The sequence below is a fragment of the Sus scrofa genome, chromosome 7, assembly GCF_054392235.1.
Source record: "Sus scrofa isolate SSC_HxYL_T2T_F1_AM1 chromosome 7, Sscrofa_HxYL_maternal_Yorkshire_Landrace_v2.0, whole genome shotgun sequence".
Lineage (NCBI taxonomy): Eukaryota > Metazoa > Chordata > Mammalia > Artiodactyla > Suidae > Sus > Sus scrofa.
The window spans coordinates 38,723,718-38,862,334 of record NC_139389.1 but is presented as its reverse complement, the minus strand read 5'-3'; the positions used below and the strand labels follow the sequence as shown (position 1 = coordinate 38,862,334).

Here is a 138,617-nt window from a genome sequence, read left to right as displayed (position 1 = left end):
TGCTCAGCCCTGTGGGCCCAGGGAGGTGTGTGTGTGGGGGGCTGTGTGGGTGTGAATCCAGTGAGAATATATGATGGGGGGGCAAGCAGGAAGTTTTTTCAGGAGGAAACCAAGGGCAGGTGACTGCCAGAGATCCAGGTGGTGCCAGCCAGGCCTGTGGTCAGGTGGGGGCTGTGGGACACTGTTGGGGGTAGGGGGTATATGTGTCAGAGATGGGAGTCCAGGCAGGGATGCGAACAGTGACCTCTGGCTGCCATCCCCCTGCCCTGCCTGGCATCACTACATGACCAGAGCACTGTCTTTTGGCTTTGCTTTTAATTACAAATTTTGAAATATTTGAAGTACACAGAAAAGTACAGAAAATGATATAACATAAGTTCTCATTGTGGCACAGCAGAAACGAATCCAACTAGGAACCATGGGGTTGAGAGTTCAATCCCTGGCCTCGCTCAGTGGGTTAAGGATCCTGTGTTGCCGTGAGCTGTGGTGTAGGTTGCAGACATGGCTCGGATCCCGTGTTGCTGTGGTTGTGGTGTAGGCCAGCAGCTGCAGCTCCGATTCCACCCCTGGCCTGGGAACCTCCATATGCCGTGGGTGCCACCCTAAAAAAAAAAAAAGAAAGCAAAAGAAAAAAGAGAAAAATGATACAACAGTTACCTATAATCCTCCAACTAGTTTATCTTGTTCAAACATTTTGACTTAGTTTTTTCGATTGTACATATGTATTTTTTGAAAGGAAAAAAATGTCACAGAAAGAACCAAAGCCCAGCTTCGTTTTCCTTTCCCTGAAGTTTTTTTCATTCCCAAACACATTTTAAAACTTTTGCCAAGTAGGTATACATCTGTAAACAAGATGCAGTATTGTTTTGTGTTCCAAATTCTACATAAGTGGTATCATAATGTAACATCATTTTGCAAATTGCTTTATCTCAACATTGTGCTTGGAGACCTATGAAGGCTGCTCCATGCAAATCGAATCCGCTCTTTGTAACCTCTGCATGGCTTTTGTTCTGTGCCGACCACCATTTATCTGCTCTCCTGCTAAGAATAATAGTTCCTGATTATGACCAATGGGCACAGCGAATCTTCTTAAACATGCCTCCCCGGACAAGCAAGGAAGAGGAAATTCTGTTCGTAATGTTTTCGCATCTTCAACTTTACTAAATGTTGTCAAATCATTCTCCGATTCACACTCCCGAGAACAAACCATGTAACTCCATGAGTTTCTCCACGTGCTCCCATGAGGGCTATTAATTCTGGCCCATTTGTGGGGTGTGAAGTAGTATTCTGTTCTTGTTTTAATTTGCATTTCTCTGCTTACTAGTGAGACTAAACAGCTTCTCATGTATAATAGCCTTGGGCTGCTCCTTTTCTTTCAAAGTTCTGTCCAAATCTTTTGCTTATTTTCCTTTTTTTTAAAGATTATTTTTATTTTATTTTATTTTTTTGCTTTTTAGGACCGAACCTGCCACACACGGAAGTTCCCAGGCTAGGGGTCGAATTGGAGCTACAGTTGCCGGCCTACACTGGCAACACGGGATCCGAGCTGCATCTGAGACCTACACCACAGCTCATGGCAACGCCAGATCTTTAACCCACTGAGCGAGGCCAGGGATTGAACCCGCATCCCCATTGATCCTAGTCAGGTTCATTAAGCACTGAGCCACGAAGGGAACTCATTTTATTTTTTGCTTTTTAGGGCCGCACATGCGGCATATGGATGTTCCCAGGCTAGGGGTACAACGACAGCTGCAGCTGCAGCTGCAACGCTGGATCCGTGTCTGCTTATTTTTCTTTTAGGTTAGTGATCTTTTTCTGGCTGACATAAAGGAGTTCTGGAGATCTTCTACTGGTTGCAAATATTGCCAGAGGCCTCTTTCCATCTGATCCTGGACAGGGACTGAGGACTGGTGCTGGGATGGATTAGTGATGTCTGCCGCAGCTGCAGGAGGGGAAGCCAGAAGGGCTTTCTTTGGGTTAAAGCTATAGTCCAGAGGCCCAGTTATTAGACCAGGGCCAGTGAGGAAATTCCATCATGGGCATGAGACTCAGTAATGAGGCCTGAGCAGGTCTAGGCAAGTCAGGTCACAGGGGAGGGCCTGGTGCCCAAATCAGATCTCTGAAATGTTTTCTGAGAAAACTCTCAGAAGCCCATAGGGCTTTTGGCCCTGCTAGCATTTTTCTAATTGAATGGTAGGGTGTGTGTATCCTTAGCAGGAGAGTCATCACAGAGCGTGGGCCCTGCACGTGGGCCCCACAGGACCTCTGGGACCAAAAGGAAGATGTAAAGAGAGAACTCATGCTGCTTGCTGTGCTGTGAGTAATAAAGTCCTGTATCCACCCAGGACTTGCCTGTCTTCTGCCAGCATTGGTGAAACGGTGACTGGTTAACTAGTTAGCTCGCAAGTGGGGCAAAACATCAGCCTTTTCACAACCTTTCCCAGGGTCCTTATTAATACCACCTGTGGTGGCTCTTGGACATGCCTCGTGGCTGCTCCAGCCTAAAACATTTTTTTAAACGTGGTAAAAAAAAAAAATCCATGTTTTATATGATAGAGTCTGTCTGAGCTTCCTTGTGTGTTCACCACTCGATGTGTTGTTTCCTCATGCTTTGCAGACTCTCCTTCCTCCTGGAGTCCATCTCCCGGTGGAAGCTGGGAGTCCTATGCACTCCCAGCTCTGTTTTGTTTGGAACTTTTAAACAATTACAAACTATAACACATGTACAGCAAAGTGCATAAGACAAAAATGGACAGAATGATTATAAAATGAATGCTGGACCCCAACGTGTTCCCAAAACAGTCACGCCTCAGGAACTATTCTTTTTTTTTTTTTTCTTTCTTTTTTTGGGCCGCACTCATGGCATATTGATGTTCCTGGGCTAGGGGTGGGAATCAGAGCTGTAGCTGCCAGTTTAAGCCACAGCAATGCCAGATCTGAGCCAAGTCTGCGACCTACACCACAGCTCACGGCAATGCCGGATCCCTGACCCACTGAGCAAGGCCAGGGTTCAAACCCGCATCCTCATGGATACTAGCGGGATTTGTTTCTCCTGCATCACGGCGGGAACTCCCTCTTTTTTTTTTTTTTTTTTTTTTTTTTTGTCTTTTGTTGTTGTTGTTGTTGCTGCTATTTCTTGGGCCGCTCCCTCGGCATATGGAGGTTCCCAGGCTAGGGGTTGAATCGGAGCTGCAGCCACTGGCCTACGCCAGAGCCACAGCAACGCGGGATCCGAGCCGCGTCTGCAACCTACACCACAGCTCACGGCAACGCCGGATCGTTAACCCACTGAGCAAGGGCAGGGACTGAACCCACAACCTCATGGTTCCTAGTCGGATTCGTTAACCACTGCGCCACGACAGGAACTCCTTTTTTTTTTTTTTTTTTTTTTTTTTTTTTTTTTAATGGCACATGGAAGGTCCCAGGCTGGGGACTGACTCTGAACTGCAGGTTTTCGGCAACGCTGGATCCTTTAACCCACGGCGCTGGATCAGGGGTCAAAACCTGGCCTCTGCAATGACCCAAGCTGCTGCAGTCGGAGTTTTAACCCACTGCACCACGACGGGAACCCTAGGAACTATCCCTTTATGTTAAGCATAGCCTTGCTTTTCTTTTTAGTTCTGGCTGTGTCTCTTTCTTTTCTTCCTTCCTTCCTTTCTTTTTTTCTTTTGTCTTTTTAGGGCTGCACCCACCGCATATGGAGGTTTCCAGGCTAGGGACCTAATCAGAACTGTAGATGCCAGCCTACACCACAGCCACAGCAACCCCAGATTCGAGCCGCATCTGTGACCTCCACTACCGCTCATGGCAATGCCAGATCCTTAACCCACTGCACAAGGCCAGGGATCAAACCCGCAACCTCATGGTTCCTAGTTGGATTAGTTTCTGCTGCGCCACGACGGAGACTCCGAGAAGCTTCTTCCTCTTCAGAGCAGCACCACAAGGATGTGAGCTCAGGGAGACTGAGGTCGTGCTGCTCCTGCATGGGGAGAAGGCTTGCAGAGAGTGAAAGCCGGCAAGAGATGAAAGAAGTTTCAAGGGACGGTGGGATTACGTCTCTCCTGTGCTGTCTGTGGTCTGATCCTTGAGGCAGCACAGCCTCCCTTTGCTGCTTAGGTTTTCTGTCTTTTGCAGTCTTGCCTCTTACATGGTGAGATGATGGATGGTTATTATTTTTTTCTGCCTTTCTGTATTTTAAAAGTGTTTTATCATCCATATGCTTTTTTTTTTTTTCTTTTTATGGCTGCACCTGTGGCATGGGAAAGGTCCTGGGCAGGGGATGGAATCGGAGCTGCAGGCCTATGATCCAAGCTGTATCTGTGACCTACACTGCAGCCAGTGGCAATGCCGGATCCTTAACCCACTGAGTGAGGCCAGGGATTGAACCTGCATTCTCACAGAGACAAGACTGGGGCCCTTAACCCACGGAACCACAATGGAAACTCCTATATACTTTCTAAAAGTAAAAAAACTACTATGAAAAAGTCCTGCATTCATGTCTTCAGTGAAGCACATGGCTTCACCCTAACTGGCTTTTGTGTAATGAGAGCTCCCTGTCTTGGATTTGGCTAAGCAGGGAGCCCTGGAGCAGGTGAGGAGTTGTGTGTCCATCCTGTTGATGCTGAATGAGATACACACCTTTCCCAGGAAAAGCAGCCCAGCCTTGGAGGTGCCTGCCGACAGGGTTGTGGCTTTGGGGCTCCCTGAGTGAGTCCCAGCCTCTGCCTCTGCCTCACTGGCAGTAATGTTTGAGGGGCTGCCTCAGTCAACTGGTGCCCCCAGCACCCAGCACTGAACTGGCAGGAAACGTTTTGTTTAAGTGACTTTGCCAAACTGCAGTTCGGAGTCGGGCATCGCATATCCTTCTCTCATTGGTTCTGATACAAGCAAGCTGTGTGGCCTCAAGTAAAATGGGCTTAATGATGAATTAATGTGATGGGGGTCAGAACTGGGGGGCCCCTCAGGGCCCAGAGGGGGCAAAGCTGGAAGGCCCAGGGCCGACACCTTTGCCCCGGGCCAGCTGAGGAGAGCAGGCCAGAGTGAAGGGCTCCCAGAGGCTCAGGCCCACAGCTGGAGTCTCTCTCTCAGGGCCCCCTGGCCTGCCTGTGGTTACGGCCTCTCCTCTCCTCTTCGGAGGGAGTGTTTCCATTAGCATTGCTTTTGTAAGGCCTTTTAGTTTAAGCCTCTAGCCTGGGCAGTTACATCATGGCGCAAGGAAGCGAATTTGACTAGGAACCATGAGGTTGCAAGTTTGATCCCTGGCCTCGCTCGGGATTAAGGATCTGGCGTTGCTGTGTGCTATGTTGTAGGTTGCAGATTCAGCTTGGATCCGGTGTTGCTATGGCTGTGGTGTAGGCCAGCAGCTGTAGCTCCAATTAGACCCCTAGCCTGGGAACCTCCATATGCTGCCAATGCAGCCCTAAAAAAAAAAAAAAAAGCCTCCAGTCTGCTGAGTCAATGCAGGAGGGCCCTTTCCAGGAGCTGTGCACACCTGGCAGAAAACGCTTCCAAAGACAGCTTTTGGAGCCTCGGTTTCCTCACCTGTACATGGGGTAATAATAGTTCCCTGAAAGGGTTATTATCAGGGCTCCTTGAAAGATAGAAGGGGTCTGGTACAGCGCCTGGTACAGAGCAGGTGCTCAGTAAATGGAGGGTTGGTGTCCTTCCCTTCACATCTGCCCCAGTTTATAAACTTTATATATAAAGGAAGGGGTGGAAAGAAGTGACCAAAGGGGATGCTGGTGCGCCCTCTGCTGGCCAGTAGTGGTCAGTGGGAAGTTGGAACCCATTCCAAGGCGGGAGGAGGGGCTGTACTCACCTCCCAAGGATCTGTGTTCCAGGGCGCAGCAGGGGGGGCCAGCCGAGCTGTCCTGACCTCTGTCCTGAGGTCCCTCAGGGGTGGGAGGGAGCAGTTTTGTCCCTACAGGGATGGCTGTCTGTTAACCTGAACTTGCACTGGAAGGGTCTCCTGGCTGCTAACACTTGCTGCTGAGGCCTGGCTGGAGGCAGCAGGTGCAGGAAGTGAGGGAGGAGGCTGTACGCAGGCCTGGACCCCAGTCACCTGGTCTCAGGGCCGAGGCTCCCCATCTCAGGTCGTCTCTGGCCCTGGGGACCGACACCCCCCACCAGACCCAAGCCTTTGTGGTTATAATGGCTCTCCCTCCATGGCTGCGCAGTGAGAGAGATTTTGTTGCTGCCTGACAGCTGCTTTCAGGGGTGAAGTGACTGGGTCAAGGCCAAGCTTTGGGGTTAAGTCTGGGCCCCCAGTCCTGAGTCCAAGTCCCACGTCCTTCATGTGGCCTCTCATCGAGAGCCTCCCCTCTGCCCTTGGCCCACCACCCACTGGACTTAAAGCCCCTGAGTTACTGGTCCCGGCTTTTCGGATTTGGCTTTGCTCTGTTTTGCAAAGGATCTGAGCCAAGCCAAGCAGTGGCAGGCAGTGTACAATGCCATCTAGGTAGGCTTTTTTTTTTTGGTCTTTTTAGGGCTGCACCTGCACGATATGGAAGTTCCCAGGCTAGGGGTCGAATAAGGTGCACTCAAGAAACCCTGTGAACCTAGAGAGAAAACCAGGCTCAGACCCAAGTAAGACAGGGAAGCTGGGGGCGGGGGCTAGGGGAGGGCCTGCCACCTGCCCAGGTAGACACCAAGGACGGAACCTTCCAGATCTCAGAGAAGCCTGTTGTGGTGGGCACTTGGAGGCTGTCTTGCCCACCCCTGCCCCAACCCAGCCCAATGTTGTTTTTCCAGGATTTGGGGCAAGAGGAAATGAGAGATTGGTTGTCATCATGTGCCTGGATCATGGTTTATGAACTGCCCTGTGACCCAGTGGGAAGGAACCCCCACATCCATAGGGGAAGGAGGGAAAGATGCACTTTCCTCCAGCAGCCTGACCATATCCCCCCCACCCCCGCCGCTCTAACCACAGTCCCCGTGTGCCAGCTGAAGGGGGTTCTGTTCCTTCCAGGCCAAGTCCTCACCTGCATCCTCATGGATACCAGTAGGGGCTCGTTACTGCTGAGCCACAAGGAAAACTCCAGGGCGATCTTAAACTGAGAAACCTAATGAGTGTCACCCAAACTTCTCATCTTTTCTACAAATGCCTTTTATTTCTGGTCAAAGGAAATAGAAGACATTTCAACATTAACAGAGAAAAGCAGGTGGAGGTCCATAGTGGCTCTGTAGAAACGAATCTGACTAGCATACATGAGGACACAGTTTCGATCCCTGGCCTTGCTCAGTGGGTCAGCCAATCCAGCATTGCCATGAGCTGTGGTGTAGGTCACAAGATGTGGCTCAGATCCTGTGTTGCTGTGGCTGTGGTGTAGGCTGGCAGCTGTAGCTCCGATTTGACCCCTGGCCTGGGAACCTCCATATGCCATGGGTGCGGCCCTAAAAAGGCAAAAAAGAAAGAAAAAAACAAAGAAAAAAATAGAAAATGAGAATCAGTCATTTCGGCTGATGAGAGTTCTCGAGAAAAACACCAGGCAGAGGAAAACTCTAATATAAACTCTAGCCTATACTAAATATCTTTAAAGAAGGTTTTGTAGATATGAAAAAACACTTTAAATCAGAAATTTTAAAGCATCATACAGAAATGGGCCCAAAAATGAGTAGCAGGAAATGAGAGTTAACAAACATGGGAAAGAAATAGAAGAAAAAGTCAAAGTCATCTCACCAGATTAAACTGCAAGGTACTCAACTGAAAATGTAATAAGGGGCAGTCACATCATAAAAGGAATGAAAAAATCTGAGAGAACAAAAATAAAATCAACAACAAAGCCAAAAAGTGTCGGAGACAAAGAGATGGTTAAAGATAAGCCAAGAGGATCCAACATACACATAATTGGAGTGCTAGAAGACAGAAAAATAAAGCAATAGAAAAGTAATTGAACTGAGTTCTTGCTGTAGCTCAGCAGGTTAAGAACCCAATATAGGAGTTCCTGTCCTGATGCAGTGGTTTACGAATTTGACTAGGAACCATGAAGTTGCGGGTTTGATCCCTGGCCTTGCTCAGTGGGTTAAGGATCCAGCGTTGCTGTGAGTTGTGGTGTAGGTCGCAGATACCACTCGGATCCTGTGTTGCTCTGGCTGTGGTGTAGGCTGGCGGCTACAGCTCTGATTTGACCCCTAGCCTGGGAACCTCTATATGCTGCAGGAGCGGCTCTAGAAAAGGCAAAAAGACAAAAAAAAAAAAAAAAAAAAAGAACCAGGTATAGTGGGTGTGAGTTTGATCCCTGGCCCTGGTTAAGGATCTGCTGTTGCCACAAACTGAGGCATAGATTCGTCTTGGATCTGATGTTGCTGTGGCTGTGGTGTAGCTCTGATTCGACTGCAGCTGTGACTTGACCCCTAACCTGGGAACCTTCATATGCCAATATGCCATACTTGCTGCCCTAAAACAGAAAAAAGAAAGAAAGGGTAGCTGCTCTGGCTTCAGCCCCAGGCTGGGTTGGCCCCAGTATATGAAACAGGCACCTCTCCCCCACACCCCTCCCCCACTGCACCTCCACATTTAGAAACAGCTCCTGTCCTGGGGTGCCCCTGGCCCTACTCTCCGCTCTGTCCACTCAGTCCCCAGTCTCTGGCCCGGGGGAGGACGTGGCTGTTCTATTAGTAAAAATATTACCTGAATAATGCTGAACATTAGGGACAACTTCTTTCAGTTGCATAAGCCTTAGCTTGCATGACCCAGGGGGTCTCTGAGCCTTGCTAAGGTTGCTAGGGTCTCTGAGCCTCCGGGAACAGCAGACCATCCATGAACTTCTCAGGGCTGTGGTGGAAATGGCAGGGCTACCCCATGGCAGAGCCTGCCAGCCTTGTGCCTGCAATGCGGGCACCGGGGTCTCAGACGTGGCTGCGCTTTATCACCAGGATGATCAAACCTGCGCCCTCCCACGGGTTCTGATTTCTTATGTTCGGGGTGTGGCCCTCGGGAATTTTAAAAGCGCCCCAGATAACTCCAAGGTGCGATGAAGTCGGTGACCAGGGGCCAGGCACATCTTGGGAACACAAAGGGTGTCACTTCCGGCGGCTGTCGCGCCCTCTCTGCTCCCCTTACACTCTCCTCATTGCACCCTCAACCCACTTACTCTGCCTTCCTCCCACCGAGGAATCCAGGACGTCCCTTGCCGACCGCCTCCTGTTCCGGGTCAGCCCAGGTCCCTCTGGATTTGGAGGAAGCGCCCCTCGCAGGTGAGGCCCGCCGCGCACGAATCCGAGGGCCGGTGGCCCAGCCGGGAAACAGCCCTGAGATAGACCCCGGCCGTCGCCTCTGCCTCCTCCCAGAACCTGCTCGGATGAGAAACACCCCTCTCAATTCCAGTGTCTCTCCGGGAGGCGGAGCGGGGAGGCGCCGAGTCCTGTGGGCAGCGTAGACCTGCGCCCGGGTCCCGCTTGGATGCGCGCGAAGCCGCCTGGGCCGGGTCAGCGCGTGCAGTGAGGCCTCTCGGCCACCGGGCGGCGCTGCTGGCCTGCAATGGGAGCCCTCGCTGCGGCTGGGGCTCCGGGCTGGGCTTGGTGGGGAGGGACCGGCGCTGCCGCTTTCGGGCAGGCGGACTCCCCTTGCACAATCTCCGCCTGGGGCGTCCCCAGGGAGGAGGGGTCTCTCTGCATTTCTGGGCTGGGCCGCGGCCGAATGGGCTCCTCATCCTGAGGGCCGGGCGGGGCGTGGCCAGGCCGGTGCTGAGCCATCCCCAGGGGCCGGGAGAAAAGTCGTGTCCCCACCAGCTGATTCTTCTTTTTGTCTCACGTTTCCCGCGCGCTTCCAGAGTTCTCATCTTTTGGGGCGGGCGGGGGCGGGGGGCAGGACCATCTCTCCATTTGTTGGTCTGTGTGTCCATCCACCTGTCTATCCAGGTAACATTGGTTCACTGCAGGCTCTAAACCAGCGGGACTGAAGATATGGGAGGAAGGTAAAGGGTTATCCTGCCTCAGTCTGGGGAAGGCAAACCAGTGAACTGCAGGCCCAGGAATTCGGCCCCGGGTGATGGTTAAGCTGGGCCTCGAAGGTCAGGGAGGAGGTTTCTGGTTGTGAAGAGCAGGTGATTCAGCCATAGAGGTGAGATGAGGGCAGAAGGCCCTGGACACAGGCTGGAGGGAACCAGGAGCTGCACACACCGTCTTCCCCAGCTGTCCATCTGGGAAACCTGGGCGGCAGGCTTCATTGTCCCCCCCCCTTTTCAAGGAGGAAACTGAGGCTTGAGAGGTGAAGGGACCAGCTGGAGCCCCAGTGGTGGGTGTTCACCTGGGGCCCCCCAGTGGTGGGTGTTCAGCCAAGGCCCCCAGTGATGGGTGTTCAGCTGGGGCTGAATGCAGGTGTACTAGGCTCAGGTGGAGAAAGAGCTTGGCCTTTAAGCACAGAGCACATTAACAGGGAGCGTGGGGCCAGGGTCGGCCTGTGCCAGCTCACAGTCCTCGACACCCTGACACAGGCCTGCCGGGATCCTATGGGGCCTCTCGTGCTCCTGGCTTCCACTCTGTGCCCCTGAGGTTTCTCCTGTCTGTCCTCCTCCTCACTCACACCTAACTTCGGGGAGGCGGCGGGGGTGGGGGGTGTCCTCTGCACTAACTGGGAAAAGCCTTTGCCCCTGGGAAGGCCACCCAGCAGGAAGGGTACACTTGGTGGAGCCAGTGCTTTAGGACCCCTGCTCCTCCTGGACTTGGGGCCAGAGAAGCCGTGGGCCAAGGGCTTAGGGGCTGGGAGCTGGGGTTGTGCAGAATTGGGGCCAGGGACAGAGGTCAGACTGAGCTTCACAGTGGGACTGCTGTGCAGCCCTGGCCTGGTGGCTCCCCTTTCTGGGCCTCAGTGCTTCATCTGTGTCCTGAAGGGGTGGTGCAGACCCCTGAGCGAGGGGGGTGGAGCTGGGTGCGGGGTGGGGGGGTTCTCTGGGTTGGGCTGGCTGCCCATTAGCACAACTGCTGAGCCCCACCTCCCCACCCAGCCGCTCTCCCACCTTGCTCCTGCCAGACCCCTATGTCTTCAGGTGTGGGGGCCTCATACCCCACTCCAGCTGGCTGGAGCTCTATTAATATTTCAGTTTGATGAATTAAAGATTCTTTCCTCCCTCCTCCTTCTGATGTCCCAGGAGGGAATTAAAAGCACATCCGATCCAATCAAACGCCATTAAAATGCAGCCCACGAGGGTAGTAGCGGGTGTGGGCTTTCCTTTCTCGGCACTGCTTTGTCCTTTTTGGGGTGTCTAGGTGATGGATGGTCTTTGTGGGTTCAGGAGGCAAGAGAAAGCTGAGGTGGGGGAGGGGAGGTGTTTGTGTGCATACTGCTGCCTTAGAGGGGAGCAGAACCCCTGTGTGGGGGACCCAGGTTTCTCTGATAACTGAGAGTGTGGGGGTGGGGCTGGGCCCCTGTGACCCCAGCCTCATGACCTGACCATGACCCCCCCCATGGGATGTCTTCCGGGGCAGCCTAACTGCCCCGGCTCTGGATGGGGAGCCCCCTGCAGGTACCAGCTGTGAGGATGAAAGCCTACAGGCCACACAGCCTCCCTGAGGCTCCACTAGCAAGAGGTCCTGGGTTGTCGTTTCTAGCTCTGTCCTGTCAGCTGTCACCTTAGGAGGAAGCAAATGCTGGGCTTCCTCCAGTGCTGCTCAGGAAGTCCCCAAGGAGGACCAAGGGTACCATGTATGGGGACTGACCAAGGGGCCCGCCAGGAATTCCTAGCCCAGCAGTCAGTTGGCAGCCAGGCTGTGCAGCCTTTGTCCCAAGCCAGGGGCCTGGGGCCGTGCAGAGGACAAGATACGGCTCAGGATCCCTGATACCTGAAAGGCGCTTCTCAGCCCAATTCTTTTTTTTTTTTTTTTGGCCATGCCCACGGCATGTGGAAGTTTCTGGGCCAGGGATCGAACCCCGTGCCACGGCAGGGACAATGCCGGACTGCTAACCTGCTGTGCCACTGGGGAAGTGCCTCAGCCCCATTCTTTCCCTTCATCCCCAAAGAGCCGTGAGTGGCAGCAGCATCACGGCCCCTGAGCTCACAGTAGGGCAGTGGCATAGAATGCGGTGCTGTGGCCAGTGGCTGGGGCTGGCACCTGGCGCAGTGTGTGGAGCCGGAGAAAGAACCGTAGGATCTGGAGAAGGGGCTGCAGGTGGGGCACAGGGAAGCAAAGACCCTCCCTTTCCAGGCTGCCCCCCACCGTCCCCTCCCCCGCCTCCTCCATCCCCTTCCGCGCCTGTCACCTGGTGGCTCCCTTGACACCCAGAGCCCTGCCACTCAGCAGAAGGAGCATGCCGGCCAAGGGGCCCAGGGCGGGGTGGGAGGGGCTTTAAGATGTTAATTGTATTTTGACATTTCCGCTGGTGACATCCATCCTAATGACATTTGGCTCACAGCTGACAGTCCTCGGACATGTGGAGGGAGAGGGATGATAAGTAGCTTTAAATTGCAGCGTGGCAAAGAGGCTGGAACATCCTGAATCTCAGAAAAAAGAGGGTGAGAGGAGCAGAGACAGGAGGAAGAGGCCTTCTTGCAGAGGCCGGGGATGGGGGAGTCAGTCATTCATTGAACAAATGAATATTTATTGGGCACCTACTGGATGCTTGGCATGGTCGCAGCCCGTAGGGGGTCAGATGTGCAGTGCACAGCCTGGCTGTGTGCCCCCGCTCCTCTGGGGGCCCTGACCTAGCCATCATTGCCCCTCCCTTCCTCGATGCCCAGGAGCCTGAGGCAGCGCTGGTAACTCCCTCCCCCAAGTTTCCTTCCTCATATCCCCACCCTCTAGCGATTTTGTGTCTACTGCCCCCTAAGTCCTTACACACCCGATCAGGGCCGGCACCTGGTCTCATGCAGGGGGGTTCAGCAGAGCAGAGTCTGCCCTGCCTGCTTTCTCTGCTCCATTGGAGGGGCGCTCAGTACAGCTGTGCTGTGGGCCCTGAAAATGCTTTGGTCCAAATGCGATGATTACAGGTGCGTAGGCCCCGGGGCCCCATTGATTTGGAATTGAGAAGGAAGATGTGGCACAGGTGACGGGCCGGGCAACGCCCCCGGCAACCTGGGGCTGTGTCCCCAGAACAAACACGCTGGCTCAGGTTCCTGCTGTGAAACAGGATCTTCCCCCAGTGACTGTGACTCGCTGTCACATCAGGTTCGCAGCCAGATGAATTTGCTGAACTTTTGTGAACAAACTGGCTTAAAGGACATGTAGGGTTTTGCAATCGTGGAGAGGGGGTGGCACCTTTAGCCAACTCATAACCCCAAGCCGAAAGCCTGAGAAAGTTCCAGAAGGTGTGGGAGGACTCCTGGACTTGGACCTATACCGGCCTCAAGGTAGGGGGTCACGCACACCTTGTTCTGGCCTGTCCCAGAGCCCGGTACCCTTGCCCGGGTCTCAGCCTCTGACCTCAGCCCTGCTCAGCTCCTCTGAGCACATAGGGTCACTTAGGGCTCTGAGTTTGGGCCCTGCCTTCTCTTGTGCTCAGCTCGTCACCTGGAAAGATCCTGCCAGGGGACAGTTATTGTTTAGACAAACTGCCCCACCAGGAAGAAATGTTTCCATCAGGTGGCCTGGTTTGGGGGAAACCAGAATTGAAACCCATCAGCCACCGAGGCCAGGGTGGTGGCTGTGTCAGTGTTCCACAAGGGGACATTTATCAGGTGTTCCAGGCCTGCTGGGCTCTCCCCAGGCCCCTGCACCCTCAAGCTCACTTTGATATATTTCAACAAATTCTAAACTTCAGGATTTCAAAGACAATTGCCCTCTCCTATTGGGATTCTTTGGAAATGGAGAGGTCATAGAAGCAGCCGGGTGAGTTTGAGTTGCCAACCCAGTGGGTGGGAAAAGGCAGGCAAGTTGCTTCCCTTGCCAGGGAGGCCAGAGTCAGAGCAGGAAGAAAGACTCCAATGCAGCAGGAGGGAGTTAGGTCAGACCTTGGGAAGGACTTCCAGGTCATGGAGGTCTAAAGTACCGGTGCAAGACGTGGTGTTATGGTTTTCTCTAGGGCTCCCTGCCTTGGTCTCTCCTCCCTCAAGTTGACCGACCCCCAGGGCTGAGGTCGTGTCCCCATTTATCTGGGTTAGTGCATGTACACGGGAGGGCCAATGAGAATGTTCACCCTGATGACACCACCCGTGTCAGTTGGGTCAGCCTCCTGGAAAGGTTTCAGAATGACTCCCAACACCACATCCAGCAGCCTTAGAGAGACCTCAGCCTGGCCCCTCGTCTCCTGGATGGGGAAGCCAGGGGTCCCCCTGCCCCTGCATCACACAGCCTTGGCACCAAGGACCTGGCTGCCTGCTTCCAGCCCCGTGGACCCTCCCAGGCAGAGCACAGCTCTGGGGAGCAGGAGTGCTGAGGGGCAGTTTGGAACTCAGGCCTTGGCAGCTGCCCCAGGCTGGGGCCCCTGCTACGTGGCTCCTCTCAAGGTCACCTCTGATCACTCTTCTCCCACCCCTGCGGCTCTGACGTTCCCTGGGTGCCCCAGCTCCCCAGTGCAGGGGACACCCCCTGAAGTTCCCGGAGGTGTGTGTGAGTGTGTCTGTGTGTCTATGTGTGTGTGTCTCTGTGAATGTGTATCTGAATGTGTTGCTATGTATGTGGGGGTGTGTGTGTCTGCACGCACGTGTGTGTGTGTGTATGTGGGAGTCTGTGTGTGTATCTCTGTGTGTCTGTTTTTATAAGTCAAGGCAGCCACAAATCAGCCTGAGGGAGAAGAGGAACCAAGCTGGGGGTCCCAGGCGAGGGCTGGGGGCTGAGCACCCTGAGGCTGGCGGCCTGAGGCTTGGGATGGCCCAGGATGGCCGTCTGGAGGAGACAGGCCTCAGGCTGGGCACCTTCAAACTGGACGAGCCCACAAACCCAGCCATCTGCCAGCCAACAGTGTTTCTTTTTTTAACCCCTGAAAAATATAGCCTGCCCGGCCTTCTGCCACACAGCTGGTGGGGGTGTGGGTGGGATAATTATGGCCAGAGTGAAGGCGACACTGTGGGGCAGGGGGTGGGGAGAGAGGCTGCCTCACCTCTGTCTCTCAATAAACCAGGGCTCCTTTATTTTCATTCATTCATTCACTCACTCATTCATTCATTCCTCCCACAAAAGGATGTGCAATAAAAGGCTGTCGAGGACTGTATTCTGTGTTAAAATTGCAGTGGCTCCCACTTCTGGCGCCTAAACGCAGGACGGGGTGCTGAGCCCCCATTATTTCATGCCACCTCCATGATGGCCTTGCCAGTAGCCCAGGTGCCGGCCCTTAGGGCACCTTTGCCCGAATCAGACAAAGGACCCCTGCCTTCCAGGCAGACCCAGCCTTAGCACAGGATGCATCCCGTGTCAAGCCCAAGGAAGGCTGAACTGGAACCTTCCAGCACCCCTCCCTGGCTGGCTTCTTGCACCGAGCCAGCAGCCCAGCTCTGACAACAGAAAACTGATGGGCCCTGGGCAAGGGGTCCCAGGCATGCTCAGGCTTTGGTTGGAACCCAGGTTGGCTGTCCCCGAGGACATAGCCTGTCCAGGCCTGACCTGAGTTCCCAGCAAGCCACGGCAGTGCAACCCTGGCTGGGCAGAGCCACAGGACAGCAGGCGCTGAGGTGGCCTTAGCTCCTTCCTGCCTCCATAAATGGGTGGGGCCAGGGCAGGCATGGCCATGGGTGCCCTCCTCCAGGGAGGTGGTGAGCTGACCTGTGTTTGTTCCTGGAGCTTGGCCAGTGCCGCTTGCACAGAAAAAGGCCTGAGTGACTGCATGATGTTGGCCCCTCCATCAGAGACCGTGGTCGGCCTGGGTGCCGGGACGTGCTTCTGGGGCTCCTGCAGGCAAGAGTTACAAAGAGCCTTCCTGCTTTGCCAACGCGTATTCATTCACCAAATATTCCTTGAGCTTACAGTGCAGGCAGGCAAGGTGCCAGGCCCCGGATGAACCATGGTGAACAAGATGTGCTTCTGGCCTGGCCTGTCTGGGATTCTGTAGGAGGAGGGGGCCCTGAGTGGCTTTGGGAGGCGCAGGGCACTGGACGAGGGGCCCAGAGGGAGAAAGGGCAGATGGGTAGGGCGAGGGTCAGACCCCGCTGTCCCAGGCCTGTCAGACATGGCCCTGAAGTGATCCGTGGAATCGGGGGGCTCGCTGAGGGGGGAGGACGGAGGCCCCCAGGCCCCAGGCACAGTGGGGCAGAGGGTGACACTGTGCGGGTCAGCCAGGATAACTGAGGCACTGGTGAGGGGGAGGGAGGCCGGTGGTCAGTCACTCTCTCCCCCCAGCTCCCTGGCCCTGTGCTGAGCACCCTCGGCGGCGGGACAAGGACAGTCAGACGTCATAGCTCTAATTGAAGCCGCTTCTGCAGTCTGGGAAGAGATGCTCTTGCAATCCTAAGAGGGCTGCAAGGCTCCCTCCCTCTCTGCCTCCCCTGCCTGTCTCTAAGGCTAGCCCTCTCCTGGGATTTTTCACAGCCCCTCCACCTCCGAAGAGGGCTGGGGCCCCAGCTTCTCCCTTGCTGAGGGCTTCTTCCCCAGGCTTGCTCCCGCCCCCCAGCCAGGCCACCTGTTACTTTGTAGAGGAGACTTGGAGGGAGACCAGTGGGCTGTGGGCCGTGGGGTGGAGGTCCCCAGGCCTGACAGAGTTCTGGGGTGCAGAGGTCTCAGGGGTCCCTGACAGGCTGGGTGACCAGGGGCAGACGGAACCCCCCTCCTGAGTCATAACCTCAAAGCAGGAGCATTGGGGTGTGCACATGAACATGCCACATGGGGGCACACGCCACGTGCCTGGTGCAGATGTGTGGGAAGCTGGCCTCAGGTTGGGGTCCTAGTACCCCAAGGGGTGGGGAGGATGCAGTGGGGGTGGGAGGAATGGGACCCTTTGGCATCAGGGTGTTTGCTGTACTTCTCAGGGAGTGTTAAAGGGGCTCTGTTGCCTGACCTTTGCCCTTTAGGGGTCAGGAGGGGGTCCCTGCCAAGTCCTGGGGTCTAGGAGCCCCCACAGGCCCCGGGGGTGGGGGGTGGGGTGAAGCGGGCTTCGGGAAGAGGGCGCCGGCGGGGCGCGGTGGGAGGGGAGCGGAGGGGTGGCGGGTCGCCTTGGGAGCCCCAGGCTCCGCGGTGGAGGTGCGGGGACTGGCTGGGCTCCCAGAGGCTCTCTCTTTAAAAGGCCGGCGGAAATCGCGCGCTCGGCCGCACTTGCGGCGCAAACTTGGCGGCCAGGCTCGCGCTTTCTCGAGTGCGGCAGCAGCAGCGGGCGCCGGGGCTGAGCGGCTGCGGTCCCCTCGCCCCCTCGTGCTCGGGGCTCCCGCCCCCTCCCGCAGCCTCCCCTCCCGGCGTCTTCCTCGCTCGCTCTGCCCGTCTCGCGCTCCCTCTCTCGCTCGCTCTCCAGCGCGCTCTCTCGCTCGCTCTCATTTTTTCCTGCTGCCGAGCGGCTGCCGCGGCGCCTCCGGGCGCCCGCCTCTCGGCCGGCTGCGCTCGCTGCTCGGCTCCCGCTCCACTCCCTTCCCAGCTGCGAGCCCTCGGCCGGACCCCGCGCCCTGGAGCGCTGGGACGCCGGGCTCTGCGGCGGTGGAAGCAGGGCTGGCCGCCGCTCCCTGGCTCGCTGTCCCCGGAGCAGCAGCCCGACCGCCGCGCGCTTGGCGGCGGCTCCGGCCAGGCGGCCGCCAGCTCGTCCCCGCTGCGTCCCGGACTCCGGGCGGCTCCGCGCCGGGCTCGGTCCGCAGCGTCAGCGCCTCGCGCCCGGGCCTGGGCTCGGGCCACCGCGAGAAGCAAGCCTCCGGCCGCCGCCTCCCCACACCACCGACCCCTCGCCTGCGCGCGGTGAGTTGTGGCCCGCGGGGAACGGGCAGGGGGACCGTGCCCTCCGGCCTCTGGGGCGCGGGCTGCGGCGGGCGCTCCGGGGCTCTGGGAGGTGGCTTCTGCCGAGCTCCCGCGCTCGGAGCTGCCCGGAGGAAGGTCGGCGGACCGGAGCCCTCCCGGCTGGAGGGCGCGGGACCCGGGCTGGAGGGTCTCCCCTCGGGGCCGGGCCGGGCTCTGCCGGCGCCCCGAGAGACGGAGTAGGGCAGCGACTCTTTTGCGGGCTTGGGGGAGAGTGTCTCTGTGCCTGGGGTCGGGTCGGCTTCCACCGGATAGGGGGCTCGAGCCCGCGCTCAGGTAGGGGCGGCGGCGGCGTCAGGGCGCCCCTTCTGCGGAGAGCGGGGCGGGCGGGGGCGCGGGCAGTTCTTTGCCCGGGTTCCCTGCGGTCTCCCGGCGGGAGGGCAGCGGCAGCCTCTCTCGCCTCTGCTCCTTTCCCGGCACCCGCGCGGCGTCCGGCTCCCCGCGTTGGGAGCCCGAGGCCGCTTGCTCTGGGCGGAGGCGGGTTGGGACGGCACCCCAGGTTCTGGGGTCTCCCGGTAGCTCCGGGACTTCAGGGTCAGGTGCTTCTGGGACCCTGATGAACCTCTAGGCGGCCGCGGGGCGGGTGTGCGTGTGTGTGTGTGTGTGTGTTTTGGGGGGGTGTCCCCGGACTCCGGGGTCGGGCTTCCCCGGCTCCCAGGAGCTGGAAGCGCCCCCTCCCCGCGCGGGGGCGGGGCCGGGAGGTGGAGGCCCTGACTGCGAGCGGCGCCCCCGCACCGGGGCGGTCTGAGGCTGTTTGTGCTGAAATGGGGCGGCGGTGGCGGTGGCAGGGAGTCCGGAGGCCTGAGCGTACGAGCGCCCCCTCCCCCAGGCCGCGAGTGACACCCTCGCCTTCAGACTTCAGGTCCTTTCTGGAGGAGGCTCCTTGCTTCTCTCCCCACTCGGCTCACCGGCCCTGCTCCCGGCGCGGGAGGAAGCTGCTGTGCCAGGCGGAGCTGGGCTTGCTTCACGGGGTGCCCCAAGCCACGTGTCTGTTGGAGCGGTGGTCGGACTGTCTGCCCCTCGGTCAGTCTGGCAGGAAGCCCTCGATGCTGGTGGAGGGAGGGTTGTGTGTGTTTGTGTTCAGCCATAGCCCTTCCCCCTCGTGCTGGGGTGAAATGGGGGCTCAGGGCTGGCACCGGCCAACGCTGTAAGAATCTCCATCCTGGGTGCCCCCTTCCCACAGTCTGCAGGACAGCCCCCTTCCTGGCCAGCTCTCTGTGGAAGTGAGCAATGTTCTCATTCCCATGGCCCTATCGCCAGGACATCCCCTGGGTGGGCCCCCTCTTGCCCTGGATCCACAGGGGATGCTGGGCCTCAGGCCCTGGGTGAGCACCCCCTGCTCCTCGCAGGCCTCAGTGGTGCGAGAACTTCCAGGCAAAGGTGAGGAGCTGCAGGAGCTTTCCTGGCGTGGCAGAGAGAATTCCCACAGAGGAGTCTGGAGGCTCTTGAGTGTGGTTGCCCCCTGGGCAGGCCCTGGCTGCTGTGGAGAGGAGGGTGGGAGCCCCTCTCCCTGGCCCACCAGAGGACCACTTCTTGGAGGGTCTTTTCGGGTCTTTCTAGCCCTTACCGTCCTGCTCTTGGGCAGGGGTGGGGAACCTCTGGGGGTGGTGCCTTGGAGCCCTGCTTAGCTCTGGAGGGGCGTGCCTGCCCACTGGCGAATGGGTAGCCACTGTCTCCATGTCCCTGCAACTTTGTCATTGCAGCCATCAACTTTCCCCTCTCTGTCAATGCCTTTCAGGGAAAAAAAATACCCCCAAGTTACCCCCTCCTGAGGTCATAGTCGATTCCAGGGCTACCCCTCCCAGGCCGTTTGCCTTTGGGAGCGACTGGGGGAGGAAGAAGGAATGCTTCATCCAGAGGAGTGCTCTCCCAGGGGTGGGCTCTCCGAGAGAGAGAGCTGTGTGGGATGGTGGGGGGCCGGCGGTGTGTCACGGTGAACAGGTCCTGAGCCGGGGCAGGGGGAGGCGGGGACATGCCTGCGGTTGCCTTCCCGGCCTCAGTGGCCTAGCACAGGCGCTCCTCCCTCCTCCCTCCTCCCCCAACCTGCGTCTGGGCGGCTTCATTCTGTTGGAGGCGTGACGTCTCCAGGAGGGAGCGCCTTGCACAGCGGCAGGCAGGCAGGCAGGCAGCCGAGGTAGGTGAGAGCAAGGCTGGGAGTGAGCGATGTGCTGGCCAGGGGGGTCAGAGGGCGGGCGCAGACCTGGAGGGCTCTGCAGCCCCCTCACTGGCTCCCCAAGGGGTCCCCAGCCCAGCTCCCATGATGCTTGGCCACACCCGAGCCCGCCCTGCTGCAGGGGGACAGCTGGCAGGAAAAGATGGGGCCAGGACCCATGGACTTCTGAGCTTTATAATTACAGCCATAGATACATCCTCCGCCCTAGACAAGCGTGGAGCCCGGCAGCCCCTAATTACCACCCACCCCAAGACATCTGTCCACCCTGCTGTCCTCCTCTGCTCGGCCTAGCACCCAACTTTCCAGCCGGCAGGCCCCTCCGGCAGCCCAGGCAGCTGGGCCCGCCGGCTGCTGGCTGGAAGGTTATCTCACTTCTGCAGAGCGATACCGCCTTTGCCGCCTGGAGAAGACGCGGGGGAGCTGGCATCTGGGCTCGGCCCTGCTCACTGGGGCTGGCAGAGCTGCCGGCTGCCCAGGCCGAGCCCAGGGAGGAGGCTGACCTGAGGGAGGAGGCTGAGGGGCCTGGCTTCCCCTGGTGGGCAGCGGGCCCGAGCAGAGGCCACCAGCTTTCTGGGGCTCCCACCCTGGTGCTGGTTGTAGGAAAGAGCTGGAAGGGCTTGTTGCCGAGTCAACTCTGCCCCAGTTAGCAGGGGACTATCAAAAATTAATTTAGAGATCTCACTGCCTTTGGCCCTTGCCAAAGTGCAGGCTGCCTCTTCTGTCGCTGCTGGGAGCTCTGTTGCTTTCCTGGCTGTGCAGTTTCTGGCCTCCCTCTGGCCTCTGCTCTGCCTCTGTCCCTGTCTCCCTCCTGCCTCCCAGCCCAGCCCCATGCAGCTCCGAGTTCCCAGCCAGCGTCCTCCTCCCTGCCAGTCCTGGGGTAAGCTCCGGGGGCTCTGCCTTGCCACCCCCACCGCCCCTGCACTCTTTCTATGTCCGGGCCTTGCTCCCGAAAGGGAGGCCTAGAAAGAGAACTTGCTTAGGAAAGATGCAGCCTGGCCCACAGCCCTGCCCACAGCCTCCCAGCCCGCAGGCCTGAGGGATCCTTCTGCCGCCTATCTGAGGTTCCCTTGGCTCCTCAGAAAACACAAGCACCACAAGGATCGTAAAAATCACCCCTTAAATTAAAGCTGATGACTCCCGTCGAAATGTTTTATTATTAACCTCACCGTTTAGCAATCTCCTGGCAGCAGTGAGGCATAAATACATGTGTACACACGTATATTCAATAAATCGGGGAGCTCAGTGCATAATGACATTATCTGGACCCCATTCAATTAAGGCAGATATTATCTGCAGTAATTGGGAAATGCCAGCCCATAATGACAGCCCATACCATTTCGGGCCACTTGTGGCCACAAGCACAGGCTGTGGTGTCTCCTTAAGCCTCGCTCTTCTGGGAGAAAGCACTGGTCACCCCTTGGCGGTGACAAGGTCCCGCAAGAGCTCAGCTGGCTGCTTGTCCAGGCCGGGCCACCTGCCTCGGGACCAGGAGGTTTGGGTCCTGCCCCACGTCCCCTGCATTCAACCCTCCCAGCCGCCCCTTGTTTCCTCCCGGAGACAGAAACTAGCCTCTGGACCTGTTTCCTGGTTGGGGCTGTGACTTCTAGTCAAAATGCTTCATTGTTCCAGGGTTATTTTAGCTTTGAACATAGAAATGAAGATTGGGGACTTGAGGAGTTCCCGTGTTATGGCCCAGTGGGTTAAGGAACTGACTAGTATCTATAAGGATGCAGGTTCGATCCCTGGCCTTGCTTAGTGGGTTAAGGATCCGGTGTTGCCGTGAGGTGTGGTGTAGGTCACAGATGAGGCTTGGATCCCTTGTTGTGGTTGTGACATATGTCACACCTGTATCTTCGAGTGGACCCCTAGCCCGGGAATTTCCGTATGCTGCACATTCAACCCTACAACGACCAAAAAAAAAAGATTGGGACTTGACCTGCATTCTTACGTTTCTTTCTTTCTTCCTTTTTTTTTTTTGTCTTTTTGTTCTTTTTAGGGCTGCTTCCGCGGCATATGGAGGTCCCCAGGCTAGGGGTCTAATCGGAGCTATAGCCACCAGCCTACGCCAGAGCCACAGCAATGCCAATTCTGAGCCGCGTCTGCGACCTACACCACAGCTCACGGCAACGCTGGATCCTTAACCCACTGAGCAAGGCCAGGGATCGAACCCACAACCTCATGATTCCTAGTCAGATTCGTTAACCACGACGGGAACTCCCCATTCTTACGTTTCTGGCTTCTCAGATGTCACTGCCCCTACTTTGTGCCTGGCCTCAGGGTGGCCTAGGGTTGGAAGTCTTGTCCACAGCCATGGTGCCATTTGCGGCTGTGCAAGATGGTGGAGTTTGGACATCGACTCGACTCTCTAGGCCAGCAGGCCCCAGCTTTCCAGGGCAGTGCCGGGGTTAGGGAGAGGGACAGGAAGAAGGAGGAGAGAGGAAGAAACAGCCTTAGAGGGAAGCCCGTAATAGCATAGCAACCGCTGCAAACAAAGACACTTGCCCACTCGGGTGCTGTGCTAGAAACTGGGATGGTGGTGGCTGGTGGGGTGGGGTGAGTTGGGGTGGGAAAGAGAGGCTGGGGGTCTATGGGGAAGGGGGGGCTGCTGGTTGAAGGAGACCTGAGCAAGTATGAACTTGGTGGCTGGGCCTGGATCCTTAACCCACTGAGCCACCAGGGAGCTCCAAGGCTAGGCATTTTCTGGGCTTAACTGGTGGGCCCCACTGCCAGTGAGATGTGCCTGTCTTGCCCTCCAGTAGATGTGAGCTGCAGTGGCCTCAGCAGGTGGCTGCCCTATGAAACTCGGGTTTCTCTCCTCGTCATGAGCCCCTTGAGCCGCTGTGCTCAAGGTGTCTTCTCTGTCCATACCGCGGCCCACAGGGCCCTGCTGGATCTTGCACTGGGAGCCCTCTCTGTCTTCCTCTCCCGTCCCTCTCACTTCCCACTACCCTCCGGCCATGCCGACCTCCTGGCCGTTCCTTGAGCAATGAACGCTGAGCGCATGCGCACCTCAGGGTCTTTGTGCTGCTCTTTCCGCTGGGGATGCTTTCCTGCAGATCAGTGGCTCATGCCTTTAGTGTTTTTCATCTCTGCTGGAATGCCACCTCCTCTGAGAAGCCCTCCCTGACTATCTCTTTCTGAAGAAGCCCCACTGGGTTATTCCCCTTCTCCTTACCTGTCTTATTTGTCATCATAGTCCCTTGATCCCCGAAAGCGCCACTCCTCTGCGTGTAAATGTATTTACTGTCTCCTGCCCCACCCCCACTGGGAGCCTGGCTTCCCAGGGCCGATGTTTGCATCTCTTTTCACTCCCAGCATTTCCCCAGTACCCAGAGCAGAGTCTGGCGCATGGCAGGAGCTCAGCACAGATTAGGACAGCACAGGGAGGAACTGAATGGTCGTGGAGTATGTTCTGTGCCTGACCACACAAGAGGGTTATAAAGCGTTCAGTGTAGGATCTGAGTCCCACGCCACGGACCCGGCCTGCTGCTGCAGACCTCACGCCCTGCCCTGGGCTCTGCGTTGGTGAGTGGGGTTGCCATGCTGGCCCTGGGCAGGGACCTGGCATTGTCTGGTTGTTTACAGAAAATTTCCTGCGTTCTGAGCTTTGGGCTAGGCATGGGGCTTACAGAGATGAGGGCAGTGCGGTGCACACAGGTCCCCAACCTGCTCCCAGGCTCATCAACACCAGGTAACAACACAGAGAGAGGCTTTATGGCATTAACTGCGGAGAAAGGAGGGAACAGGAACTGGAAGAATCAGGGCAGGCTTCCTGGAGGAGGAAGCATCTCAGTTGCTCTCTTGAAGTTGAGCCTTCCACGGAGAAGGCTGGGGGCAATCAGAAGGTGGGGAAGCTTGGGCAACTGGTTTCAAATGTCCCCTTCTAGTTTCCCTGGGCGTGAAGCTCAGGAACGATTGCCTCTGGCCCTTCCTCCTTTGCTTCCACACATATTTCTCAGAGCCCACCGCCTGCCCAGCACAGAGCTGGTCACTTCTGAATCAGGACCTGGTTTTGGTGGAACTGGCCTTTGAGGTGAGAACTGGGGTTTCTGAACCCAGGAGTGTTCCCGGTCAGGCTGGTGAGCAGCTGAAGGACTTGAAGGAAGGGGCAGGGGTCCAGACCCCACCGTGCCCTCCTTCTTGCTTTCAGGACATGGCTTGGGCTGGGTGAGTGCCTGGGAACAGGGCTGCTCTTTCTACTCACATAGAAAAAGATGACTTGGGAGTGGCGGGGGTGGGGCAGGCATCACTCAGTCACCTCCCCTCACCCCGGAGGGGTGCCAGGCCCTGTGCGGGCTGAGTGCAGGGACAGCAGGATGAGCAGGACATAAGTCCCTCTCCATATGGTCCAGGTGGGGAAAGGGCTGTGCTGCCAGGGGCTGAGGGAGTGGATCCGTCACCCCCCTTCCCCAGGGACCCCAGTCATGCAGCTGGGGATCAAAATATGGGCTTTGTCGTGGGTGTAGCTGGGGTGGAGAGGGCTCTGATCCCCTGCTCCCTGGGTCTAGGCCTGTCTGGCAAACCACACCTCTACCCAGCAGGTGCAGGTTCCCTGGGCACAGGAGAGAGGGGGCCTCACAAGTGGCCTGCGGTCTTGGGCTCCCGTGGGGGTGGGGGTGCGGTGCAGAGGAGGGGAGAGGCCTGGGGTCTCCCTCACTTTCCCCTTTGGGGGTGGGGCTTCTAAATGGCTCAGGAGTTTCCTCTCTGAGCACCTAGGCTGGGCAGGCGCAGCAGAGGGAAAGTGAGCCGAGGTGAAGCAGGTGCTGAGGGGAAGGGGAAAGCGGAGGGGGAGGGGGCCCCCAAGAGGTGGGGGGTGGCCTGGAGCCCCCTCTGGGTCTGCCCCTGGGGGCCTGGCTGGCGGAGGAGCCCAGCCCGAGCTCCCTCTGAGGGCTGGAGGTGAGGCCCCTCTATTTGTGGCCCCTCCCCCGGGAGCAGAGGGCAGGGTCCCTTCCCTTTATTTTGTGTTCTGGAGAATTCTGTCTCCTTAGCTTTGAGGGATAAAAAAGGCAGCTCCGTGAAAACTCGGCTATTGTTTAGTAAAGCAGGGGAGCTCTCCTGGTTGTGGTTTTGTGGTTTGCAGGTCTTTGTGGCCCAGGCGCTGGCAGCAGAGGAAAGGGTTGAGGTGACACAGGAGAGGAGCCTGGAGTCCTGCTTGTTAAAACTTGGAAGGGGTGACCGAGGCGGCTTTCCCGAGTTCCTCAGATACCTGAGAGGGCCTCAGCTGGTTGGGGGGGGGCTGGGGGGAGGGTAGACAGCAACCACCCCCCCTCAGTCTCCTCACATCCCCTTTCACTGAAGAGAATATTCCGGAAAATGCCCTTGGCCAGCAAGGTATCGCTCTTCCTCTGCTCTTCATGCCTCCTGCCTGGTTCTGTTTCCCCGGAGCCACACAATTCAGCCAGGGTGGCAGAGGGCAGTGGCCTGGGCCAGGAGGGAGGCGGGAAAGGAGGGGAGGTCAGACCCCCCTGAAGGGGAGCTGGTGAGACCTGCAGCCATGCTGGCCACTTCGCCTGGGGAGGGACCCCAGCTGCCCCACGTCTGAGCTTTCCTGCTGTTCTGGACCCTGAGGGCGGGGGTGGCTGGGGGCTCCAAGCCCCACCCCAGCTCCCCTCCCCGCAGGTAGGGCCCCGTGGGGGAGGCAGTCTCCCCTCCCGCCCTGCTCCCCCCAGCCCTGCTCTCTGGGTTCCTTTCACTCTGGTATTTTTACTTTTCCTTGGCGCCTGTTAGGCAGGATCAAAGGAAGGAGGGGAGGCTGACAGAGGTGGAGGTTTGCCCAGCTATTCTGGAAGCTCAGCAAAGGCAGACTGGTGGGACTGAGGGCTGGAGCGGGACCCCTGTGGGCAAGTGGGGACCCCGTGCTGGGGAGGGAGGCCTGCGGGCACCTTGCCACCTTGGGGCGGGGCCTGGGCCTTGGGGCGCTTCTCATCTTGTAAGGATTTGCCTTTCTGCTTGCTGAGGCTTCATCCCCATGTGGTCCTTCCCTGGATACCGTGTGTGTGTGTGTGTGTGTGTGTGTGTGTGTGTGTGTGTGTGTGTGTGTGTCTTTGTGGGTACTGCTCAGCCCAGAGGTGCTCAGGCTTCAAGGAGAAGTGAATGTTGATCCCTCACGAAGGATCTGGAAGCCTGAGCAGGGCCCGCCTGTCAGAAGCTGCTGGACATCGGTTCCCGGCCTGAACCCACCCTGCTGCAGCGTTGGCACTGCCTGTCGCAATGCTAAGAATCCCTCCATTTGAAATTCAGGGAACCTGGGCCTGAACCCCCCGGAAGCTAGAGCTGGACAGGCCAGAGGGAGCCCGTGGGCCAGCGCCGGCGTGGCTAGGGTCTGGGCAGCCCACCCAAGCTCTGTGTCCCTGGGCTGTGTCCCCATGTGAGGGGTGTCTCAGCTTCCTCACCTGTGTGACATGGATCAAATACGCCCTAGCGTGTAGGGACGTGAGTGTCACCCGAGAAAACGTCAGCAGAGCCCTTGGACGGTGGCTGGCCCACAGCTGGGAGTTGTCATGTGCTGTTGCCTCTCCTCCACGGGGCACTCTTGGCATTTGGACAAGACAGTGTTTCACTGAGCAGGCTGTGTCCCACCCATGTCACCTCTGACCCCTGCCTGGATACAGCCATGCAGGTGACTCCCTTCCATCACAGTGACAACTGAAGGGCCGTCCCGGGGACCATGTGGCCTACAGTCTGGATCTTACTCCAGCACATCCACTTACAGATTTTGAAGTTGAGGATTCCCTCAGGGACAGGTCGCCTCCAGCAGGGTGGTGGCAGGCCTGTGGGGTGTCTGAGCTTCTCCTGTGTCTCCTCTGAATTGCCTGGTCGTGGCCTCCACAGATGGTACGCAGGACCTCTCAGTCCCCACGGCCCCTGGGAAAGAGGCGTGGTAAACTCACTCACACAAGGGTGTGAGCGCTGATGAGGGCTCTGTGCAGGGTAGCTGCCCCCTCCCCTTATCTTTTAACAGCCCTTCAGTCTCCCCCAGAACCCTGACCCCACCCCAGGTCATGGGGTCCTGGCTCCCTGTTCCCAGGCTCTCAGCGTGGCTGGTGCTATCTTTGAGTCCTCACCCATCTGCACTTGCTGTGTGACTTTGGGAGACTTTATGATGCTTCTGGGCTCCTGGTTCTCCTGCAGGAGGGGGCTAAGGAGAATGAAGAGCCATGCTTTTGGCTTCTGAGGGGCTGATGGGGGAGGGAGCAGTTTGATGAGGGGTGGGGTGTGAGGTGAGGGCAGGAAGGTGCTGCCCAGGGAGGCCCAGGAGCTGAGGCTGGAGCCTGGGTGCTGTACCCTCTCCTCCCCTCCTCCCTCCGCAGACTTGGAGCTTCAAGGCCTCTGGGGGGTGGGGGTGGGGGGTCTGAGGCCTTGATGGAGGGTGCATGTCTCCAGGGAAACATCCCATTTCAGACACAAGCTTTGCTTCCAAATGGCTCGGGAAACCGAGGCACAGAACGGGCAAGCGGCTTTGCTGGTCTTCATTCGACAAAGCCGTGGGGACGGGGCCTGGGGTGAGCACCCAGCCGAACACTGACTCAGCTTTCAGCCCTGCTCCCCAAGGCCTCCTATGTCGAGGGGAGGGAGGGGCTGGCTTCAAAGGAAGCTGAAGGAACCCCTGGGGAAATTAGCCCAGATTAGCAGCGAGAAAGGGGAAGAGCTGGTGTTCCCTCCTCTAATAAATATTTAATCACAACAACAGTAATGATGACAACCATCCCAGCGACGGGGTAGGGGTAGGCGTTCAGGCCAGGACCCGAGCCCTACTCTGAGGGAGAACCCCGAACTCCCGCAGACCCTGCTTCTTCCAGGCCTCAGGCCGAGTAGCTCCCAGCCTGATTTCTTCTCCTGAGGCCCCTGCTGGCTTTCCTTGTCCCCGAGGCCTCAAGGAGCCTAGGTGTGTCCGGTTCCAGAGCTGGGAGTCAGGAAACTGAGATCCAGGTGGCGTCATGCTGAGTGACCCCGGCCAGGGGCCTTCCTGCTCCCAGCCTCAGTTTCCTCATCTCTGAAATGGGCAGTGTGGCTGGGACAGTCTCCGCCTGCTCCTTCTCATGGGCGCGTGTGGTGGGGGCCCCTCTTCTCCCCAAGCTGCCCTGGCTCTTCCCTGGGGAGCCTGTTCTCCGCTGCCCGGGCTTCTGATGGCAGTGGGCACAGGCCTTCGGAAATCTTCAAACATGACCCAGTTCCTGCCTCAGGTTCTCCCATTTCACCCAAAGTCGAGCAGCAGCCAAGTTCAGGAGATTGACGGAGTCTTTGGTGATAACCTCCAGCTTCTCCTTCTCCCCGGCTCCTGATGAGAGATCAGAATAGCTAACGTCTTCTTCGGGCCTCTGTTTGATTCTCTCCCTGTCTCTCTCTTCTAAGGTTGGTAGGAGGCAAGCGCTGAAGCTGTTTTCTCCTTGATGCCAAGATACGCAGAGCTGGGGGCACTCTCCTCCGTGCACAGTCCTCCACCAAGAACAGGCCTGCAGGACGTGGGGACCAAGCGCAGAGCTTTGCTGCAGCCCGACCGCTCCCTGCCGCTGCCCGTGGGGCTGGGAGCACCAGCATGGTTCAGCCCGCTGGCCGCCCTCAGCCACCGCGCTGCTGAAGCCGCCCTGGAGAGACCGGTGGGGGCTGCTCTGCCCATGCTCCCCCAGGCTGTGGGGCCAGGGGCCCACCAAGGCTAGGAGCGAGGCCTGCCCTTCATGGGTCTCTAGGGATTTCCGAGATGCCTGGGAAGAGGGGCTGGGGCTGGTGGTGGGCCCGGCTGCCCCTTTGCCTGGTGCTCAGCCTTTATGGGCCCTGGGTGCCCTCCTCCCTGGGGAAGCCCAAAGGCCACCCCCACATGAACTCCATCCGCATAGATGGTGACATCACGCTGGGAGGCCTGTTCCCTGTGCACGGCCGCGGCTCTGAGGGCAAGGCCTGCGGAGAACTCAAGAAGGAAAAGGGCATCCACCGGCTGGAGGCCATGCTCTTTGCCCTGGACCGCATCAACAACGACCCGGACCTGCTGCCCAACATCACGCTGGGCGCCCGCATTCTGGACACCTGCTCGAGGGACACCCACGCCCTGGAGCAGTCCCTGACCTTTGTGCAGGCGCTCATCGAGAAGGACGGCACGGAGGTCCGCTGCGGCAGTGGCAGCCCGCCCATCATCACCAAACCTGAGCGCGTGGTGGGCGTCATCGGTGCTTCGGCGAGTTCAGTCTCCATCATGGTGGCCAACATCCTCCGCCTCTTCAAGGTGGGTGGCCCCCCCGAGATGCTCCTCCAACAACAGCCGGGGCCCTCCACACCCAGGATGCTGACCAGCTCCTGTCTCCCCGCCCCCCCCAAGCTGAGGGAGGGTGTGTCCCCCCCCATGCCCTAGCAGTACCTGAGATCTCGGGGCTGACCTGTGGTCCCCGGGACGACAGCGGGACACAGCCCCGTGGTGCTGACCATGGTGCTGAAACAGCTGAGGGCAGCGCCTTGGTCACCTCTGCTCCTCTGCAGGGATTTCTTAAGGCGGGAGTGGGTGGAGGGGTGGGGGGGTGCTGGTGAACGACAGAAGGGAGGAGGAGATGGGCAGACAGAGATCTAAGAAGCCCAGACAGAGGGAATAGAAATATAGGTAGATAGGAAGGTAGACAGGTTAAAAGACAGGCATGGAATGGAAATGTGAATGTAGGAGATTGCCAGGGTGAAAAAGCAAGACTTTTGTTTTGACATTGTTTTCAAATAATTGCAATTCCCAGGGAAGATATGTTTTTCTGCTGGGTGGTTGAGAAAGCCCCGTGTGGCCCTCCCGCTCCACCTCGAAATTATAGTTAGAAATGTGTCCTGATTTTTTGGGATGAGGCATTGGCTACTGAGCCCACAGAGAATGGAGATGAGCTGGGGAAGAGCCTGGAGGGAGCGGGCGGCCCCTGCATCTGGTGCCCTCAGCCCTGAACCTGGCTGGCCTGGCTCGTTTCCTTCCTTCTCCCCCTCTTCCTTGCACACACCTCTCTCCCTTTCCTTCTGGTGCCTCCCAGCCCCCTCCTTGCCGCCTCCCTTCGTCTCTTCCTGGGGCAAGAGCTGCTGATTTGCAATTCAATTGGAGCCAAGTGCTTCGCTAAGCTGCTAAAACAACTGAAAGCTACCGGGTAGAGAGAAAAACATTACAAGCATTTTACCAATAATGATGTGCCCGCTCCTCTCTCAGAGCCTCCTCGTTTGCTCTGTGTGCGGGCACGCGTGCGTGTGTGAGTGTGTGAGTATGCGTGTGCGCGCACGTGCGTGCGCGTGTATGCCAAAGGGGGTGTGTGTGCAGGGAGGGAGGTTAGTGTGAGGGAGCCTCTGGGTCTCTCCCTCACCTGCTGTTAGATTCTTGGCCTCTGGAGGTGGCCCCTCCTCTCCTCAAAGTCTGCAGAGTTAGTGAGTGCCCAGCTTGGCCTCAAGCAGGGATGGCAGCCCTGAGGCTGGGTCCCTCTTTTTCGGATGCTTTCTGGACTGCACTTGCCCAATCCTGTGATTCATCAGGAATCGGGGGCATTTCTGGGAGCCAGGGGAGAAGTGGGGGTGAGCGGTGGGTGGGCACAGGGATAGGTGGTGGGAATGAAAGGCCCTTAGACTAGTCTTATCACAGCGGGAGTGGGGTGGGAGCTCTGCGTGGGCTGGTCTGGGCCTCACCCCCAGCCTCTGAGAAGGCCAGAGGGGGCTGCAGCAGTGTCCCCATCTGAGCTTTGTATTAAACACCCTGGTGGCTCTGGGTGTTTTAAAAAGATGGTAAAACAACCAGATCAGGCCCTTGGGGCTGTGACATTGGTGGAGGTGGGAGCCAGGGCCCACTTTGTAGCGAGATGGAAGAGATCCCAGGACCCTCTGGGAAAGGTCACTGTCATCACTGGGCCATACAGCCTGTTCCCAGGGCGCCCAGTGTCCCAGGTGGGAATGGGCTGTGCCTTCTGTGCTGACTGCCCCCAGGATAGGGACGGCTCGGACAGGGTGAGGGGACTGGGACCAAAGGTGCTCACAGGTGTCCTTTGTTTCTGCCCATCTGGACACATAGGCGTGTGACTGTGGCCTCTGTTTTGTCTGTGTCTCCTCAGGTTCCAGAGAGATGGGTGGGTGGGTGCAGGGGGGCAGGGGGCCCCCAGGCTGCACAGAGTGCAGGACGGGGAGGTAGAGGCCTGGTGGGGGAGAAGGAAGGGGGCTGAGAGGGGGCGAGTTGGCAAAGGAGAGAGGCCAGGAGGTGGGGGAGAGCCAGAGGAGACAGCTGGCCGTGGTCCGAAGTCCCTGGATCCCTTTTAACAGCATTAATGTTCCAGGCTGGCGACAAGAGGGCTCCTCAATAATTAAACTGATAGAAATGAGAGGCTGGGCGAGAAATGGAAAAGCCATTTACAGAGGCAGGAAAGTTGAACTTTGGGGGTAGGGTGGGGGGGCTCTTCCCATCCCCCCTTCACCTGCGTCTGGGCTGTGCTGTCCTAGGACCAGGAGTCTTGATGGACATAGAGCGTACTGTTTGGAGATGAGCTTAACGTGGAGGCTGTGGCCCGGTACTTGTCGTGGGGACAGCCCAGTGCTGAAGCCAGTCGGGCCGGGCTTTGCATCTCTGCTCCAGCGTTTCCACTGCATTTCCTCCCCAGACCAGTCATTTACACCACAGTGTGGCCAAGCCAAGATGATCCTGTCCTAGAGCAGCCATCGTTGTGGGGAAGAAAGCACTTACTAAGTGCCTGGAAGGGAGCAGTTTTCAATCCTTGACCTGTAAGAGCTCAGAGGGGTCTAGAAATCATTTCACTGAGCGCCTCGTTCATGTTGCAGTGGAGAAAAACCCCGAGGCTCCAAGCAGGGGAGGTCGCGCGGCCTGGTGGTTAAGAAGTTGGACATTGGCGCCAGACGGCTTTTGCCACCTCGGGGAATTCTTTAGCCCGTTTGCACCTTGGTGTCCTCATGTGCAAAAGGAGGGTGACAGGGGTCTCAGGTCCGGCGTGGGGATGGAGGGTTAAGGTCCGGAAAAGGCCTAGCACGGTGCCTGGCACACAGTCACTCGGCAGGATGTGTCACTGTCCAGCTTGTAGCTGGGCCTTAAGTCAGCATGAGTGACTCCGTCGATGCGGAAGAGGCTGGACCTGGTGGGCAGTGACAGACGGTGACCTTTGAGGCTGATCCTGGAGAGGCCCCACCATCTGCTGGGCCTTGCGTGTGTCCTGTCATGTTGAGACTGAGCAGCCAGCTTAACTTGCGGATAAGGACGGTTTTCTTGCTGTCACAACAGCGGGACTTGAGAACTAGGAGTCGGGGCAGTGGAGGGGGTGCGGAAGGGGCAAGCAGGTGGGAGGAGGAAGGGGCTGCCAGCCAGCGCGTGGGTGGGCAGGTGCCCCAACTTCAGAGGAGAGGCCCTGCCAGGGACACTGGTGAGTGACAGTAGCCCTCTGCGTGCCTCCCCTGCCTGGCCCTGTGAGTGCTTATCCCATGCGGCACTCTAAGTGCTCTAAGGGTTTGTGGCTGCTTTTAGAGAAGCTGCCTGCCTGGTGCTTGGCTTGTCTGCCCCCTCCCCAGGCGCCTCACCCAGGGCGCATGGGGAGTCTTTGTGTTCCCTGCTCTCTCTCAGCCTGTCTGTCTGCCCTGAAGGGAGCTCTGTCTTCTAGCACTCAGGCCAAAAACTTGGCGGCATTTTTGATCTCTCTCTTTCCACCGTTAGCAAACCCTGCAGGATCTCCTTCCAAACACTTCTGGGAGAAAAAGCTGCTCATCACCCTGCTTAAATTTCCTATTGACTTTGCATTGCTCTTAGATTAAAATGCAAACTTCTGGGAGTTCCCGTTGCAGTTCAGCGGTGACAAACCCAGAACCCAGCTATATCCATGGGGATGTGGGTTTGTTTCCTGGCCTGGCTCAGCCAGTTAGGGATCGATCCAGGGTTGCCCTGAGCTGTGGTGTAGGTCCCAGACGTGGCTTGGATGCCTTGTTGCTATGGCTCTGGTGCAGGCTGGCAGCTGCAGCTCTGATGCTGCAGCTCTGTTTCGACCCCTGGCCTGGAAACTTCCATATGCCACAGGAATAGGTGACAACAATAAAATAAAATGCAAACTTCCAAACTGCTTGCCAGTCGGAGGGGCCCTGGGCCACCTGGTGTGCTGACCACATCCCTGGGCCTCTCCTGGGTGTACTCTGCACCTGCCGCACTGTTCCCTTTCTGTTCCTGGAGGACACCATGCTATGTTCCCACCACAGCTCCTTTGCACCTGTGTCTCCTCTGTATGGAAAAGTCTCCCCCTCGCTCTCTAAGTCTGGATCCTTCTTATTCAACCTAATGCTGAAATGGACTCTCTTCAGAGAAATGCCCTGCTTCCCCAGTTAGTCTGTCCTTTTTTCCTTCTTGGCCCACATCACAGTTTGGAGTCATGTCCGTATTTATTTGTTTCCTGTTTCTGTTGGCTTGCCCTCCAACCTACTGCGTGTTCTTGTATGCCCGTGAACTAAGAATGGTGTTTATGTTTTTGTTTTCTGGCTGTGGCCACAGCTTGCAGAAGTTCCCAGGCCAGGGACTGAACCCGTGTCACAGCAGTTACGACGCCCGATCTTTAACCCTGCTGCACCATCAGGGAACTCCTGGTCTTTGTGTTTGAAATGGTTGAAAAAAAAAATTAGAGTAGCAATATGTTGTGACACAGGAAAATTATGTGAAATTCAAATTTTAGTATTGACCAAGTTTCATGGGAACACAGCTGTGCCTGTTCATGGCTGGGCTGTCTAGGGCCACTCGCTCTAGGGGTGAGGAGATGGGACTCACACCGTCAGCTGATCCTGCTGGGCTCTGGGCTGCACCTGCAGGATCCCGCAAATGCAGGTCCCTGGGGGGCCCTCGTGAATACCCTGGCAGAATGGACGCATGCGGGGCGAGGCATCTGCACCTCCGGGTCTCCTCAGACTCTGTGGTGACAGCAGGGACCCTGTCTGCAGAGAGGGCATGAGCACTTAAAGCTTTGTTGCCTGTTAAAAGGTAGCCCCTGTCCCCACTGTAGGCTGCTGTAGAGGGGAGTAGGACGGACTGTCCTGAAGGGGTGGTTGAGGGGAAATAAGCACCTCCCCGAGGCTTGTATCCCTTGTCAGGTTCTGCCCTAACAGCAGCCCCTAGCAGCAGGGGCACAGGGCTTATCCCGTGAGGCACAGAGATGCTAAGCAACTTGCCCAAGGTCACACAGCTAGTAAGTGGTGGAGCTGGGGTGCGAACCCAGGCAGCAGGGCCCCGAATCTGCCCTCTTCACCACTCTGCTCTCCTATCTCTTGGCCCTTGGATAGGCTTGGGTTTGAGACCTGGCTTAGTACACTGTGTGGCCTTTCTGAGCCACAGTTCGTGCATCTGTAAAAGATGTGGGATGGCACTGCTCTGGCAGAAATGGTGGCTATGTGGGATGCTGCTGTCGCCAGTACAGGCTGAGGGGGCATTTCTGTGGGAAATGCTGGGCGACCAAGGGGGTGGGGGAGGGCCGGAGGAGGTGTGGGAAGGGGTCTTGCTGAGGGTGGCTGTCAGGGGCTGTGCTCCTGAGGTGAGGACCATGTGGCTCTCCCTCTGCTTTTAAATTTTTTGGCTACTTGCAGCCTGGGGAGGTTTCTGAGCCAGGGATCCAACCTTCACCACAGCAGTAACAACTCCAGATTCCCAACCCACCAGGCCATGAGGGAACTCCCGCCCTCTGCTTTTTTCCTTTTTTGGGGAGCCGTCCCAGGCCAGGCCAGGGATCAGATCCAGCCACAGTTGTGCCGGATCCTTAACCCACTGTGCTGGGCCAGGGATCGAACCTGCATCCTGGAGCTCCAGAGATGCCGTGGATCATGTTGTGTCTGGGCAGGAACTCCTCCCGCCTTCTGCTTTTAGAGAGTCCCTCCCCTAAACCCAGGTGTCCCTTTGTGGTGGGAGCCTGCCCCTCTGCCCCTCTGTAAACCCCAGCCTGAACTGGGGAAGGGGGGAGGGAGCGGGAGGGGAATCGTGACCCTCTGCCAATTCTCTCTGTGCTCCCAGCGAGCCCTTGCCTACAGATGGGGTGCTAGGTACAAGATGCTTGGCCTGGAGGTTCTCGAGCCTGGTGGCTCATACGCTTCTGGGAACACTAGCTTCCTGGCCCCCATGGCCGAGGAGACCCGGGGTGTGTATTTGGCAGTATTGGGACATCTGCTGGGAGGCTTGGCGGCAACTGGACAGATGCTCTGAGTCCTCCTTGGTGTCCCAGCTTTCTGTCCCATCTGGATTCTCCAGGGAGTGCCCCCACCCATCCCCACATCCCACTCAAGCCCACCTCCTCCAAGGCCTGCCTGGGTGGCAGAACCTCTCTGATTACGGGAAATTCAGGAGTGGAAGCAGGAGGGTTTCAGCTCTGGTCGCCCGCCTGGCAAACAGGCTGATTAGTGGGGATTAAAAGGGGAGTGGGGGCCTCTGGGGAGGCTTCCTGGAGATGTCCTGTGGCTCCTGGAGCCCAGGTGGGAGCAGGTGTGTGACGCGGAGGGGCTGAGGGGCAGCTGCCTGGGGAAGCTCAAGGTTAGGACTGCTGTCTTCTGGCTCGCTGTCCCCCATCTGGTCCTTGGTTTGTGCATCTGTAGAATCCATTCATTCATTCACTCATTCATGCTCTGATCACTCACCAAATCTGTACTGACGTCTCCTCTGGGCCTCGCACTGCTGCAGCCCCAGGCTCCATCTGGCCACATGCTGACATCAGCCAAGGAGTTAAAAAAGTCCTGGTATCTGATCCCCAGCCCAGGAATGTGGATTTAACGGATCTGGGACAGGGCCTGGGCTCCCCAGGTGCTCCTCACGGGCAGTGCAGGTGGGAAACGTTGTAAAACAGGAAAGACAGCAGATGGAGGCCTGGGTCTCAAGGGCTTCTGCGTTTGAAGGGGAGGCAGGGAACACACATACGAGTTTAATGTCACTGAGGAGGAGCAGTTCCCTGCAGGACAAAGCCAGGAGTGTCTAGAGAGCCATGGGGGGTGGGGTGCCCATTTAGACAGGATGGTTGGAGGTGGACTTTTTCTTTCTTTCGGCCGCACCCGCAGCCTGTGGAAGTTCCCTGGCCAGGGATTGAACTCACGCCATAGCAGCACACTGAGCTGCTGCAGTGTCGATGGTGGATCCTTAGCTTGCGGAGCCGCAAGGGAACTCTGGAGGGGGATAATTTAAGAGGAACCATTTGTGCATAAATCTGAGTGGAGTGCAGGGGGTGGCCCCATGGATATTGGGAGGAAAAGTGTTCCAGGGAGAGGGATCAGCAGGTACGAAGGCCCGGGGCAGGAGGACTGTGCTGGGTTGTGACGTGATCCAGGAGTTCTAGAAGGAGGACACAGACAGCTATGGGGGCAGGGAGAGCAGGACCAAGGGGGCTCCCAAACCCGTACCCTGCTCCTTCTAGCTGCAGAGGGTGTTGTGGGAGGTCACTGAGCCTCTCGGGGCTTTAGTTCCCTCACCTGTAAGGTAGTCCCTGAACTGTCCTTGTGAAGCCACAGAGTGGCCGCGAGGAGACGAAGGGTAGAGCTTCCTCTCAGCTCTCCCCCTGCTGCCCCCCCAACCCCCAACTCCTCCCCCTTTGTTTCCTGCTCCCCCCTTCCTGACCCGAGGATGGACAGAACTGGAGGCAGCGGGGGAGGCAGAACGTGGGCCCTGGGCTGATGGCCTTTGTTACCAGGGGGGCACTTCTGTGCTTAAGATGGGGACCCACGCATCACCTACCTCATGGGGCGTTGTGAAGACTAACGGGGTGTGGGGGAACACAGGAAGTGCTCAGGCAGGGCCTGGTGGTTGATACCGGGTATTGGCTGAGCGCCGCGTCCCAGGCAACGCAGGAGGTCGCCCAGATTCGGGCCATTCTGGCCGCAGCTCACTCAGTGGCTCGGAACCCCCCTCATCTCTGTAAACTGGTTTATAGAACCCCCCTCATGTCATCTGTGAACTGGGCAGAATCGCATGTACCTTGCGCCGTGCGCGATGATAGAGTGGGGAGCGGGCGGCGGGCACACAGGAGGGCTCGAGGAAGGCGGTCCTGGTCTCCTGCTGACAGAGCATCTGAAGGGGGGAGGTAGTCTGAGCCCTGCAGGGTGGGGAGCTCTTTGGACTGAGGGTGCTGGCTTTTGGCAGAGGGGTGACCCTGGTGAGTCCCTGTGAGATGGTCCTGGGGTCCTTCCGACCCTCCCCTTGTCAGGCGTGGGAGGGGTGGGGTGATCCTTGGAAGCCTTCAGTACTCAGGGGCCTGTGCTCTGGGCCTGGCTCTGCTGCTGTGTGACCTTGGGCGGGCAGGCTGCCTTCTCTGGACTGTGCAGTGACGGTATTGGGTGAGGAAAGCTCTGACCCCACTCCTCTACCCGGGAGCCTTTCCCGCAGGGGCGCAGAGCTTCCCAGAGTCCAGGCCTCCTTGATCAAGCACCGTGCTTCCCAAAGCCGGCCTCCGGGCCTCTGCCTGGGCCGTGCCCTCCTCCTGGCACGCCCTTCCTGATGTCTGCCGGGCAGTCAGATTCCTTGTCCAAATCCTGACTCAAAACCTGAAGCTTTCCTGAAGTTCCTGCTGTGGCACAATGGGATCAGTGGTGTCTTGGAAGCTCTGGGATGTAGGTTCAATCCCTGGACCTACCACAGCTGCGGCTTAGGTTGCAACTACAGCTCAGATCTGATCCCTGGCCCAGGAGCTCCATATGCTGCAGGGTGACCAAAAACAAACAAACAAATAAACAAACAAAAAAACCCCTAAGGTTTTCCTGACCTGCCAAGGGCTGAAATCCTGGGGTACAGGGGTCTCTCATGTACACTCATGGGTCTCCCCAAAGTTTCAAGACCATGTCACGGGCAGGACTGGCCTGGACCCCTCAGTCACCCCCTCACTCCCATTGCCTGGCCTGGAGACAGATAGGCAGACAGATGAGGGCGGCTGCTGGCCTTGGGAGCAGGTGTGGGACTGAGCGAGGGAGCTGTGCTGCCGACGTTAGGCCCCCACCCTGCCCAGCCCTGAGCGAACTGTGTGTTTTTCTGTTTCCCCCAATTTATTAAACTAGCATTTTATGACCCAGACATGCTGGAAATGAAAAGGCAAATTCTACTTTATATTCCAGTTGACCTTTATGCTTGCCTCTCGCTTGGGGGCCTGGGCTGGGGCCAGGTGATGAGATGCAGGCCCAGGTCTGCCTCCCAGGCCTGGGGGCTGGGAGGAGAGGCCTGGCCCGGGGGGCTGTGCAGGCGGGGAGCAGGGACACTCTGTCTTTCTCTTACATCTGTCACCAGCCTCTGACTCTGCTTCCCTCTCATGTCCTCCCAGCTCCCTTCCCCCTCGTCCCTTGTGCACCTTCTCTGGGCCTCTCTGTCTCTCCCTGAGTGAGGGCTGCCTCACCCTGGGGCCAGGAGGGGGAAGCAGCCACCAAGCCCAGCTGCTTGTGGCCGGGCACTCCGCAGCCTGGCACCCATGCTGGCCATGCACCTGCCTGCCACCTTGATGACCGCCTGTGGCATCTCAGTGCTGAGCCTTCCTAGTGGGCACTCCACCCCAACCTGGTAACCCCTCCGCCAACCCAGGATGCCCCCCCTGCAGAGCTCCAGAAGTTTCCCCTTGCAAGTGTGGCCTGGCCACAGGCATGTTGTGATGCTGCTCTGGGCTCTCCTTGGCTCGCCTGTGAGGTGACTGGGGTGATGAGGGCTGTGGGGAGACCAGGCCAGTCACAGGGCTGTGGACCTGCTTCAGCAAGAGAAAATCCTCACTCTGCCACGAACAGCTCTGTGACCTTGGGCAGGTCTCCTAACCTCTCTGAGCCCAGTTTTCAGTCTGCAAAATGCACAGGGTGGTTGCGAGGGTTCAACGGGATGTAAAGTGGGGAGCACAGGGCCTTGTGCCCAAAGGGCCCCAAGAGCAGTCACTGTGGTGCCCTGTGCTCCAGCCACTCTCCCTGCCCCTCCCTCCCTCCGGACCTCAGGCTTCCCCAGGCCTCACTTTGTCCCTGGGATTTGCCCGGGGTGAGGCTGGCAGCTCTTCTCGGCCCTGGCTGCAAGTTGCACATTTGGTGAGGGTGCAACCAGGCCAGTGTCCCAGGGGGATTTGAAACTCCTTAGAGCCGAAGTGTCTGCAGTGTGGGAGCCACAGAGAAGACCCCCAGCCCTGGGCCGAGGAGAGGGACCCTGATGGCTCTGGGTGTCTCAGGTCAGGGCTGTGGAGTAAAGAGAAGCAGCTGGTCTGCATTCTGCTTCCCCCCAAGGCTGGGGTCTAGGGCAGAGGACCCAGCCGGGGGCGGCAGTGGGTGTTCCTTGCAGCTTCTATCCCCCAACGCTGAGCAGCCTCCCTCCTTCTACGCTCAGGTTCTGGAAGCTGCCCCCACCCCAGCAGGAAGGGGGCAGAGCTTAACCCTTAAGAATGAATTCCAGGTGGGAGACACCAGAAGTTTAGGATGGAGGGCGGGAGCGGCGAGGGGTGTGGCTCGTCGAGGGGCGTGGCTCTTCAAGGGGCGTGGCTTCCAGGGTCAGCTCTTTTGGGAGAGGAGACCTGTGGGAAACCGGGTGCACCCAGCTCTATGAAGAACCTTTATTTTATTAAAGATGAATGGCATCGCCTATGTAGGCCTGACAGGAAGGGGTTTCCCTCTCTCACCAGGCGTCACATATTTTAAAAATGAACTCTTTCAAGTGTATGGAAAATTATGAAGGATAATACAATAAACTGCCCTTGTAGCCACCGCCTGGCTTGGTCCAATATTGAATTTTTGGTCTAATAGGGTCAGAATTTGTTTTTCTTTTAAGAAAGAAAACATCGTAAATATAATCAGAGGTCCCTTCTTGCGTCTCCTGGACCCCCTCAGAGACAGCCGCAGCCCTGCCCTGCATGGGTTGTTTTCAATTCCTCTAATTCCTGTGCACTTAAAAAATATGGACACACATGTGTTTCTCCATCGATAACACTTAGTTCTGGTTTGCATGTTTTAAGCGTGACAGACGCAGGATCACACCGTGGCTGTTCTGTGCTTGCTCAGTCACGTTGCTACAAGGTTTGCTTGGTTCCTCTCCTGTGCCAGGCAGCTCTCCACTGCGACAGAGCCCTGTGTGATTCCTGTCCGTTCTGCGTGGTCACTGAGGAGGGTTCCCGGATGATCTTTCTGGGGGACCGTCCTTGCCAATGTCTCCTTGTGCTCTTGAAGAGTTTCTCCTGGGTCATACCCAGGAGCGGGATTGCGGGCTCCTAGGGACTAAGCCTCCTGAACTTTCCCAGAGGGGCCACGTTTCTTCTCACGTTCTGTGCCGGGACATTGGTTTCCTTTCAAACCCAACCCCCCATTAGGAGCCCGGGAGCTTGTTTGGATATAAGCCAGCCCTGCTAAGGGGACTCTGGGGGTGTGAAGTCTTATTTCATCAAGTCCCTGGGGGCTTCCTGGACCTGCATTTGGAGGTGCCCCTCCTGGCTCTGCCACAGATCTGCTGTGTGACTTTGGGCCAGTAACTGGATCTCTCTGAGCTGGGGTAGCCTCATCTCTGAAGTGGGGGTGACGATGACAGTGAGGACCCAGACAGGGCCGGCCCTTTCCTCCCTTGGGTGTAGCCTGTGGTGTGTCCAGGGTGGCTGGAGCCTGGCTGGGCTCTGGGTTCATGCAAGAGTGGGTGTCCCCCTTGACTCTGTGAAGTCGTGCTTGGATTCACTGTTTTGCTCCGCAAACATCGGGGACCCCTGTTTTGTGCAGACTGTGCCATGCTTTTGACACATGGAGTATGGGCCAAGGACCCTGAGCCGGGAGTCACGTGGGCAGTAATTCAATGACAGTGAGATGAATGCTGTAGTGGGGGTGAACGAGGTGCCCTGAAGCTGCATGAGGGGGCCCCTTAACCAGCCTGAAAGTGGGCTGTCAGGAAAGGCTTCCTGAAGGAGGACAATAGCAGGTACTGGCCAGGACACAGTCACTAGTGGGGGGTTGCTGGCGGGCGGTGGGTAGGTGGGGGTTCCTGGCGGCAGAGGGATGGGGCTGAGGACCTGAGGTGCTTTGTGGGGCTTGGCCGTCTGCCTGCCTGGGGCTGCTGGGGCTGCTGGGGCTGGGTGACCAGCGGGAGCCGTGGCCTGACTGGGTGTCTGCCTTCCCTATGGGGGTCGGTCGCTCTTGACCGTGGGGCGGCCTCAGCTTGCAGCTGGAAGGGGTTTTTGGGAAGCCTGAAGTATGAGGAAATGTTAAGTGCCTTATAAGCACTTGGATTATTTTAAATTGCTTAAGTGGTTTCTGAGATGGTCCTCGGTGTCCTGGTGACACAGACGCAAAATCTATTAGGAAAGTACAACAAACTCGAGAAGCGGAGAGCAGCCCCTCACTGCCTCCCTTCCCACCCCGACCCCCCGGCCTGGCTGGTCAGCCTGGACGGGGACCCCTCCTCTCACCTCCCAACCCCAGACCGGGGATCCCGGGGGCAGGAAGAGAGGGCACCTAAGAGGGGCTCCTCTAAAGATGCTTCTCTCTCCCGACTGAGCCTCTGACTGGCAGCCAGGGGCACCTGGAGCAGCTGAGGCATGGCATGCTTTTCAGTTATGGCTTGTGTGGGCGCATCAGACATTCCCCTGGGTGTCCCAGGGCGCCAAGGACATACCCCAGCCCAGCCTGGCCGGGGGCACTGCTCCCTGCGCACCTGCTAGAGAACTCTTTGGCCTGGCGTGGCCGGCGTGTTGCACTCTGGGCACCGTTCACCAGCGTGTGCGGGCGTGGGCACCTGTGTGTTCTCCTTCGCTTTCAATCAACCACGGCCTCTCCTGGGTGACCCCACAGCGCTCTTGGGGTGCCTCTGTCAGTGCAGAAGGCCTTCGTGTGGCTCCTGGCACTGCCCGCTGCCGGCCTCCTCAGGACAGAGACTTTGCCTCTGATCCTGTGCTCTCACACGCAGGCAGGCTGGGCAGGAGCCGGGCCCTCCCTGCATCCAGAACGCCCTGGGGACCAGGGCCTCCACCCCCGGCTGCCCTGAAGGTGTTGAGAGCCATGGTGGCTGATCATCACTGACCAGGCCGCGCTGTCTGTCTGTCCATCTCCTCCACCCTCACCCCACCTGCCTCATTCTAGTGTGACCAGTCCTGCCGCCGCCTGCCCGGTATGTCCATTTCACGGATGAGCTTTGCGAGGTGGTGGCTCACGGGGCCTGCATCTGCTCAGGGCTGGCCCTGAGCCTCCTTCACTTCTTCAAGGAGAGCTTTTGCCTCAGGCCTTCCAGGTCCTGCTCCCTCCGGGCCCTTGCACAGCAGTTCTCTCTGCGGGGGGTGCCCTCCCTTCTTTTCTAACTAGCCTTGGCACCTTGGCGACATCACTTGGACTTAGTTTTCCCCTCAGTTTTCCCATCTGCAAAGTGCATCCAGACTTAATTTACTGGCTACTTTCTGAGGGTCCTGAGGAAGGAGCTTTCCCACTTCTTCCTGGAGGGCCTTAAAACTCTTCTTTTGGGGAGCTTGAAACCACTTTTTTTGTTTTCCATGCAACCATGATATCAGGGTATCAGCTGCTTCATTTGTTCTACCCCAAGGTACACAGTGAGATGAGGGAAAGGCCTTGTGATCTGGAGCGCATTGTACATTTTTACTCTATTGATTTTGCATGATTTCCCAAATCCCGCGGCTCCTCATACTGAAACCCTACCCATTCTTCATGTCCAGCTTCCAGTCTCCTCCTCATCTGGGGCCCTCCCTGCCCACACCAGCCTCCACCTGCCTCGGGCTCCATCTCCCACTGTCGGTGCTGGCACCAAGCTTTCACGTCCTCTCGTCTCCCATTGACAGGAGGAGAGAAAGAGATCCTGAGTTAGGGTCTATGTCTTTCTTCTGTGGCTCCCCATAGAATTCAGCGTGACCCATGCCGCAGCAGTGACCCAAGCCCCTGCAGTGACAATGCCAGATCCTTAACCAGCTGAGGCACCAGGGACTTAGCTTTTGTTTGGTTTCTGATTAAAAGTGTACATTTTATGGACAGTTCAGGATTCAGCACATGAATATGGCGCCCAGCTTTAAGGACCTTCCGGCGCCTGCTCTAGGCAGCATTTGAGCATCTCTTAGCAACTGCGACAGGGCTGGAGGGCCTGTGGGGACCAGGAAAAGGAGCTTGGGATTGACCGCGACAGTTTCCCATGTACAGTCTTTCATGGTCATTGCACACAACGGTCCTGCAGAGTGGTCAGGGCAGATGCCCTACTTTATAGAAGAAGAAACTGTGGAAAGGGAATGCTCAGCTAGTTAGCATGGGAGCGGGGCTTAGAGCCAGGGCCCCAGCCACCCAGCGCCCTGCTGGGCCCCCCTCCAGGCACCCGGATGTTGTGGGCGGGCCCTTCAGCCCAGCACCTGTTGGTGCTGGAGTCTGTGGGTGGTGTCAAAGATGGTTTGCAGCCTGGCATCATGTTGGCCTCTCTGCTCCGCAGAGCAGGGGCTAGTCAGCCTAGGTCCTGGGCGGGTGGCCTGATGCCCCCTTGTTGGTGCTGCTGTAAAAGCCAGCATGGTTCCTGCAGATCTGCGTGAGAACAGAAGAGCATCAAGGGCAGATGAAAAATGCCCATGCCTCCTCCTCCCCATCCAGAGTGACAACCTCCATGAGCTGGTGTCTCTCCTCCTAGTCCTTTGTGTGTTACTTCCAGAGTTGAGATCGTAGCATCCGTGTGGTTCTGTCCACCAGTTTACAGCTGGGAGCGTTTTCCAATATTCTTAGATTGTCTTTGAAACACGTATGTCGTCCCCCAGTGGGGCGGGGGGTTGTCTTATGTGTCACGTCTCACTGGTGGCTGGTGGGGTGTGAGCCTTCTGACCATCTCTCGGCCGTGTCTGTGTGTGTCCAGCGGACTCCCTCTGCCCGGGGAGGCGTGGCGGCTAAGGCTTGGGAAGCGGGGTGGGAGGGCGTTATCCAATTGGAGCGGTTATCCTGGGAGTGACAGGTGCTCAGGTGGCCCCTTTGGGGGTGGGTGGGAAGGGGGACGTGGCAGGTGGAGCGTGGGAGGCAGAACCAGGTGTGCTCTGTGATGCCGTGGGCGTGGGCCGAGGGGCCCAGCTGGACTGCAGGCCTGAGGCTGGGGTGTGGCTTCACTTGATTTCTGCTCAGGATGGAAGCCCTCGAAGCCCAGGAAATTAAGCTTGGGGATTGCAATCCAGGGTGGCGGCTGAGGGAGGGTGGTGGCAGGGGGCCAGGCTGGCAGGGAGGGGAGTTGGCCTCACTCGTTCCCTTTGCTGTGGTTGGTTAGAGTATGGCAGAAGGAGGCAGAAGCCCCTGGGGCTCCAGGGGTGGCATTGGCTTGGCACTCGTCTCGCCCACTGACTCCGACCCTCCCTCCAACCCCTGCCACTTCCAGTCCCTGGCCCTCACAGTGTCTAATCTGCTAGCCTCTGCTTCTGATGTTCCTCAGCCCCTCAAGAAGGTCCCGCCTTTGCTTTACATTCCAAAAATTTGAAGCATAACTTAGACACAGTGATACTACTTATTGAGCTTTCGTAAATGCATGTCCTTGTGTGAGCATCAAGACACAGGGCATTTTCAGTATCTCAGCGGGATCCCTTGAGCCCCTCCTGGCCCACACCCCTCCTCCCCAAGGCTACTCAGCAGCCTGACTTCTCACAGCATAGATTGGTTTTGGCTGGTTTTGACCTTCATATAAATAGGATCGTACAGTAAGAATTTTGCGTGTGGCTCTTTTCTTTTTCTGTTTTTTGTTTTTGTTTTTGTTTTTTTGTCTTTTCAGGGCTGCACCCATGGCATATGGAGGTTCCCAGGCTAGGGGTCAAATCAGAGCTGTAGCCGCTGGCTTACGCCACAGCCACAGCAACGTGGGGTCTGAGCCGAGTCTTTGACCTACACCACAGCTCACAGCAATGCCGGATCCTTAACCCACTGAGTGAGGCCAGGGATCGAACCCGTGGCGTCATGGTTGCTAGTCGGGTTCGTTAACCACTGTGCCAAGACAGGAACTCCGTGTGTGGCTTTTTTCACTCACACCGTCTATGAGATTCCCCTGGGTGGCTGGGTACTTTGGCAATTTCCCCTCTTCACTGCCCCATACTATTCCACTGCGTCATTGTTGGCACAGTTCAGCATTTGTTTACCCATTTTGCTGCTGCTGGTCATCTGGGCTGAATCCAGTGTTTGGCTCTGATGAATAAAGCTCTTCTGAACTTTTGTGTACGTGTCTTTTCATGGACATAAGTGCTCATTTGTATTATGTATATGAGTATAGGTCTAAACAATTGCTGGCTCTCTGGCTGTGTGAATGGTTAGATTGAGGAGGAACTGCCAAACATTTTCCCAAAAGGATTATACCCTCTTGCCACTTTTTTTTTGGCTTTGGAAATTCCACCTGTGCTTCAAAGGCCCGTCTCAAATGCTCCCTCTCCCGACATCCTGATGCATGACTTCGCTGGTCACTGGGACGTCAGCTCTACCAGGCACACTTGTGTCCCTTTGTTTCCGGGCTTTGTCTCCAGGGCCTGGGATGTAGTCGGTGCCTCATAAGATGAGCAGTTGCATTGCTGTGCCTGGCACCGTGTCAGGAGTCCTACATGGGTTATCTAGTGTAAGGTGCTGGCTGGGACCTCAGCGTCACTGCCTGTTCTCCAGGTGATGACGCTGAGGCTTGTGCAGAAAGCAGCGCGGCCTGCAGCTCTCCCCGAAGCCTATGCTCATTCTACAGTTCTCGGCGGCGGCATGTGTTTGGAATTTCTTGCTCTTTTTCAGCTCGCCCACTTTGATTTCACTCGGCCTCATATTCTAGTCCGGGGGTTGTTGAATTAAATCTCGTGGGTGACCTAGTTAGCTTGTGACCCAGCCAGCTCCTGAAGGATCTGTCAGCTTTTTCTTCATCCTGAGTCTGTGCCCTAGAATCAGGGATTTCGAGGTTGGGGTAGGGGTGGGAAGGCTGAAGAAACTCACTCATATGCAATGAAAGCCCTGTTCTGGCACAGCCAACATTTGTACCCTTTCAAAATCCCTTTCCATTGGTTGTGACAATCGCTGAGGTCCCAGCCTGGCCACTGTCATGTGCATTTTCTGAGTGACACATTTGCTTCCCAGGGAGGTGGTGTGATGTGTCTGGGGTTGTCAAGGAGCCTGGATGAGCACCTGCCTTCCCTGTGCTGTCATGTTGCAGGGCTGGGCTGGCAGCTGCTAGAGAATTGGACGTAGGCTAAAAACCCAGCAAGGCTTGTCCCAGGGCCACTTTGGGAGGCTGGAAAGGCTCTTTCAGGACATCGATTTACTAAGTGGTCTTTTAGAGCCCTGAAAGGTTTGCTGGGAGTCCTGGGGCAGACCCCCAGAGGAGCCTGGGGCCAGAAGGCCACTGTCCGCGGTGCTGAAACAGGGCCTCGTTGTTGGGAGGCAGAGGAAGGCCGTAGAGCTGGCCTTGGGGGCTCTCTGGGTTCCCCTGAGGTGCTCCCCTGCCAGTTTCAGTGGGAGGTGGCCATGTGGCGGGGCAGACGGTGCGGGCGCCTTGATATTTTAATTGAAGCCTGGAGACACGGTTGCTCTCTCTGCTGCGCTAACAATGTACGGAATAAATAATTCAGCGGTGGCTGTGTTGTGCCTGCTGTTCTCACCCATGGGGGTGGCCACACGTGTGCTCAACACACAAGCTGCCGGGTGGGCCAGGAGCTGCTATTACGGGCTGGCGGCTGGACCGGCGGCCTCACATTGCCGTTTTAACAGGGCCCAGGTCACCCCTCAACCCGGGTGAATCGTTTCCTCCCAGGCAACCCCCAAGGAGAGGTTAGCCGAATGCAGGCCAGCTGCTCCTGTGTGCTGCAGTTAAGTGGCACTTAAAGGTCCGTTTGCCCTCAGACCAGCCTGAAATGCCAGCAACCTGGAGGAAAAGCCCCTCTTAATGGGCACTCTCCCTGGGCTGTATTTGAACTGGTTCCATTTGCTTCAGCAAATATTTATGGAGCTCCAAGTTTGTGCAAGATACCAGAGCAGGTGGTGGGGGTGGGAGAGTTGCCAGGGAATAAATCTGGGTCCTTCCTGGATGGGGAGGTATGGCTCGCATAGGATTTGTCACAGCTCAAGTTGTGGGTGTGGGAGGGCTGTGGCGGAGGTGCAGGTGAGGGTCTGTGGGGGCTCAGATGAGGGAGAGGTGTGTTCTGGCAGGGCACACATGGGGTGGCTGCCTGGAGGAGGTGTCCTGCCAGTAGAGAGGGAACCATGACCGTGCTCCAAGGGAAAGGACAAGTATGGCCGGAACGTGAGCTGTATCTGGTATGGATGCAGCAGGGCTGGGGGCATGGGAGAGGGTCAGTGGAGAGGGAGTTGGGAGCAATTAGGGCCTTAGGCCGAGTGTGGACTTGATCTTGAGGGTGGTGCCTTGGTCCAGTCTGGGGTTTAAAATATTATTTTGGGGAGTTCCTGTTGTGGCTCAGTTGTTAAGGACTAGTTTCCATGAGGACACAGGTTCGATACCTGGCCTCACTCAGTGGGTTAAGGTTCCGGCGTTGCCGTGAGCTGTGGTGTAGTTGAAGATGCAGCTTGGATCTGGTGTTGCTGTGGCTGTGGTGTAGGCTGGCAGCTGCAGCTCCGATTTGACCTCTAGCCTGAGAACCTCCATATGCTATGGGTGTGGCCTTAAAAAGGCAAATGCCACACACAAAGATATTCCTTTGGGCGTGGAGTGGAGGGTTGTGTGCAAGCTAAGGCCTGGGACCAAGTGAGAGGTTAGGAGACTGATGGAATAGTTCAGATGGCGGTTCCGGTGGCCCGAATGATGGCCATGGACTTAGAGTCCGTCATTCATTCACCAGCCAAACAGTAAGTCATCTGTTAGGCTAGCTTAGGAGGACAGCAGTGAGGAAAAGACGTGAAATGCTTGCCCACGTGGAGTTGACCTTCTGGAGCGGGAACAAGACGGTAAACGGCAGTGATTCAGTGGTGACAGGTGCTGTGGAGGAAAATTGCAGAGGGTCAGGGGTTTTGAGAGTGGAGGAGGAGGCAGACGGCTCTTTTCAACAAGGTGTCAGGGAGGTAAGGAAGGAGCCAGGTGGCTGGCTGGCCTTGTGGCGGGGGTGGGGGTGGGGTGGCATGGGGGCACAGGCAGTGCAAAGGCCCTGAGGCCGCAACAGCCTTGGTCTGTCTGAGGAACAAGGAGGCTGAGAGAAGAGGCTGCAGAACTGGATCTGTGGGAACTCCTGGGTCCCCGGGCGGAGTCTGACCGTTCACTCCAGGTGCAATGAGCGCCCTTTGGAGGGTTTTAAGCAGAAAGTGATGGGTCCAGATTTATGTTTAAAAGCACTCTCTGGCTGCCCTACGTAGACTGAATTTGTAGCCTTGTCAGAGGCAGACACGAGGAGTTGATAACCTTCCCTCCCTCCTCCCCTCCCCTCTCTGCCCCCTTCCTCCCCTCCTTCCTCCCTCCCCTTCTGCCCCCCCCTCCCCCCCGCCCAGGGCACCATCAGCCCCCAGCCTCGGCTCCACAGAAAGCTGCTGCGGAGGCTCCCAGGAGGCCTGGCGGTTCCGCAGAGAGCCCTGTTCTTCCCCACCCCTGGTCCCACACCCCTGGTCCCCAAACTCCAACCCACCTGGCCTGGGACCCTCAGCCACTGTGGGATGGGCCTTGTCCAGGGCCCTCTCTGAGCCTCAGCTGTCCTCACCCATAAGGTGGGTGTCGTGGCACATGTTCCTCATGGCACGGATGTGAGGCTTAAGTGGGGGAGTGTATGTGACAGCTGCAGACGGAAGGCCATTGTTACTGCAGTTTTCAAAGCCAGAGGGAGACCAAAGGGAACGGTTGAGCGGGGCCCTGAGAATAGCTCTTTAGGAACCTGTGACTCTAAATAGTGGCCCTGGTGAACCATAAAGGGATTCAAAAGCTGCAGGGAAGGGATATTTGGGGAGGCAGATGGCTGACAAACTGCCAGGGCCAGTGGGCTGCGCCGCCCTGTCCTGAGGGCGACGTGGTGACCCTAGGCTGGGGCCCCTGAGCCCTGTCCTCCCAGGAGGTCCTTCCTCAGCTCCCCCTGTGCCCCGCGCCCCGTCCAGCCCCTCCCCACCAGGAGGATGGCCCGGGAGGCAGTTTCTGGCCGGAACCTGCGGCGGGCACCAGAGCCTCCTCCCTGGCGGGGTGGGCGTGCCCCCGCCTTCCATGCCTCGTCCTCGTCCTTCTCTCCCCCGCAGAGAAGCTGCTGCGGCCCCAGCCCCAAGCCGGACAAGGCCTGGCCGCAGAGCCTCCCTGGCCCTCCCTGGGAACTTGCTTGAGTTAACGGCCGCTCGTATTTTTGGCAGGGAGCTGGCAGTGAGACCCAGGCTGGGTGTGTTAATTGTGGGGCTCCTGGGACCCCCGATTGCTGGCGGGAATTGTAGCTCTGCTGGGGTCCCCCAGGCACAGCTTATAGAGCTGTAAGCAGGGAGACGCTGCCTCCCTGGGGCATGGAGGGGGGGACCCAAAGAAAGGCCTGTTTAATTTAATTCTGTGTTTTATTGCTCCTTGGATAAATAACCTTCATTAAGACGGAAGGTGGGGGGACGGACAGGGAAGTTTGATTAATTTAGAGCCGATTTCTCATTTGTTAATTTTCTCCCAGTTCAGCAGGATTATTAAAACAAATTACAGACACTGCTCTCCCCTCCCTGGGCTGGAGCTGGGCTTGGCTCACAGGACTGATCCCCCGCCCCACTGTTTCCGCTACAGTTACTTAGGGGATGGAGGAGGACTTCCCTGCGTTTGGGTCTCTGGGCAAGGCCCCTGTTTCTTTCCTTTTTTTTGGTTGGCCATACCCACCCATGGCCTATGGAAGTTTCCAGGCTAGGGGTCAAATCGGAGCTGCAGCTGCCAGGCTACACCACAGCCACGGCAATGCCAGATCCAAGCCGTGTCCATAGCTCATGACAACGCCGGATCCTTGATCCACTGAGCGAGGCCAGGGATCGAACCCGCGTCATGGATACTAGCTGGGTTCGTTTCCACTGAGCCACATTGGGAACTCCCAAGGCCCCCGTTTCTCATTGCAGCCTTCCAGGTAGAGCTGGACAACCAGGGGCAGGGGGAGCTGGCTGGCCTGGGCCCTCTCCCTCCAGCAGCACCGGTTACCTGGGTGGGCGGGGGCCTGGGGCGTGGGAGAGGCCTGCCAACTCCAGCCCCTGCCATGGTGTCCAAGGGAGTGGGACAGGCAGGAACACGGCCCCCAGGCCGCCCCACATTGGTGCCCTGTCCCTCAGTTTTCCTCCCCACTGACCCTCCAGGCCTGCCAGCCCCCGCTCACCCTGAGCTCTGTCTGCCAGCCAGGCTGGGTCTCACACTGGCTGGATCAGCCCTGCAGAAAACTGTCCCCTGCCGGGCATTGCACCGGCGGGGGGGTGGGGGGGAGGGTTGGGGAGTGAGGAAGCAGGTGTAGCTATGAGCCTGCTTGATGGGCAGCTGGGCAGGGCAATGACATTGGGGTGTTATGGACATTCTTTTGTGTTCCCCAAAGTGCACAGCAGTGCTGCCTCTGCTGGTCCTGACTGTACCCAAGTGAGTGAGTGTGAGTGTGTGTGCGTGTGAGTGTGTCTTCCCTTGTCCCCAGTGGCTGACACTCTGGAGCGTGACACAGGATTATCTGAGCTGCCTACCTGGCCTTGGCGACCCCAAGGGTGACCATGGGGAGACCCATTTCTGCCCGCTCTCTGTGGGCTCCTGACCTTCCACTCCCCCAGCCTGCCCTGGGGAGCTTTCTGCTGTCTCCCCAGCTCGGGGTGCCAGGCAGGACAGCTGGCCCTGTAGCCTGGGCCAGGCAGGGCACCACCTTGACCTTGAAAGCCTGGGGCTGAGGAGTGGCCCCTGTGGCTCACAGGCTGTGGAGGCTGCCAGTCCTGCGAGGCACAGCTAACTCCAGACGCTGTGTCGGATGAGAAGGGCCATGGCAGGGGGACAGGGTGTGGGCTGGGGGGTCTACTTTAGACACTGTTCAATGACAACCTCCCCCAGGAGGTGGCGTGTGGTCGGAGATATGAGTGAGTGGATTGGCAGGTGTGTGGCTCTGTGGGGGACGAGCCAGCAAGGCTGAGGACACAGCAGGTGCACAGGCTCTGAGGCCGGCGGACCCTGCTTGGGGGCTTGGGGGCTAAGGAGGCCGGTGTGGCTGCAGGGAAGTGAATGGGGAGGGGCTGGTAAGAGCTGAGGTCAGTGAGGCAGCAGGTGCTGGGGAGATACCTGGGGGACCTCAGGCCCTTCCGAATATCCCTGCAGATGCCTGCTGTTTGCTGGGACTGAGGGGGGCCCTGGCTGTGCCCAGCTGTGCTGGGTGGCGGGACCCCTCCCCAGGCTCTGCTTCCTGCGGCTGCCCCCAGTGGGATGGGCTGAGTTAATGGGGGGTTAGTCTGGGTTAATGGGGGGTTAGTCTGGGTTAATGGGGAGATCTTTGTCAACTCTCTGGCTTTTGTGGAGATTCTGGGGCAGAGGCCTGGGTGGGGTGGGGAGGGGCCAAGCTCCCCTGGCGCGTCGCTCTCAGAGGTGTCAGCTCACATCCCCAGTTGCTGGAAACTGGACACATGGCTGGGACAGGCACAGCCTGTGGACATGTCCTGCCCGTCTCTTCATTGTCTGGACAGGCCCCAGACGTGCTGGTGGCTCTTGCCGAGGGCTCAGAGGGAGGCCAGGCAGCTGTGGAAGAATTTCTGCCTCTGGCATTGGGGGGGGCGGCGGCGGTTTCTGTCAGTAGCTGAGCTGTGAGGGCCAATGACTTCCTTCTGTCTCCAAGTTGTGGTCTAGAAAATGCGGGTGATAAAATCTACCTTGAGGGGGTGTTGTTCAGAGTAAATTAAATGAGGTTAGACGTCTCAGTCACAGGTCAGGCCCCCAGAGCAAGAGGATGGGAGGCCGTTTTCCTGGGAGGAGAAGGAAGTAGACGCTTCCAGGGCTGGTGCCTTAACGAGCTGGTCCCCCATTGAGTGCCTGGGGCCCATCCCACTGGGGCTGGTGGGAGACGGTGCAGGGCAGGTTCTCAGCACGGGGCGGGGGCCCTGCTGTTCCCCACCAGGTCCCAGTGCCAGGCTCATGGGGCAGGGGGCATGTGGTCGCTGAACTGAATCAGACGTTTGGAGGTTTCTGCAGAAGGTGGAGAGGCGCAGACGGGTCTGGGCTCAGATCCACCCCAGAGCACATGTGCCATCCTTTGGGAGAAGCTGGGTCCTTCAGGCTGGAGGCCGAGTTCTGGGCTGAGAAGCAGAAGTGGCACGCGGGGCTGGAGGCCTCCGGTGAGTCGGTTCAGTCCTTAGTTCCCTGGGGAGGTGGCAGAGCATGACGGCAGGCAGAGCCCAGCTGCCAGGCTGCAGGTGCGTGTCTTCGGGCAGGTCATTAACTCTTTGGGCCACAGTTCCCACACGGGCAAACTCGGCTAAGTGCTGGTACCTCTGTGGCCGTTTCTGGTGAGGACTCTGTGCTGACGCCACAGCCTGGCACACAGTAAGCCCTCAGTAAATGTTAGCTGTTATTGCGATCGTTACTTTAGGAGCTTAGAGGAGACACCCGGGGCACAGGATGGAAGAGGGTCCAGTCTGTGGTCACACAATGGTTCTTTCCATCATGACCAGCTCCCAGAGCGGCAGAGGGCACCGGCAGCGGAGGAGAGAGGCAGGGGTGGCCTCCCCTCCCCCTGGGCCCATCCCCTGGCCCCCTTCTCACCTGCTGTGCCACTGGGGCAGATGGAGAACCCCCAGGAGGCCAGTTATCTCCAAGGAGTGGGCTTGGCCCAGAGGGGCAGCTGGCAGCTGGCCCTGGAGAACCCTTTGCCTGGCTCCTGGCTCCAGGCTCCAGGCTCTTCCTGTGGTCTTTGGTGGGCACAGAATTTTGGGAAAGGTGCCTAAAGCCAAGACTTCGTCCCGGGAGGAAACTCTTGGAGCTGGAGGGCTTGTGGGGACCTCTCTACCTGCACAGACAACCCCCGGCCCTGGCCGCCCTCGCCTCTTTTCTGGACGAGTGCAGCTACCTCCCCTCGGCCCCTGGGTCCGTTTTCCATCCAGCTGCGTCTCGTGCTGTGTTCTCCCATCCTCCATGTTGTTGTTTTTCCTTGAGCCAGCCGTGAGCTCTTGGCCGCAGGACCTTTGCACCTGTCCCCCTCCTATCTGGGTTGTTCTTCCCTTTCACCTGGGTGTTGCCCACCCCCGTCCTTCAGGTGCCAACTCATTATCCCTCCCCAGGGAGCCCTCCTTGGGCACCCTGACCAGATCCAGGGCTCCACTGCAGCTTCTCACAGGCTCTGGCCTCTCCCCAGCTCGTGTCGGGGGTAGTCGTTGCGTATGTGCTGGTGTGTGTATCGGGGTAGGACCCAGCTCCATGAGGATGGGCATCTGCCTGCTTTGCTCACGGTGGCGTCCCGGTGCCCAGCATCGCGGGCACAGGGTGAGTCTCAGTGAATGCATTTTGAATGAGTGGATGACGGGGTGGGAGGCCCCTGGCGCCCCCACCCTGGCCAGGGCCAGGAGCCCCTACTGTGCAGTTAGGGATGGGGCTTCCACAGAAAGTGCCCCCCAGGAGGGAACCCTGGGTGGAACGCCACCCTGAGCTCACCGCACGTGGGCCCCTTCCTGAGGGTGCGGATGAGCGACAGGTCAGCTCCAGGGTCCTATGCCCGAGGACAGCTGTGGGGCAGTCAGGGGTCAGAGAAGCTCTTGAGGATGGGCGCCCCCTGCAGGCTCGTCTCAGGGTGGTTGGGGTGGGGCTGGCTTGGCTCTAGGGCCCCGGGGAAGCTGAGCTGGGTGCTGGGTTGGTGGGGCCAGTGGGGAGAAATGGGCTCTGGAGTGGCCAGCCACCAGCCTGCCCTCTGGTCTTGGCTAAATGCTGCCACTTGGCCCACCCACTGCTCGTTTTCCTCAGCTGGAGCAGGCCAGTGTGTTCAAACTCTTTAGCAGCAGACACATTTCCCCCCAGAATCTGGTAGAGAAGCCTGTTTGTGAGAATCAGGTAAAAGCGGCTGCTGCTCTGGCTCGTCCCCTCTTTCACTGATGATGGCTCTTCATTTGCAGAGCCTGTGACATGAGGGCTTTGGTGCCAGGTTCTGTCCTGAGTCCTGGGCCAATAAGCAAGGTTGTTGAAATCCCTCTGTCCCCAAGGGACTGATCTTCCAGTGGGGGTGGGGGGAGGGTGGCAGAGGAAATGTAACAGCTGGTGCAAAGGTCCTGAGGTGGCCTCCTGTCTGGCGTGTTGGGAGAAGTAGCACGAGGCCCAGTGGCTGGGGCAAAAGAAGGGAGGGGCGGTCAGGAGGCTAAGGGGGGTATCGCATAGGGCCCAGTGGGCTGTGGAGATAGACCTCTTGATGGGAGGAGCTGCTCTAACTGGCCACCAGCTGGGGAAGGGCCGGGCTGTGTGGGGAAGGTGACAAGTGTGGGAAGTGGGGGCAGTGAGGAGGCGAGGCCAGACCAGGGTGGCAGCAGCGGAGGAGGTGAGCCTCGGCTGGGTTCTGGATCTTGTTTTCAAGGCAACAGTATTTGCTGAGAAATCAGATTTGAGGCATGAGAGATAAGAGTCAAGGTTGTGCCTGACCCTGGGAGCTGAGCTTGGCCGCCTGGCTGGGGGTCCCATTTGACGGCCAATAGAGCAGGCAGTGGGTGGGAGCCTGGGGTTTGGGTGGGTGCCCCTTAGGCTGTGTAGGTGGCCTGGGAGTGACTGGTGGGGGATGGAGGTCTGGGTCCCGGGTGGCCAGCGTTCAGGATCAGCCATGGAGGCTGAGCAGGGGCTGCCTGGATGGGTCGGGGGGTTACCAGGAGAGCGGGGAGCTGGGCAGCTCTGAGAAGGGACAGTGTGCTCAGATGCCACCACAGGGTCAAGTGTGGTGAGGACTGGGTGGAGAGCTCCCAAGGCCACCTGGTCCCTGGCCCTGGGGGTTACCTGCCTTGCCTGCTTGGCTGCACCTCCCTCCCTGGCTGGTTTTGGCTGCCCCGCCAGCCCAGGGCGCAGGCTCCCTCACTCCAGTGGGCCCCACTCCAGCTTGGCTGGGGCCAGACTGTGATATAAATTACCCAGAGTGATGGGGCTGTGACTTTTATCGGCTCTTGTGTTCAATAATGTTACTACATCCCATTAGACCACATTATATTAACACAGAGCCATCTAGTCCACGCAGGGCAGCACAGAGACTTGACTTGGGAGGACACGGGGCACACACTGTACTTGGTCCCTTGGCCCAGCCACGCCACCATCGCTGGCCAGCAGGACGCCCGAGGCAGCCAGTTCCTGGGGTGGTCCCAGCCCCGCCACCACTCCTGCAGCTGCGGGTGGATCAGAGGGTTCTGTGGAAGAGGGTTTTTGATGTCGCTCCCGCCCACGGAGGCTCCACCCCCTGTCCTTACCTTGTGAGTCCAGAGGTCCTTAAACCGCCACCGCACGGGTGTGGAAACTGAGAGTCAGAGCCGGAAGTGCTGTGTTCAAGAGATGCGGTGAAGAAGGGCCAAGGCATGGACTCGGTTCCCCATCCCGCTGCTTCCCAGGGGCAGGGGTGGTGCGGGCAGAGGCCAGGAGGCTGGAGTGTGTGCCTGGCGGGGCATAGAGGTGAGAGCAGCCAGGTGTTGGAGTCAGACAGACCCAGGTTCAAATCCTGCTTGGCTACTTGCTTCTTGGGCCTCAGTTTTCTCATCTGAATAGTCAAGGTAATACTAGCCGTCACTTCCTGGGGTTACTGTGTGAAGATTAAGCGAGAGGACCCTGTGCAGTGCATGGCACCGAGCTGATACCTTGAACGGTGGTGCCTGGCCTGTTGGGATCACATCACCGCCAACACCTGCACAGCCTCTCACCTGCTGCCCCCACCCTGGGTTTCACAGCTCCCTGTGCTGGTCCCCGGCCCTGTCCCCAGATACTTGGGTGTGGCCTGGTGCCCAGTGCTGCCCAGCCCCCTAGCTCACAGGCTCATGGTGGCACAAGGAAGGTCCACCTTTGTCCTAGGTGGGCCTGGGTGTGGCTGCCGCCCGGGCACTGGGTGACTTCCGTCGTAAACCAGGCAAGGGTCTCCTGTCTCAGGCGTGGGGAGAGTTAACGGAGGGTCTGTCAGTAGCGGCCGCACCTGGTATGTGTCAGAGGCATAGTGATGGCTCTGGGCGTCTTGGATGTTGGCCCTCTTTCCAAGCAAGCATGTTCTCCCAGGTCAGCCTCATAATGAGGCTGACAGGGGCCAGGGTCTCACCCCTGAGCCCATTTGACAGACGTGGAGACCGAGGCTCATGGGCTGGTGACTTGCCCGCAGTAGGCGGCACCTGCCTCTCGCCTCCGGGAACCTGGGCTGTGGGCCCTTCTTGGGGGGGTGCAGTGCTGTGGCCACTCGGGGTTTCCCCCCAGCTGGGCCCTTCCTCCCCACCCTGGGCTCCTCTGTCCCTCGGATCACTGTTGACAAGGTTACGGAGTCAGCATGTAAATCCTGCAAAAGTGAGTGTAATTTATTGATCTACGTTTTGCTTATGAAACAGGACAAGTGCTGATTTGAGGATCCGGTTTGCGCTCACCCTCGGCCACAAGCTCCCCCTCCCGCTCCCGGGCGCTTATCTGCAGTAATTCCCCAGCCTGCACCCAGCCGCTCCTTTGTCAGCCCTGGAGCCTCTGCACTCTGCGCCTCCATTCTTCTCCAGCCTCCGTGCCTTATCGGGGGGCCCCCCCTTTTTCCTGGGCTCCTAAGAAAACATATAATGTTTAAAAGGGTGAGACAAGGGGCTGAATAAAGCGCTTTCTGGGGAAATATTTGTTCAAAGGCCTGTTGCCTGAATCTGTCTGGTTCTCTCCTGGAAAACATAATTCAGAGCCGGCCTGGAAATTAATCCAAGTGTCCGCTTGCTTTCCTGATAAGAGGCTGGGCGGGCCCCAGGGAGGGGGAGACAGAAGCGGGTGTGGGAGGGCCCCCCAGTGATTGCTTTCTGGGGTGTTGCTGTGAAATCAGGGGTGAGGGAGCTGGAGGGAGAGTCCCACTGAGCCCTGGGGAGGGAGGAGAGAGACCTCAGAGCATCTTCAGTGAGCAGTATGCTGCTGGGGAGCTGCCCACCTGCCCAGGTGAAGCGGCAGACCTCAGGGTCGACCGGCTCTGTGGTGGCAACAAGGCCCCGAGGCTCTGAGCCTGGGTTTCCTCAACCGGCTGAGGCCCTCATGGTACCGCTGTGGGGGAGGACTCTGGTGGCCCCTTCATTTCCTCAGCCAAGTGCTGTGCCAGGTGTCCAGGACACAGTGGGGGATTTAAAAAGGCCCCTGGATTCATGGAGCTGACATTTTAGGGAGAGGTGGCTAGTAAATGAAATAAGCCAGTAAATACAGCGCATGTTGGAAAGTGATCACTGTTATGGGGAAAACCTAAGCAGGGAGGGAAGTCGGATTGGCCTTAATAGGGTGGTGGGAGGCCCTGTCTGCAGAGGCTGGAAGGGAGGGTGTGAGAGAGGAGCCTCATGCGAATCTGTGGGAAGAGCATTCAGGCAGCAGGAGCAGCTGGTGCAAAGGCCCTGAGGCAGAGTGTGCCTGGCATGTTCAATGGAGGGCTGCTGAGGCTGGAATCTTGTGAGTGAGCCTGAGCTGAGGCGAAGGTGCTGGCTGGAGATGAGGTCGGAGGTAATGAGGTGAAAACGCTTTGGTAAAACACACAAGTTGGAATTCCCATCATCATCGGCATCAGGCATCATTGTGGCTCAGCAGAAATGCCTCTGACTGGGAACCACGAGGATGCAAGTTTGATCCCTGGCCTTGCTCAGTGGGTTAAGGATCCAACGTTGCCGTGAGCTCTGGTGTAGGTTGCAGATGTGGCTTGGATCTGGCGTTGCTGTGGCTGTGGTGTAGGCCAGCAGCTGCAGCTCCAATTTGACCCCTAGCCTGGGAACCTCCATATGCTGTGGATACGGCCCTTCAAAAAACACAAAAAAAACCCAAAACAAACAAACAAACAAACAAACCACTCCCCCCCCAAAATACACAAGTTCTTGATGTTTTGGCCGATGGCCCTGAGATGAGCTGTAAAGGGCATTTGATTAATGCCTCCCAGGGCTCGCACAAGAAGGCCGTGTGGGCACTGTGCCCGCTCTCTGGTCTTCTGCCCACCGCAAACATTCTAGGTCTTTTGACGGCAAGATGATGGAAACTCTTCCCAGGCCACTTCCCCATCACGATGCCAGGAGCAAAAATGGCCACTTGTGACTGGGGCCACGCTGGGGTGGGAAATGGGTAAATGGCCTGGTGAGGGGCCCTGACCTGGCCAGGGGGGCCCTGGTAGCAGTGAGGGGCCTCGGGGAGGGAGGTCAGGGCCATGGACCGTGGGTGGGGCTGGGGATCCTAATTAAGAGCTTGGATCCAAAAGGCCTGATGATGGAATTTCTAATTAAATCAATTTCATCTCGTCTGGGAGGCAGAGGTTTGCATATGATAGGCATGAAATTAATAATTATGTTTAGAAATTAGCTGTTGCTCCAAGCAGAGCCATTTGCGCAACCCTCTGGGGCCCCGGCCCCCACCCCTGCCTGATCCTTTGTGATGGAGACAGATGGGCCACTTCAGCCCAGTGTGACAGCCAGAAGTGGAGGTGGTGGCTGAGCCTGGACAGGAAGGAGGACCAGTTCTCCCTGCAGCTGCCGCAGGCCATGTGGGTGGCCCTCTTCGTCAAAGGGGGCTGCCACCGTCACGCCCAGATTCTGTGTGTGTGTGTGTGTGTGAGTGTGTGCAGACCCACTTGTGAACAGGGGAGGCTGAGGTTTACATGACTGTAACATGAGTTCTGGAGCTAGTCCCTCTGAGTTCAAATCATGGCTCAGCCATTAGCTGTGTGACCCTGGGCAAGTTACTTAACCTCTTTGTACCTTGATTTTGGGGAAACGGGGAGAGTAAGACAGCCTGCTTCCTAGGGTTATTGTAAGGTTAAAGGTGTTAGTCATATAAAACCACTGTGGATAGTTCTTGGCACACAGTAAGCACTCAATAAATGCTCATTCATTTTCGCAGTGATGCCCACACGCCTGGGTGCACGTGTGTGTCTGTGTGGATTTAGTGCAGTTCAGCCCAGGCCAGCCCATGGTGGGTGTGAATGCCTCGCACCTTGGCTCTTGAGATGGAAGCAAATGCAGCGTATCCGCGGTTGCCCCAGGGCCAGAGCTCACACAGCCTGTGTCCCTGAGTGGCGCGAGGAGACAGGTGGGAACCAACAGCCCTGCATCGCTGTGGCTTGAGACACGTAACAGGGATCCTGACTGCACTACACCTCCATGTAGTTGGTGGGGTGCTGTGCTCCCCCTCCTCAGGGGCAGGCTGGGGGACACTGCCCATCATGCAGTGGGTGTCCCTGAGAACCAGCACCCACAATAGTCATGTGCCAGGTTGCTTATTGGCCCTCCCGCTGGAACCTCAGCTCCCTAAAGGTGGGGACGTGTCCCTGTGTGTTGGCCAGAGGTTGTGCAAGGCGCTGAGTAGGTGCTCAGGGAAGCATCGCATGAGTGAGTTCCGAGGAGTGAGGGTGGCCTGGACCTGTGTGTGTTGGGGGGAAGGCTGGTGGCTACAGAGCAGCCCAGGCAAAGGGGAGGGCCAGGGCCAACCCATCACCAGGCACGGAGAGGGCAGAGCTGGGGAAGCCAAGCACCCTGGTGGCGAGAGGGGCAGGGGCTGAATCAGGGTGCACCCAGGGTGGGGCGGGCAGACGGATTGATGGCAGTGGGGCCTAGGTTGGCTGGCCCAGGGCCACAGCAGGCCTCGTGACTAGGTCCCCAGTGATCCGATGCTTGAGGTCCGGAGCTGGCGGCTGGCCTCTGTCCTCAGGGTAATGAGGTCTGATTGACAGAATTGCGCTTCCCCGGGCTGGCCTGGCCTGAATTCATGCAGGGTCTGTGGGGAAAGTGGCCGGTGGCCCCACATGGCCCAGTGGGCATGTGGAAGTTGTTTGTTGAGGGGCAAGGCCCCAGCATGTGACCCAGACTGAGGCCCAGGGCGGGCATCAGACGGTCCTTCCCCGGGCCGATCCCAGGCCTCCCGCAGACACCCCGATCTGCCCCCGCGGCCCTGCCCAGGCGTCTCCTGCTTTACAGGCTTTGGGAGTCTGTTCCTCTGCCCTTGAACCCTGGGGTCCCTCTCAGAAGTGGGCCTGGTCGGGACTGAGGGCAGGGGGGCATTGGTGACCCTCTGTGTGCCAGTGCCGCCCGCTGCCCCCCTCTGCCATGGTCCCCCATCTCTCATGTGACTGCCCTCCCAGCCGCCTGCAGCTCCCCGACTCCCCTCTTTGACCCCCTTTCTCCTCTTCAGTCTGTTACACCCTCACCCACCCTGCCAGCCTTGAGACCCTCCCCATGAGCCCCCAGGGAAGCCCTGTTGCCCCAAACCTGACACCAGCCTGGAGGCCTTTCTCTTCGGAGGACCTTCTTTCCCGCCCCCAGCGGCCTGGTCTCAATGGGGGTCTCAGTGCCTGGCTGAGATGGGGGTTCCCAAGGGCGTGGGGGTGTCCACCCTGTGTCTGGCTCTCAGTGAGACCCACTCCTGCCCCCAGGCCTGCAGAGGGAGGAGGGCAGCCGGCAGCACCTCAGCTCCTCTGGGGCACTGGGTCTGCAGCAGAGGCTCTGGCAGTGCGGGTGCCGGGTGAGAAGCCGGCCTTCTCTCCTCTCACCAGCTCGGAAGTGCACATCCCTGCCCAAGCGGCTTTCATGTACCTGAAAGCCCGGCTGCCTTTTATCTGGGAAAGAAAACAACTGATGCTGAAAGTCTGGCAGCCGAGGCCTCATGCAGCCAAGATCAGCAGGGCCAGGGGCAGGCGGCCACCCTGGGCCTGACTTCCCTGCTCCCTGAGTAAGAAGGGCTGCAGCCAGCAGGTGGGGGGCCCAAGGTCTGCCTGGGCCCTGGCCTGGGTGGGGCTGGCTGCCAGAGGGGGCTACAGGGTCCTGGCCTCAATCTGCAGCTGCCTGGCCTGGCTTGTGGCTGGAACAGACAGAGCAGTCAGCTGGGAAGGAGGACGGGCACAAGGCTAGGGCAGGGGATGCTGAGCAGGGCTTCAGAGCAGCGGGTCTGCGCCTGGGGTCTGATCTCCTGGCTCTGATATCAGAGGGCACTTTCGTCTCTCTGAGCCTCAGTTTCCTCATCTGAAAAATGGGCACAACGTCTGCATCTTGCCTCCCTCTCTAATAGTGATCTCTAGCACCTGCCAAGGCCCCACGTGCCGGGCACTGTTGTAAGCACCTTGTGTTCTCACCAAGGCATTCCTCTCTGTCATTACTGTGACTGCTTCATAGGGGTAGCGAGTGCGGCCCAGAGAGGCTACTTGCTTGCCTAGGGTAGGCCAGCAGGATGGCAAAGCTGGGTGGCACAGCCCTGGGCAGGTTGGCTCCAAGGAGCACTGAGGCAAGTGCTGGGGAAGGGGGGGGTGCTTTTATTGATTGATTGATTGATTGATTAACAGGCAAGAAATAGATTTATTAAGATAGGATGCTTGTGAGAGATGCAAGCTGCCAGGCAAGGAAGCTCTGCTGGCGGGGGCGGGGTGCTTCTAAGCACTAATGCTCCCAGGAAGAGGGGTGCTGGCCCTGGACATCCAGCTGCTTGACTGGGGTGCCCCAGGCCTTGTGCAGGTCAGGGCGGGGGTTCCACCCTGACTTCTCTGAACAGAGCATTGGCCTTGCCAGAGCACCGGCCTTCAGAGGCCTGGGGACTGGGCCCAGGGTGGGTCTGAGATGCTGGGCAGTTTGCTTACCCCTGTCCTCTTCTGGTTAGGGTATGGCGGGGGCCAGCCCCTCTCAGGGCATCCTCAGATTCTGGTTTGGGAGCCAGTGATCCAGGACCTGAGCTGTCGGTACCCTGCATTCCAGCTAGTGTTGCCATGCTGGGCCTGGGGCAGCTTGAGAGCAGGTTCAGGTTCCAACCCATGGACACACATGCACACATGCACATACATGTGTGCAGGCCTTTGCACGGCCTGTTCCCACTGCCTGAAAAGACTTCCTTCCGGAGTTGTGGCTCAGTGGACTCAGAACCCGACACTGTCCATGGGAAGGTGGGTTTGATCCCTGGCCTCGCTCAGTGGGTTAAGGATCTGGTGCTGCTGTGAGCTGGGGCGTAGGTCACAGAACCACTTGGATCTGGCATTGCCGTGGCTGTGGCATAGGTTGGCAGCTGAAGCTCCAATTCGACCCCTAGCCTGGGAACCTCCATATGCCACAGGCGCGGCTCAGAAGTCAGCCCAGTGCAGTGCGCCCTCCCCTCGCCTGTCACCGTGGGCAGTGGAGATTGGGCAGAGGGCACGCGGGAAGGTGCATATGGTGTGGACCAAGGCAGGGAGGGGAGCACCCGGGCCACTGACCAGCCCTGGGGAGCCAGGGGCCCCTTGAGGAGGGCACGGGGAGGGGTGCTCGGGGGTCCACCCGGCTCCTTCCACGCCCCTGGGGTGGTGGATGTCAACCACAGAGGAAGGGCAGCTGGACGGCTCTGTCTCACCTTTGCCTGATGTGGGGGCAGGAAGGTGCCTGGTGACTTGGGGGCTGGGGGTAGGAGGCCAGAAGCTGCCATGAGGGGCTATGGGACTGGGCAGGCCCGGGGCACCAGGCCCCTCTTTCTCTGGTCTTCTGGGGTGGGCGGGGCTGGGGGAACTGGAAGCTGGGCTCTGTCCCCTCAGAGCTGGCAGTGGAGAGGAGCCTGGGCCCAGATGGAGCTGTGGGGACAGGGTCTGCTGGGTCGTGACAAGCAGGGCTGCCTGGGGCAGGGTGAGGACCCCTCTCACCACCCTCATCCCCACTGCATCCTCGCGCCGACCCCTCACCCACCGGGGGATTTTCCCCAGCTGGGACCTTGTGGCTCTTGATGGGAATGGCTGTGCATGTGTGTTAGCCCCTATTACTGTGGGGTGTTATTGAGGGACCACCAGCCTTGGTACCTGGGCGGGCTGGCTGGGAGGCTTCCTGGAGGAGGAGGACTGGATGCTGCCCCTCACTTCTCAACCTGATGGGGCCTCGCTGATGAGGGGTGTCGGGAGGGGGCCGGATCAGGGGAGAGCTGGGGAGGGGCAGGGCCAGGGCTGACCCATCGTCGTCCCCCCTCTCTGGCCTCAGTCTCCTCCTCTGCCTCTGTCCAGTGGGTCTGGGACCTGTTCACTGCATGCCCAGCCCGCCCCCCGCCTCCCCACCCAGGAGGAGAGGAAGGCAGGCCCCCGGGAAGGGCTGGGGTGGTCCCGAGGCTGGGGGATGGGAGGCGGGGGCATCGGGGCTGGCGCTGGCTGGGCAGGGTGAGCTGCCAGTCGCCCTTCAGCGGCCCCTCTCACCCCCAGATCCCCCAGATCAGCTACGCCTCCACAGCCCCCGACCTGAGCGACAACAGCCGCTACGACTTTTTCTCCCGCGTGGTGCCCTCGGACACCTACCAGGCCCAGGCCATGGTGGACATCGTCCGCGCCCTCAAGTGGAACTACGTGTCCACGCTGGCATCGGAGGGCAGCTATGGCGAGAGCGGCGTGGAGGCCTTCATCCAGAAGTCCCGCGAGGACGGTGAGTCGGGCGCGGGCCGTGCGTGGGGCGGGGGCTTCCAGCTTGGTGGCCGAGCGTGTCCTGCCGTGGGCTCTCCTGCACCAGGCAGCCCCTCACCACCTGGCGTCCCCTCCGGGCCTGTGGCCGCCTCGGGGGGTGTCTGGGGGACTTCTGGGTCTGGGGTGGGTGTGAAGGACTTGTGCAGACACGGTCAGGCAGCCAGAGGGATCCGGCAGAGGAAGGTGGCCTTGTTTGAGGGGGTCTCAGGGACCCAGGAGCCAGGGGGCCACCAGCAAGTTTTTGGAGCGAGGATTTGTTTGGGGGAATTCAGAGCCCTTAAAATCAGGGCGTCTGGTGGGGGGCAGGGGCTGCAGGGGGGCAGGGGATGCGGCTGTGCTGGTTCAGGGATGTGGGTGCCCCGCAGGTGGGATTTGGGGAAGGACAGGAAAGACCTCTGCTCTCGGATCTCCCCCTCCAAACGCACCACATCCCTCAGTTGTTCTCCCCAAAGTGATGCGGCTTTCATCTAGCAAGCAAGGGCTGACACCACGTGGGCCACGATCCGGGCCTCTGACCATGGAGGGAGGGTAGCCTGTGGGACCGTGGGGTGCTGGGCATCCAGAGGGGCAGACAGGCCCTTGGGCCGGGGCTCTACCTGGGTGGGGTGGGCCCTGCCATGCAGAATGCTGGTTTGGGGCCAAGGGGCGAGGGGCTGTTGCGTGGGGTGTGCCGGTAAGCAGGAGGCCCTCCGGCCCGGCAGGCCCACCTCCCTGCAGAAAGGGCCTCTGCCTCCTCCCTCAGCCTCCCCAAGGCCCTGTCTCTAAATAGCTCGCTGTGGCACCCTCGACCTTGGGCATGGCATCTGTATATTTATACCCATATAACCCGGGACCCTAATTGCTTTTCCCAAGGACCACAGAGTGTCCAGAGGCTGGCGTTGGTAACACCCCGCGGGCATAATCCTACTATAAATCTCACATAAACCCCTTTAATTGTACAGCTGCCGCAGCTCGGGTGCTTGTGACCTGGTGGAGAGGGCGGCGGGTGGCAGAAGTGGGGCAGCGCTGGCTGAGGCTCCAGCAGCTGGTCCCTTGCAGATGGAAGCGGGGGCGGACAGACCCCACTCCTGCCCCTTTCCCCGCTGCCCCCAAGTCCCTCTTTCTTTGCTCAGACCCTGGGAGGCTCCGCCCACCCTGCCAGGCAGGTTCCCCTCCTCCTGGATGGCTGGGCTCCTTCCATGCACCCTCAGTCGGATGTGGGGAGGGGGGTGCTGGATGGGGGCAGGGACAGAGGTCCAGAACCCCCATGTCCTGACCCTGAGTGGTGACCTAGAAGCCACCCCCGTACTCACATAGGCCCCCTGCCAGCTGGGCGCAGGCTGACCCCGTGTACACGTCATTTCGGGTAACCCACCCACCCTATGAGACAGGTACCCTTGCTTTGCAGTGGACGAAGCTCAGGCACAGAGAGACCTTATAATACTTGGCACTGGGTTGCAGAGCAAGTTGGAGGGAGGAGGAGTTTGAACCCAGGCAGCAGTCTGGCTCCAGGACCACAGGTCTTCATTGCTTTGTTTTTGTCACTATCTTGTGCCCATTTCCTAGTACTTTAACTGAGACCCCAGTGGACCAGCCCTGCGTAAGGGAAGGGGTATGACAATGACAGTCACACACACACACACACACACACACACACGGCCTGGAGGGACACACACTGGTGTAAGTGTGGGAGAGGCTAGGGACTAGGGTGAGCTCTGGGCATTGTGTTTTATTTTTAATTTTTTTGTCTTTCGTCTTTTTAGGGCCGCACCAGCGGCATATGGAGGTGCCCAGGCTAGGGGTCCAATCAGAGCCGTAGCTGCCAGCCTACACCACAGCCACAGCAACACCAGATCTGAGCCGCATCTGCAACCTACACCACAGGTCACGGCAATGCTGGATCCTTAACCCACTGAGCGAGGCCAGGGATTGAACCCGCAACTTCATGGTTCCTAGTCGGATTCGTTTCCGCTGCGCCATGACAGCAACTCCTGGGCATTGTGTTTTGGCTGAAGCTAAGACTATTTGTATTTCTTACAAACATCTCATCAGACATTGAGTTGTTACAAAATATGAAGTCAACTCAAGATTTTTAAAAGGACTTCTAGAAGTTCCCATCGTGGCTCAGTGGTTAACGAATCCGACTAAGAACGATGACGTTGCGGGTTTGATCCCTGGCCTTGCTCAGTGGGTTAAGGATCCGGCATTGCCGTGAGCTGTGGTGTAGGTTGCAGACGCGGCTCGGATCCTGCGTTGCTGTGGCTCTGGCGTAGGCTGGCAGCTACAGCTCTGCTTAGACCCCTAGCCTGGGAACCTCCATATGCCGTGGGAGCGGCCCAAGAAATGGCAAAAAAAAAAAAAAAGAGAAGGACTTCTAGAAAAATACAAGAACTAGCTACTTTGCACCAGCCTCCTGGTGCCCCCTCCCTGAGCCCCTGCCCCCAGGGCTCCATCCCTTCACTGAGGGTCTGTCTCCCATGCCCACAGACTCTGTCTGGGTGGGCAGCCCCGGGCTGGCTCCCCGCCCCACCTGCTGCATGAAGTGTGCTTTGGCGAACTGTCTTAGGCGAGGGGAGAGGAAAGGAGAGAGAAAGCCACGCTCCAGCTGCCCCAATTGAAATCAGAATTGAGCGGCCAGTAGAAAGGGGCTGCTGTACCTTGTAGCCTAATCCCTGCAAAAGATTAAAGATGTCTTTGGCTGTATATTGTATTGATTCCTCCTCTGAAGTGTGTCATCTGCCAGTTGCTCAGAGGTGCACTGGGAGTGGGGGTGGGGGGCACGGAGGGGAAGGCCCAGCAGGGCTCGGGCCGTTGGCACAGGGCCTGAGGAAAGCCCTGGCATGACATTTCCCAGCCCCCATCCGCACCCGGCCCTCCCGCCCTGATCACTCCACCATGTGGCTGATGCCCTGAGCTGTCCGATGGCCATGGGCTGGACCCTGCCCTGTGCCAGGCCCCCTTGCTGCCTTATCACATGTCCTGATGACCATCTTGCAGGCCGGGTGCTTTGTCCCCATTTTAGAGATGAGCAAACTGGGGCTCAGCGTGAAGGGGCTTGCTCAGGCTCACACAGCGAGGTGTGGGAGCAGGACTTGGAGCCAGGCTGTTGGATCTGGACTGTCAGACCCATGCCCTTCTACCTTGCACTGCCTGCCTCCCCCAGCTCTCCTCATAGAGGTGACAGCACAGGGCTCAGGGGCTGGCCTCGGCCACTTACTGGCGCTTGGTCCTGGGACGGTCACTCAGTCTCTCTCGGTTTTGGTTTCCTCATCTGTGAAATGGGGATAAACCAGTTGTTACCAGAATGAAATGTGCTCCTGGTCAGTAGAGGTGGGGGCTCAGAGGGCTGCTACTGGGGGTCCAGCTGCCTGGGCCACAGGCCCCTCCCCGCCCCCCCGCCCTGGTGCCAGCCACACCTGGGGAGGCCCGGGCACGCGAAGGCCCAAGGAGGCTACAAGCCACGTTCTCAGACAGGACTAGGGGACAACCACAGGAGCCCAGGCCAGCCTGGTTCCGGTTCTTACAGAACAGCTGGTCTGATGGTGAGAGGGCAGAGAGGGGACCCCCAAAGACAGCCAGGACAGCCTGTGCATGTGCGAGCATGCATACATGTGTGTGCACATATGAGAGCGCATGTGCGCGTGTGCACGTTTGCGTGTGCACATGCGTGTGCACACATACATGTGGTGGGGAGGGGTGCGCCATGTGATTTTCTGGATGTGTGCCCAGCTGGCCTGCCCCTGTAGGTGTGTCTGACAGGTGGTAGGCAATGTGTGTGCTTGTGTGTGTGTGTGTGTGTGTGTGTGTGTGTGGTGGGCTCTGCCTTCTCTGCAGCCCCCTCCCCGCCTCCCCGACCCTACCAGGTGCGGGAAAGGCGGGGGCACAGTCAGGGCTGGGATTAGGTATGCAGAGCAGGCCCTGCCTGGGCTCTGGAGATAAAGCCAGATAGGCTGGAGGGGGTGGCCTGGTCCCGGGCGCCACCCGCCCCTGTCCTGGGCGTGCTCAGGGGTGGGAGTCTGGAGTGTAAGCTTCTCTACCCCCACAGCCTTTCCGTATCCATGGGGTCCTGCGTGAGCCTCGGTTTCCCTGCACCAGTGCTTCATGTCACGGATGAGGACAAAAGGCTCAGAAGTCAAGGGTCCTGCCTGAGGCCACATGGAATTGTCAGAGCTCAGGGCTGCAGGGTGGGTGACAGGAGAATGACAGTATCAGTAGGTCACGTTTATGGAGCCAGTGACCAGACCTTCTCTGTGCTTCATTCGTGTCAATCTATTTCTCCTTCAAGACAACTCCGTCATATGGATGGCAACACAGAGGCCCAGAGAGGTTAAGTAATCCCCTGAGGCCACACAGCCAGAAAGTAGCAGGAGTTTGCATCCAGTGTGGCTCCCCGTCTCGGTGCACATGGCAGAAAGGACACGGGTCAGCTCCTGGAAGGGCCCTCTCCGGGGGGGGTCACCTTAGGAGTTTGGTTCTGGTCCCCTCCAGGGAATGATTCCAGTGCCTCGGGCACATCCAGGCCTGTGCTCCTGGGGTGGAATAAGATGGCCTTCCTGGGTGTGGCTCAGGCCCGCCCCTCAGCGGACGTCCTGTCCCCCGCACAGTGGAAAATTCTAAAGCCTCCCTGCCTGCTGCGTCCCCCATTGATATTCCAGAGACGCTAGTGCGTCAAGCTATTGCCGGTCTGACCTCCAGCTCCAGCTCACACGGCTGAGCGTCAGACTTGCATGTAGATGGCCCTGTCCACATGGCGGCCAGCAGGCTGGCAGCTGGAGGCCCAAGACTAGGGCACCTCATCCCTCTGGCCTTGTGACATCTTTGGACTGTGCTTCTCTGGCTGTAAATGGGGGGCCAGAGGGCAGGGGAAAGAGCTTGGCCAGCTGGAAGGAGCTGTGCCCCCCAGAGAGGCTGGAATTGCCCATCTTTCTGGGAGACCAGAGAGGAGAGACTTGCCGAGGGGCACCCCCAGGATCCAGAAACCTCAAGGGGGGGATCCTTAGAGTGCCCACTCCGCTTTTCCCTCCCCACTTCCCCTCCTGGGCCTCGTCTCCTCCCACTCTCCTCCCAGGCTCTGCTGCAGTTGCATCAGCCTCCTTCCTGCTCCTCCAACAGGCCAGGTGCAAGCTGGCCACAGGGCCTTTGCACAGGCTGCTCCTTCTGCCTGGGACGCCCTGCCTGGGACCTGTGCGGCCGGTCCTCAGTGCATTAGCTGTCTATCCAGGTGTTCTGCTTCAGAGGGGCCTCTCTGACCACCGTATCTAAAACAAGCCTTGCCCCAGCCTGTTCCTCTCCGTTTCCTACTCCCTGCTTTGGTTTTCTTCTTGACAAGTACATTGTTCTTTGTCTCTGGTCCATGAGAGCAGAGATTTTTTGCCTGTTTTTTTCCTGGGTGCCTCCCCCCAGCCTCTCGCTCAGTCCTAGCACATAGTAGTTGCTCAGTAAATGTTTGTGGAATGGGTGACCGACCAGGGAGTCTGGCAGCCACTCACTTCTCCGGGGCCTGGGCTTGCTCTCCCAGTCTGCAGAAGGGCAGACAGAGGCTGACAGGGCCTAGGCATCTGGGGTCCCCACGGATGTCCTGGCCCTCCCCAGCCCAACCCGACACGTGAGGACAGAGAGCCCTCTTCACTTCGCCATGGCGCCTGCCTTGGGACGCTGCCTGCTGATGGGCTGCCTGCCTCAGAAGCGGGAGTGGGAGAGGCCCAGCCTTCCAGGCCCCGGAGTTTCCGGCTGGCTGTGCGTCTGGATTTATTTCCCGTCTGCCGGGTACCAGCCCCACGTGAGGACAGGAGACAGGCTGTGGGCCCGGCTGGCTCTCGGCTGACGTGGGCGAGCAGGCACGGCCAGACCTGGCACCCACCCGTCCAGAGCAGGAGGCACTCGGTAGTCGGCCTGGCCCTGAAGGGAGGAACAGGGATGCACTCGAAAGTGAGCAGGTCCCTCCAGGGCTGCAGGTGCCAGGCCCTTGGCCAAACAGAGAGGAAGGAACAGCAGGTGGGGGAACAGCTCTAGCAGGAGCCTGGGAGGAGAGAGCAGAGGCAGGACCCGGGGCAGGGCCTGGCCTGGTCGTGGGGGCCACAGGGTGGGGACCAACGTGAGACGGAGCCAAGCTGCTTCTTTCAGGCCAATCCTGTGTTGAAGAAAAGTTTTGGCACTTGGGGTCATGTCCGACTGCCACATCCAGGTTACTCAGGCCCTGGGAAGTCTGCCCTGCCCATCACAGCCCTGGGGCAAAGCCCATCCCCCCTGCAGCCCTGCTTCCTGGGGGGAGGGGAGGGCTGTGACCTTCCCAGGGCCGGCCTCCTGGGAGCCCTGTCACTCTCGCCGCAGCACCTGCTCAGTGTTCCCATCTCCTCTTCCACTTGACTGGGCCCTTTGAGGCCAGGAAGGGCTGGATCCCCAGGCTCTGGGACCCTGGCCCTCTCTTGTGCCCAGTGGGGCCTCAGTAGGTGTTCGCAGCATGAAGAGCTGCCCAGCCTGGTGCTCTTGGGTGCATCACTGCCCTTCTGGGGCCTCTATCCATCACAGCAGGGGTGGGCGCGTCTCAGCTCGACCTCCGGCTGGCCGCGCCCTTCCAGTCCCAGGCGCCTGGCTCCAGGCATCCTTCTCGTTCGCCAAGGCTCATTACGGCTTGTTCCCACGACTCTGGCCTGTTCTGAGAACACCCCCGGACGCTCACGGACAGAGTGTTTAGGATCCTTTTCTCAGAGAAGCGTGAGAACCAAACGGCTCCTGTGGCCTAAAGGCGAGGGCGTCCAGTGGGGGCCCCTCAGGCTTGCTCTTTTTGTTCAGGGATGATGGGGGGCCAACTGCGTGGGGACAGAGCCTACGGCATGTGACCTCGTATGTGGTGGAGATGGGCTGAGAGCCAGATGTGGGGAGAGGTCCCACCGCTGGCTTGGTGTGGAGCCTCTGCCGGGGGGATGCCTTGCAGTATCTTCTTGAGTGGAGACCTCTGGACCTCACAGCCCAGGATCCTCCATTGGCACTGCGCGTGTGCTGCCCACTGACCAGGCATTTTCCAAGGATGTGGGAGGGAAGGGGACCCCCAGCCCAGGAAGGGGACCCCCACCCCAAAGCCAGTCCCCACCATTCCTGTTATCAACCAGGCCGCCCTGAGCTTGAGACCAGTCTCACCTTCTGCCTGCTGGTCTGCTGCCGGTCACTGTGCTGTGGGTAGAAACGAAGGGGACCTGGTATGGGCACCCCACCGAGCCACGGGGCCCCGCATGTCCCATCTGAGGTTCCTGGCCAGGGCTTGGAGATCAGCAGGGTGCTGGTGTCGTTGTGACTGCTTGGTAATTGCCCGGTCGGCCTCTGTCCTGCTGTGGAGATGCTGCTGAGCTGCCCTGCGGCCTTGGGGACGTCTCCTGTCTGCTGATTTCCTTGCCCTTCTGGCCTTTGGTGTGGGGCTGGCGCCTCTTGATTTGGTGAGTCCTTCGGGCTGCTGTCATCCGGCTGTTTTCCTGTCTCTGACTCACCTGTGACGTGTTCACCCCGCCGGTCAGGACAGGGATGGGTGCATCTGAGGTTGTTGCTAAGCTTGATGGGATTGACAGAGGAAGAAGGCACTGGACACTGAGCCCTTTTGCTCTGTGTTTGCATCACTGCCCTCTCGGCAGAAGGCAACGTTTGCTCTCACTGGCCTCCTCTGTGGAACATGTCTGAAGATTTCTTGGGGTTTTAAAAAAGTTTCCCATGGAGTTCCCTCTGTGGCACAGTGGGTAAAGGATCCAGTCTTGCCCCAGCTGGGGAGTAGGTCACAGCTGCAGATTGGATTTGATCCCTGGCTCAGGAACTTCCATATGCTGCAAGTGTGGCCATAATTTAAAAAGAAAAAGATTCCTTTTGGAGTTCTCGTCATGGCTCAGTGGTTAATGAATCCGACTAGGAACCATGAGATTGTGGGTTCGATCCCTGGCCTTGCTCAGTGGGTTAAGGATCTGGCATTGCCGTGAGCTGTGGTGTAGGTTGCAGACACGGCTCAGATCCTGAGATGCTGTGGCTGTGGCGTAGGCTGGTGGCTACAGCTCCGATTAGACCCCAGCCTGGGAACCTCCATATGCCACAGGAAGCGGCCCTAGAAAAGGCAAAAAGACAAAAAAAAAAAAAAAAAAAAGAAAGAAAGAAAGAAAAGAAAAGCTTCCTTTTGCTGGTTGCAGCCCTTCGTGGCTTTGGCCTTCTGAGTCCCGTTCTCACCGGATGCCACCACAGAGGGCTGAAGAGTCAGGTGCTGTGCGATGTTGAGTGGTTGCTGGGGTCTTGGCCTCATTTTCCACCTCATGAAGTGGGGATACTGGCAGCACTTCCCTTCTGGGTTCTGGTGAGCCTTACATGAGTGCGCACAGGGGCACCACTAGCACCGTCTGGGCGGTGCGCTAGGCCCTGAGCTGCTGGCGGTGTCCCTGCCATTGTTAACCAGAGTGGGGTGAGGTGTCAGGGCCCCGTTCTAGTCCCGGCTCCATCTCTGTGTGGCTGTGTAACCCCGGGTTACTAAGCATCTGCTGTGCGCTGGGCATTGGACCAGGACCTGGGAGAAGCTGCAGTGGACCCAACAGATGAAGCCCCTGATCTGTGAGCTCGTGTCTGGGGGGCATTAGAGGCGCTCACAGTAAACGTGTCCCTCACTGTACAGAGTAGTTGCAGAGGCAATGGCTGTTGCTGTGAAGACTAAAGCAGGAGTCCCTGTTGTGGCTCAGCGGTTCATGGATCTGACTAGCGTTGATGAGGACACAGGTTCGATCCCTGGCCTTGCTTAGTGGGTTAAAGATCCGGCGTTGCCGTGAGCTGTGGTGTAGTCGCAGATCCTGCACTGCTGTGGCTGTGGCAAAGGCCAGCAGCTACATATCCAATGCCACCCCTAGCCTGGGAATCTCCATATGCTGCAGGTGTGGCCCTAAAAAGCAAAACAAAACCCCCAAAGCAGCGTGCAATGTAAGTAGGCAGGGAGGGGCAGGAGGAAACTTTTCCTATGGGTGCCCAAGGAAGGCTCTTCTGCAGGGGACGTCCAGGCGGGGCCCAAATAGGAGGACGCGAGCCCCATGGACATCTGTGGGACGTGTCCCAGACGAGGAATCAGGACTCCCAAGTGCAGAGTCCCCAAGATGGAGACCCCCAGAGTCTGGAGCAAGTGAGTGAGGGGGACAGAGCGGGGGCGGGGGGCCTTCTGGGCCCTGGGCCGGCTCTGGCTTTGGCTTACGTGAGACCGGAGCCCAGGAAGGTTGTGAGCTGAGGAGGGCACTGTGGACTTGGTGTACCAGGGTCCCTCTGGCTGTTGTGTGGGGAAGAGGCTGCAGGCCTGAAGCAGGAAGGCCAGTGTGGAGGCCACTGCTGTCCTCCAGGTCACAAGGGATGGTGACTGGGACGTGGGGTGGTGGTGACAAGGGACAGATCCCGGGTGTGTTTGGAAGCCTTTGCCCCCAGGACTTGCTCCTGGCTTGTTCCCGGGGGTCGCCCAGGCGCTTCTGCTTGAGCACCCTTGGGTAGAGGCGCCCACCCCAGCGCCAGACCCTGGGGAAGCCCTGGTTGGCTCAGGTCCCAGCAAACAAATGGCCAGTTCTCAGCTGGTCCCTGGACTCTGATTGAAGCCTCGTCCATAAAGTGCTGGCCTCTTCCCCTCGATTTTGTTAGCAATTTCTCTTTTAGGTAAGTGTGTTTATTTCTGGGTACTGCTGTGAATCCTTTTTGGGACGAGGCAGGTCTGAATGGGCTTATATAGCTGCAGCGAGAGATTTGGAGCAGTTGTCTCCCCAGATCTCTGCATCCGGCTAGATGGTTATTATCTGGAGGGAGCAGGGCAGGGATTGGGGGAAGGGGTGCTTCCTTGAGGAGGGGGCTGCAGGAAGAGCCTCCCGGGCCTGCCCCAGAGCAACAGCAGGGAGCCTGAGCGGCAGCTGGGCGGTTCTTCCTCCTGGAGCGGTGTGTGTGTGTGTGTGTGTGTGTGTGTGTCTGTGTGTGTGTGTGTGTGTCTGTGTGTGTGTGGCTGGCCCACGTGGTCGTGCTGACCCTGCCTGGGACTCGCTGTGGGTCCGGAGAAGACACTCTTCCTGGTCCTGTTTCTCCATCATCTCCAGTCACACAGGGGGGTGACTGCAGTCCCTCTGGGCTGGCTATTGTACGGAGGACAAAAGTGGGTGACCTAGCATCAGAGAGGCCACCAAAGGGTTGGAGGGGGTGAGGGGCTGCCTCTGAGGCGTCAGACGCCAGGGGGAGCGCTTGGCCTCATCCGGGTTGGGTCCCCCCTCCCTGACTCATGAGATCTGTGCCCCATTCTGCTGTAGACAGAATGATCATATGGATATTCTATGCAAATTCTCATTTTTAATGAGCCAGAAGGAAAGCTAACGACCATCTTGCAGACGCCTTGGGGCCTGAGGGAGGCCTTGGGATGGGGCACAGGGCGGGGGTAGTGTGTGTGTGAAGGAACAGGACAAAGTGACAAACAAGAGGAGAGGGAGCAAGGAGAAGGGTCGGAGGGGGGACATGGTAAGGGTTGGGGGTCCCTTTACCATCTCTCAGAGCCTGTCTGCCTGCCCCACTTTAAGATGGGAAACAGGGTCGGAGAGAGGCAACTTGCAGACACCCCAGAGCTGGGAGAGAGAGAGGAGGGGAGGAGGGCGGCATCGGGGTAGTGGGGGTGGCAGGATGCGCTTCTGAGCTGCGAGGGACCATGGAGGGTGTGTGCCTGAGAGATGGAGAGAGGACAGGAGACAGGATGGGGCGGGGGAGTGAGGGGGAGGCAGGGAGAGCGGCCGAGGGACAGGAGCTGGCAGCTGGAGTGGGGCCAAGAGGCCGTCTGGATGGGAGGCCAGCTCTGAGTCAGTCAGTTAGCCATTCACTCATTTTTTCATTCACGCTTTCATTCCACAGCATCTAAGTCTGCTTCATAAATGGATGTCAGCTCCTTGACGGCAGGATTCTTCTTCTTTTTTATTTTTGCTTTTTGCCATGCCTGTAGCATATGGAAGTTCCCAGGAGAGGGGTTGAATTAGAGCTGGAGCCACTGGCCTATACCACAGCCACAGCAGTGCAGGATCCGAGCCACATCTGTGACCTAGGTACAGCTTACAGCAATGCTGGATCCTTAACCCGCTGAGCGGGACCAGGGATGGAACCGAGTCCTCATGGATACTAGTTGGGTTCTTAACCCGCTGAGCCACGAGAGGAACTCCAGGGCAGGATTCTTCTCTGTCCTGTTCCCGGCTGTCCCCACAGCGTCTCGGGCGGCCCTGGCACTGGGAGGAGCTTAGTAAATCACTGCTGAGTCAGTGGATGCTCTGCTCTGGGCTGGGCAGGGGCCCTCTCCCTGGAGCTCAGAGCTGTCCAGTCCAGTAGTCACCCTGGGACTACTGCAGTGACCGAGACCCTGGGATGGTTACGGGCACAGGGGAGAAGGCGCCTGGGGACACCTCCAAAGGCTTCCTGGAGGAGGGGGCCTGAGCCCATCCTCAAGACCTGACAGAAGCTGGCATGAGAAGGAGTCTGGAGAGGGGGGGGTGGGCACAAGGGGGGGGGGTGGGCACAAGGGCAGAGGGGACAGTCAGGTGTGTTGGGGGAGGGGCCCCGTCAGGCTGAGGGTCACAGGTAGGTGTCATTGACCAGAATTGGGGTGCACAAGGGTCAGGGTCCCAGGGGCCAGGAGCTACCACCAGGAGGCTGGGCCTGCCCCCTGGACATGGAGCCAGCTTGGAGCCGGGTCAGGCAGCGTCTTGTGAGTGACACGTGCTCGGCTGCCCTGGGCAGGTCACCAGCCTCTGGGCCCTGGTTCATATTAGATAGGACCGCTCAGCTCTGGGCAGTCCCAGCCCAGCCAGGCACCTGGGGCGCCTTTAAATGTCAGTATAAGCATCACGAGTCCCTACTGGTACTTAGTACCCTCAGACTGCAACACTGTGACACGGCACAGTCACTCACTAGGAAAAAGGTCCCACCCTAGACACTTGCAGCTGGTAGTTTGCCCACCCTGACTGCAGGGTGGGGGCTGCAGAAAGGCCAGGTCAGCTGAGCACTCCCCCACCCTGCCCCATCCTGGATGCCCGAGCCCACTCCAGCCTGCTCCCAGGACCCAGGCCTGGCCTCCCCTCTCCATCCCTCCCTCTGTCTCTCCACCCCCAGGTCTGGCCAATCAGGCCTCAGGCTCTGGGCCCCAAGTTCTCCCTCAGCAGTATTGGCAGAGCTTGGCACAGGTGTTGGGGGCAGGGTGAGCACTTCTGCAGCTCAGGGCCACGTCTGGGCCTCAGTCCCCGGCCTTTGTCCCTCAGCCCTGGGGCAGCCCGGCGCCTCAGGAAAGCCTCCGAAGGTCCGCAGGCTCAGGCTGCCTTCTCTCTGCACTCCCCTCCTTGTGGGGGCTGCCCCCTTGCCCCGTCCTCCCCTACGGCTGATTTAGGGGGCACACTCACACCCACCACCTTGATCCTTCCTGTGGGGGCGTCGGCAGCCTGCTTTCTGGCCACAGAAGCTGAGGCCTCACCTAGGTACTTCCAGTGCCAGGGTGGGCCCAGGCCTCCACCCTCTGCCATCAGAAGGGTCGGCTTGGAGGAGCCCAAGCCCAGCGGCCTGCCATCCCTCCCCCTGAGTGGGCCTGAAGACCGGGGTCCTAGAGGACTTGGTTACCCGGTGCCTCCTGCTGGTGGCATGTGGGAGGGCCTGAGCCTGCCACTGGGGGCGGGTGGGGGAACATGCTTGGCCTGCCTGGGTAATTACATTGCAGCATTTCATTTCACCTGTCAGTTTTCACTTCCTGGGGATGTGGGCTCCTAAATATTTCATCCCAGCCTACAGCTGTCTGTTCTGCTCCGGCCACACCGTGAGCCCAGCTGCCGGCCCCAAACCCGGCCCCTGCCCCCTGGCTGAGCCTCGGTTCCTGCTCTGCCCTGCAGCTACCATAGGTCATCTTCTCCATGCCCCTGCAGACCCGGGGGTGGGGTGGGCACCACCAGCCCAGCGCTGCCTCCTCTTCCCAAGGGGTCTGGGGTGAAGAGGCCAGGCAGACCTCATGGCTGGAAATTAGGCTCAGTTCAACCAACATTGATTGAGCGCCTACTGTGTGCCTGGCACTCTGCTGGAAACGGGGGCGAAGAAAGAGAAAGGCACCGTTTCCCCTCGAAGGGCTCGGGGGCTGCCGGAGGAAACTGACCACAGTGTTCTAGCAGCAAACACTGAGTCCTTATGTGCCAGGCACGGGTGCGTGTATTAACTCGCTTTTTCGTGTTCTGTTGTGAGGTCACAGGCCCAGAGGGGAGTCACTTGTTCAGAGTCACTAAGAAGTGGCAGAGCTGGGATGAACCCAGGCAGCCTGGCTCTATCCCTGAAGCACAGGAGCTGCAAACCCGGGGCAGCACGGGTGGAGGACGGGGGCCTCCAGAGAAGAGATGACAGCCTGGGTGGGCAGCGATGAGCCTCACTGGGCAGAGGATCTGGGGTGGAGAGATGGAGCTTGGGGCTGGGGGCAGCAGCGGGGGTCGGGGGGGGTCACAAGTAGAGAAGAAGGGTGGGTATTTCTGGCAGAGGGACCGGCAAAGGCTCTGGGGTGGCAGAGTTTGCGCTGCGTTGGAGAAAGTGGCCTCGCCATGGCGTGTGGCGTTGTGAGGCCAAGGAAGGGGCCGGAAAGCTGCCACGTGATCCAGGTATGTCACTGGAGCTGAGGGGTCTTGTTCTGAAAGTGGCTTTGAAGAGCAGAGGACTCAGAACTCACACTCAGCCGTCCTGGCCTGATGTGCTGTGTGAGCCTCAGGCGGACTCCTTTCCGTCTCTGGACCGACTCTGAGGAATGGGTGGGATCCCCTCTGTTGAGGAAGGCCTGGCATGGCCACCAAGAATAGGGGGGTGCTGGCGTGGGGGCTGGGAACCAGCCATCTCTCTGCTCCCCCTGTCCCCTCCTGCCACCACCTGCCTCCAGATACCTTTGCTTCTTTCTCTCTCTCTTTTCTTCTGCTTTTCTCGCTTCAAAGGTGTTTTGCCTAAATGGGTTTGTGTTAAGATGTTAGGTTGATCACTCAGCAAATTTCCCTCTGCTCAGAGCCAAGTGCCATGAATAATGCAGCTCTGAGCACCCCGCGCTGCCCAGTGCTTCCGCCTCAGGGGAGGGGACAGTGTCCCCGCTCAGATGCTCTGAGCCCCAGCTGCCTGGCCTAGTCCCCCACAGCCTGGCCCCTCCCCAGAATGGCCCCCAGTGGTGGGGGGGCCTGTCCGCAGGTGCCCCCTTTAATCCTCACCGTAGCCCTGCTCTCTGGGGAGTGGGGATGGTGGGGTCCCATTTCACAGATGTGGGTGTGGAGGTTCAGAGAGGTCGGGGAGCTTGGCTTTTATCACATGGGTGGTTGAGATGGGGCCTGGACCCACCTGTGCGGAGACAGCCCAGGTGTCACAGCAGGCCAGCACCCTGTGCCTGCAGGTCCTGCCCAGTTCTCCATGGGGGTGAGCAGTCTCCCCACTAGTCACCACCCCACCCCGTCAGTACTCCGCAGCCAGGCCCCCTGCACCAGTGCCTGAGGCCACGCGTCCCGTAATTCCTGAGTCAGCTCAGAGACAGCGTCATGTCAACGCAGGTCTCATTAACAGAGGGTCTTAAGTTAGAATTGTAGAGATTGTCACACTATCTTCCTAAGTGACAGAGAGAAGTAGCAAGTGAATGTGGGCTCCAGCCCATGTGTGCTTTGGGGCTCGAGTGTGTAGTGTGTCTGTTTGTGTGACTGGGGGACTGGGAGTGATGTGGGCGGTGGGGAAGGTGGTGCCTTGAGAGCGTTCAGGACAAAGACTGTGGGTTCTGCCCTGGACCGTCCCTGGGCTTCCAGGCTAAGGCCCCAGCTTCTGCCCAGCACCCTGTCCCTGGGGACAGGGCTTCATCTGGTGTCCCTTCCTGAGCGCTCATGGCAAGGAGGGTGCATCGAGGTGGAGTAAACTCTCAGGAGAAGGCAGGATGGAGGGGGGCGGTCCTGGTGCCTGACGCCCCCTTGTGTGCTCAGAGCTGCGGGTGAGTCCTGCAGGGCAGGCGCTGGCTGTGGGCCACCCTGAGGCCCGAGCCTGTGCCCCCGGACGTCTGGCGCTCAGTGTGACCAGGTGTGGCTCCAAGGAGAAGTCACAGGGGGCTGTGGGATCGGGGAGGTCTCCAGAGGAGGTGGTGCCTTGGATCCCTGCAGAGCCTCTGCCCCGCTGGCCTCCTGTGCCTGCCAGTCGGGCACTCGCGGCTTGGCTGTTTGGGTCTGGCCGGTGTGGGTTGGGGGTTGCTGCCTGTCCTGGGCGGTGGGGGGGCTGCGTGCAGGTTCGAGAGGCCTGGTGCAGGGACACGGACATGGACACGGAGGACATACCGGAGCCCAGCAAAGGAAGGGCCTCGAGGGTGCCAGAGGGTCACCCCAGCCCCTTGGGGCCCCCCTGCCTGAGCCAGCAGCCTCTGTGCCCGCCTGTCGGGTGGCGGATTCCTTGGGGGCCTGGGGTGAGGCTGCATGTGGCAGAGCTGAGGAGGGGCAGCCCCGAGGTCTCTCACACCCACTCTCACAACACTCTCATACACACAGTCACTCACATGCATACTCACACATGCGTATGCACACACGCACACTTATGCACATACACACACATGCTCACACACGCATATTTGGCCTCACACGTGCGTACTCACAGGCTCATACGCTCACTCGAATACACATATCACACACCCTTACATACTCTGTCACTCACACACTCCCATACTCTCTCACACATGCGCGTGCAAACACACACGCACATACTCATACTATACACACAGAGGCATACTCACCACACAACATACTCACCTCATACTCTCGCACGCACACACTTTGACACGCGCACACACACATACTCACCACACACACACTCACTCTAACACTCACACACACACATACACACACGCATGCACACACGCATACACACACGGGAGTCACCAAGAGTTGCAGGCAGAGGGGTGTGTGCTTTAGGAGGCTGGAGTGGACCCTGGACGGCGGGGACTGGGTTCAGGCTTGAGCGGAAGGGGGTGGTGGCTATGAACCGGGCGGAGCCCCAGAGGCAGCTGGATCTGGAGCTGGCTGGAGTGCAGCCCCTCCCTGGCCGCAGCCCCTCACCCTGGACGCCCCGACCTCAGACACCCGTCCAGCAGTTGCTCTGCTGTCCGCACGGCTCCATTTATTCAGACAAAGATTCCGCTGCTGGTGGTAAACAAACGCAGCGCTGTTAGTCACTGACCCCCTGCGCCCTTTCCTGAGAGCAGATCTGGGGATGGGGCCTGGCTTTTGGAGACGGAAGGAGGAGGAAGAGAGAAAGAACCGTGCCTGTGAGAGAAACAGTGTGAGACTGTGTGTGGGAGAGTGTGTGTGTGTGTGTGTGAGTGTGTGTGTGAGAGTGTGATGTGTGAGTGTGTGTGTGGGGTGTGATGTGTGAGTGTGTGTGAGGGACAGTGTGTGATTTGTGAGTGTGAGTGTGTGTGAGTGTGTGTGTGTATGAGAGAGCGTGATGTGAGTGTGTGAGGCCACATGGCCTCCGCCTCGCCTCCCCCTCCACCACCCTCTTCTCTGCCAGGGACGAGGAGCCTGGGGGACCCCCTCGGGTTGGGTAACAACCCCCACTTTCCCTCAGTGTTGCAATTTGCTGCCTTCACATTTTGCCCTAATGTAGATTTTTTCCACTTGATTTCCTAGGATTTGTCTTTCATTGTTTTTCTCCTGCTTTAAATTTAAAAGGACAAAAAAAGAAAGAAAAAGGACAAGGGAGCAGAAGAGACCTCCTACCTCCTGCCTCCTGCCGAGCTGCCAGGTTTGGGGGGTGCCCCGCCGCCCCCTGCGCTCTTGGGCTGCAGGGCAGCTGCCCCAAGCCCTGGAGGAGGACCTTTCTCCCCCTGCACCCAGTCTGGGCCCAGAGCCTGGGGCCACTTGGGCGGAGGGAGCAGCCTGGGTTGCCGAATGCGATCCAGGGCCCGGTGCTGCAGCAGGAGGGGTGGGCACTGCGTCCCGGGGCTGAGGCCAGGACGCGGTGCCCTTTCTCGTGCCCTCGCTGTCCCCTGCCTTCAAGCTGGCTGCCCAGCTGCTTCCTGGCGTGAGCAGGTCTCCAGGTGAGGGAGAGGCTGCAGGAGGCGGGGAGGGGCTCCCCAGCTCGGAGGGTGGGGCTGAGAGCTGGGAAGGAACAGGGGCCCAGGTCCCTGACTGTCCCTACCTGGGGCAAGCGGGGCAGAAGCAGGCTGCTCCCGTTGGAGGCCTTTCATTCCTGCTTCCCTGGGCCGCCCACAGGCTGGCAGGCATGGAGGTGGGGGACCTGGGGCTGCCTGGAGCGGGTGGAGAGGACCTACTTAGGCAGGTGGAGGGAGGTGCAGGGGGAGGGAGCTGAGCACAGGTGCGTGATCGCGCTTTGTGTGATGCTGTGTCACCGAGGCGCAGACCTCAAACAAGCTCTCTGTGGACGTCTGTGCTGATGGAGGGAGCCGAGTGTGGACCGTCCCAGGCAGCGGACGATGGAAAAACCAGGTCATCTCAGCAGTGATCTCTCACTGGAGGGTAGGATTTATGAGTCCAAGGTGGTTTCAATTCCCGGCTCTCAGGCAGGGCAGCAGCTCCTGGAGAAATGTCAGAGCAGAGTGCAACTCCGCCTCTGTCAGCTGCTCACCTGTGCTCACCTGCCTGGCAGAGTGGGGCCAGCACCCCCAGCCTCCCTCCAGCCTCCCTCCATCCCTCGGCTCTGACCGCCTGACCTCCCTATCTCCCCACCCCCACCCTGCAAAGCAGCTGCATGGGTTTAGGGCTCTGTCCTCGAGGCTGCTGCCAGTAAACGTTTGTTGACTCAGTGAAGGAAAAGCAGTGGAGCATGTGGGTCCCGGAGCATTGCTGGAGGTGTAGCGTCTGGGGAAGCGTGCAGTGGGCCTGGCGCCCAGTGGGCCTTCCTCCTGGCACCCTTCTTGGGCTGGTCGCTCTCTCTTCCAGTCTCGCTTCCCAACCAGACCGTGAGCCTCCTAGGAAGGGGCCTTGCTATGATTTCCTAAGGACTGAATATGCCAGGAGTGGAGCAGGGCATTTCTTGAATGAATGAATGAATGAATGAACATGCAGGGCCAGCCTGCCCTGGGGGAGAGCAGCTGCAGGCAGACACGGACACAGGTACAACCCGGAGAACACCGGGCAAGGCCAGCAAAGCACAAATGGAAAGGGCACAGAGACCACAAGACACAACAGGAAAGTCATGTCGAGTTCCGCGAATGGAGACTCCATGTCAAGTTCAAGTTGGCAGGTGCCTGGAGCCTGGTGGAAGCACAGGGTTCCAGCGTCAGGGGAGGGCTGGCTGGGGAAGAGCCCATCCTTCGGGGAAGGTGGGACTTTGGGAGCCAGATGGCCGGCAGGGGAAGGGCAGCCCAGGCAGGGTCCCCACGCACCTCCCCTGGATGCGCTCGGGCCCAGAGTGGCCGAGAGGCCTGAGTCACAGATGGACAAAGGAGGTTCCAGCACACGGGGGACCAGAACGCCCTCACTGTCACTGCTGTCAGGAAGTCTGGTCTGGCCTGGGTTCTGGGTCCATGTTCACCATGTGTTTACGTCTTGCCATGTTTGCTTCTGATGGTTTTTTTTTAAGACGAGAAACAGGGATTTCCTGGAGGCCCACCCATGGAAGCCTCAGTCTGGTTTCATCCCCACCTCCAGAGGTTACCGTGACTCTGAAGGGCGTGGGTTTCCTTCTTGTCCTTGTTTAGTCATTCAGCGAGCATTTGTGGAGTGCCTCGTGTGTACCAGGCACAGCTCTAGGCGCTGGGGGGGGTCACAGTGAAGACGGCAGGCAGAATCTCCTGCCTTCCTGCAGCTTTTGCTCATGTGCCTGTGTGTTCCTAGGTAATAGGTCCTATCACATGTGGCCTTTAAATGCCACATAAACAGGACCGATCCTGTCTCACTTTGCTTTACAGTCAACTGTGCAGTTTCAGGATTTCGTCATGCTGAGATGTGAGAGCTGTTTTATGAATCCTCGCTACATAATATTCCACTGTGCAAACATACCACGGTTTAGCCCTTCTTCTGTTGTAAGATATGAAGGTGGTTTCTGTTTTTTGGCTGGTTCAGAGTGCCGAGTGACCGTCTTTGGGCATGGCTACTCGCGCCCTTATGTGAGTTTCTCTGGGGAGGACGTGGACGTGGAAGGGGACACGCTGTCACGTCCCTGCCTTCACTGGATGTCGCCATACATCCCCCAAAAGGGTTCTCATGGACCCCTCGATCATATCGTCCAGCTTTGTCGTAGCAGAGCAGGGCCTTGAGCAATGAGACTGAGGCTAAGTCAGTGTTGGGTGGGCTGGCCCAGGGCCAGGGGACAGTGTGGAGAGTGGGCAGGCCCTGGGCCATTGCAGCGGGATGGGTGGGGTGCTCATGGGGGATGGGCAGCGGGCAGAGGGCTGGCCTGGATTCTAGACGCTGAGGCCACCTGCCCTCAGCTTCCCAGCTCCCTGTGCGCTTGGGCCAGGAGCTCTCTGAGGTCCCTGCCACCCACAGGCTCAGATGCGCTTGTCAATGCTTGAGGCTTCCTGCCCCCGGCCCTGCGCGCAGGTGCTGGCTGGCTGGACAAGGAGCTTGCAGCTGGCATGCCGCAGCCTGCGCTTGCCAGGGGACCAGGGCTGAGTGTGGGAGGAGGAGCTTGCCAAAGGGGGACCCAGGAGGGCCTGGAGGACAGGGAGGAGTCCGGGGTTCCCCCTGACCCCCTTCTCATGACCCTGTGCCTGGATCTCTGGCCTCTGTGCACAGAGAGCATGTGGGCTTGGTCCTCGCTGCATGAGTTTAACTTGATTGCATTCGTTTTCCTTACGGACTCATGGGTTCTTATTGGGGCAAAGGAGTAAGGCGCAGAGCAGTGCCCGTCCTGGCAGGAATTAGGAGAGGGCGTCCTGGGGGAGTGTGAGCTGTGGTCCCCACGGTGAGAGGCTGCAGAGGCAGGGGCTGGACACAGGAGGGTGGGCGGGCTTGGCGTGTGACCTGGCGTCTCCCCAGGGGTGTTTGGCTGCAGGAGGTGGGGTTAACAGAGACCCAGTGACCAGGGCCTTCCCTTCCTCTGCCTGAGTGAGGCTCTGGAAGCAGAGCTGGATGGTAGTCCCACTGACCAGCTGTGTGACCTCCATCAGGCTACTTAGCACCTCTGAGCCTCAGTTTCCTCATCTGTAAGATGGGGCTGTTCACACCTGCCCCAGGTGCTGTGAGGATTCACTGAGTGCCAGGCATGCAGTGGGCACCCACTAATTGCAGGTCTCTCTCAGGCCACTCCAGTTCTCTCTGGCTGTGGCAGGGGGCCTGGGGGGGCTGCTGAGGCAGATGCTGTGCCACTTGTTACTGGAATCCTGTGTCACCCCAGGTGAAGCAGCCTTTTAGTCCTTGTGCTGAGGTCCCCTGAGCCGCCAAGCTGACTCTCAGGCAGTGACGCCATCAGTGCCTCACTGTGCCAGTGACACCAGTGGGTACTTACTCCATGGTGTGTGCTTATAGGCCCCCCGTGTTACCTGACTCCACGTGGCTGGTTGTGACACACTGGACGGACTGAAGGAGTCATGAGAGCCTGATGGCCTGTGTTCAAACCCTGGTCTTCCCCGACTGCCTGCGTGACCTTGGGGAAGCCACTTAACCTCTCTGTGCCTCAGTGTTGTCATCTACACGTTGGAGCCGTGCTGCTCATGAGGGAATCCATGCAAACGTGCAGAACGCTATTTAGCGTGCATTACGCACTTGAGAAAGGTCCCCTAGCGCTGAGCACTGCAGAACCCCAGCTCCCCTCCGGTCTCCACACCCTGCGGTGGGAACGGTCTGCCCCAGCCCCGGTCGCGGTCTGGATAGCAGTGCTGTGGTTACTTCCTCTTTCGCCAGCACAATGCAACGTGTGTGACACCCCCTGGGGTCAGGCAGGACCACCCACTGGAACTTCTTAGGGGAGCACCGCCCAGAAATATGACTTAACCTAAGAGCTTCTCCCTCTTGGGGAACAATTACCCCCCGTGCGGTGCCCCCTCCCCTGTGCCCCCTCCTCCCTCCCGAGCCAGGTGGCCTGTCCTAACCCCTGCCCAGCCTCCCCCTCGTGTCCATCTGTCTCCCCAGATGGGGGCAGAAATGTCGCCGTTGGCCCATTTTCTAACTGGAAAGGAACCATATGTTGGTTTAGCTGGGAGCTGAGTGTCTGCCGGCCGTGTGATGGCAGGGCCAGCGCCGGGGCAGCAGGCTGGCTCCCTGGGCACTCTCTGTGACCAGGGACCCGAGGGCCCCGTCCTGCCCCCGGTCCCTCCCTTCTGCTCTCCTTTTCTGCCCCCTCCGAGCACCTGGTCACCCTTCTCGCCTCCTGTGCTCTGGGTGTCTCACAGGGCATGAGGCTGGCCTGCCTGGAAGAGGCAGAAAGTAAGGGGGGTGGGTGCTGGTCAGGGTGGGGGCACAGGGCCATGGCTGCCTTACCTGCTGCAGAGAACAGGAGCTACTTCCAGCCACGTGTGAGGTGTGAGGTGCCAGCACACCGAAGCCCCCCTGCTAATGTGAGCACCTCCTTCTCCTGCAATGCTCTCTGCCGCCTCCTGCCAAGACTCTGCTCTGGGTCACCGTCTCCGGGCAGCCTTCCCTGGTTGCCACCTACGCCCAGGAGCAGAGGGCCCTCCTTGGATGGAGCTGGGCACTGGTGCTTTTCCCCATGGGGCAGTGGGTGGGTTGTGTCCCCTTTGCACTGCAAGCCCCTTGCGGCCTGTCCCCCACAGAGGGGTGTACAGTCTGTGCAGAAGGCTCAGGTGACCCCAGCCTGGACTGAGAGGGGAACCTGGGGTAGCAGCCAGGTGCCCAGCCAAGGTAGATGGTTTGAGGCATTGGCTTGGCCCCAAAGGGGTCCCGATTGAGGCTGAGACCCAGGGGAGGGGAATGGTCTTAGGTAAAGGATCTGCCTTCATCAGGGGAGTTCCCGGGTAGCTCAGCGGGTTTAGGTTCTGGAGTTGTCACTGCTGTGGCTCAGGTCATTGCTGTGGCTTGGATTATTGCTATAGCTCGGGTTCAGTCCCTGACCTAGGAATTTCCGTATGCCACAGGTGCAGCCAAAAAAAAAAAAGACTGATCCCTCACTTTTTTCCATCAGCTGAGCCCTGACTCTGCTGCCACCGATGTCTTGGGGGTTTTATTCCCTGGAGGCCCCACACTCTGCACCCCAGTAGGCAGGGAACTGTGTGGCTTTGGGCAAACCTCTTCTCTGTTCTGAGCACTTAGATTTACAACAACCTTATGAAATAGATAGTAGTATTACCTTAACTTTATAGATGATGTATTTGAGGCACAGAGAGGTTCAGTAACCAGCCTGAGATCGCACAGCCTTAAGGAGCAGAACTGAGATTGGAACCCAGGCAGTCTAACTTTAAGCACAATGCCATATTGCCTCTTGCTAGTGATCTTTTTATGTATGGGCAGCTGAGGCACAGAGAACTTAAGTGACAAGTCCAGGGTTACCCGGCCTGAGTGGCAGAATCGAAATTTGCACTATGGCTTTTCTGACTTTAGAGCCTGTGCCCAGAAAGTGGGACCTGGGAACTTAGCGTCGGGCTGGAGGATGGTGGGAGCCCCCGGGAGTGTGGCTGGGGGAGAGACTGATGCCCTTTCCACAGGGGGTGTGTGCATCGCCCAGTCAGTCAAGATACCGCGGGAGCCCAAGCCCGGGGAGTTTGACAAGATCATCCGGCGCCTCCTGGAGACCTCAAACGCCAGGGCAGTCATCATCTTTGCCAACGAGGACGACATCAGGTGAGGGCAGGTGGCTGTGGGGGGCGGGCCTTGGATCCAGGGACCCCTGCTAGAGACCTTCCTAGGCAAGCCTGACCCATCCTGGGTTCCAGAGAGGTGGGGCACGCAGGGAGTGTGTGGTGGGGAGACCCTGGGGCTGGGTCCCTGCTTCGTGCATCCACTCTACCAGCTGGGGATGGTGAGCAGGTACTTAAACAGAGGGGTCAAGGCCATGGGCTTGGGCCCAAACACCTAGGTTCTAGCCCTGCTCTCTGTCCCAGTAGCTGTGTGACCTCAAGCAAGTTTCTCAGCCTCTCTGGGCCTCTTTTCTGTTTTAAGAAAAGGAGCTAATGATGCCTGCTTGATCATGTTGTTTGAGCACTGAATGCAGCAATGTGCATACAGGGCTTAGAGCTGGCGCTAGTGGGTGTACCACCTCTCAGCCCCCATCCTCTTCCCTTAGTGAGCTCGGAGGAGTGGGAAGAGGCCGGGCTGAGGTTCTAGCCTGTCTTAGGCACACACTCAGAGTGGACAGTATCGTCCATTCCCTGGGCCTCAGTCTTCACATCTGCAGAGTGGGGGCAGGTGGTGCCAGAACCAAGTGGTGCAGAAGTTGCAGACCAGCCCACCTCTCTGCACACCTGGTCCTGGGTCCCAAGTCACAGGTCGGAAACTCAAAAGTGACCCCTGAGGAGTTCCCGTTGTGGCTCAGCGGGTTAAGAACCTGGCTAGTATCCATGAGGATGTGGGTTCCATTCTTGGCCTCACTCAGTGGGTTAAGGATCCAGCGTCGCTGTGAGCTGTGGTTTAGGTCACAGACGAGGCTCAGATCTGGCATTGCTGTGGCTGTGGCCTAGGCCAGCAGCTGCAGCTCCGATTCAATCTCTAGCCTGGGGGTGGCAGGGAGTGCTTCAGAGTGCACCTGACACCTCCCTCAGAGCTGAGAGGTGCTGCTCCTGACCCCTCAGAGCTTTCAGCTCCCCTATATTCTGTACTGTCCTGTTGCCACAGATCAGCTGGCAACGGGGGTGGGAGTGGCGCTTTCTGAGCTCTTTTCCTCTTCTGGTCACAGGCCCCGCACTCCTGCCCCCACCCCTGCCAAAGCCCAGCACTACCAGTCCCCCAGCCCCAAGCCTCCTGGCAGCGCAGATGGACCCCCACGCTGGCCCCGTGTCCCAGAGAAGAGGCACCTGGGGAGAGGGGGCAGGGCCTCAGACCAGCTGTTGGGGTGTGTGTGGAGGGGGCATTTCTGGAAATCCACATGCATTTTCAGAAGTGAACGGGGGTAAAAAGAAATGCAGGGGATTTTGCAGAGATGGAGGCTTGGGTGCTGTGGGCATTGCGGGCTGGCCAGATGCAGGCAGGTGTTGAAAGGGCTGTGCTCTGGGTTCTGAGAACAGTGGGCCCTGCGGGGCCACAGCAGGTTTGGGGGGCCAGGAATGCAGAGAGTCAGGAGGTGACAGAGGAGGGAAGGTGTAGCCTGGGGGCCTGGAATTCTCCCTGGCAGCCCCCGGCTCTCCTGCCCCAGTTGGCCACCTCCAGCACAGCAGCCACCCCAAGCCCTGAGTCTGTGTCCTGGCCTTGGGAACCGGATGGCCTGGCCAGTTTCTAGAATCCTAGCCTCTCACTTGCTGGGTGACCTTGAGCCAGCTGCCAGCCTACTGAGCTCAGCCTCTCCCTGCGGAATGAGCTGCGTTGAGGAACTTCTGCCCAGTCCTTCCTGTTTCTCTCCTTCCAGATGGTTTTGAGGGCCCACTTAGTTCAAACATTCCTTAAGTACTGGCTGAGCACCTCCTGGGTTTGCCCTGTGCTGGGTTCCAGGGCCCCTGACCTGATGGGGACCCCTGTCACTGTGAGCCTGGCCGCCCCTACATCCAGCCAGCATGGTGCGGGGGCAGCTCTTTGAAGCCCATGAACTTTTGGCACAGGAGGAGGTGGGGTGTAGAGGGGGAGGGGGTAGAAGAGAAAGAGAGAGAGAGAGAGAGAAAGAGAGGTGTGTGTGTGTGTGTGTGTGTGTGTGTGTGCGCGTGTGCGTGTGCAGCAGTGGATATAAGTGTGAGAAGAGGCCAAGGGCTGTGGGTCTCTGCTTAGGACCAGGCTGGCATGAACTGAGAGGGCACAGCCCAGGCGAATATAGTTCTGGGGGCCTGAGTCAGAAAGGGGTAGGTCCAAGGCTAGGGAAACAGGTGTGGTCTTTGCAGGGACAGGGGTGCACTAGGGGAGCGCACCGGGCCTGTAGGCAGGGTGCAGTATGGGTGAGTGGGGGTGCATGTGCCTCTGGTGAGGCACGGGCCCAGGCAGCAGGGAACCTGGGGCCTGAAGGTACGGGCCTGGATGTCAAGGGCCCTGGGCTCATGTGGGTCCAGAGTGGGGGATCCAGGCACGGGCCGCGAGGGGCACAGGTGTTGCCCCGGGGTGGGAGTGCAGCTGCGCGGACAGACACGGCTGGGCTGCGCTGGCGCGTGTTCCCGCAGGCGTGTGCTGGAGGCGGCGCGGAAGGCCAACCAGACGGGCCACTTCTTCTGGATGGGCTCGGACAGCTGGGGCTCCAAGATCGCACCCGTGCTGCACCTGGAGGAGGTGGCGGAGGGCGCTGTCACCATCCTCCCCAAGAGGATGTCCGTGCGAGGTAGGCCCCTCACCACCCAGCACCATTGTCAGTCCCCTCTGCAGCCCCTTCTTTTTGTCCCCCATGCCCTTCTGCTCCAGCTCTTTGTCCTGTCGTCCCTCCCCCAGGCTCACGGCTTCTTTCTGCTCGGGTTCTGGACTGGAAGGCCTTTCTGGCCACACTGAACCCAGCAAGATTCAGAGCCACCTGTCTCAGCTATTTCGGGTGTGTGGCTGTACAAGAGGCTCGTCCTTTGCTGTGGGAGCGGCCCCAGAAAAGGCAAAAAGACAAAAAAAAAAAAAAGCCTCGTCCTTCAAGGACCCTCCTTCGCCCCCATGAATTTCCATCCCTTCTCCATCTCCCAGCTTGTCTCCCAAAGGGCGAGGCCCTTGCCCTGCCTGAAGCGAGGACTCTTCCAGAAGGAGTCTGGGAGCTGCCAGTGGGCAGCTGGGGTTGGGCCTGCCCTGTGTCCCTTTCTCCGTCCTTCTGCTGCTCTGGGTGTGAAATTCCTGTTAACGCCATGGCCCAGCCAGGCAGGGACCTCACCGTCCTCCAGGCTTCTCCCTGCTCTGGCTCCAGTCAGCAGAACCCAGCACTGATGGAACTGGAAAAGCCTGCAGGCATCTGCCTCCACCAAACTTTCCAAGAGACCAAGGCCTGAGCAGGGGAGGGACATGCTGAAGGCCACACAGCAGCGTCCTCTGTTCTCCCCGAGGCAGAGGGAGCGCAGGCAGCAGAAGCTTGCACACACCCCCTCCCCAGCCTCGAGCCATAATCAACACAAAATAACAGTCCCTCTGGTTGGTACCCACAAATGCCAGCCCCTTCCAGACACCTCATCTGCTCTTCCCAGCAACCCCACAAGAAGCCTGTATCCACATTTAAGTGACTATATTAGGGCTCAGAGAGATGAAGTGACATACAGTGGCAGTAAGTGACACCCACCAGCTATTAAGTGGCCAAACCGGGGTCTGAACCCAGAACTTGCCCAACGGGTCCTTTTTCTCTGTGGGACATTAGAGAAAGCTTTAGAGCAGTGGATCTCATCTGGGCTGATCTTGAGCCCCCAGGGACATTTGGCAATGTCTGGAGACATTTTGGTTGTCACAGTTGGGGAGTGATGCTCTGGCATCCAGTGGGTGGAGGCCAGGGTTGCCGCCCCACATCCACAAGGCACAGGACGGCCCACAGCAGTAATAGGGCCCAGGGTCATGGGTGTCAAGGTAGAGAAAGTCGGCTCAAAGCTAGTCCCTAGCACCAGCACCTCTCCTACAGCCCGACACACAGTCCTTGAGCCTCCACTGGGCCAGACCCAGCAGCTCAGTCCACTGTGCACAGGCATGGGAGGCAGAGGGGGCACTGGGAAGAGAAAGAAGGTATGAGTCACCCTCCGGCTGCCCAGCCTGTCCCTGGTCCTTCTGGGCTTAGCTGGGCTTAGAGCCGGGCTGCTGGGCTCCTCGGAGCCTTGTGGGGAGGCTGTCCCTGGCGGGGATGGGCAAGTTCTGGGTTTGAGGGGAGATGAGCCAGGTCCCCTTCTGACCTTGGGACCCCGCACTCTCTGGTCTGTCTCTTCAGAACTAGGGAGCTGGTGCTGCCAGGATTGGGCGCCCGCCCCCGCTGGGTCCCCCCCTGCCCCCGCCCCCCCTGGGTCCCCCCCTGCCCCCGCCCCCCGTGGCCTCTCTACTCTAGTCTCAGGATCCCAGGTGGTTCTTTCTCAGGCTGCACATTAGCGTTTTGGTGGGTAAAGAGCAGCGGAAACATCCTCATCCTGTTCTTCCATAAAGGCAGAAGTCGTCAGATTATACGTGCTGCCCCTGGAATTTAATACATCTTGTTTCATTGTGAAGGAAATGAAATGCTCCATGTTGTGTTTTTTCCGGCTGGGCCCTGAGTAGGGAGCACGGGCTCTTCCCGCCCCGCTGCTCCCGCCAGGGCCGGCTCAGCCTGCGGGAAGTGGAAGGACGGGGGTGGGGCGGGGTCCTGACGTGCTCGTTCCCGTCAGGCTTCGACCGCTACTTCTCCAGCCGCACGCTGGACAACAACCGGCGCAACATCTGGTTTGCCGAGTTCTGGGAGGACAACTTCCATTGCAAGCTGAGCCGCCACGCGCTCAAGAAGGGCAGCCACGTCAAGAAGTGCACCAGTGAGCACGCGCGTGGGCGGGACCAGGATGGCCCGAGGGGCGGGGCATGGGCCCGAGGGGCGGGGCCGGAGGCGGGGTCAAGGCCGACTCAGGTACCCACACCGGGGCCTTGCGGGTGGGCGGGCTTAAGTAAGGCCCTAAACCCCAGGTGCCGCCAACTGTAGGTGGCGCTGCTGAGGAGGAAGGGGCTCTTGGGTCCAGGCAGAGGCGTTGTAGGGGCTGTGGCTGCCTTGGGCTTCCTCTGGACATTCCTAGGGCGTGCCGGCAGAGCTGGACTGACCCCGGCTGTCCGAGCCTCCTGACGCCCACCGGTCTGAGCACCGTGCAGAAGCCATCTCTCACCCTTCAGGGTCCCCACAGTCACTCCGCAGACACTAGTCTCACTCCCAGCACCTGGCCCTTTCCTAAGCGCCCTGGATGTAGCGGTGAATGAAAGAGCCAAAAACCTCTTGGAGTTTTTATTCTAATGGGAAGGCAGACAATCAACAAGATAAATAAGTAAGCTGTAGACTATGTCAGAAGGAAAATGTGCAGTAGAAGCAAAACAGATAAGAGGCTGGCCTCCTTGCAGCCTAACATTTCTGCAGAGTCCTGAAAAGGACCAGGAATGAGCCTGGGGGGATGGATGATGGGTCTGCTTTACAGGTTGGAAAACAGGCTCAGAGAACGTAAGTCAAGCGGCTTGGGCTCCCCCACAGATGGAAGGTGCTAGAACAGGGTGTGGACCAGGTGGCCATCTGGGCGTGTGCACCTGTGCTATGTTTGGATGTGGATCCTTGCGTGCGCTTGGGTGGTTCTGCAGCAGGACCTGACCTCAGGGACACTGGGGGCTCTGGGTACTTTCAACCTGAGTGGTGTCCATGCCAGGATGATGAGCTCCCTGCTATATCCTCCTGGAGGGATGGGTGCAACTTGGGCAGAGGGCCGGATGAGCAAGGGGCCGCTGAACCAGCCACAGGGACATGCTGTGTGGACTCACTGGCGGGGAGTGAGACGTTGACCTCTGATGGCTACTTAGGACCATGGGTGTCCTCTGAGGACATGGGCAAACTTGTGTGGGTATAGGCGGCCCTGTGTGTGTGCCCTTGTGTGTGACTGCGTGTGTATGTGCAGGAGTGTCTCAAAGAGACGGTACATGTATGCGCCTTGGTCTTATGTAGGGGCGACCGTCTTGCGTGAGCTGAGAGCCATAAAGAGCACTCTTTGTTATGCACTTACTGTGTTCTAGACATTTTAACGACATCATCTCCTTTCACCCTCACAACTCCAGGGACTCTGTATTATAGAGGCTCTGGAGAGCCAGAGAGGCCAAGTAGCTTGCCCAAGGCTGCACAGCAAATGCCTTTTTGAGGCAGTAACCATAACCAAGGTGCAAGAAGCGCCAACCTGCCTGGTAGCGAAAGGCTGAGCTCTCTTGTTCTGGCAGAATTATTGAGAGCATGCCCTTTTATTCTCAAAAGTGCCCAGGGGATAGAAAATTGTATGTTCACTCTGATTATAGGTCACCAGGCCTGGCTTGGGGTGAGGATGGGGGAGACGGGAAAGGGGGCAGCCCCAGAGTCCAGCCGCCAAGGCGCTTTCTGGAGTCAGCTCGGGGCCCAGGAGGGACCGGAAGGAGCAGGCTCGGTCAGTCCCTGGGGGTTGTGCCAGACTCCCAGTCCTCAAGGGTGCCCTGCTGCTGGGAGTCGGGGGAGGGCCCCTCTCTGCAGCCCTCAGGGAGGTGTCTGGGCTGACTTGGCAGCAGGTGGGGAAGGGCGGGGGGAGCAGGAGTCGGAAGAGTAGGTCTGAGGCCAGCTGGGACCTCTCTGGGCTGTAGATTTCTCATCTGAGAAATGGGATTGACAGTGAGCTCATCCAGGGGGCGCCTCGGGGCGCAGGTGAGAAAAGGCAGTGGAGGCACCTGGTGAGCCTGAGGGGCTGGCTCTCCAGCTGCAGCAACGTCAGATCCAAGCTGTGTCTGCGACCTATACCACAGCTCACAGCAATGCTGGATCCTTAACCCACTGAGCAAGGCCAGGGATCAAACCCACAACTTAATGGCTCCTAGTTGGCTTCGTTTCTGCTGTGCCACGACGGGAACTCCTGGGGTGGATGTTTGGAAGCTCTCCAGGGACTGTGTGTATGTTCAGGGCTGAGAACCTCAGGCAGGAGCAGCGCTGTTGCCCTCGAATCACCTGGGGATCTTCTAAAACCCTGACACCTGGCTCCCAGCCCCAGACACTCTGATTGGATTGGTCCTGGGTGTGACCTGGGCATTGGGATTTTTAAAAGGTGCCCTTGGGAGTTCCTGTCATGGCTCAGTGGTTAACGAATCCGACTAGGAACCATGAGGTTGCGGGTTCTATCCCTGGCCTTGCTCAGTGGGTTAAGGATCCGGTGTTGCCTTGAGCTGTGGTGTAGGTTGCAGATGCAGCTCAGATTCTGCATTGGGGTGATGGGTACGGGGGCAGTTCTGCTTCCCGGTCCCTTGGTAGAATATCATAGGCCAGGAGAACTGGGGGGACTGGGCACCTGACAGTGTGTCCGGGTCTGTGTCTGACTCCGCCTCCTCACTGCTCTGTGACTTCGGACTGGTTGTTTAACCTCTCTGAGTCTCGGAGAGGGCAGGGGAGCTCTTTCAGTTGTTGGGAGGATGGTGCTGTGTACGGAGTCTAAGAAGAGGCTGGCCGAAGGACGACGAGAATGCTGAGTGCTGACAGAATGGTCGTTACTGTTGAGGACACGGGAGTGGGAGGGGGATTTACATGCAGTTGGGTAATTTAACAGCCCAGGTCCATCCATCAGGGTAGGACTCAGTGAGGGGGGACACCATCCTGGGGGCAGGGGGTGGAATAGGCTGTCACAAGGGTTGCACCCATTTTGCCGAAGAGGATGCTGAGGCAGTTGGTGAGTGTAACCTATCACGGCGCTGGCAGAACTGGACTCATAGCCAGGCAGCCTGGCCCTCGTGCCGGTGCCCACCTGCCTGTCCCGAGTCCCCCTGCCCCAGGTCCCTCTTTCTGCCTCAGCCAGCACTGTGTTCTCCACCTGCCCCACCGTCTCCTGAGCCCAGCTCCTCGCTCGCCTCCTCCGGGATGCCCGCCCCACCCACACCAAGGCCCACACTGGTCCCCTTGATGCTCACAGCCTCTGCCTGCCTCAGGCCCATAGGCCGCGCCAGCCCCGCCCAGGATCTCACCGCCTACAGGTGCCACTCCTGTGCTCCTTGTCCTCTGCTCTGCCAAGTAAGTCCCCCCTCCCCACCCCAGGGCAACAGCTGGGCTTAGTGACCTTCCCGGAGGGTGGGAAGGACATTCTCGGGCCGTGACCCCCCCCTTCAAGCCTGTCTTTAATTAATGCCCCCAAGACAAGGATCTGAGAGCAAGCAGTTTCCTTGGGAGGGGGTCCCAGGAAATGCCTGCAGGGGAGGGAAGGCAGCAATAAAGCGGATGATACCAACAGGTTGCCACCTTGAACTGCCGGAGCTTTGTCTCCTGGGGCACTAGGGACAGAAAGAAGCACTCCTTGCACCCATCGCCAAGTCCTGTCTGTCATTGCTGGCTCTCCCTGCGGGGAGGGGAGGGCTTTCATTCCTCAGCGCCTCCAGCTGTCAAGTGGCTGGCAGAGGGCTCTGTGGCCAGTCTCTGAAAAGCGGCAGAACCTGGCTGTTGGAGGTTGTGCTGGTGTGTCTCGAAGTGGCAGGTGGGGACAGGCACCCATCCTTTCTCAAATATGCAACCATGAGGGTCCCGCTGAGCTAGGCATGGGTCCCAGTGTCACTTCCCCGCTGTGTGACCTTGGGTGGGTCACCTCACACCTTGAGGCTTCAGTTTCCCCATCCGTGAAATGGGAGTCCTACTGCCTACTTGCAGCCCCCAAGCCCTGCCCCAGCAGAGCCGCATCCCCCACGGTTCCTGGCGGGGACAAGGCAGGGAGGAGCTGCAGGAGCCACGGGAAGATGGCCCAGGGACTGCCCACACCTGAGCAAGACAGCGATCATAGAGAGGGTGGTCTCTGCCGCCGGCACGGCCTGCGGGAGCCCGCCTCCTCCTCTGCCCCCTCCCCGGGAACCCGCAGAGCAGGGCTCAGGAATTAAAGCTGTAAACAAGGCAGATGTGGCATCTGTCTTTTTGACAGCGCTGCCAGCCAGGTGATGGCTGAGCGGAGGAAGGCCTGCTTTATGAGGAGATAGGAGAAATTTACTGCCTGCTGCTCCCAGGGGCCCCGAGCCTTGAGAGGAAGGGCGGCCGCGTGGCAGCTGGGGACGTGCGGGGAGGTGCCGCTGGCCCAGCTTACGCGAGCAGCAGTAAGCGCAGCAACAACAATAATAACAGCTGATACTTACATAGTGTTTATTACTTGGCAAACTCTGTTCCAGTGTTTTGCTTCACAGCAACCCATTTTACAGATGAGGAAACTGAGGCACAGGGTGGGGAAAGTCTTGTCCAATGTCATATGGGTAGTAAGTTGCAGAGCTAGGATTCAAACCCTGTCCGGCTCCAGGGTGTCCTGCCTCAGGCCAGCTGGCGTCCCAGCTCAGGGGCCCTCCTGGCTCTTCAGCCAAGCTTTGAAGGCTCTTCCACCTCCACGTTCCTCAAGGAACCTGAAGAGGGGTCCCTTCCTGGGGAGAGGAAGGAAGAAAAGACCCACATGTGGGATCCTACTATGCGCCAGGCTGTGCTGCTCACTCGGGGAACTCATGTGTTCAAGCTGGAGGGATCCTGAGCCCTTTCTCCTAGTGCTGCTTCTTACTTGGTCCACTACTGACTGTGTTCAAGAGGCTGACTGTGTGCCCAGCCCTGTGCTGGGCTCTATGAGGGGGACCCCCCCGCCGGGAGCTCCTCAGCAGGGGGAGACCATGTGGCCTGGCAGACAAGGTGGTGCCTGATGGTCCCAGTGTTAGAGCTGGGGGCCTCCAGGGACAGCCTGACCGTGAGGCCTCCTGGAGATGCTGGGAGACAAGGGAGGCTGCACTTGTAGGTCAGGAGGTCAGAGGTCCTCAGTGGAAAGGAGTGTATGCCAGGCAGAGGGCAGAGCACGAGCAAAGGCCCTGAGGCAGGCTTGGACTGGTAGTCTGGGGAGCAAAGGAGGCCATGTGACCGAAGCAGAGAGAGCACCAGGTAGGAGATGAGGTCCTAGAGGTGGGGGCGGCTGGCACGGGGTGGGGGCGGCTGGCACGGGGCACGGGCCTTGTAGGCAAATTGTAAGGATTTAGTCTTTTAATGCAGAATGAGATACAGCCATTGCAGGGTTTGAAAAGGATTCAGGAGGTCAGATTGCTCTTGTAACGGTTTCCCTCTGGCTGCTTCCTGGACTGGAGTTGGGGTGAGGGCAGGGCTGGAGAGCATTTAGGGGGCCGGTGCCCTAGTCCAGGTGGGAGGTGGTGGGAACCTGGAGTGGGGTGGTGGCTGAGATATTTATAAACTTTGCAGAGTTTGCTGAAGGATCTGAGGCGAGAGAGAGATGACAGCAAATGAAGGATGACTCCGGGGTTCTTGGCCGCGCACTGCGATGGGGGCCGGGAGGGTCAGGCTTGGCCAGGTGGAGATTCCTCGGGGAGAGGGAACAAAGCCCAGGTTGGAGTGGGTCAGAGAAAACGGAGTGAAGTGGGTGACATGAGCAGGCACACCTCTTTTGTTCTAAACAGGAGGGCTGCCAACTGGGGGAGAAGGGCCTAGAGAGGGGTTTTGTTTGTCTAATGGGGAGAAATTAGAGTGTATTTCTGTGTGGAAAGCAGAGATCCAGTAGACAGAAACCCTCAGACCTGTGTGTTTCAGGGAGGTGACAGGGAGAATGTCTCAGCCACAGGCAGAGTCAGGAAAGAGTGGGAATGGCCAAGTGGCAGCTTCCTGCCCTGTCTGCATATCAGTGGGCAAACTGACCTGGGCCCTGTCCATGCTCAGCTCGTGGGGGGCAGGGAGAGTCTGCAGGAGCCAGGCTGCCCACGGGACGGAGGGGCAGTGGGTCCGGGGTGGAGGCCTCTCCACTCAGGGTGGGGAGTGACCCCGAGGAGGGGTGTTGGGAGGAGGGGAGAACAGACTTACAGGGCACTACGTGCAGGTGTGATGCTGTGTGTTTTTCATCTGCGTCTCCTCGAATCCTCCCTGTGGCCCCTCCAGGTGGCCCCTGGATGTGCATCTGAGAATGTAAAGTTTACTTGGCCAGGGTCACGTCGGGGCCCATGGTGGAGCCGTGCAGCAGGTGGCTGTCCCTGGGGGGTCCTGGGACTCCCTGATCCTGCTCCCTGGAAGGTTGCCAGGAGGTGTGTGTGTGTGTGTGTGCACACATGCGTGTGTGTGCGCACACGTGTGCATACAACTTGGGAGGATGGTGGCGGGTGGGGTGGGTTGTGGACAGGTGAGGGGGGAGACCACCAGGAACTTATTATTTCAACCTTGAAAACACATTTCAATTACAATTTACAACCTGCAGACAAAGGCTGCGGTCGCCGTAGTAACCACAGCTGTGGGGTTTTGACAGAGAAAATCCCCTCCCCGAAGGTTCCCAGCTGGCTGTCACCTGTGGTAGCACCCACCTGCAGCATCTCTGGCTCACTGTGCCCCTGGACACAATTAGGACATCTTCAAACTCTTGCCGCTGTCATTGCTGCCACATGTCTGGAATTGATCCCCTCCAGGAGCGCCCAGAACACAGTTCCCTGCCTGGGCCGGGGGTCCCACCCACCCCATGAGGCCACCGACTCCTGCAGCCCTGCAGATGGGAGCCCTGGCTCCCGGTTAGGCCTGGCCAGACGGCTGGGGCAGGAGCTGGGACCCCGAGTAGGGGAAGGGGGCAGGTCAGGGCTGGACGGAGGGAGAAGAAAGGGACCTTTCAGGGTGGGTGAAACTCTTCGGGAGCCAGAGAGCCAGGTTTGCCACTCGCCGGCCAAGGCAGTGCCTGGTGCCGGTGGACACCTGCCTGGTGCCAGGATTTCTGCAGGCCCTGGGTATGCCCTGGGCCACCTGCAGATCTCGGCTGCCTCCCTGGTGAGGGAAACCCTCCAGCCTACCTCCCAGAGGCTCGGGGAAGAGGAAATGCCAGCCACGCTGCAGGTTGTTTGCTGAAGAGTCGGGGGTGTCCAGAGAGCTTCTCTGCTCACGGCCACCTTTGCCAATGTTCAGGATAGTATCTTGACCTTGTCTGATGGTGTTTGGGGTCCCTACTCCCCCCTCTCAGATGAGCACACTTAGGCACTGCCATTGCTTCCTGGGGGGCTCAGGGGGAGGGCTGTGGATTCTGAGGGGTGAGTGGGTGTGTGGAGGGGGCACGCTCAGGCCTGCTGCTCCCTGGCAAATAAAGGCCCTTTGCAGGTCACCTCACCAGCCCCATTTTCTTATTTTGTTATTGGCACCAGACTTGAGACCAAAGTCAAGGGCATGAAAGTATGTTGGAAAGTCTCTAGAAGTCCGTGGCTGGCATCGTGATAGCTCCGGGGTGGAGGGACCTGGAGAGGCCATGCTCAAGGGCCGCTGAAACCCTGTAGGACCGCAGCACCCTGAGGGGTGCTACCCTGGGGAAGGGGTCCCGTGGGCTTGTCCCCATTCCAGGGCCTGTGCAGGTGGTGTCTAGACCCTGCTTAGAGCACTTGGTCCTGGACCCTAGAGGCCCAGGAGCGGATGCTGCAGCCAGACCCACTGAGGAGGGACCCTGTGGGAAGGCAGGGAGAGGGGCTGAGGGCAGCTCAGTTGGGTGGTGCAGCCAGGGTCCCCGGGCCTGCTGTGTCCTTGGCCTTGGGAGAAAGCTGCCTCCTGTGCAGTGGCCACAGCCTCTGCCTGGTCCTGTTAATAATTCAGCCTCTCATCCATATGAAATGAGGGTGTGATGGGAGCTGTGGGGGGTGGAGTGGGGGTTTATGGTCTTCAGGAGGCAGAAGGAAGGCCCTGGGGGCTGGGGATACAGGTGGGGGCCAGGCTACCCTGCCCCAGCCCCCTGTGTCACCCTTTGGGGCCAGGACTGTCCCTCCTGGCTCTCAGTTCTGTGATTGGAAGGCTTGCACAGCGGGCAGCCTGCGGCGGCTGGAGAACTTGCTCCCGTTCCTCCCTCTCCGTGCTGAGGCCTGGCGAGCTCTGCCTCTCAGCAGAGTGGGCGACGTTCTGCTCGCCCAGGCCCCTGAGGCAGGCGGGCCTTGCACCCCTGTGTTTAACCCTCTTGTAGGCACCAGGCCTCTCTTTATGACCTGTTGTGGATATAAAGCTGTCAATCCTCCTGGGGACCGTATCCTGACCCTGTGAGGTGGTCCCATCATTATCCTCACGTGGCAGATGAGGACTGTGAAGCCCGAGTGATGAGGTGGCAGGTCCAAGGTCACAGCCAGAGTATGTGAATGAGCCGGGGTTCTGGCCCAGACAGTGCGGTGTGAATGCTGTGCAGTAACAGCAGGAAGCCCAGGCTTAGCTGACCGGCCGGAGAGCCAGGTGGGCGGCTGACGACTGCCTGTCTCCATCCCGGGCCACACACGAAAGCTGTGGACTCCATCTGGCCCCAGCAGTGCCCCCAGCGCCAACCCGGCCTCTGCCCCTAAATTGTTCAATCTGAGCTGGAGACCTTTGTCCTTGACCCTGAAGCAGGTACCGGATTCAGGTTCTGACCTTGGTCACAGAGTCTTGGTGGCCACAGCAGGGCTATTAAGACATGCCACCAGCTCTGGGGGAGCCCTGGGGAGCAGGGTGCAGTGACCATCCACTGGCTAAAAATGCAGGGATCTAGGGGGTGATCTGTGGCTCCCTGGGGCCTCAGCCTGGCCCCCCACATGCAGCCACTCACCCAGCTGGCTGCTGGCAGGTGTGTGTGTGTGGGTGTATTTCACCATCCTGGCCTTGAGAAGGACGCAGGTGATGCTGTATGCAGGGCTGTGGCCTTGGGAGGGGACGCTGGGCTCCCTGGCACTCTGCCTGTCCTCTCCCTGTCATCCTCCTGCCCCTGTGCCCCCATCTCAAGCCCCTGCCCTTCCGCCCCTCCCCTCTCACTTCCCCACCCTCCCGCTGCAGTCCGGCTCTGACAATCTCAGGTGTGGAGGGGTGTGCAGGCGGGGAGGCAGATCCGGCTGCAGCAGATCTGGCTGCAGCAGATCCAGCTCTGCATGGTCCTAGGGTGCCAGTGAGGTTTCCCAAGCCTCGTTCTCTCATCTCCGTGATGGGGAGACTCATTCACTTACAGCACGGTTGTGAGTGTTCAGTGAGTGAACATGTGCAGGGAGCTTAGAACAGTGCCCGGCCCAGAGCAGATGCTCCCCAGAAGTTCATAGCCCTTCTTCTTCGTCATCATCACCATCACCCAGGACCCAGGCCAGGAGCTCCTCCTCCTCCAGGAAGCACGCCTGGCCTGCTCTGGCCCAGGGCCCCCCGTGGCCCCCACTTAGAACCCCTCTATTCTGACCACATAAGTACGGTACTAATGTGGCTTAGTCACCTACTCCGTGTCTGCCGAGTGTTTTCTGTACCGCATCTCACGAAGCCTCCCAGCACTCCCTCGAGGCAGGAGTATGATCTTTTTACTGAGAGGAACTCAAGGTCCCAGGCACCCAGGGTTTGCACAGGGCCCAAGTAGAGGGGTGGGTGTGCCCAGAGCCAAGGGGGTGAGGGTGGGAGGACACAGCACCCTGGGGAGCCTCTGCTGTTTGCAGTGAGAGGGGGGGGGGTGTGAGTTCCCATTTAGCAAAGCTCCCTCACCCTGGCTCATGGGGGAGGGCTGGGTAGGAGTGATGGGGACCTCCGCTATCTGGGCCATCTGGAAGCCACTGAGGGCTTGGGCGGTCCAGGTCCTGAATCCTGAAGGACCTGCAGCCAGTCTCTCACCCTTTCTGGGGGTGGGGGGACAGCATCCCCATGGCTGTGTGGCTTGACACAGTTCCTGCCCTGTGGCTGCTATTCCTGGAGTTGGTGGAGGCCAGGCATGGGGAGGCAGGCAAGCACCACCGCCAGAAGAACTCCCTGGCTTGTGGCCTTCTGAGGGTGACGATGCCAAGGGGGCCCGACCTGGCTGTCCTGGGGCCTCAGGCACAGGTCCAGCCATGACGGCAGAGGGCCCTTGAGCGCCATCCTGTGTGCCTCTGCAGACGCCCCCCTGGGGTGGTGGACAAGCCTGGCCTGAGCCCGGACGCCCAGGTGCACAGAGATGGCTTCCTGAGCTTGGGGGCCACCGCAGTACATTGGTGAGGACGGCGGGCCTCGCGGCCCCTCACTCTTGGCTCTCGTTGCAGACCGAGAGCGCATCGGGCAGGATTCGGCCTACGAGCAGGAGGGGAAGGTGCAGTTTGTGATCGATGCCGTGTACGCCATGGGCCACGCACTGCATGCCATGCACCGTGACCTGTGTCCCGGCCGTGTGGGACTCTGCCCGCGCATGGACCCCGTGGACGGCACCCAGCTGCTCAAGTACATCCGCAGCGTCAACTTCTCAGGTAAGGCAGCGGTGTAGGGTGCCACCCAGCCCCGGGGGAGGGACCCCAGGGGAGGGGGTTCCAGGGGAGGGGTCCCGGGGCTCTGTTGGGGGAGTGGAAGGCTCTCTGCCGGTACTCCCAAGGGGTCAACCCTCCCAAGACGTTCCCTGTGGAGGGGCCTCTGCCCTGGGCTCGCCATCCTCCCTGCCTCTGGGCGAAGGCCCAGCCAGCAGGCAGAGCGTGTGACACCCACGGGCCCCACAGGCATCGCAGGGAACCCTGTGACCTTCAACGAGAACGGAGATGCGCCCGGACGCTATGACATCTACCAGTACCAGCTGCACAACGGCTCTGCCGAGTACAAGGTCATCGGCTCCTGGACCGACCACCTGCACCTCCGAGTAAGCGCCTGCTGGGAGGGTGGGGGTGGGGGGGGGAGGGCACCTCCAGACCTGGGGGGGACCAAGGCAAGGCAGCCACTGATTCACTCAACCCCTGGGTTTGCTGCCGCTGAGGCAGGGCTTCTCTCAGTGCCCCCCAAGACCTCAGAGGACCCTGAGCCCTCCTCCCAGTAGAAGAACAGGGCAGCTGGGCTTTGCTGCCCTTCCTGTTCCTGCTCTTCCCTTGGCCAGAGGCCTTCCTGCAAAGGACGTGCAAAAACCAGATAGATGAATTCACCCCGGGGTCAAGGTCTTGGTCGGGGGTGGGGGGCGGGGAAGGGCAAGAAAGGTGAGCAGGCAGAGGGCTACGTCTGGACCAGGCAGCAACACGGTCAGATGGCGGGGTTTTCAGCGCTGGGCAGGGAGAGCCACCCGGAGCATCCAGACCACACTTCGAGGCCATCACTTTTCTGGTGTCGTGGGGGCCGCTTCTAGGTCCTCCTGGCCACATTCCCCAGCCCATGGCTGTCTTGTGGACTTGGTGGCCGTTCCCCGCAGTGTCCCCAGCTGTGAATAGAGCCATGTTTTGGAGAGAAAGGAGCTGAGGTTCGGCTCTCAAGGAGGTGCCTGTGGACTGGTCCCCGCTTCGCCCAGCGGAAGGGCGAGCCCCGCTCGGGGTGGGCACAGCGTGATGTCTACATGGACCGGACATCTAGGGGGAGGTGCCTTCCTTCCTTGCTGTCCCCTCCTGTCAGAATCCCTTCTGGCGGCAACACCTGGGGCCCTCTCAGCACTTTCTGCCTGTGATCTCATTTATCTCCAACGGCTTCAAGTCGGGAGACATCTCGGGAAAACAGGCTGGCGAGACAGTCCACAGGCCACACGGCACAGCGGGGACAGAGCCCCCTCCTACAGTGATGCTCCTCGTGTTGCTGAGTGGGGACAGACAGATGAAACAGGGTGGGTGGAGCCGGGGTGGGGACAGTACCCCAAAGGAGGGGGCCGTGATTCCACTCACTGGTGACAGCAGCTCATCCTGCTGAGCCCCTGCTGTGTGCAGCTGCTGCTCTAAGCACGCGACCTTACTGTGGGGACAGTGGCCCCATGGGGCTGGCACTGTTATTAGCCCAGGCTACAGGCGTGGCAAGTGAAGGCAGCATGGGGGGCGGGGTGGCAGGGGTCTCTCCGCAGTAATACAAGCCCCTCCACCAGCACGGAGCTGAGGGGCGGGACCACTCTCCCCACCTTCTTCCCAGTGCTGGGTTCTGGCTGCACTGGGCTGGGCGGGGGCAGGGGGCACAGAGCAGGCGAGGCCTCCCCTGCCTGTACTGACCTCCTTCTGGTCTGAGGTCAAGCAGCCTCTCCTGCCGGCGCCCAGACCTCACTGCGTCCTGCGAAGATTCCACAGAGATTCAGAGCTGCCTGGGCCCCACTGTGCGTCAGCCCTGCGCTGCGGGCTAGAGACGCAGCAGGGAAGTGATTCAACCCCCTGTCCTCCTGAGGCTGAGGATCTGGAGAAATGTGAGGAGCTTCCCTTATGACTTCTGACTGGACGCCACACTAAGTCACAAAGGGCACAGAGGCTTCATAGCTCCTCTCTTTGGATGCAGTGGGGAAAAGGCTCAGAGATGTTGAGGTGTCTTTTCAAGGGCACACAGCCAGCTAGCGACAGAATTGTGGTGCTAAGATTTGACCACATCCACCACTCTATAGGAGCCACAGAATTTTCTAGAACACCCACTATCACCCTGTGTCCCCGTGCCCCCCTGCAGTGTCACAGTCCTGATGCCCAGTGATTGTCCTGCCCTGTTGTCCCTGCAGGATGTGGGTGGCACTGGTCACTGCTGTGCTCCCTGGCCTCCAGGGGACCACACAGTGTTATGCCCAGGCCCCCAGCACAAGCCTCCCCTCGTGAGGCTGTCCTCAGATTCCCCCCATTCGGTCCCCTCACCCTTTTCCTCTGCTCTGACCCCACCCCTTGGCCCTGAGCCAACTGCTTGTCTGTCTGCCCAGGACCTAGCACCCAGCACACAGCCTGCCAGGCCTGCTGCTCCCCACGCACCTCGTGACTGAGAACAGATGCTTGAATGTGGCTCCCAAGCACCCCCAGGCCCCCCTCTGCCAGGGCTCTTTCTTACACCCCAGAACTTTGACACACTCAGTAGGGCATGCCGGCTTCGGCGTGCGCCTTTGCTCTCAGTGATGATGTCTTTAGAGACATGTAACTACGACCAGCGCTCACTGAGAGCGAGATGCAAGGAAACGCAGACCCGGGCACAGGCACGCATTGAGCGTCTCTGACCGAGCCTTCGTTCATTGCCCTTTGCTGAAACCAACTCTGCCGCTGGGGAGGCCCTGTGGGCTGAGCTGTAGGGCACACAGGTCACCTGTGGGGTCTTGTTGAAGACTGATTCAGGAGTTCCTGTGGTGGCTCAGCAGGTTAAGAGCCCGACTAGTATCCATGAGGATGAGGGTTTGATTCCCGGCCTCCCTCAGTGGGTTAAGGATGCAGTGTTGCCATGAGCTGTGGTGTAGGTCACAGATGAGGCTCGGATCTGGCGTTGCTGTGGCTGTGCTGTAGGCCGGCAGCTTCAGCTCTGATATGACCCCTAGCCTGGGAACCTCCACCTGCTGCAGGTGTGGCCCTAAAAAGAAAAACAAACGAACAAACACACAAATAAGAAAACTGAGATTTCTGAGTCAGTGGGTCTGGTGGGGTCAGAAATTTACATCCCAGCAAGCTCCTGTGCTGCTGCTGGTCTGGGGACCACTTTGAATAGCGAGGGCTCACGGGACTGGGAGTCTGGACTGCTGGGTTCTGTCTGCTCTGCCACAGGACTCTGTTATCACTGCTGGTCTCTGGGCTCAGTTTCTCTGTGCGACCCTTGGGAGTTTTGATTTGAGCAGGATTTCCCATAGGTCAGCTGGGTCTGAGTCATGCCGGGAGCTTATTTGAATGCAGCTGTTATTCAGCTGCTCCTGGCGGGGGGAACCCTTGTAGCCGGGCTTGAGCTGGCTAACTGGGTGACTCCGAAGTAGGGTCCAGAGTGCCGGCCGGTGGGGTGGTCCAGGGCATGGGGCGCCACGTCCTGAGCCCCTCCTCCCGGTGCTGTTGCTGCCAGGTGGAACGGATGCACTGGCCGGGAAGTGTGCAGCAGCTGCCCCGCTCCATCTGCAGCTTGCCCTGCCAGCCGGGCGAGCGGAAGAAGACGGTGAAGGGCATGCCATGCTGCTGGCACTGTGAGCCCTGCACGGGCTACCAGTACCAGGTGGACCGCTACACCTGCAAGACCTGCCCCTACGACATGCGGCCCACGGAGAACCGCACGGGCTGCCGGCCCATCCCCATCATCAAGCTGGAGTGGAACTCGCCCTGGGCTGTGCTGCCCCTCTTCCTGGCCGTGGTGGGCATCGCCGCCACACTGTTCGTGGTGGTCACCTTCGTGCGCTATAACGACACGCCCATCGTCAAGGCCTCGGGCCGTGAGCTGAGCTACGTGCTGCTGGCGGGCATCTTCCTGTGCTATGCCACCACCTTCCTCATGATTGCCGAGCCCGACCTGGGCACCTGCTCACTGCGCCGGATCTTCCTGGGCCTCGGCATGAGCATCAGCTATGCGGCGCTGCTCACCAAGACCAACCGCATCTACCGCATCTTCGAGCAGGGCAAGCGGTCGGTCAGCGCCCCGCGCTTCATCAGCCCCACCTCGCAACTGGCCATCACCTTCAGCCTCATCTCGCTGCAGCTGCTGGGCATCTGCGTGTGGTTTGTGGTGGACCCCTCCCACTCGGTGGTGGACTTCCAGGACCAGCGGACGCTCGACCCCCGCTTCGCCAGGGGCGTGCTCAAGTGCGACATCTCAGACCTGTCGCTCATCTGCCTGCTGGGCTACAGCATGCTGCTCATGGTCACGTGCACCGTGTATGCCATCAAGACGCGCGGCGTGCCCGAGACCTTCAACGAGGCCAAGCCCATCGGCTTCACCATGTACACCACCTGCATTGTCTGGCTCGCCTTCATCCCCATCTTCTTTGGCACCTCGCAGTCGGCCGACAAGGTGAGTGCGGGGCAGCTTCCTGGGCGGGTCCCAAGTGCCTTCTCTGTCTCTGTGTTTCCTCCAGTTCAGGGTCTCCCTCCCGTCTCTCCGTCTCTCCTCCCGCCTTCCCTCCCTTCCCTCTGCTTCAGCTCTCTCCTCCGGCTCCCTCCCCCTCTCCCCTTCCCTCCCCTCCTCTCTCTCTCCCCGCCTCCCACCCCCACCTCTCTGTCTTTTCCTCCTTCCCTCTCCTTCCCGCATCGTCTCTGCTCTCATCAGCCTGGGATGCTGCCCCTTCATCCTTCGCTCTTTCCTAGACTCTCCTTTACCTCCCTGCACTCAGCCTATCTTCCTTCTTCCTCTGCCCTCACAGGACCCCCCGTGGGTCCCCAGGGTGGGTGATGTATGGGGCACTCATGCTCTCTTCTGCCCACGCCCCCCAAGGCCAGGAGCGGGGCCTGGCAGTGTCAGCTGCGGGCCTCCCTGGGGGCCGCCTCTGCCGCCCAGTCAGCCTTCTCTTGGCCTGGCTGCAGCGGGGGGACCTCCTCCAAGGGGATCTGCTGCCGCCACAGCCCCAGCGCTGCCTGGAGTTCTGAAGGGTTCTGTCTTGAAGGGTTGAGCGTCCCTGAACTCTGAGGCCAGAGGTTGGGAGAGTCGGGGGACCTGTCTAACTGTGGAGCCCCGGGCAAGCCAGCCACCTCACGCCTCAGTTTCTCCATCCGTAGGTTGGGGCCGTGACCCTCCACCTGCAGAGTCCTTACAAGTGTAACAACCACACAACACGAGGGGCGCAGGATCCTAAGAGGCAGGGGCAGAGGAGTCCGGGGGCGGGGGGGGGGAGTGGGAACGAGGGAGGAGACAGAGGCTGAGGGAAGGGTGTTGGCCTTTACTGGGGGAGAGGGGGCCCCGCTGTGGGGTCCTGAGCAGGGCAGTGCCTTGTGACTAGGTTTCAAGGCTCCCTCTGGCTGCTGGGTGGAGCCCCGAGGAGAGGGGGATCCCGGCCATGCCTGGGGGTGCGGCTGGCTGGCTTTCTGATGATGAGTGTGCGTGGGATGAGGATGCAGAGGAGAGTCGAGGGGGACGAGGAAGACCCCGTTGCTGGTGTGAGTGATGGGAAGGAAGGAGCCTCTGCACCAGAGGAGCCTTGGGGGCGGAGGTCAGGAAGGTCCCTGGACCTGCTGAGTTTGCGGTGCCCGTGAGGTGTCCAAGTGCAGCTATAGATGATAGGGGTCTGGGGTTCAGGGGTGTGGCCCGGGCTGGAGACATAAGTGGGGGAGTCTCCATCCTGGGATGGCATGCACAGTGTGCCTGGGCTTGCGCTCCTAGGACACGGGGCCTCGCGGAGGCTGCAGTCAAGGCCACCATGGATAAGTGCTGGTCCTGTGCCAGGCACTTCACCTGGTGGGCAGCAGGCACCAGAGTGGCGGGCTAGGGTAGATACACCATCCCTGTTACAGATGAGGCCGTGGAAGCAGAGAGGTGACGTGGCCTGTCTAGGGTCACACAGCCAGTAGGAGGCACTGCTGGACTTGACCCTACTCCGTCTAACTCAGGACCCCCTGCAGCTCCATGGCACCCTCCCCCCACCCCTGTCCTGGGGCTTCCTTGGTGGGTGTGCAGCTCTTCTCCAGCAGCTCCTCAGGACAAGGAGAGAGCCCTGTGGCCTGTCTTCCAGTGGTGTCCCCGTGAGCAGGGCTTCTGAGAAGCAGACTGCAGGGCTGGCAGTGAGTGCCCTGAGGTCTGAGACCAGGCCTGGCCCCAGCCACCCTGCAACCTGAGCCAGTGCCCACCCCCACCAGGCCCGCAGGAGGCCCTCCCCGCTGAGGGCAAGTGCAAGCAGAGCGCCCAGGAGTCCTGTAGAGCCAGCAGGGGAGGCCACCTGCACCCCAGGAAGCTGGCAGCTTGAAAACTTACCCTCAACAATCCCGGGAGGGCCTTCCCTCGGCTCAGGGAGCAGAGACACGGGGCCAGGGCCAAGAGTGTGGGCTCATGATGCCCTGCAGGCAGCCAGCACAGGTCTCCCTGGAGGGTCCCTGTCCTCCCACCAGGTCCAGCACCCTCCCCATCTTTCCCGTCCACCTCACCTGCCTCTAATTTGTCCCTTTTTAAGAGGCTTCCCTCAGTACTGATGTGAAAAGGAGCCTCTGAGATGATCTCCTCTGAGACTCAGAGAGGAACAGGGACTTGCCCGGGGTCACACACCTGGCCAGCCCACACCTGTGTGCCACCCTTGATGGCACTGACACGGGACACATGCTCATCTGTGAGGTCCCTCTGGTTCAGACCCCGGGCTCTTAGAGGCTCAGCAGTCCCAGGGATGAATCTCAGCTGTCACGTCCCAGCTATAAAGCGCCCCAAAGAAAGTCGCAGGTGCGTGAGTTCAGGTGTATGTGCACATGTGCAGGAATCCACCTGTGTATATGCACATGTGTGTATCTGGTAACACAAAAGGCTGTGTGTGAGCTCCGATGTACCTGAGTCAGGTAGGAGCATGTGGCTGTGAGTTCAGGTGTGTATCTGAACACGTTGCATACAGGTGCGTGTTTGCAGGCTGGCATGCGTGCCCAGGGCTGTGGGCACTTGCAGGTGCTCAGCTGTGCCTGTCCCGTGAGCCCATTGGAGTTGCTCTGATGAGCAGGTGCCAGCTCCCCCGCCTTAACCCGGATTTGGAGGGCTCATCACCGCAGCCGCCTGGCCTTACCCTGTGCTGACTGCACCCGTCTCAGCCAGGCTGTGGGGATGTGGCCTCAGAGGCCGGCCAGATTGTGGGGAAGTTCACTGGTCTGGTGCGTACAGATTCTGAGGCTCTCTCCCTGCCAGGATCGGCCTGGGCACAAGCACAAAGCAGGCAGAACTCCTCAGGGACCCCCCTCCCAGGACAAGCCTCCAAACAGGAAATTCGTCATCCACCTCCACGGCCATCCTTTCTGTGCCCTTTGCCCCCTCCCAAAGTGACCTCTGTCACCCCCCTCATCAAACCCAGTTCTGATGGCCTCCCTCACTCTGGGCAGCAGTGACTGGCGAGGCTAAGGCAGGATTTCTCACAGGGGACGTCGTGTGGCTCGGGCCTGTCCGAGGAGGGGAGCAGGAGTGGGGCAGTTCAGGACCTCCAGGCTGCGGGATGGGTGGACGGGAGAGGTGGTGAGATCACGTCCCGAAAGCCGCCTCTCAAGCTGCCTGCCTTGGAGACCTGCATCGGAGCCTGGGCCCCAGCCCTGCAGGCTAGAGGTTTGAGAGGACCATTGCTTCCCTGATGGGGTTGACACGCTACCATCTCCTGGTGACAGCATGCACCTTCACCTCGGGGGCTCCAGACCACGCTGGAGCTAGTGGTGGGTGGGCACTCCAGGCCCTGGGGCAAGGAACAGCCTGGGGGTGTGCAGCTCCACTTCTGAGCACAGGGCCAGCCCCCCAACCCCAGCCCGAGGCCGGCCAGGGTGCATGCTCAGGGGGAAGGGCCCCAGCAGATGGGGACAGCTTTATTCAAGGTTCATCTCTTTCAGCCTTCCTTGCATTTTGTGTGCAGAAAGTCTCCGAGGCTGAAATGCAGATTAGAACAGAACACTGAGGCCAGTACTCAGGGCTGGCTCAGTAGTTTTCAGAGACTGCAGCAAAATGAAAATGAAGGTCCCTCGTTTGAAAATTATTCAGTATTCAAGATGGCAATGGTGGGGCGGTAAACTGAGTGTCCACGGAGAGAGCTGTGCCCTAGTTAGCGGAGGGGCCCAGCAGCCCTCTGAGGGACTGGGCAGAGTGGAATCTGGAACCCAGCCCCCTGACCCCCCACGGGGCTGTCTCTGCCAGGAGAGGGGCCTCTACCCCTGATCCTCCGCCTCCATACTGGTCTCCTCCATACCCCCTCCATCAGCAGGGGGACCTAAGATGGGTGTCTCTCCTGGACATAACCCTTGTCCCCAAGAGCCCCCAGCATGAAAGCAGAGACACATCCTGCCCTCAGGGAGCCCCAGTCTGATGAGGGAAACACTGGGCCCAGGGAGCCTTCAGCTGACAGTGAAGACCCCAACAAGCCCAACTTGTTCAGCCTAGAGCACCACTATTTTCTGCAAGGGTCTGCTGTGACACCCTGGTGCCCGACCTCCACCCCTTCCTTCCTGGCCCCATGTGCCACCTCCAGGGGTGGGAGAGGTGGCAGCACCTTCCGTCTGACTTGTCGTGACCTTTCCCGGCCCGCATGGGGGGAGGCAGTGCTGCGCTCGGAGCTGAGTGCGAGCGAGTGTGAGGACCAGATGACTGTGTCCAGAGGGGGTGCTCACCAGAGAACAGGCTCTCATCTCTCCAGGCCTGTGACATTTCCTGAAACAGCCTCCCTGTCCCCAACCCCGCCCCCGCCCCCATGCACATGGCCTCTGGTTTGGGTGAGGCCGGTGCTGTCTTTCTACAGCACTGATGACAGGGGCCGAGCCTTCCCCAGCGTCACATGCCCCTGGCTTAGGGACTCTAGAACTTCTCCAGCCCCTCTCCCCCAGGTAGGGGGCTGGGACTAGGCCTGCAGATCCAGGTCATGAGGGATTTGGGGGGCGGGCAGGGATGGAAGGAGACCATCAGAGGAGGCCAGGGCCCCTGTGACCTCGAGAAGCCAGTCCAGACCCAGGTTGCCCACTGCTGGGCTGGGTGCAAGGAATGAGGTTGTGTCATGGGGGACTGGTGAGAGCTGGGGTTCAGGGAGAGCTTCCTGGAGGTGGTGGTCCATCAGGAGGCCCCTGGGAACAGCAGCTCTGGAGACAGAGCATCTCCTGCCTTCTCTGTGCCCAGACCTGGGGGCCACAGCCTGGGCGTCCCTGGCCCAGCCCTGGTTGAGGGGGTCAGGGGGCAGCTGAGCACCAAGGGCCGGGAAGGGAGGAGGTGGGGAGGGGAGGGGGTGGTGGAAACTGTAGGCCTTGCCTGGAAAGCCCCACTATTGAAGAATGGATTATCCGACACCCAGATTAATGGACTTTCATTTTGCCAAACATCTGTCACCGTTAGTGCTGGTGAGTGAGCGTGAAACGAGCTTTGACTGGGCTGCCATCACTGGATCATGATGACGCTGTGGCTCCTGTGCCAACAGCCTGCTCCACACAGGGTGGCCTGTGGGGGGGATCATTGGGGGGGGCTGTCGAGGGGCCGTGCCAGGGCCACTGGGAGTTACTACAAGACAGGGACAGATGCTCCTGTCACCCCCAGCCCTGTGCAGAGGCTGCTTCCAAGGAGGCTCAACTGTCCCCCAAGGGCCTCTCCTCTGGGGCATCCACCAGGTGGCACAGAACAGTGCTGAGCACCTGTGGGCCCTGACCACGTGTCACTTGTTATTGGACATGCTTGTAGCGCTTAAGTCATTTCAAACTCACAGCCGCCCTGGGAGCTGAGTACTGTAATTCTTAAGCCCAAATTCTACCTGAGGAAACTGAGGCACAAGGATGTGACTTGTCCAGGATCACACAGCGACACTGGTGGGGCTAGGCCACCCAGGGATTCTGGTCTAAAGCCCCAGCTCGCCGCCACAAAGCCAGCTGGATGCGGGGCAGGGGTCCTGGGTCTGTCTGGGAGCTGGGCTTCAGGCAGGGTCCCCCACCCCATGCCGCGAGGCCGGGCGGAGCCTGCCCTGACACCGCCCCCGGCCCGCCCCCAGCTGTACATCCAGACCACGACGCTGACGGTCTCCGTGAGTCTGAGCGCCTCGGTGTCCCTGGGGATGCTCTACATGCCCAAGGTCTACGTCATCCTCTTCCACCCCGAGCAGAACGTGCCCAAGCGCAAGCGCAGCCTCAAAGCCGTCGTCACCGCCGCCACCATGTCCAACAAGTTCACGCAGAAGGGCAGCTTCCGGCCCAACGGCGAGGCCAAGTCCGAGCTCTGCGAGAACCTGGAAGCCCCAGGTGAGTGCCTGGCCACGCCCCTCCGCGCCCGCCCAGGCCCCGCCACCTCCTGGAGAGGCCGGCCCCGCCCCCCAGGCCCGGTCCTCTGGGGGCTCTGGGAGAGCCCTGAGGCTGCAGTGAGTGGCTGGCCGCCCTCCCTCCCGCGGAGCCTTGAGGCCTTAGGTTCCCCCTCTGTCCGCCCCAGCCTGGTAGCGAGGACCCTGAGGGTCCTGCCCCTCACACTCCCCCACTGCCCTAGCCTCATTTCCCCCAGAATCTCAGGAGGCCCCAGGGACCCTGGTTCAGGCAAGGTGATGGGGGACCCTGGGATTTCTCTTCCATGGCTTCCTCCTCTGGGCCTGGGCCCTTTTGGTCCCCTGGGGAAGGGCTTCTCTGGGGGCCCCTGCTCTCTGGCCCTTTGTAACCAGAGACAATGGCCCTGGTGCCAGAGCAATTGAAACCCCTCAGCTTGGCTTATGACTGGCCACCCCCTGGCAGGGCCCTGAGCGAGTGTGGAGGTGGAGAGGGGCCTCTAGAGCCCCTGGTGCTTTGTGGGGGGGTGTTGGGGTGGAGGAAGCGGGGCCTCGCTTTGCACCTGAGTGGCAGACCCAAGTCTAGCCTGGGCAGGACAGGCCCCTCAGAGGTTAAGGGCCGTGTACAGGAGGGAGGAGGGCCACCATCGTTGCCAACCTCCTGTCCCTCCCCCAACCCCCTGCCCCAGAAGCCGACCCTGGGTGTGAGGAGAAGGGACAGAGAGGAGAGAGGCAGAGCATGTGGGGACAGGGGAAGCCTCGGGGTCCAGTAACAGTGCTGACCCTTTCTTGAACCCTGCTGTGGGCCACACCTGCCAAGGACCAGTTTCCATCTTCACAGCAACCCTGAAAGGCAGTTATTTTTAATCATTTGCAGGAGACAGATAAGGAAAGGGAGGCTCAGAAAGAGAGGGGCTCACCCAGGCCGCACGGCAGCCCACGACCTGTTGGGGGTGGGGGTTGCTTCCGGTTGCTCCCAAGCGGACAGGACCGAGGTGCCACTCGGTGACCCCCACCCCACTGCAGACCTTGGCTCCCTCCCTGGACACCCCGTTGGTGCCTGATGCTTTAAATGGCAGCTCCCCCTGCCTCCCCACTCTCTGAGAGTCTCCGGGGGACTTCTGTGGGTGGGGGAGGAAGATGCAAAAGCCCCCTCCCCCAGGAGCGTCCCAGATCCCCTGGCACCTGGGGTAGCCCTCCGCCTCCTCCCTCTGGTACTGGCGGAAAGGCCAGAAGTGGATGTGGTTGGTGGCACAGGAGGGAGATAGAGAAGAGCCCCTTTGTCACCCACAGAGAGATCAGAAGACAGGGGACTCCTTTCTCAGGGGATTTTGTGGCAGCAGGTCTCACAGACCCCCACCCTGGAGCTCTGGGGAAGGGAGCTCTGTTCTCAGCATCACTCCCGTGTGTAAAAAGAACATCGTGTTCCTTCCCATGTCCAGACAGAATTGTTCCAGGGTCCCCAGCCGAGGCCCAGAGAGGGCGAGGGACTCTCTGGAGGTCACACTATAAGGTGGTGACTGGCTGGCCCCACCCCGTGTCTTTCCCTGGACACTGACTTCATGTGGCCTCCCTGTTGCTGGCCGTCCTGCTCCCTGTGCTGGGCACTGTGCCTGGCTTCCGCATGCCCCTCCTTTGATGGACACCCCTGACAACTCCCTGCTGGCCACACCCTCCACCTAGAGACCCTCCACTTCCCTCATTCCGCTCCTCCTCCCAGAGCACAGCCCACCTGGGGCTCCCTTCAGATGCCACGTGGCCCTCTGCTTTGAGGTGGGAGGGGAGTGTCCTTGCAGGCCTCCCCACCCCTGGCCTTCCTTGGCCACTCTGGTGTGCAAAAACCCTAAATGCTGCCCCCAACCAGGCTGTTCTGCCCTGAGCAGGGACCCTTTGCTGCTCCCCGCCCCCTACTCCCGACTTCGTTTTCCTCCTTCCCTCCGAGACTCAAGGCTCCTCTCCCTCAAGGCCCCACTGCTGGTGCCAAGCTCTGCTCTAGGGCCCGTGACACTCGGTGGGCACCAGCGCTCTGGAGACCCCGCGTGTCCAATAGGACCTGGCGCCCTGACCCCACAGAGTGGCACTCATAGTGCTGTGACAAGCCAGAGGGGACCATGGGGGTGGGGCCATCACTGAGAGCCCCAGGGGCACCTCGGGGACACTGTTGCTTTGGCCTCTGCTCAGGCTGGTCACCTGGGGACAGGGGACATTACCCAACCGGGCCTGAAAAGGAGGGTGTGGTGAGGGGCGACCCCGCACTCCCAGCCCCACTTCCCGCAGGGCTGAGAGCTGCCCCTCCCTGCGCCTGGGCACTAAGGACCAGAGGCCAGAGCCCCTCGGCCCCACTGTGACAAGAGCTCGTGACAATAGGGGCCGTGGAGGTGCCAGGCAGGAGCCGGTGATTAATTCTGAGAACAGCCAGATCGAGGGGGTGTGAGCCGGAAGAGGGGGGAGGTGTCACTCCCAGGGAGCAGGGACATTTTTCACTCTGTCACTGGCAGGCCACGTATCTTTAAACAAACAACAGAATAAATAATTCAGGGCCTGATCGCAGGCAGATTAGGCGCCAAAACACTGGCGGACAAATGGGGGCTGACAGCTCGTGCCTGTGCTGCCCAGCTAATTGTTATCTGAGGCGGCGGGCACTAAAGCCACCAATCAGAGCCATTCCGCCCTCCTGATCCCACCCCTCAGTCTTCCCCACCCCACACACGAGGATGCCCCGGAGAGCCTCTGTCCCCTCCTGCCTGTCGCCCAGCATCTTACAGGGTTTAGAGGAGTGCTCTCCACCCCACAGTTGAGAGCAGCCATGGGTTTATTATCGTCCCATTTTACAGATGACGGAGTTGAGGCTCCGAGAATTTCAGTGTGTGAGAAAGGTCACACGACAGGTGCGGAGATCCACTACCCTCGTGAGGGCCGGACTGGACCTCCAGTGTCCTGATTCTTGGCCAGATCCTTGCAGTTAGCTTCTGGGGCCCCGGGCAGAATTCACTGCTTCCATTTTTCAGATGGTCAGACCGAGGCTCCATTGAAGGAGTCTAAGGGCCCTGGCTTAGAGCTGAGGGCTGAATGTGCTCCCAGGCTCTGAAACCCATGGCTGGCATTTTCTCGAGGAGGCAGCCATGGCCTTGGAGGGAGACTAGGGCCCAGCTGCCCCTGTTCCCTTCCCCCACCCGCTCTGGGTGCCCCGCAGCCACCCTGCACTGATTCACAGGCCAGCTGCTGGCTCTTTTTCTGATGGTGGGGGAGAGGGTGGAGCGGAGAGGTGGGGGTGGCAGGGAGGGGCTGCCCGAGGTCACAGAGGGAGGCCCCCCCAGGCCATCTTCGCCTCCCCCCAGCCTTTCAGCACCTCCGAGTCAGGGTCCCAGCCCCCGGCTCAGCCCCTTCCCCATGTGTGCCCAGCCCAGGCCCCTCCTGGGGTTCCCCCCACCCTGTGGGCACAATTTCCTTCCAGCAGCACCTGTCCAGGTGCACCTATAATTCGCAATTTCCCTGTCACCGTCCAGCCCAGCGACTGCACCTGCCACTGGCCTATTTCTGCCGACAGCTGTTTCAGCTCACCAACAGCACCAGGCTACCCCCTCCACTCTCAGCCCGGGTCCTCCGCCCCCTGGTGCTGCCGTGTCCCCTCTGCTCACCCCACATCCTGACAGCTTTGCTTCCTCCTCACTAGAGGGACCTCTGAGAGGGGGGCGCAGCAGTCCTGCCTGTCAGCGTGGGCTTCCGGTTATACACGGTGACAGAAGCCCCAGGACAGCGGCTCAGATCAGTAGACATTTGTTTCTGCTGTCGCAGTGCATGGTGGGTGGACAGGAGCCGGGACTGAGTCCTTCTGCTTTGTTGTTCCCTCAGCTCCCAGAGGGCTGTCCTCGTCCTCATGGCTGAGGCTATGACCTCAGTGTCTGTTCTGCCCACAGACGCGAGAAGAGGACATGCAGGAAAACGATCTATTTCAGTCAAATGACATTGGAAGCTCCACACAGCCCTTGACACATGTCATCGGCAGGAATGTGGTCATGCGGAGCCATGCCAGGCTGCAGGGGGTCAGGGGAATGTCCTTAGCTTGGCAGTGAAAAGGGGGAGAGGGGGCCGAGGGGGCCAGCCTGCTCCCTGGTGTCCTCTCCTCCTGCCGGGCACCCCTGACTGCGCATGGCAGGTGCCCTTTGTCCTGAGCTGCCGGGATCCTTACAGCGTCCGGCACTTTTATGACAACAGACACCAGGATTGTCCCCCACTTCATCTCCTCTCTCGGCACCAGCCCCTCCCCTGGTGGCAGTTCTGCCCTGGGTTACTGTCATGCCCCATCCCCAGGCTACCGAGGAAGCCCCTGAGCCCCTGAGCCCCTGGAGGACAGGACAGGACTGGCTGGGCTCCTGACCCCTCTCCCTCTGTTCCTTTGTCTCCACCTGGGGGCCGTGCTTCTCCGGCCTCCTCACCATGCCGCTTCGCGGGGCGCAGCGCCCAGGAGGGCAGTTGTCATCGTGTCACCTGGCTGTGGGTGGGAGAGGGGACACACCCAGACAAGCGCCCCCAGCTGCAGTGGTGGGTGCATGTAAGGGGGGCTCCCGGCTGGGGTGACATGGGATGCCAGGAAAGGGAAGGGTGGGGGCACAAGAAGGCCCAGGGACCTGGGGGCCTTGGGAGGGGCATTGTCTGGCTCCAAGACTCCCCCTCTGGTGTCATCCTTTACCTCCCCTGTCTGCATTCCCCACTTGCTTCCCCTCGGCTGCGGGTCCACAGATATTCTTCACGTGTGCTCTCCCAGAACTTCTGAAAAATGTCCTTTTGATGATACTTTATAACAAAGTGGCAGGTCAGGAGGCAGCAGGAACTCTGAGGGACAGCGACACCCTGGCAGCGGGGTGGTTCCAGGATGGGTCTGTGAGCAGAGTGAGGAGGGAGGCAGCCAGGTCAGGGCGGGATGCGTCTGGGGGAAGCAGAGCCCTGGGCCGGGTGGGCCAGGAGGGGCTGGTGGCGCAGGATCTGAGGAGGCTCAGATCAGGATCCTGATGAGGCGGGGGACGGGGGGCACCTGTGCGGAAGGGGCGTGGGGCCAAGCCAGCCTCTGACTCCTCGGTACCTCTCTCCCTGCAGCGCTGGCCACCAAGCAGACCTACGTCACCTACACCAACCATGCGATCTAGCCAGGCCACGGAGCCACGCGGGGGAGCCGAGGCCCCGTGGATGGTGCGATGGGCCAGGGCCTCGCCCTGGGGCCCAGCTGACGTCCTGCCTGCCCGTGGGCGCCCGCGGACGTGGCTTGGTGCTGAGGACAGCAGGGCCCTGGCGGTCCCTGCTGGGCAGCCTGGGCAAGCCGTCGGTGACAGAAGAAGGATGAGGGGCCGGGTCAGCTTCAGGCCACCCCCAGAGCCTGCCTCTTGGACCAAGGCCCCTCCCGGCCCCAAAGCCCAGGGGCTGAGGTTGCAAGGGCCCCAGCCCTGGTTTTCTCTCCCTCGTTTCTGTCTTGTCTCCATCCCTGTCTTTATTTTCTCATCTCTCTCTGTCCTGTCTTTGTGCTCTGTCTCCGTCTGCTTTCTTGTATCTTCTCCTTTCTTTCTGCCTCTGCCTTTTCTCCTCTCCAGGCTCTCCACCGGGCTCTCTCCTCTCCTGCATTTTTGCTTCCTGTCCTCAGCATTTCTGTCCCGCCTCTGTTCCTTTCCATGTCATCTTTTCTCAAGTCATCAAAATCAACATGTCGCAAAAGAGAAAAAAGGAAAAAAAAAAAAATCAAAACACAAAAAAGCCAAAACAAAAACAAATCTTGAGTGTGTTGCCAAGTGCGGCGTCCTCCTGGTGGCCTCTGTGTGTGTCCCCATGGCCACAGCCCGCCCGCCCGCCCCTGCCCGTCTGCCGTGTGTCCCGCCCGCCTGCCCGCCTGCCCCTCCTGCCGATGACACGGAGTTCAGTGCCTGGGTGTTTGGTGATGGTTCTTGATGACAATGTGTAGCGCATGATTGTTTTTATACTGAGAACATTTCTAATAAAAATAAACACATGGTTTTGCACGCTGGCTCCACATCCACTGAGGGTCCTGCAGAGGGACCCCAGACTTGGCCCACAGCTGGAGGACCTGGAGTTAGAGGGAGGAGCTGGGTGGTGGGGACATAGGGATTGGGGGCAGTGGAGGCTGCTCCCTGGGTTGGTAACGGGTGGGGTCCTGAAGGGTCCAGGACATTGTGGGAGAGTCCAGAAATCAGCCCCTGTTGGTCCCCTAAGTAAGAGGGAGGTTCTGTCCCCGTCCTCTGTCCTGCAGGCCCTAAGGGAGGTACCATTTCTGCCCTGCCTGGCCTCTGCTCACAGCCCTCACACCTGGGACCCCTCCTCCATCCTGTAACCTGGACCTCCTCTCCCTCCACCAAGAAACCCTTGAGAAATTGAGAAATTGGGAGTTCCAGTCCTGGCTCAGTGGTTAACGAACCCAACTAGGATCCATGAGGATGTGGGTTCAATCCCTGGCCTTGCTCAGTGGGTTGGGGATCTGGCATTGCAGTGAGCTGGGGTGTAGGTCTCAGAAGCGGCTCGGATCTCACATTGCTGTGGCTGCGGTGTAGGCCAGCAGCTATAGCTCCGATTCAACCCCTAGCCTGGGAACCTCCATATGCCCTGGGTGTGGCCCTAAAAAGACAAAAGACCAAAAAAAAGAAAGAAAGAAAGAAATTGGGAAATTGGCTTCCGGGGCTCTCAGCACCTGCAGCCGTCCCCTCCCACCTGTCCTGTCTCCAGGTCACAGGGCCTGAGATGATGCGCCATTGTCCTGGAGATCAGTGCGTGGCATGTGTGTACGTGTGCCTGTGCTTGCTCTTACGCCTGTGCATGCTGGTTTGTCTTGTCTGTCTGTCTGTCCGTTTAGGCCCGGGTGGGTCTGAGTCCATGTTGCCCCTGAGTGGTGAGGATGCCAGGGCTGGTGGCGAGTGTGAGTGTGTTCACGGTAGCTGGCTTCTGTGCAGGTTGGGTGGTAGGAGTGTGAACAGTTTCGGGGCTGGGCCCTGCCAGTGGTAAACTGCAGAGCCAGCGACACAGCGAGGTCACTGAGGCAGCTGGAGGCCAGGCTGCCTGCCCCCCTCCCCTTGGCTACCTGACAGGGGTGTGGGACACAGTGGCTGAGGGCCTGGAGGAGCCGGGCAAGGGGGGGTGTGTCGGGGGTCGGATGGAGAAGGGGAGTGGGCAGCTCTCTGAAGCGCCTGCAGCCTGGGCCCCTTGTCCCCTGTGCTCCATTTCCCTCTAAGGAGATCGTGGGGCGGGAGCCACGGTCTAGACAGAGGACCTGGCCTGGAACCTGAGCATCTGATGCTCAGCTCGGGACCTTCCCAGGGGCCCCCACATCTGTGGAGCCCCCTTGTAGGTCCCAGAGAGAATGGCCTTCTTTCCGGGGGGTGGGCGCTGCCCCCTCTGCTCCGTGTCGCACTCAGGAGAAGGCAGTGGGCCAAGGGCAGCCTTCAAGGCCTGCTGGGGGGAGGGGCTAAGAGTCAGGCCAGGGCAGCTTTTCGCGGGGCTTGGGCCCCTCAGACACCCTGAGTCTCGGTCCAGTCCAGCCTCCCCAGGGCTCTGCCCCCCACCCCCACATCCAATCCTTGCCCTCAGGAGAGGCAGCCCCCACAGAGCCAGACAGCCTGGAAATGCTGATGGCCCCAGGAAGCATAATGATGGGAATGCATGATGGGTTGAGGGGTGGAGCCTTGGGTGGCCTGTGAATGGAGAGGAGAGGTGCAGACTCCGTGGGCCTAAGATGGGAGGTTTGGAAGTCAGGCTGCCTGCAGCAGGGTGAGGAGGTGGGCATCCGGGGGCCGGGGCCTTCTAGGAGGCACAGGCCAATGAGGCCCAGGCTGAGATCTGGCAGGTGGCGGGGGCGGGGGGCGGGGGGTGTGCTGCCCTGATGCACGTGATGCGAAAGACCGGTCGGCTGCTCACCTGTGTTCTCTGTCCCGGGTGATTGTTCCCCAGGCTCCTATGGGTCACCCAGGAAAGATGTTTGCATCTTCAGAATTTTCTGTTTCAGTAAGATGGGGGGTTGTGGTGTCCCTGGCTCCCTGGACAGAGCTGGTGGCCCCCAGAGACCTTTGCTCTGTAAGATGTGTGAAGGGGTCTCCACAAGCTCAGGGCTCACCCCTCCCCTGGGGCCTCAGCGTCACAGCAAGAGGCCCAGCGGGGAGGTCAGGGCCAGGCCCCAGGGCAGGATGAGAGGAACAGGCCAGTGGAGACTCTGTCCCCACCGCAGGGATGCTGGGCCCTGGGGGTGGGGCTGGCACAGTGTGTTTACAAGCTCCCCAGAAGCAGTGCAGCCCCCAGCTGGTGATTCTGCTCAAGATCCGCATCCCTGGGAACTTGTTAAATGAGCACATTGTTGCAAGTGCCACCTCAGGCCCACTGGACCACAAGTTCCAGGGGCAGGGCCATTAATCCATTTTTTAGGTCCCGCAGCTCACTTTGGTTCAAGGCCAAGCTTGAGAACCACCGCCTAAAGCTATGTGAATCTTTAAAGGCTGATGTGTGGGATTTCAGTGTTTGGGGGATGGGGCGGGTGAGGATCAGGCTTAGGGTTACCACGGACTGGGGACTTCCTGGGACACAGCACTTTCCATGCCGGAACCAAGAAAGTCCTGGAAAAACTAGGCAAATGTGATAAGACCCCCTTCCTTATTCATTCAGCAGCTATTAAGTATGTACCACGAGCCAGGCCAGGGGACCCAACGGTAAAGGAGCCAGACTTAGGGGTCTCTGCAGCCCAGAGGGGTGGTGATGGGGAATCACTGCCACTCAAGAGCTTCTTGAGGCTCAGGCTGAGACTAGGCTGCCACCCGCCCTGAGCTCCCATGTTGGCTGGGCACCGGGGTCACCTTTTTGGAAGCTCGGGACCCAGCCTCAGTAGCAGCACACAAGTTGGGTCCCCTCCAGCTCGGAGCAGCTGGCTCTGAGCTCCAGTGTCTTCCAGTCCAGTTCCCGCATCCTGCCCTGGAGGCAGAGGCCAGGCCGGAGAGTCAGCACCAGGCCAGGTGCCGCACACTATCACCCCCAGAGGTCACACAAGGGCCCTTTTGTTTGGTTCTCTCCCTGGGGCCTGTGCTCCCCCCACCCCGTCCCCCATCCCAAACCTGGAGTTCCCACCCCCCCCTCTGAATATCACCCAGAAGACCTCAGTGCTCCCCCAGCCACGAGAGCCCCCCCCCCAACCCTGCACTGCCCTCCTGCCTCGCAGGCCTCCACCCTGGTGCTCAGAGCTCCCCAGGGCTTGAACTTGCCCGCTGACACCCCGGCATCAAATGGTACACGGTGCCAAAATCTCACTCCAGTCGGCAAAAGCAGCAATTAGCATCTAATGAGGCTTCTTGCTTTATTTTTAGGTAACCTCCGAGGCCCTGCCTGTGTAATTCAGCCCGCCATTGCTCGGCAGATAATTAAAGCATGTCACCATAATTTGCCTTTTTTTTAAAATAAAGCCCATAATTATGTTTTTATTGTGAGTGAGGAGGGGAAAGAGGAGGGAAAGAAAACAAAGAGATGGAGTTGGGGCAGGAAATGGGGCAGGACCCAGAAGCCCATTCTGGGGGCACGTCCCCCTGGGACCTCCCCACTGCAGCTCTGTGCTCAGCACCCCCTCCTGTTGGCTGCCCTTGTCCGCACTTCTAGGGTCCCCTCCCCCAGGCTTGGGGGCCTCCTGATCGTCTTCCTTTTTTCTTAGAAAACCAGAGCATTCCAGTGGGCAGGGAGTGGGTAGAACTGTAGCCAGAGGAGCCCTGAGGTGGTGATTCCTTTTCTTTTTTTCTTTTTGCTTTTTAGGGCTGCACATGCAACATATGGAAGTTCCCAGGCTTGGGGTCGAATTGGAGCTGCAGCTGCTGGGCTACATCACAGCCACAGCAATGCAGGATCCGAGCTGCACCTGTGACCTACACTGCAGCTCACAGCAACGCCAGATCCTTAACCCACTGAGCAAGGCCAGGGATCAATCCGCCTCCTTGGGAGCACTAGTCTGGTTCATGACCCACTGAGCCACAACGGGAACTCCCTGAGTTAGTGATTCTTGAGTTGTGCTTGGCACCTGGTTCCTTTTGCTATTCACCTGCTGCATATGTTTGAACATTTCCATCATAAATAAATAAAACTGCCTTCCCAGGCAGGGGTCTGCTAACTGAGCCTGGCCCCTGGAATCTGCTCTCAGGAGCATGTGGACTTAATGTACTTTCTAACTCCAAGTTCTTTATGGAGCAGGACCGGCATGTGGGTAACAACTGTGGTTCTGGGGGCCATCCTCTCATGGCCTCTGAAATCAGACCCTTTGAGCAGCAGGCCATGCTGGGAACGGGTGGGCGGCTGCCCATGTTTTGGGGAGGCCACTGTCCCCACGTCTTCCTGACTGCCACCTACTCTACGGAAACTTCTGCCACCTGCCACAGGCTCAGGATTCTGGGTCAAGGCGTGTGACAAACGTGACAGTGGTTGGCAGCCACATTGGCGTCAGCTGCCCTAAGGGTGGGGCAGAGCACCTCAACTCGGGTAGCAAGCGGTCCCTTCACGGCTTTCTGGAGACCACCTCACCCCAGACATCATTTGATGCTCATGTGACCCCTCCCAGTGAAGGGTCAGCCAGGGCAGGGAATGTTTTGGTCAGTTTGATCACAGCTGAATCCAGACAGTAGCTGGCACATGGCGGGCATGTGATGAATACCTGCTGAATGAATGGACTGGGGGGAGGGGGCTGGACCGGAGACCTAGGGGAACCTATTCGGCTGTGTCCCCCACCTCTACTCCCCTCCACTCCCCGGCGCTCAGCTCCATCATAGATTCTCTGCCCGGAGTCCAGCAGGTCATTTCTTCATCGTGGTTTCCAAGGTCTTCCCTAGAGGCCCAAGGGGAGCATGGACGTAGCGCTCTGATCACTGACCCCCATCTGCCCCCTCGCCCCACCCAGAATGACAGGCGGCCTGGAGCTGGAATCAGGAGACCTGCTGCTAAGTGGGTATGCGGTTGGGCTTTCCCTCTCTGGGCCTGTGTCTTCATCCGTAAAATGAGTCTGAGCTCCCAGCCCTCGGAGCCTGGGTAAGCAGTCCGCATTCCAGCAGCACAGAAGGGGAGGCGACTGCAGGCAAGAGCCTTTGGGGGCTGGTTGCTATGGCAACCGTGCACACGCTAAGGGGAGGAGGGGCCTGAGTATGCAAATCAGGCCCTTCCCTCAGCGTCCCCTGCCTGGTCCTGGTCCTCTGTCTGAGATTGGCGGAAGAGGCCTTATTAATGCTGCCGGCAGTGGAAGAGGATGGAGACTGATGTGGTTGTTGTGGAGCTGGGGACCAGTCCAGGGGAGTGGCCTGTCAGCCTGGTACCCCGCCACAGTGGGGGAGATGGGTTTAGAACTAGATGTCTAAGCTGGACAGGATCTCAAGGATCATCTGCTCCCGGACTCACACATACAGTAGCTGGGGAGGAAACTGAGGCCCAGGGAGTCAAGAGCACTGCCAAGATTTGAGAAGCCTCAGAAAGACCCTTCCCACCACCGACCTGGTCAGCCTCGGCAGTCAGGGGAGGCGCGGGCTTCAGGCAGCTCCAGAACCGCTGTGCGCTCTGAGCTGAGCTTTATTAATCAAAGCAGGGGTGGAGCTCGGAGGGCGGGGACACCCATCCCCCCCAGCTCAAGGCTTGGCGGACTTGGACTTGGACGTGGATGCTGGGCCGGGCCCTTGCTGAGCTCCTTTCTTCTTCCGCCTCACCGTCCCACTCCTCCAGGCCTTTCTTCTCTTGGAGGTCACGTGATAGGATGGTGGCACATAAGATGTGGTCACCTGGGTCCCTGAATCCCTGGTTGGAGGAAAGCCTCTGCCAATTTACCAACTTTGTAAGCAATAAACTTCATAAACCTCTTTGTGGCTAAGAGGCTGAGATTTCAGGATTTGTTTCTAAATTATAGCTTTTCCTATCCTGCCTAACATATGGTCAAATAAATCCCAAATTGATCTTCCAGCTTCTAAGCCTCCTTCTGAGCACCCCACTGGCGCTTTTGAGCACAACACTCCAGGGTCCCCCCCACCGCCCCCGTCTTTTTTTTGGCCCCAGCATGCAGCAGCTTGAAGTGGGATCTCAGTTTCCAGACCAAGGATTGAACCCAGGGCTGCAGCAGTAGCCACGAGACCACCAGGGGGCTCCTTTGTGAATGGTCCACAGTGGAACTCACAGTCTTCTACACCTGTTCCTCTTGCTTGCTCCCCATTTGGGTGCTCAGCAGCCATGCAAACCAGAAACCTGCACCTTCCCCTGGACCTCCCTTCCCACTTCTCGTCTGTGGCTATGTCCCCATCATTCTTCTGCTCTCTCCTTGTGCCACCTCTGGACCTTATGCCCTCACCCCCTCTGGCCCCTGGCCCGTGGGCACAGTCTCCCAGCTCCTCTCCCAGCTTCCAGCCTTTATCTTGGTTCTTTAGAGATGTTGCTCCATGTCTTCCGGCTTGTGTGGTTTCCAAGGAGAAATTTGCCATCATCCTTATCTTTGTCCCTTTGTATATAATGTCTCCTTCCTCTGGCTGCTTTTACGTTTTTCTCTTTATCACTGGTTTTAAGCTGCTCAATGATGATACGCCTCTGTGTGGTTTTCTTCTTGGACTTGCATCTTATTGAGCTTCTTGGATCTATAGGTTAATAATGAGAAAAGTTTGGCCATTATTTCCTCAGAACTGCTTCTCTGCCTCTATTTCTCTCCTGGGGGACTTCTATGACCGGTGTATTAGACTTTGTTCCAATAACGCAGCCATATTTGACTCTTTGTTTTTTCAGTCTTTTTTCTCTTTGTGTTTCTTGTTGTAAAGTTTCTATTTTTAACTTAATTATTTATTTAGGTAAAATTGTCTTACAATATTATATTAGCTTCAAGTGTACAACATAGTGATTTGATATTGGGATACATGACAAAATGATCACCCCCATAAATCTAGTTACCATCTGTCACCACACAAAGTGATTACAATGTTATTGACTATATTCCATATGCTCTACTTTACACCCCTGTGTCTTCTTTATTTTACAACTGGAAGATTGTACCTCTTAAACTCCCTCACCTGTTTCACTCATCCCCCCTCTCCTCTGGCAACCACCTGTTTGTTCTCTGTATGTATGACCTTGTTTTTGTTTTGTTATGTGCATTCATTTTCTTAGATTCCACATATAAGTGAAATCATATGGCATTTGTCTTTCTCTTTCTGGCTTGTCTCACTTAGCTTAATTCCCTCCAGATCCATCCATGATGTCTCAAATGGCAAGATTTCATTGCTTTTTGTGGCTGAGTAATAGTCCTTTGTGTATATGTACCACATCTTCTTTATCCATTCCTCCATCAGTGGATATTTAGGGTGCTTCCCTATCTTAGATATAGTAAAAAATAATAATAATAATAATGCCCCAATGATCTAGGGGTGCATAGTTTTAATTAATTTTTAATTAGTCCTTTTTTCTTCAGAGGAATACCTAGAAGTGGAATTGCAAGATGCTATGGTAGTCCTATTTTTAATTTTTTGAGGAAACTCTATATTGTTTTCCATAGTGGCTGCACCAATTTACATACTCACCAACAGTGCATGAGGGTTCCCTTTTCTCTTGCTGCTTATAAGACTCTCTCTTTAATTTTTGCCATTTTACTGACAATGTGTCTTTGTGAGGACCTCTTAAAGCTAATCTTATTGGGGAATCTGTGATTCCTGGATTTAGATATCTGTTTCCTTCCTCAGGTTAGAGAAGTTTTCAGCTAATAATTCTTCAAACAAGTTCTTTGCCCCTTTCTCTCTTCTCTTTCTGGGACCCCCATCATTCAAATGTTAGCATGCTTGATATTGTCCCAGAGGCCTCTTAAACTATCCTCATTTTCTTTTTTCATTCTTTTTTCCTGTTCAGTTCAGGTGATTTCTACTTCTCTGTCTTCCAGTTCACTGATCTGTTCCTCTGTATCATCTGGTCTACTATTGATTCCTTCTCAGATGCCCTTTATTTCATTATTGCATTCTTCAGCTCTGTTTGCTTCTTCCTTATATTTCCTAACTCTTTGCTGAACTTCTCACTCTGCTCATCATTCTTCTCCCGGGTTCACAGAGTGTCTTTATGGTCACTGCCTTCAACTCTTTATGGGGTAGATTGCTCGTCTCCACCTTGCTTAGTTCTTCTGGGGTTTTGTCTTGTGCCTTCATTTGGAACATATTTCTCTTTCTCCTCATTCTGCCCAATTCTCTGTGTTTATTTTATGTATTAGTAGGTTGGTTATATTGCCTGATCTTGGAGAAGTGGCCTTTTGTAGGAGATGTCCTAGCAGTGCCCCCCTCTGGTCAGCAGAGTGATATACCCTGGGGGTGCCCCCTGTGTGGGTGTGTGGGCCCTTCTGCTGTGGCAAAGCCAGCTACTCTGGGTGGGGCTGATCCCCGGCCTGGCTGACTGCCAGGCCTTGCTTTGTGCAGTGGTTGCCACCTGCTGGTAGGTGGGACCAGGTCCTGGGGCTGGTGTCAACCTGTTGGTAAGGCCGAGTCCCAGTGGGGCTGAGTGCTTGGTTTAGGGGGTCCTGAGACTGGTGCCAGCCTGCCAGTTGGTGGGAAAGCCCCTGGCATCAATAGGCCAGAGGAAGGACTCCAAAACGGTACTTGCCAGCACCAGTGTCCTCATGACATGATGAGCTCCAAAAACGGCTGCCGTCGGCATCTCCGTTCCCACGGGGTCCCAATTGCCTCCCACCTTCCACAAGATTCTCCCAGATCAGCAACTGACTCAGACGACTTTCAGATTACTGCCTCTGTGCAAGGTCTCGGAGCATGTGAGATTTGGGGTGTTCCCTCTAAGAGCAGAGTCTCTATTGGCCACAGCCCTCTAGCTCTCCCAGGTGCAGGCCTGTCTGGCCATCAAAGCCAGACATCTTGGGGGCTTATCTTCCTGATGCAGGACCCAAGGCTGGGAAGCCCATTGTGGGGCTCAGATACCTGGCTCCTTGCAGGAGAACCTCTGCAATTGTAATGGCCTTCCGGTCTGTGGGTCACCTACCTGAGTGTGCAGGTCTTGACCATGCCCTCCTACCTGGCTTGTGGTTTCGCTTATATCATCACTCATGGAAATTCCTTTCTGCTAGACTTCAGGTTTCTGTCATAGATAGTTTCTCTGTAAACAGTTGTGATTTTGGTGCCCATGGGAGGACGTGAGCTCAGGGTCCTCCCACTCTGCCATCTTGACCACACTCTCTCATTTGTATAGTTTCTATTGCTGTGCCTTTTTTTTTTTTTTTGTCTTTTTGTCTTTTCTAGGGCTGCACCCGTGGCATATGGAGGTCCCCAGGCTAGGGGTCTGATCAGAGCTGTAGCCACAGGCCTGCGCCACAGCCACAGCAATATGGGATCCAAGTGGTGTCTGGAATCTACACCACAGCTCACGGCAACGCCGGATCCTTAACCCACCAAGCAAGGCCAGGGATCAAACATGTAAGCTCATGGTTCCTAGTCAGATTCGTTAACCACTGCACCACAATGGGAACTCTTATTGCTGTGTCTTTAAGTTCACTAACCTTCTCTTCTGCGACATCCAAACTCTTAATTGTGTGCAGTGCATTTTTTGAATCTTAGCAGTGTAGCTTTCATCTCTAGAAGCTTGACTGGGTCCTTTCTAATATATATATATCTTTCATGTCTCTGGTTAAATGTTCACTTTTTTCTCTACTTCTAGAACATATGGAATATAGTTATAATAACTATTTGTCTACTAATTCTGTTATTGTGTCATTTCTGGGTTGCTTTCAACTGATTTCTTTTCTCCTTATGGGCTGTAGTTTCCTTCTTTTTTGTATACATAGTAACTGCTTATTGGATTCCAAATATTGTGAGTTTTACCTCATACATATTTTCACATTGCTGATTATTTTTATACACATATAAATATTCTTGAGATTTTCCAGAATGTAGTTAAGCTACTTGGAAATGGTTTAATCCTTTCAGGTCTTGCTTTCAAGCTTTGTTAGATGGGACCAGAGCAGCATTTAGTCAGCGGCCCCAAGGGGAGATCACCCAGGACCTGGCATCATGTGGCCAGGTCCACCAGAAAACCTTAAGCAGGATGGGCCCCGACGTGCACCTTTAATGACCCCCGGATGTTTGTGTGTCCAGGGCTCAGGCCACAGACTCCTTTATTTCTCCAGCTGGACCCTCTCTGTAGGAGCTTGTCCTGTGGCTTTACCTCCCAAACATGCATCTCCAGCTCTCTGTTCTTGCACCTGAACTTGACCTGTGTGGTCCCCTCCCCATTTCCTAGTTCTGCCAGCATAGGGGAGGGAAATTTTTCCTTGATCCTTTTAGGGTCAGAAAATTAAACTGGCAAAGACTGAGTCACAGGAGAAAAGCATACAAATGTACTTAATATAAGTTTTGCATGATATGAGAGCCTTCCTCAAGAAAGAAGAACAGAAGAAAGTTAGACCTAAGGGTTTCTACAAGACTTCAAGAGCTTAAAACAGTGCCCAGCACATGGAGACATTCTATCAATACTGAATGAATGAATGAATGAATGAATGGAGTGAATGACCTTGGCTTCCAGGGACTGCTAGGACCACAGAGACCTGGCTTCACTCTTTCCAGGGAGAGGTTAGTTAGCGGTCGCAGACTTAGTTCTGAGGTGGACAACTGAGGCTCTGGACAGGCTCCCTTTCATTTCCTGCATCCCAAGCTGGGCCCTGTTGGTAACTAAACAAGCAAGAGTCCGCCCAATTTTTTTTCAGAGGAAACTGTAAAGTCACCACAAATTGGAGCTGATGCTGCACTTTGTGAAGTGACTGTTTGGGTGTGGAGAGTCTCTAGCCCGGCTGTGTGCTTAAAGCACTAGAGATGGTTTTCCCTAAATGTGCATTTAGACCCAAACTGTGGCTGTCCCAATACAGTGTCACTTTTAAGTGGAATAGCCCAGAAGCTGGGAAATATACATTCGTTTATAATGACTGCCTTGCCTGACCCAGAAGCAAGGCCTCCTTCTTTCATTCATTCATTCAGCGAGTCAGTGGTGAGCACCTCCTGTGGACCAGGCCCTCCAGACTGGACAAGCTTGACCCAGACTCTTGGCAATGTATGTTCCCACTGCAGGAAGACCTCAGGTCTTGGACTGGGGTGGGTGGGGGGGAGAATTTTCTCTCTGAGGTTGGGGGGGTGAAGAGTCCTAGAAACTAAGAGGAGGGAGGTTACGGAAGAGTAACTGCTGCTGGGGGGCATGTCACAGCCTCTCAGGACTCTTTTGATTATTCCCCAAAACTTCATAACATTCTCAGGGCTTCTTGCTGTGCACAGGGCAGGGGGAGGGGGAGCAACGAAAAAGATGGTCCCTGGATGGGGCGGTGAGCCAGAGCAGCAAACACGGGAGAGATGGATGAAGGCAGAAGTGACAGGTGGTTATCCTGAGACACCGCCTACCGAAGGACACCCAGAGGGGCTCCGTAAAACAGACAACTATTATTTTAAAATGCATGTCGATGTTTGCAGAATGAATGAATGAATTCATGAATGAATGAATGCAAGACAAACTTTTAAGATGTAAAATATAAAGAAGGTTCTGGAAGCCTGAGAGTTGGAGAGCTCTGAAGCTGTGGGGAGACCTCAGGTCTTCGGCACTTGCATCTCCTTGGCCTAGATCTGAGTTTCTCAATAGCAGAACTATTGACATCATGGGCCAGACTACTTTTGCTTGAGGGTGACTGTCCTGTGCACTGTAAGAGGTTTGGCAGCAACTTTGGCCTCCACCCACTAGATGCCAAAGCAACTCCCTCCTCCAGTTGTGACAACCGGAAATATCTCCTGGGGGACATCGCTGTCCAGGCCCAGAAACAAAGGCCTAGAGGCTTGGGTGTTAAGGGCTCCACAGGGGATGAGACAGGTGGTGGGCATTTATGGTGGGGAGTTGTAATTGAGGCCTCTACAAAACGAAACCAAACCAAAAACAAATCAAGGCTCTCAAAGCTACATCTTTTATGAAAGAATAGAGAAAGAAAATCCCCCAGTGGCAAAGATAAATGATAAGATTATTTGTCTATGTCAGCTTGGGCTCTAGTAAGAAAACCCCTTACACTTGTAACCACAGGCCTGCCCACATAGGGGTTTAGGGTCAATATTTGCGCTACCTGTGTGTTCAAGAAAACTCCAAGTAGTGAAATGACCTCCAAGGTGTTGGTAGCCCCTGGGACACCTGGTCAAAGCAAAAGCAAATTCTCTTGGGAGGGACACATCCTCAACTCCTGCTGTGCAGGAGGCCCACGGGTAGAAACTCACTGAGTTTAAGCTGGCAATGCAAAATTACAAAGCATCTGAGGAAACAATCAATCATGAGTGAGTCAGTAAAAACAGCAAATGGACAAATTAGACCTTAACGACTTAAGGTATTAAAATGATCTGATCCAGAATATTTTACAAAAAAAAAAAAGCTCATTTAAATCGTCTAGAGAAAAAAAGATGCTATCAGGAAAACCAGGCAAATATGAAAGTGAACAAATAGACTCAGAAATGAAAACAATAATGTTGAAATATAAAACCCAAAGGACAGGTTAACCAGCAGATTAGATACAGTTGAAGAGATAGTTAGTGGACTGGAAAATAGATTTGAAGAAATCATTAGCCATAATGCAGCACAAAGAGAAAAATATGAAAAAGAGGAAAAAAGACATGGGATATAGAATAAGGAATTTAACAAATATCTTATATGAATTCCAGAGGAGATACTGAAGAACTGGGGGAGGCAACACTTAATGATGTTGACTAGGAATTTTCCAGGAATGATCAAAAAGTCAAACCCCAGGGAGGCAGCATGAAGAATTCAAGCAGAATAAATAAAGAAAATCCCAGATCTGGGAACACTGTAGCGAAACTGCAGAAATCCAAAGAGATCTTAAAAGCAGGTGGATAGAAAAAAGTCCAATTACAAATGACTTTCGGATGAAACCATAGGACATGCATACTTGTCCTTGGGAGACCCAAAAATTACCTGGGAAAGGGCACCTCAGAAGAAATCCTGACTACTGCCAGCATGAGCAGGTTAGACTTTGACTGGCAAATTATTACAAGAAAGATGAACTTAGGGTTCTCTCTATCTGGACCTGCTGGTCTCATAGTCCAGTGAGTATGCCCCCCTCCTCCCCCTGGCAGAGCCTGGACCACAGGCTGTGGCATATTACTTTGCCTGTAGACGGCAAAGGGCCATGATTGGAACACTGCCCAGGCACCATCTGGGGGGTGGCAGTAAACATGACACAGTCTGAGTTAGGGTGACTGAGTGGGCCCTGGGGGCAACAAAGAAGCCTGGGGAACTAATTCTCCACCTCTAGCCCCGTGTGGGCTACTGCCTTCAAGGGACTCTGGAAGACACTGGGGGTCACCTTCTCAATCCACAAAGGCTTCCTGGAGGAGGTGATTGGGCTGCAAGAGGAAGCTGGGACCCGTGGGCTGGGGGAAAGGAGAGGTGGGTCTGGGCGTGTGCAGGAAATTGTGGCCATGGGAAAGAAGCTGAGAAGGCCGAGGGGAAGCCCAGAGATCACTTCTATTTCTGGATAAGCTCAGTGGCTCCATCTTTTCCCACACACACCTCCTGCCTACGCATCCCTTTCTCCGTTCTTGTTATGAATTTCTCACCAAACAAGCTTCATTAATCGTCTAATAACCAGATTAATTAAGGACGCTGAAAGTAAACAGCAAGAAGGTAATTTGCTCCTGATTATGGTGTAATTGCGGGAGGATGGATTCATTTGCATATGCAAAACAGGCTCCAAACACAGCGAATGGCCACGGAGAGAGGTAATTGTGCACCTGACCCGCAGGCTCCCCTCCTCCCTTCCTCTTCCGGCCTCCTCCCGCCCCTTCCTCTCCCTCTTTTGAAAGCTGGTTGAGGCCAGTCCTACTTCCCGCCGGCAGTCATGCCAAGCTGACCCCCTGCTCCCCAAGCCCTCTGGCCCAGGCCGGCTCCTTGCCCTCCTGCGGAGGTGGGTCTCACAAAACCGGACTGGGAATTCTAGCCTTGGCACTGCCAGAGGGATCTTGGCAGCGCGCCTCCCCCGCATGAATTCCCTGAACACACCCGGGGCTCACACACCCGCTCCACATAGCGCTGAAAACGACGAGTCCAAGAGCTAGAGAGGGAGCCTTTTATAAACCTTAAAGCGCTGGGCCAAAGCTTGTGAGCATGAGGTTTCCCCCAGCCCGGGATCTGCTGAATATGAGCATTCAAAGGCACCCCCTTCGATCCTGCCTCATCCAGGAAGCCTTCCAGGATTGTGCCCTTCAAGAGACCTGGCTTCCCTCTGGGGCTGCAGTTTGTTCTTTTCCGTGGAAGCGCTGGCCCACGTCTTGAGCTAGATCCCCTTACGGTCGGGGCTGGGGAGGAGGAAAGCGCCCCCCCCCCCCCCCCCCGTACCACCGCCTTTCCTCATCCCTAAGGCTAAGCTCGGGCTCGCAGGGTGGATCCTCGTTCTAGGGCGCCCACCCTCCCTCAGGGCCTCAGACGCCAAATTGTTTTCTGACGGCGGCCTCCGTCTCTCCTGAACTCAATTTGCGTTTTCAAAGCAGCTAATAGACACATTAAAAAATCCATTTTCACTCGGGATTGAATCTGACTGGAGCGAGATCAATGCGCAGAGGCCTCTTTCCCCCCCCACCCATCCCGCGTCGCCATGGAAACCGCGGAAGCCGCCGCACCCAGCTTGGGTCTGGCTGCTCCCCAATATCCTTTCATCGCCTACGTCCCGCATCGCTACATCCGTGAGGTCGCGGTCTATACCCGTGCAGTTGGCTCACCTACACCCACCACAGGACATTTTCCTAAGAGCTCCTAAACCCTCTGAACCCTCCCAGGACAAGAGTACAAACCGCTGCTGAGGGTAGTGGGGAGGCGGCTGGTGTATGGATTGAACTGGACCTCAATTTTATTTCAGTCCACCTCCCAAATGCTCAGCCAACTCTGGTCATCACATAGCCCTTGGCACCCAAGAGACCTCAGAGTGCCCAGGATTCAAATCTCGCTCTGCCCCCTCCAGGCTGGGAGACCCTGGGCAGACCACCTACCCCTCTGGTCCTCAGTTTCTCTGGGTAAGAAGGTACTAATGCCTTCCGTGCAAAATTGGGAGGACAGTAAGGATGAGGGGAGCCCTGTTTGTCGTGGGAAGAAAGGCATTTTCAACCCTGTGCTGCTTTGGGGGGACAAGTACATGCTCACACATGGAAGACTCCCCCACCCTAGCATCCCTGGGAAGCCCCCTAGACTGTGATCTGTGTAAGAGCAGGTGCCTTGTCTGCTGGCCACTGGGTCCCATTGCCTCCCGGGCACTGTCACACTGTGGGTCCCCTGTAAATACGTGTTGAATATTCAGTGATGAAAGAGGGACCATAGCATAGCAACAATAGGTCAGCTTGGCCATTTGAGTCTGAATCCTGTCTCCACCACCTCCTACTATGTGGTCTTGGGCAAGCTAGTTAACCTCTCTGTGCCCATGATCTCAGCTGTAAAATGGGGGGAGTCATTGCACTGACCTCCCAGCCCTGGGGTGGGGGTTAAATGATTCCAGTATGTAGTGCTTAGAACAGGGCTGGCACACAGTGAGTTTTCAGGAAACAGGGAGGGGAGAGGCCCTGCCCCAGGCTGGTCTCTCCTTTCCCCTCTGTTCTCAGAACAGCCCCAGCCCAGGAACTCCTGGTCTCCCGCAGCATCTCTCTGCAGACCTCCTTGGCCAGAAGCACAAGGAAAGAAGGCAAAAATCCGCAGCGGTTTCCTTCTGTGTTCTAGTCTTTGTGAAATAGGACACCTGTGTGGGCCAGGAGGCAGCCTCTTGTTACTATTCTGCGGCCACTCTGACCACTGGCCTCTCTGACTGTCATCCTCTGGCCCCTGTGCTCCCTCCACTTTGCCCTCAAGCCCTCTGGCTGCCTCTGAAGCCTCTTGCCTTTGCTCTGGTCTCCGGAGAGACCCTTAGTGGACAGGCGGGGCTGTGAGCGGGGAAGGCTGGCCTGGTCTGAGTTTGGATGAAGCAGATCTGAAGCCAGAGGGACCTGGGGCGCCCGGGTCAGCACCCCTGCTGGCAGTGGCTTCTCATTAGCAGGCACCATTGATTTGGGGCAGTGAGCGAGCACAGCCACATTCAGCATCCTGCTCAGAAAAATCGGCCTTTTGAAGACTCAGGAAGCTGTTGAGTTCTCAGGGCCTCTCCAGGCCCAGCCGCAATAGGAAGGTCAGCCCCTTACACACACACACACACACACACACACACACACCCCATCAGTCCCTCTCACCAAAAGCTGGGTGAGTCCCCTCCCTCCTTCTGGTGCCCATCATGGGACCAGGCTCTTTGGAGGGACGGGGGTGCCAGATGCCTGGAGTGGCCTTAGGCTCTCAGTGATCCCTGGGGGCGGGGGGGGGGGCAGGGAGTCCTGATCCAAGTGAAATGGACCTTTCAACACCCCGAGAGTTGTTCTAATGGATTTAGAGACCTGGGTTGCCATCCTGAGTCTACTGGGCAAGCTCCCTCGCTCCTCTGGGCCTCAGTTTTCCTACAGGAAAGCGGAGCTGTGGGCAGCAATGTGGATACTAATGCTGGCTGCCTTGAGGAATCATCGTGAGGCTCAAACCCTGAAGAGTCCTGGCAGCTGGTTGGGTCTTCCTTCCTAGCTTGGGCCATCAGACCTGGTCTCCCTCCGCTGTGTATCTGCAGAGCCCAGCAAACACCAGATCCTCCACAATGTGGGTGCACTTGAAAAACCAAACACTCCAGGGAACTTAGGTCTGAACTTAGAGGGGAGACGGAGAAAAGCCCAGATCTTTCATGTTTGAAAAAAAAAAATCACAACTTTCATACACATATAAAATGAGTAAGTGTTAAGGACGTTAACTTATTATTTAAAGTGAGAACCAGTGATGTTACAACTGATTCAAAGGAGAATCCAAAAAGCAGATCCATAGAGAGGCCACCAGGAACTGAATTTACAAATAGATGAGAACTGCTCAATAGCCACAGGTCAATAATCATTTGCGCTTCTACCAGACAAAATTCATTTGCATTCTTATGGAACAGAATCATTTGCTTTACCAACGGTTTTGTTCAACTCACAGAGTTGTAAAAACTGTGAAAGACAATGAAAGGCAGAGGCCCCTCTGGAAGCAGAGAATCTAGGGCTGATCTCAGGCAGGGACCCCAACGGTCCTCCTACCATTTCAAAGTATTTCACCGTTTTTTGATTTTCTTTTTTGTCTTTTTAGGGCCACACCTGCGGCATAGGGAAGCACCTGCGGCATATTGAGCTAGGGCCCCAATCGGAGCTGCAGCCGCCGGCCTACACCACTGCCACAGCCACGCCAGATCCAAGCCACGTCTGCGCCCTACACCACAGCTCACGGCAACGCCGGATCCTTAACCTGCTGAGCGAGGCCAGGGATCCAACCTGTGTCCTCACGGACACTGTGTCGGGCTCTTAACCCTCTGAGCCACAATGGGAACTCCTTTTTCACCACTTTTTATGGGTGGGATGAGAGGTGGACTGAGAACCGGCCTAGGGCAGCATGAAGGACTCATCTCAGATTTCCTGGGCTTTCTGCCCCACCCCCACCCTGAGCCTTCGTCGGCGAGAGAGCCAGAGAGACTTGTGGCTTTAGCATCCATAGCTTCTCTTTCTTTTTATTGTTTTTTGAAACTGCAATAAAACAAACAAAGTGCAAAAATATGAAGTCCACAGTCTGCCGAATCTTTACACCTGTACATGCCCATGTAGCCACATTCAAATCAAGGTGTGGAACATTTCGAGAACTTTAGAGGCCTCCCTTGTACCCTGTCCTAGTCAGTAACTAACCTCCACCACTCTCTTACCGTAGGTTTGGTTTTGCCTGTTTTCGAACTTTAAATAACTGTCATCAACAGTAAGTACTTTTTTGTGTCTGGATTATTCTTCAGTATATATATATACATATATATATATATAAAGATTCACCTGTGTTGTACATATCAGTTCCTTTTCATTGCTGAGTAATAGTCCATTGAAATGATTATATCACAACTTACTTTTCTCTCTTTGATGCATGTTTAAGTTCTTTCCAGTTTGGGACTGTTCCTTTTTTTTTTTTTTTTTTTTTTTTTAAAGTTCCTGGGTTAGGGATCAAACCTGTAGCAGGGCTGTAACTAAAGTTACAGTGGTAAAAACACAGGATCCTTAACCTACTGAGCCACGAGGGAACTCTGTGGCCATTCTGAATAAAGCTGCTGTGAACATTTTTTTTTTTTTTTTTTTGTCTTTTTAAGGCCACACTCGGGGCATATGGAAGTTCCTAGGCTAGGGGTTGAATCAGAGCTGTAGCCGCAACCCTACGCCACAGCCACAGCAATGCAGGATCTGAGCCACCTGCATCACAGCCCATGGCAACACCAGACCCTTAACCCACTGAGTGAGGGCAGGGATCCAACCCGCAACCTATGGTTCCTGGTCGGATTCGTTTCTGCCACGCCATGAAGAGAACTCCGACAGATGTTTTTGTTTTGGGTTTTTTTGGGTTTTTTTGCCTTTTCTAGGGCCGCTCCTGCAGCATATGGAGGTTCCCAGGCTAGGGGTCTACTGGAGCAGTTGCCACCGACCTACGCCAGAGCCACAGCAACGCGGGATCTAAGCAGTGTCTGTGACCTACACACAGCTCACAGCAACAATGGATCCTTAACCGACTGAGCAAGGCCAGGGATCAAACCCGCAACCTCATGGTTCCTAGTTGGATTCATTAACCACTGCGCCATGACGGGAACTCCCCAACAGATGTTTTTAAAGTTCAATGTAATGCATTATTTCCTTTATATTTAGTGGGACTTTTGGTGATATGTTTAAGGAATATTTGCCTATCCCAAAGTCGTGAAAATATTCTTAAATTTTGTCTAGTAGCTTTATGGTTTTGCTGTTTACATTTGGATCTGTGACCCATTTAGAATTAATTTTTTGTTTATTATGAGGTAGGAGTCAAGCTTCAATTTTTTTCTTCATATGATGCAATTGATCCAATTGGTCCAGCACCTCATATGGAAAAGAAAATCTTTTTCCAACTGAACTGCAGTGGTGTTTTTGTCATAAGTCAATTGACAAGGAGTTCTTTCTGTAGCTCAGCAGGTTAAGAACTTGGCATAGTGACTGTGAGGATGCGGGTTCAATCCCTGGCCTCTCTCAGTGTATTAAGGATCCAGTGTTGCTGCAAGCTATGGCATAGGTCACAGATGCAGCTTGGATCTGGTGTTGCTGTGGCCGTGGCTGTGGCATAGGCTGGCAACTGCAGCTCTGATTCAAGCCCTAGCCTGGGAACTTCCATATGCCACAGGTGTGGCTGTAAAAAGGAAAAAAATGCTTAAGATGGTAGATTTTATGATAGGTATCATACTACAATTAAAAATAAAAACAGGAGTTCCCGTCTTGGCGCAGTGGAAATGAATCCTACTAGGAACCACGGGGTTGTGGGTTCAATCCCTGGCCTCGCTCAGTGGTTTTAAGGATCCAGTGTTGCCATGAGCTGTGGTGTAGGTCGCAGATGTGGCTTGGATCTGGCGTTGCCATGGCTGTGGTGTAGGCCAGTGGCTATAGCTCCTATTTGACCCCTAGGCTGGGAACCTCTATATGCCGTGGGTGCGGCCCTAAAAAGACAAAAGACAATAAATAAATAAATAAAATAAAAACAAAAGTACAGTAGAAAAAAATTGTATTGGGGAAATAACCATTAAAAAATAAAAATAAAAAATAAACAAATAAACACAAAAATAATTAAAAATAAATAAATAAGCCGCTTGACCATACATGTTGGGTCTCTTTGGGGGTCCTTTCTAGTCTCTTATGCTGATCTGCGTGTCCTTCAACTGCTATCCTAGTGCCTTAGCTGCTGTAGCTTTATGGACAATTTGAAAATCAGGTAGTTTAAGTCAGGCATCTTGCCTCTTCTTCGTGACTGTCTTAGCTATTTTAGGTCTTTTGCATTTTCATACATCTTTTAGAGTAGGCTTGTCAATGTCTGCAAAAACTTGCTGGGGTTTGGGGATTGCGCTGAATCTACAGGTCACCTGGGGCGAAGCAACACTCCTGCACCATCGAGCGTCCAGTCCAGCAGCACGGGTGATCTCCGTTTAGGAATGTCTTCCTCGATTTCTCCCTGCATCCTGCGCTCTCTTTTAAACCCCACAGCACTCTGGCACGGGGTGGAAATTAACTTCCATCCCTGTGACTGCTTTTGCTCCAAGGGAGTTTATTGTCTGGCTGTAGCTCTTCAGAGGGACACCCGGGGAAGAAGCCCTGGGAAAGGGAGGGGTCGGGGGAGAGGGGACACCGGGTACCCCAGCCTTGGTCCCCCCCACTGAACACCACCTCTGGCAGAAAGTCTGCTCTGTGGCACAGTTCCAAGCTCAGCAATTTCATGAAACACTTAACCTCAGTTTTCCTACCCTTGGAATGAGAGTGTGGTCTCGGTGCAAGACAGCAGGTGTGAGGAGTGAAGAATACCCACGGCAGGGCACTTACTAGGCAGGTGCTGGATGAGTCATATGGGTGTTTGTTTCTACCCTCAAGGGAAGACAGATGCCACCAACCTGGACATAGAACCGGAAAGGACCTGACTCTTGACCACCTCCCTCCAGTCATGCTTTTTTCCCTTTTAAGGACAAACCCAGAGGAGTTCCCGCTTTGGCACAGTGGATTAAGGATCTGACTGCAGCAGCTCATGTCACTGCAGACATGCCAGTTTGATTCCCCAGCCCGGCACAGTGGAATAAAGACCTGGCATTGCTGCAGCTGTGGTGAAGGTTGCAGCTTCGGCTTGCGTCAGTCTCTGGCCTGGGAACTTCCATATGCTGTGGGTGTGGCCATAAAAAAAAAAAAAGGACAAACTGAGAGTGTTGAGAGTGTGCTTTAATCATCAAAGAGATGGAAACGGAAAGATGATGTCCACGCAGAACGTTTGAATAGACAGTGGATGCCTGGCGCCGGTAGCCTGATGACTTGTTCCTCCTGTTACCGCTGGACTTTCTATTCTCTCAATACTTGTACCTGGGGCATCCCCCACGCGGGCCCTGGCACCCACAGACCCCTCACCTTGGGCCTCCTTGGCCGTGGAGGGTCAGATGCCTACAGGCTGAGCCCTGGGCTCTGCCAGTTCAGCTCAAGCTATTTGCCAAGGCTGGGGTGGGGAGTCCCCACCAGCCAGTACCCTGACCCAGGGAGTGCTGGCCCTTCCCAGGCTGGCCACCCCCCATCTGCCCCACTCC

General features: G+C 57.9%; 1 protein-coding gene across 3 annotated transcripts; it reads left to right on the top strand.

The window, feature by feature from the left end:
• The first annotated feature begins 17,273 nt into the window (after nucleotides 1-17,273).
• Nucleotides 17,274-117,402, top strand: GRM4 (glutamate metabotropic receptor 4). 3 transcript variants are annotated; one of them, XM_021098606.2, is made up of 11 exons: nucleotides 17,274-17,736; nucleotides 28,319-29,183; nucleotides 63,052-63,268; nucleotides 85,874-86,009; nucleotides 88,463-88,617; nucleotides 90,599-90,739; nucleotides 100,917-101,117; nucleotides 101,361-101,497; nucleotides 104,599-105,534; nucleotides 111,140-111,386; nucleotides 116,492-117,402. In XM_021098606.2, the coding sequence occupies exons 2-11, from the start codon at nucleotides 28,665-28,667 to the stop codon at nucleotides 116,539-116,541; spliced, it is 2,739 nt and encodes a 912-aa protein (XP_020954265.2). In that variant the 5' UTR covers nucleotides 17,274-17,736; nucleotides 28,319-28,664; the 3' UTR covers nucleotides 116,542-117,402. The 3 variants fall into 3 exon arrangements, with proteins under 3 accessions (XP_020954265.2, XP_084823078.1, XP_084823077.1); XM_084966951.1 differs by lacking the exon at nucleotides 17,274-17,736 and adding an exon at nucleotides 19,856-19,927; XM_084966952.1 differs by lacking the exon at nucleotides 90,599-90,739.
• The last annotated feature ends 21,215 nt before the right edge of the window (nucleotides 117,403-138,617 follow it).

Bases quoted from the DNA above. Each gene is read 5' to 3' on its own strand.
- GRM4 (XM_021098606.2), top strand. From the start codon at position 28,665: ATGCCTGGGAAGAGGGGCTGGGGCTGGTGGTGGGCCCGGCTGCCCCTT. The intron at 63,269-85,873 runs GTGAGTCGGGCG...CCCTTTCCACAG, and splicing joins CCAGAAGTCCCGCGAGGACG to GGGGTGTGTGCATCGCCCAG. The intron at 88,618-90,598 runs GTAGGCCCCTCA...CGTTCCCGTCAG, and splicing joins CAAGAGGATGTCCGTGCGAG to GCTTCGACCGCTACTTCTCC.